Below are 144,179 nucleotides of genomic sequence, written 5' to 3' on the forward strand. Positions count from 1 at the left end.
CAAGGAATCTGCATTACCCCATATCTTTTTTCCGAAATACACGGGACGAATTCATTAAAATTTTAGTATAGGGTGGTCGATTCAACAGGGATACCTTATCTCGAAATCTATGAGAAAAACTTTGCACACAAAAGTTGTGTGCAGTAAAATTATGGGACTCCTTTTTTACTTTTTGTACCCTTGTATATAATTAAAATGCCTAATTTTTGACATAAAAAAATATTTCAAAATGTCACGACTGCAGCAGGGCGCCGTTTTAAGTTTTTTTTAATAAGAGGCGTCGTGTGATACCTCTTTTTAAAGGTCTTCTTTTCATGTATTCGCATACCAATTTTAAAACTATTTGTTTGGTCCAATGTTTATTAATTATAATCTTATTGGTGAACGTTACGAAATGTAGCAAACAATCGAAATGAATTTCAAGAGACGTAGTTTAATAGCAGGACTGTGCGCCACCGCATTATTCAAGTCGAGTTAGATAATGGTTAAATGCTACTTTTTCTCACTGATAGATTGGAAAACGAGGCCCCATTATATGGTCAGCTTGGTTTCCAGACCTAACACCCCTGGAGCCTTTTCTTTGGGGATATCTAAAAAGTCAAATTTATGTTACGAAACCAAATTCGGTTGACAATCTGAACGAGAGTTCGAAATGTATGCAGTGTAATTCCCCCAGAAACTTTGCATAATGTTAGAAAGTGAAAGTGAAAAATCCGCCCTGCTGCCATTTTGACTTTTTGAGATATTGTTTTTGTCAAAAATTAGACATTTATGCCAAATTTAATCGTGCTATATAAAAGTCTCTAATGCTCCGTTATTAGCGAATATCATCGGGATTAAGGTTATATTCGAACATTTTTCTGCTTAACATATTTTGAAAAATAATATTTTTACCAAATACGCGGTGATGCAATGTTTCGCAAAATATTACTTTTCTCAATTTCTTTAAATCAAATACCCCGTATATGTTTGCATTTTCGAATAGCCATTTAAAAGACGAATCCAACGACAATCAAGTATATATCCTTGAATTCGTCTTTTAAAGGGCTATCCGAAAATGCAAAAAATATACAGGGTGTTTGCTTAAAAAAAGGGAGAAATAATATTTTGTGAAACATCGCATCACAGCGAATTTGATAAAAAATATTTCCAATTTGTATATCGCCTGGAAAAAATATTGTTTTCTAAAATATGTTACGCCGAAAAACGTTTTAAAAGTTAATGTGCAACCTAATAAAAACCTCTCCAACATAACCTCAATCCCGAAGATATTCGCTAATAACAGTACATTAGAGGCCGACATATAGATATTTATATACATCATTATATTCGTCTTTTAAAGGAGTATTTAAAAAATATAGCGCGTTCAATTAAAAAAAAAGTAACTTTATTTGACTACCCGGCATGTAATTGAAATAATACAAAAAAAAATAAAGATCATTTTACCGGAAACAACCTTTGCATTCAAACTTTTTTATAACCCTCATCATATTTCATTATAGTGCTAGTTACTTTTCGATGACTAATTTCTGAGGGATTGGCTGTCATTTAAAAAAAAAATCTTATTGCGCAAAACAACATGAAGTACAGTAAATATGAAGTTGCTTACCGTTCCCGGCGAGAGCGTTTCATTGTTTCATTTTGCATACGAAGAGAGGTCAAAAATGTAAAAATTTTTCGTTTCTACTTTCTAATTTTAATTTTCTCTATAATTTTATATTTATTACTTGCATTAAAAAAAGATTTTTTAAGTTAAGTCATAAAATAAAATATATAAAATTACTCCCAATGTCAAACGTATGTTCTACTGGCATAAGCTTTAATAATTTGTTATGTCCGCATTTTAAATCATGTTTAAATAAATAATGGATGTCGAAAACTGTCCGTTTTATCAGATATTCATAAAAATATTATAATAGAAAATAATCGTCACAGTTAGAATAAACCACCTTTTGATATGTGCGACAATAATTTTATTATTGTCGTCTATACGGGCATAGAAAATAATCCGAATTTTAGTATTATAAGGCTTAACTTGGTTTGTTTTTGAGAAAACCAAACCATTTTTTTGTTTATTTTTTTTGTGGTTTAAATAAAATTATTGGCGACCGTTAACGTTAGAGCGTTAAGGTAATATATTTTTTTAACAATAACTAGATCTTGTCCACTTTTATAAAAAAAAAAACAAAGAAAAGTGTTTTAGAGATGACAGAAAGATTCAGAACTTTAAAAATTTGCTCCTTAAAGAATAGAAACGAACACATTCTACCTACAAAATTTGGAATGGACTTTATTCTTCCAATGCAAAGCTTAATCAGCAATTTTTTTTTCTCTATCGCATTTTTCCGAATTTTGACAGCCAATATACCAACACACAACACAGCGAGCAGCTCCGGACCACTACAAAATGCTCAAAGTGCCATATGGACGCGTGCACGCTAAACATTTAAACCGACAAAAAAAAATGAATTTTGCATGTGCCTTGGACAGCTGTGTTCGTTGGCGGGTTAACTCGCCCCGCGTCCGCCATTTTTTTAACGCCGGACCTCTACAAACATCTTACGCGATTATTTATAAATAACTTCTTTTGTACAACCTAGTAGAGTTCTTACATATATTTATTTATATATATATATATATATAACATATTTTTATGCACAACCTTTGTAGAGCATCTCTTTTGTTTTATTCTTATGTTGTATATGTGCGCGACATTTTTCGCCACCTATACGTCTATTTACAACGCGATAGAAAAAAACAAATGAAATTGACGTGTGTCTAGATTGACAAATCGTATTGCTCTGTTTCATGTTGTTACGCGCGGGAGGGTGGAGGTGGGGGGGTTACGGTCGACGTGGCTACGCGGCAATGTCGTGCATACTGGAAAGGGTGGCCCGTTTACCACACAACCGGTAAACGATATCAAAAACAGTTAGAGACTGGTTTGGAGTCGCTTATAATTTTAAAATATTTTTTTTTGCATTATCGCGGATAAGTATAAAATTTGTCAGTTTAAATAGAACACCCCGTATATTAAGACAATTTATAAATCCTTACAAATATTCATCCGTATACAAAAAATTTAGGTCACTCGAGAAATTTCAAATAATTTTGAATTATTGGCTGGTATATTTAACTGGTCATAATGCTTTTAGATCCTATCGTTGTGACTAGAATTGTAGCATTAATGGTTCGAAATCAACTTCAAGAAGTTAAAATTGGTAATGGTCACTGGAATGATTATGAACGGAGCAAGGTTGTTTTTCGATGAATCCCGTTTTGCCTCAGTGGGTCAGATTGGCGTCGGAAAGTATGGGGGACACCCGGAAAAAGGTATACCTCAGGTTATATTGATGAAAGACTTCCACATGATGGTGGTTTGATTAACCAGCAATCAGTCCAGACATGAATCCCAATGAATATCTGTGCTCCAAGAATTTGAATTTGATTCAAGACATGCCTCGTAGATTAGAAGCAGTCATAAACGCAAACATTAACGCTATTAATTTTCAGTTTTTATCAATATTGTTACTCATTTCTTTAGTTAGAAATTAATTGGCCTTTGTTTATAATAGATACTTAACGGTCTCCGACAAAATCATGAAAACCAATGTAAGATTTTACGATTAAATGTTAAATTCAGTTAACCAAATAGAGTAGGTCACCTACTAGATGGACGATTCGGTAATAAACTTTTCTTCCCAAAAAATTTGTAATTTCTTACTTCCTATTTTTGAATTTTATGTCTAAACTGACGTCTGCACTTCCAAATATATGTATCAATTTCCTCGACAGAGATAGTTTGCGTTGTATGGTTTAGTGATGTTTGTGCCGATATTTTAAAAATAAATAAATACAGGGTAATCACAAACTAATATAAGGTATTTTCATTTTTTGGTACTAAAGTAACCATAATAAAACCATAATAAAAAATTTCCAAACTGCAGTGTTCGATTGTTCTTTTTTCAAAATGTTTAGCCCTCGTAACACTTTTACAATGGAAAAACGTTGCAAATATTTTATTAAAAAAATAACCTTTTTTCATCAAGCCGCTTATGACGGTAAATTCACAATATGACATGTTTAAGATGCAAACAATTTTTGACTTTGCATTTATTTTATTTTCTACAGGTTCTGAGATAAGGTACGGGTCATCCTGTACATTTCATGTAACAGCAGAGGTGATTATGGCAGGTACATCTGCGGTAAATGCAATTAAATGGAACTAACTTTCATTCTTATTTTTTGGGGAAAAAAAACTACCGTCGAATACGAAATGGATGGGACAGTATATGAAGTCACAAAAATATAAATTTTAACGTGTACTTTTACCAATTCATTTCTGCATCTTTCCATTTAAAAAATAAATTTAATTTGCCAAAGTTCGCGAAATTGATTTATCCCGAGAACAACTTTTTCCACATTTACAAAAAAATGAAGATACATCCATATTTTTCGACAAACTTCGTATATCACATCCGACAGTTTTTTTTCACTTTAATTTTCAATGTTGATTATTAATCACCATGTATTTATTTATTAAATATATAACAAATATGTTTAGAGTTCCGAGGAATTCAAAAATGCCTTAATATATGGAGTGTTCTATTAAAATAAGTTTTTGCTTGTCCACGATAATACCAACACCCTGTATAGATACCAATACAATTTAAAAGTATTAGAAAAAATCAACCAACTTGATATTTACAGATCACCCTGTACACTTGACGCAAAAATGATCGTTAAAATGTCAGTAGTTTGCATCGACAATTTTTTACAATATCACTCACTTGAATAGGACAATAAACATGTCCGATATAATCCCTTCAAATTTCTCGCCAAAATTCGGCAACGCCGCCACGCCGAACGAAAACCCTTCTCCCACACCTACGCGCGCCGGCACTGTCGCCGCAACGGAACAAACGTAAACGCATGTATACATATTATATAATATAACGCTCTCATAGCCTCCAATAAATCTTTTGATCGGCTTAACAACGTTTCGTAACAAACTATATACACAGTTTCGTGTTTTCGCCTCCATCTCGTATATATATAAATTCAAACAGGTACAGACTGTGATCCGTTGCTTCGAAAACGGGGATGTGACGCTAAGGGGTCGACGCGCGAAAACACTCGAAATACAACAACGAAAAAAAAAGTCAACGAAGATCTGGCAACAACGCGTATATTCTCTTTTTCGCGAAAAAAAAACTACCACCTATCGCGCGCTCCGTTGCCGACCGTTTGCATCCTCTCTACCATCTCGTCTACCGTGTACAATAAATTATTAAATATCCTACGGACCTAACCTACACGTATCATCATCGTAAACCTAACCTAACTCTACGGTAAATCTTTGGAAACGAAAAACATTTTAGGCTCTTCCGAAACGCGCTTCTTCATAAATTGGTTAAACGATTTTTTTGTTTTGATTTGGGTGGAAGGGGGTTTCCGCCCCCCGCCGCGCCGCTCTGCGGCGGGGGCGGCCCCAGCCCGGGACTCGCCGTACACGCACACATATATAAAAAATCTACAAAAATTCAACAACATCAATTAACCGTTATTTAATGTCACAGCCTAAAATCCAAACAAATAAATCCGTTTGTAGGGGCGTGGGGGGGAGAGGAAAGGAAAGAAAATGTCCGATAGTGGTGATGACGATGGCAAAACGCTTTGAGCAAAGAAAATCTCACTAAAAATTATGTTTTCTCGTGCCTCCCCTTGTTGCGACCCCGAAACGACCGTTCGTAAATAGAGGTCACGTCGAGGTCACGCGCGATGACTGGAAGATCCGGGCGATACGTAGAGGTCATTTCAAGGTCGCGAACGATGCCCGTCTCTCGGAACCTGCGTCGACTCTGCTAGGCGCGAGTAAGAGGTAAAAATATTAAATTATTACCCTCCCCTACTGGAGAGAAGATATTCAAATACCGAGTAGATCATTGTGAGACTGCAAACGTGGACTTTTCTCTAGACAATTGGAGAGTGCTGTTTCATTTTCGTTTTTAAAGTCAAATTTTTAAAAATTTACGTCCTTACAAATTTTGGTAACTCAATTTGATGACGTTAAAGAGTATAGGATCAAAAATTATTACATAGATGGTTTCCTTTTTGACTTGGACTTATTGTTTCTTTCCTGCGTTTGATTTTCTTATCACAATTTTTCATGGAATCTACGTCGTTTTAACAAATTTCAATAACTCAATTTGGTAAAGTTAAAGAATGGGGACATACTTAAAAACAACGATTATGGGATGGTTTTCTTTTGACTTGGACTCATTGTTTTACTGTTGGGTTTGATTTTCTCCTCTCTAATTTGCTTTTACCAGAAAAAATTGTTGGTTGTTATTAATGTCAAGATTTTAAGTATTTGATAACTTTAAAGTATGCGGCCAAACCTCAAAAAAAATTACATGATTGATTTTATTAATGACTTTAGCTCATTGTTTCACTCCTGGGTTTGATTTTCTCATCCCAAATTCTTTTCTTATTCGACACGACAAATTGAGTGCTATCTTTCACAGCCGTTATAAAAAATTTAAGTAACTTAATTTGATGACGTTAAAGTATCGTGCTACAAATTACAATATATATAACATGGATGATTTTCTTTTTGACTCAAGACTTATTGTTTTTCTCTTGCCATTGATCTAGTTATCTATAATTTGTTCTTATTAGACAAATTGGAGAATGCTGTATTTCATGGTAGTTATAACTGTTCAGTTTTAAGATCTTTAACGCCACATAATGCTAAGTTTTAACAAATTTTAGTGTATAGATCGTTAAAGGAACTCAAAAAGGAATTATTAGATTATATTGTTTTAATTTTGGGGTTGATTTTCTCATTCCTATTTTTTCGAATTTTATTTTATTTTTCCTATTACGGTTAGGCTTCCAATGACACATTTTCCAGTCGTTTATACATTTTAGCAAATTTATTCACATTTTTAACGCCGCTCGATTTAATAAGGTTAAGGTTAACCTTAAAACAAAACTTACTCCCGTAATCATTTTGTAAGATAACTTTCACGAATTGTGTAACCCACACTAACCAATGTTTATGCAATTCTTTATTATACGAGATTTTTTTTTTTAAATACTCCGCTAACGTTAGTTTGGTTAATGAACTTGTATGCAAAGATGCTCTTCCATCCCAAGTGAAAAGGAGGCCATAAAAAATCGTTTTTTTTTACCTAAACCTTTCATTCAAAAAGTTTAAATATTCCTCACACACTAATCCCTGAGGTGGTTCGTTCTCACATATGAAAATCTTTAAAATAATTTATTAATTTTACGAAATATTATTTTTGTTTGAGGGCAATTTTGTAAGCGGCAAATTTCAAGCCCCAATCAAACGTTTTGCGGTCTAAATTTCATTTACTTAAATTTTTCGAGAAATAAAGTTAAAACAAACGTATTTTGCTGATAGAAAAGAGCTACGAGGAAAGTCAGAGGGTTGAATGGCGACCGAACGTTGGTTCCGAGAGGGGAAGGGTGGCGGCGGCGGCGGCGGCGGAACCGTCGCGACGGTCGTCGCACTCCTGAACCTTATACATTAAATAACAAGTACCTAAAGCCTAAATATATATCATTAAATGTATATATATATACTGTATATATAATTTTTGTTCTTAATCCGTTAAACCTACTATCTATATGTATATGTGTGTGTCGTTCGCCTCGTACACGTATAAAATATACGAGGGCGGTTGTAAGTATATCTACAAAAAAAACCTAAACCTAAGAGAGGGAACACTCGTGACTTAGCCCGATTTGCCTCGACGATTATCTCACTTTTGTTATTATTACTCGTTTTTTTGTTTGTTAATGTGTCCCCGGGACAGCGTAGTATCAGAAAAGGAGAGAAATAGGGGGTGCTCCCGTACGATACATTTCAACTACTACCGCGCGAGAGAGGCGGAGAAACAGTCCCCCGAGACGGACCAAACACAAATGGGGCGGCGGCGTTCTTAAGTATATTTAAAAAAAAAAAACATTTTCATATATGTGTAAATATAAATATGGCGTCGCGTATGGGCGACCTCACCGTCCCGTCAAATTTTAAGGGCGTCCACTTGGGCGACGACGTCGTCACACGACACTGGCGGGGGCAGTGGCGCGTCGCCTGCACCGATCTCCGAATACTGCGCGGCGGCAGCGGGACAGCGTCGCGACGTCGTTTTCCTCTGGGGGCGTCGCGCCGGATTGAACGAGACGCTCGACGGCGGCTGCGGGGGCGGCACCATCTGCGATGAATGATTGTGATAGGTGTAGGAGGGGCGGGCGCTGCTGCCGCGCCGTCCCGACGGGCTGTAGGGGGCGGGCGGCCTCGGCGGAGGCGGCGTTCCCTTCCGCTGGTGATGGTGTTGCTCGTCCGGGGAACTGGGCGAATTGTTCGATGCGGAACGCTCGACCGAGGTGACGAGGGGTCTGCGCCGGCTGCTGGTGGGCGGCGCGCCGCCTCCCCTCGAGACGGTGCCATTTTGCGGCCGCCCGCCGCCGTTGTAGACGAGAAAGCTTTGAGGCTGCTGCTGCTGCTGCTGGAGGTGTTGGTGATGATGGTGATGGTGGTAGCCGTTGGGTTGGGGCGGTTTGCGAGGCGAGGGCCGGCGCCCGCCCTGCATGGCGGCGTAGTCCTTCTCCTGGTGCTTGTCGATGCTAAGCAGCGAGACGACGGGCGTCGCGGCGTTGCGTTCGGGCGAAGACGGCGGTGCCGTTTGCGCGGCGTCGAAGCCGTTCATTATTACCTCCTGGACGGAAAGAAAACCGAAGCTCAGGCGCGAGACAAAAAAAAGCCGAGGAAAAAATTGACGGAGTGTGAGGAAGGGCGAAGTCACTAGGCGGCAGACAAAAGAGATATGGTAAACAATAATATATATAAGCAACTCATTTGAACCAATATCAATAAAAACGTTTCTTATTGGGAAAAGTTGCTTATCCGGAAAAAGGGAATATAAAAATACTTACCGTTGGGAAAATATTTTTACTTATTTCTTTTACTAACTAAACTTTGTAGAATAAATAAATTTAGTTTTATTTTGCAAAAGAAAACATTTTATTATTATTATCATATAAGCGTAGTTATTAATTACATTAAAAAAAAAAACAATTTTAATAAATCTGTTACGGTTGCATTTCACGTTTAAAAATCTATTTGCTTATTTTTCACGATTTCGATACCTGGTTGTCAACTACACGTTGTAGTTGCTGTTGGCCTTCATTTCCAAGTTTTTTTTTAGCGGGGACAAGGGTTCATTACCTGGGAGTTTGGACCAAAGAGTGAGATAGTGAAATTTTCTTTTGTGATCTCCCGATTTGACTAAATTATCAAATTGGTACTATTGGTTTATTAAAACCCCTGTAAGACAACTTGTAAGTTGGAATCGATACATATTTTGAATTACTTGAAAAAGGAAGTAAAGTCTGTTCATAGATATAAGAAAGTGACTAACTGATACGAATTAAGGAAAGACCCGGGCAAGCTGTAAGAATGAAATATAGCCAGCCTAACTTCTTTGTCTAGGTACTTTGCTAGTTTGTTTTTAAACCAACTTTCAAATAAATCAGCGGTGGTGTCTTCATGGTAATCCAGAGAAGAATCTTTAATATTTTTCGCAGACAGAGAAAGTCCATTTGGAATCCAACCATCTTTAGAGCCAGCATGCAAAATAGTTATTCTTTTACGTTGACTCAACCCAACCCTTTTCCGGGGTATCATAAGTGTCGAACCGGGTTTCATCCAAGTAAATAATTGGTGTTTGCTGTTCTCTATAAATCCTATTTTTTTCTAGATATTCCAGTCGCCATTTCCGAATCCCAAAAGATTCCATTAAAACTTGCCTTTTGTCAATCTTTTAAAATCTAAAACCCATGTGTTGAATACACTTCCATAAGGTAGTTCTGCCACATTTAAGACCGGTTTCATCTTTTTCAAGCCTCCTAATTAAGATATCTAATGTAGGCACGCTTTGTTCCTCTTATAACTGGTAAATTTTACGACGTATTATATCTTGATCACTTTCATCTACACTCGAGAAAATGTCAGCATCGCTTCTTTTTTTCCTCGTTGAAATTTTCCAATTTTCCATACAGTTGATGTTGCAATTTTAAGGTTAAGGTTAAACTAAAACCTAGCATGCTTACAACCAAAATAAGAATTGGACCAGGCAGTTTTCTTCTCTATTATTTTGGCACTGTCCAACTTACTGTTTTAATTAAATTCTGCCATTGAGTTAAATTAATTATATATTATAATTAATTAAATAAGCCATTAAATTCTGTTCAAAAATGCTTTGAAAATGTTTTCATAGACCCACAAAATTTTACATAACAAAAAAGTTACGCCAGTTTTTTAAAAATACACATTTTCCAAACACACCCTATAACTCTCGAATGGAATCAGTGATTTTTATCACTATGGAAATTGAGTTCCAGATACTTAAAAATTGTTTTAGTCTTTCTTGTTTGGCATGGGGAGTTTTCTTTCAAAAGTGGCCAGCTTGAAGTACTAGAATGGTTAGACGCAACTATAACACCTCCACAATCTGGTGAATAATCATCTTATTAGTTGAACGCTATCACTCTATTTCTAAAGAATATTAATTCGTTAATTCAGCTATATTGGAAAGTATTCAAATAATAATAAAGTATACCAAAACGAACTAGGATTCGATCGTGCGTAGTTTAACACTGAGTGAATGAGTCGTCAAGAAAAAAGTAATGCAACAATTTAATAACAGCAATTTGTAAGGGCCAAAAATTCCCACTACACAATATCATCTATTTTAAAATCTTTGCTCAATTTTGGCCTCAGAATTTTTATCTTTGATCTCCCGAAATTTATGGTTTCGACTAGCTACACGGTGGGCGCTACTATCGCGGCTTCTCCGTCGCTAACCACTTGTCAGAATTGGATGTTTATAGTTGTAGCGGCTATTTTTTTCGATAATTATGGGTGGTCGTTTCGAGAAGCTAAATATAATAATTTAATTAGGAGTGTGCTTGATGGTACCACGTTCAATGAGAGTCAAATAAACATTGTTTATAACTACCTTAGTCTCAATAGAATAGTGTTTTCTACATTTGGGCGGGAGTATCTCCTGAGATACATTAGACTCGTATTTATGTTGCATAATTCGCACACGATTCAACACATGCTGTATAACACACGAAATAAGAATAGTTACTAATAAACGTAAACTAAATAGTATACCAAACTAAAGAATATTAAACACAGGTAGGTATAAAATTATTTTCTATTACGGACCACAATTTTACCTGAATTTAAATTACGAAACTATTGGTAATATTCTTGTTGCATTGTATGTTATGACCACCCTTAGATAATCCCATTTAAAAGCAATTGGTCACTTTCTTATATCTATGAACAGACCATATCAGATGTATCTTAAGTATCTGGGATAATTACAATAATAAATAATACCATCTAGTCGAGACTGACTTCTAGAGTGTTTTTATTATCGACTTGGTTGAAGGTATTGAATCTCACGAATTAAGGGTCTCATGTTCGAACAACCCTGAGCTAGCAGAACTAATTTCCAAAACAAACAAAAAAAATTACATATGCCTTTTTCTCTTATTCTTTGTAAATCATTTTCTTTTGCCCATTCTATCACCAAATTAAAAGAATTTATAACACCATTGATGTTTTTATTGCAGTCATCCGACGTTTTTTCATTTTCTTCACTTTCTACTTCAAGATTTTCTTCAAGGTTAAATGGATGACTTGCGGCCCTTGTTCCACTTTCCCGCTCCATAATTTCAGTATTTGCTACTTTAACTTAACTCAAATATTTAGTTTTAAAAAGATAAGTTGATTATACAGGACAGCTGCACTAAAAAAAGTTATTGTATGAAGGTTGCTTATATAGAGCGGTCACTGTACTGAAATAAAACATTAAACCAGAACCATCTCATTTACTAGGCATTTATATGGGTTATAAATCATTTTTTATTTATAACACTTATTTAGAAATGTATTTACGCATCTTTTATGATAAAAAATATAAATAAAATAATGTAGCACAACAAACTCTTATCTCATAACTAGCAGGAACAGAAACATAAGAAACTTAAACTTTCAGTTAAAAAAAACATACAAGCATTTCTGAAATAAAAAATGAGTAAACCAGATTGAAAACATTTTCTAATAGATACCTAATTTAACTAATTTCCAAAATTTTGTTGGAGCTAGTTTAGGGTTTTTCATTTAAATCTTGCTGCAAAATGAATGGGCTTCATCTCCTCTGGTCCGGGATATCCATCGATTTTTTTTTCTCCATTCACCAGAAAAGGTGAATTTAGTAGTTAGTTTTCGAAACAGTCTTTTATTTCTTTGAATGATTCGATTACGATACTTATTGGAGCATCATGGGGCTGTAGTTTAACTATCCAATTCTTGATAGGCTCAATAACAATTAAGAATTTTTTAATTTTAATCCAAAATATATCATACAGAATGTTATGTCGACCTTGTCTCTTCAAATCACGTACTTAATCCCTTATTGTCATGTCTGCCGCACACATTTATTTTTTTAGGCTTTCAAGACATATGAGTGGGTGCAGGTAATTTCAGGAACTTTCTCATTTCGAGTTTTTCTTGCTGAAGCACTATTTGATTTTTATTGTTGTTACTATCAACTTAGCAGAGTTTATCATTATATTAACAGAGTTGAGTTTCATAGGATCCCCCGTAAGCAAATAAGAGCTCGGAAGCTCTCATTATCCCGAAGTTAACATTAACACCAGTGATATAAACGACTAAAATACTATTATGTGAAGACCTGTGATGAAAATGGTCAAGATCAACGACAGAAAAAAGTTAAAATAATAAGAGAACTTGTCACAACTGGAAGTGGAACACTCCAGTCTTCCACGTTTTACAAAACTTAACAAAGTGACCCAAAAAAGGTTTATGAGGCAAAAAACACAAAAAAAATATAACTCATTTTTCGATAAAAATAAAGAATAAACTACACTTTTATTAGTATGTATAATGTTTTTTCCATTGCTATTAAATATGGTTTAATAATTCCAGTTTCCTAGTGAAATTTAGAAATATTCCATATACTTTGCATTAATTTGTTCGCTATATCGAGAGTTTGGGATACAATTCAGGCTGACAAATAAATTTATAGGTAATCTGAATTTGAATATCTTGGTTCAGAAGCAAGCTTTATCAATAACCATTCCTTTTTGCAAAGTTTTTTCCTTGGTAGTTTTTACTAACACTTTATCCCAACTTCCTGCGAGTTAAGTTATCAAAATTTGACTCGATAATCGTTTGCGGGACCGTAGGTTCCTATCCTACTGCGCCATGTTATAATGTGTTTCATATTAAAATATAGTGCTGACTGACAGTTTTCACGCTTAGACTAGCTCCATAGTATCGACGCTGGAAAGTTAGCCTTAAACCACATTCAATCACTGCCAAGAGGCCAATTGGGCAACACTCACATGGATACAAGGACGTAGCGGATGAAAGGTAATGAAAAAAACAACCTCCTAGCAACTAGGGGGACGGAGACACCAACAATAGGTCCACAGGAGATGTGGACTACATCACATAAATCGGCAAGAAATTCAAGACAATCAATGATAGCGTCTCACGAAAAAAGGCACAACCTACTTTAACAATGAGCAGATCAAATCTGATAATTCTCCCAGGCACTGTTATTTCAGGGAAGCATCTTATTCGTCCTATTTTGTTTGTAATTTACATAAACAACGTAACAAACTTTTTAAGATAGGTTCAATAAGAAAAATATTAGAAATACATTATTCATAATAATAAAATAAATAAATAAACATCAACAACTAAATTAAAACAAAAATAAATTTTTGGAAATGTTTCCCGACAATAAATTGGGGATTCTCAGTTAGGTATGTTGTGGGTAAATTAAATTCTACATTGCTCCATTTGAGAAAGTATTAAAAAAAACTGTTTATCTAACAAGCACACTGAGTTTTTGTGTTTCTCATGGAACCTTTTACACGATGGAAGTTATATACCAAGATAAGCAATTGGGAAATATTGCTATTTTTGACACTTATTTATATACCGTAAATAAAAATATATTATTATTATGAAGCTACGATGTTCATCGTTAGCAATTTTCTCTCGTATGTGAATTTAAAAATACTATTATCGAGCAGTTCCTCAAATTAAAAAAAGCAATTCTGCTAAATTTCCATAACACCCGAAGTTGTCCATGAAGTGCATTCGTCCGTTACTGAGAAGAACTGCCATTATACGTTATACTGCTATTGTTTTTTTTTGTAATATATTTAAAAATACATTAAACACTTCGAACCGGATTTTTAAACCAGCATTTTAAAATTTGTTAAGCTTGCTTTATTATTTGCTTACGTATTTGTCTGTTTTCCCAATGTAATTTTGTGATGCATACTTTTTATTTTTTACCTAAGTCTTTAATGTATTTCACATTTTTGCGAATACGCTTAAAAAAATGCACCTCTCTCTTTCTCCCCCACACCCAACATGTGACACCTTTGACAAGATATTTATTTACTATCTGATGGCGTTACCTACCACTGTTCCTCCTCCACCGTCAAAGAAACGCAAGAGTTAGTTGAAAGTAGGCAATGGTATTTTTTTCGCAAACGCAAGCAAGCAGCAATAAGCACAGTTGCATTAAGCAGCTATTCCCTTAACTATTATGCAGCTCAATCGTATATTTTCGGCTTGTATCTCAAAATCTACACTTTATAAAACAATCTGAGTACGCCATTGACTACGGAATTTTGCGAAAAATGTCTCGCAGGTGATTCAAATGTAACACAAAACAAAAGCATATTTTCCAAAATGTAAAAATCACAACAAATAAAAATATTCTGGGTGTTCCAGCAAGGCAACGAACGGGTTTCGAAATTTTGAAAAAAATTAAGTAAATCGGCCAAGAAAAAATGCAGGAAATTATTTTCGAGTTTCTGAAATTCGATTTCAAAAATGACATTTTAATAAACTTGGAATGGTTAAAAAGAACTTTTCCTAAGTTATAAATGATGCTATAAGTGACGCATGTGATTGCTTACCTTACGAATAAGTGTAAAAATGTCTAATGTTTTCATATTTAAAATTAAAATAAGATATGTAATTAATCTTCGACTTTATTAATCCCTTTGGTTCGCACAAAATTATCTAGTAGCTGACTTTACTAGGTTTTTATATTCTGTTGCTTTAATTTATTATTACTTATTATTTAATTAACAATAATGTTCAGTCAACTAATCAAAACTAATGAATTGTTAAAGACTAATTATAATACTGTAATATATTATAATAATTATAAACTATTTTGAATAATTATATATCGAGGGTTGAATTGAGTTCGGCTTTGAGGAAGGAGTTGAGGCTTTTACTTAATGAAAACCCATTTAACAAAACAAATAAGAACTAAAGGTTCAGATTTTCACGAAATTATATACAATTGTTTCGACAAGACCGTGTCTTTATCAAATGTACATTTGATAAAGACACAAGATATAATTTCGTGAAAATCTGACCTTTGAGCTCTAATTTATTTTCATATATAGAGGGATCAGTTTAAATCAATATTTTTTTGAAAGTCTTTTTAATTTTCACCTTATAGTTCATATTTTCATTGGGCGTTTTAGTTTTAGCGAGTTTTACTTCGCAATGTGTGAAAATGAGAACCAAAATCGATAGAAAATGACCAGAATGACCTCTACTCCAGAAAACGAGGAGAATTCAACTGATTCTGCCGAGGGTTCTGGGCTTAAAAATAAATGTGAAGTGTTCACGTGATTGCTTTTTAATGCTTTTTTTAAACAATTGTTGGTGGTTAACTTATGAAAAAAAAAATGGACCTGGTAAACTTTCTTTCAATAATATTTCCATTACGAAGGTTTATTTGACATTTCAACAAAACCGTTAGAAGAGTACATTTGTAATAGAAAAACCTATACCGACGCGGATAAAATCATTTGGTTGCCATTAAAATGGTATCGAAAAAATGAACCTAATGCGATCTTTTACAATGAAACGGTGCAAAACGATTCTCCGTTTCAGAAGGCTCCTATAAAAGGAAGGATTCTCAATTTGGTATATATTGTTCCAAATCGTAGGCCAGTCAAGTCCATTAAAGAGAAGCACATGTCTGATTTGCTGCCTTACATTTCCCCGCACTACCACCATTTTTATAAGTTTAATAAGCTTGCCAGCAGTAAATGAGGGAAAATTAATATTGAGGCAGAAAATAATGTTCGTGATAGTGATGATTCAGACTACATAGACTAAATAAAAAAAAGTTTCAGAGGACCTATATATTTTTTGCCAAATTTCGGTATAATTTTTTAAATTTTCATTTTTTACAGATAATGCATTTTTCTATGTCCACTTGAAATAAAACATCACTTATTTTTTTGTGACTTGTGACATAGTAGTTAGAGTAAAATGAGTATTGAAATAATCAATACTTTTCTTCGTTAACATATCGATTTCTTCGAGGCACTGGATTAAGATGGGTTTTTAGATAAGACGTTTTAAATGCCATTTGAATAATATTTACAGAAAAAATATTGATAATTAGAAATGAATTAGTTGTTTAGTTAGATGTTTTACTAATTTCTAACTTCCACATTTTATTACTTAAATACGTCAATGGTTAATAAAATTAGTTAGTCTCCGACAGTTGTCGAATCATTGATTAGACCTAATTTTTATTGAAAAAAAATTGATTTGATAAGTTACAAACTTATATTTGGAAAATTATGAACAATTAGACATAAATTTTGAGCTGTTATTGATAAATGTTATTCACATTTTAGGGTAGGACATTACGATGCTGTTTTTATTGGGCCCTTATTTGACTATCTAATGACCTAAAAAATTATATCGTTGCATATATTATTTTTTTCAGATTTTTTTTTGTGATTATATCTGAAAATGCTCCCTGGTGATAGAGAGTAGACACTTATTCACCAATATCAATATAACAAAGGAATGTTTAGTCAGACAAAAATCGCAATTTTTAAGTGAAAAAGACCAACAAAGAGCCAAATTGTGTCATGGAATATAAACTTTTTTTCCCTATTATTCATATGATTTTCATATTCAAATAGATTATAAAAAAAAATTGTTGTCAGTAAAGATTTTCAATATTTTTTAAATTTATTTTGCTACACGTCTCTATTTCCAGCAGGTGATTTTTTGTAGGAATAGTTTTTTTTAACTGAAAGTAATTTTTATTTCTTGTCGAATAATAATACCTGTCAAAGTTTTTTTAGTTTTAAAAATATTTCTACACGATTCTACTGGTTTAAAGTTGTACATTAGTAGAATTATACTTTATTATTCGACAAAGGTTCGGTCCGAGTCTGCTGCTCTTCTTATGATATTGGAAGATATTACTAAGAGGTATCTAAGGAAGATTTCCACGTTAAGACGGCAAAATATGAGCTATTAGGTTTTTTGGATACGTAGTTGAACCACCTTGATTGACAAGTTCTGTACCTAGAAATTTTGTATGCGAATTTTTAGTCATATCATTTTAATCTATTTTGGACACTCAACTCGGCTAAAGGACTTATGTATTGACTTTTGAATTGAACTACAGTTTTTCAGGGTTTAATATAAGTTGGTTATTATAGAGTAGGTCTGAAATTTCTGTATAGCTTTTTCAGGTCAAAGAAAATTTTAGCAACCACCTCGTTTTTATCAATTTTCTGTTGCTGTTTCAGTTGAACGATTTTTTTGGAAACCATGCTTTTTTCATTGTCGAACATTTTTTGCAGTCTTTATATATATATATATATATATATATATATATATATATATATATATATATATATATATATATATATATATATATATATATATATATATATATATATATATATATATATATATATATATATATATATATATATATATATATATATATATATATATATATATATATATATATATATATATATATATATATATATATATATATATATATATATATATATATATATATATATTATATATATTTATTCACCATGTTCTTTTTATAGAGGGAGCGGGAGGGAAAAAAAATTGATACTGTATGTAATAACTGATCCTATTATTTGTTCAATAGAAAGCCTTTTTACCAATTTTATTTTTGAACAAGATTTGACTTCATTATCACTCACATATATTAGTGACCCCCCACCCCCTGCTCTAAATCGCTCCCGCACAGAGGCCAGAGAATATCCGTCTAAGTGTGTATTGTTGTGTGTGTGTATCTTTGAGCCAGTGCTCCGTCAAACAGAGAAAAGTGGGTTTGCATTCCGTAGTAAATAAGTCGATTAGATTTACTTGGTTTTTTAAACTTTGGACATTTAAATAAATTAGTGGGAATGCTGAAAAAAATTCGTTAGTTTTGGTTGGTTTTATTGGATGGTCTGCGTCTGTTGATAAGACAGACATGTGATCTTGCTAGTTTTTGCTGCATTAGAATTAGATCGTATTTTGATCAATACTCGCTGCAGCCTCTCTACATTTCGAGCGAAGATTTCTTGAATTTGCAAACTGCTATTCTTTGCTGGTATGTTTCATTGTTTCCATTGTTAAAAGATGGCGCTGGTTGCGCTAATTTTTGGAATATATTTAGAAAGTGATATGTGACTGTGAAGTGTTTGAAGCTACGTTTCGAGTGAAGTCGCTTGGCCTCTAAACATGCAGTTATTTTTTGTTCCCAATCTGTTGAGGTTATGTTTCCAAAGGTGTCGTGGAATTTTTCTGCGTTTTTGTTAGTTTCACCGAGCTTTCCGTTAAGATATTTTACCTTTTACGACTGGATTGCAGTTGAGTTAGCAGTTTATTTAGCTCTGTGATTTGAGTGAATAAAGAGGTAAGGTAAGCAATCACAATCGCGACAGGTCAGCACAGTTTTTTATTAAAATGCATTTTTGGAGATATGAACATTTATTTGTCCTTGCAGAGGTAGCGCGCACGTGGTTAAAGAAAGATTTAAGCTTTAAGACCATGGTTAAGGAATTTTCGTAGAAAAAAAGAAGATTTTTTTTGTGCAAGATAATAATTACGACCCCTGGTGGCTACTTTAGAAAATCGAAAATAATTCCCGGCTCTTTACTTATCTTATTATCTTAATTTTCCCGGCTCTTTACTTATCTTATTATCTTAATTTCTATTTCTAATATCGCAGCGTGATTTTATTATGTCTAAATAAAGATGGTTTAATATTTAAACTTTGTAAATGTTCACAAAACGCGGTAAAAGGGGGTCCTTGGTGCTTTGATCGGGTGTACGTCAAAGTACAAAGTATACATCCGAAATATAAGAGTGTAAATTCACCCGCAAGACATTATTAAACCGTACATAAAGTAAAATATACAGGCCGCTTTCTAATTTAATGAGAAAGATGAAAAGAAAACTTCACATGAACATATGTCCTAAAACTCTTAATTTTTGAGATACAGGGTGGTAAAATAAATAAAATATATATTTTTATTATCTGTAATACTTTAGATATTTCAATGAATTTTAGCACACATGAACTGTGTATGAAGTGACATTATTTAGTATGCAACATTTTTTTTTTAAATCACCGGTGGTAATTACACGGAATTTCACATGTCTATTTTGGCAGACATTGATGGTGCGCCACTCATTTCTTTTAAAATAAACATTGTTCTTACAATCTCCAATCATTGATATAGAAATTTATTTTTTTTGCATAATAAAATAAAAACGTCATCTCTGCGTGGTCATAACAATAGCGTTAACATGAGAACAGCATGTATTATTTCTTACTTACGTAATACTTAAGTCAATACTTAAAAAAATCAAAGTACGTAAAATCTGAGGTGTATTTTTCAAATCTTTATAATAACTTCTTATCATTGTAGTAGGCTGTGTCTGTAAAAATTATTAATTCTGTTGTCAAGGCGATTGTTTGAAACCAGTATTTAAATTCAGTTCTTCGCGTCTCATTAAGTTGGTGTTTAAAATATCCGAGGAATGTTATTTTAAAAAAGAATGGTCGACTCCACTAAAGACAGATTTGCATTTTATGTATGGTTATATAAAAATGGTGCGCCGGAAGCTAAACGATTATTAAAGCGTTTTCCTAATAGTCATCCCAGATAGTCGAACATGTTCAAATGGGTTTACTGAAACAGGTACTTTGAGGGCAAATAATCATTAACAAACTTTACCACTCTGTATTTCAAAAATTAAGACGTTTAGGACATATGTTTATATGAAGTTTTCTTCTTAAAATGTATTAAAGTATAACGTATAAAGTATAACGGGAGTTACATACCTCGTACTGAGCAATCGGAGGGCCCATGTCAAAAGCTTCGGCGGCGTAAACGGCCGCGTGGGCGGGATCCAATGGGGCGCCGGGATGAAAAACGGGCATCGGACTGTAGAACAGGGCTTCGGGGGGGCCGCCGGACGCCGGTCCGTAGGGGTTCGTATAACAGGGTCGCGACGGCGAGCCGCCGCCCCCGGGCTGACACTGGCCGAAGGCGGCCGGCGGGGGCCCAGGCGGCACGCCGCCCCCGCCGCCACCGCCTCCGTACACCGTATAGTCAAACTGAAAGAAGTCGAATTAACGGCGGCCCAAATTAGATCGCGAAGTTTCGGCATGCGCGGGCAGCTTTATCAAATGTTTTATGACGTCATTAAAAAGACGGATGTCAAAATTTATACAGTGTCACCACTAAAGTCCCAATTGTATGAGTCTGGGCAAATTTTAATGCTGAGAGATAGTTTGTTGAAAGTTACTAGTTGAACATTTTCTTAGAAAAATATATTTAAAAATCAGGTTGTTCTTGAAAATATCGGAAAAATTTATTGAAAAGGGTTGACAACTTTTCCAGCTTTCTCCAAATGGGCAAATTAAAAGAAAAACAAACAAATTTAACGTTTTTTTCAACCTGACACCCTAATTTACAGGAATTTGAATCCAACTAATTATATGAACCAGACTGAATAGTTTAATAGTTTTTCCCTAAATTTATCGTCAAAGTTGACGCAAAGTTTATATGCTTTTAATGTTTTAACACCAAATATAAATATTTATTTTATAATTAAAACATGTTTAAATGTGAAGCGGACTTTATCAGTGACACTGTATACAGTTAACGGCCAAAATATGGAACAAATTCATTTTCATTTTTTGGAATAATTGTGATTAGCAGGCGACTTTGCCCAGAGCAGGATTTGTTGTTGGTTTTCTTTTTTTATTGTTTTCTTATTCGATTTTTTTTCCTGTTATTGTTATTGTTTGTTAAGGCTGAAATATAATATGCAACTATCTATTTAAATATTACTTAGGGGTTGAACTTGCATTACGGTCAACGCTCTATAAGCAACCTCTTTAGAGCATTTTTTTTGTTCAACTGTTCTGTATAAGAAACTTTTTTTTAAACTAAATTTTTGAGTTAAGTTTAGGCCAATTCAGGAATAAAATGAGCTATTCGCAACAAGATTAATTAATTAATATTTTTGTGCATTAAATTCAACCGTAAAATATGAATCGGAAGAAAAAAAGACGTTCAATTTCGTTAAAAGACAAACTGTCCATTCTAAAGGATATTGAAAATGATAAAAAAAACTAAGGACTTCTGTAACGAATATAAAATTACCCAATCTACAATAAGTAGAGTAAAAGAAAATAAAGAAAATTTAGAAAAATATGTATCCAAAACGCATGTGAATCAGAGTAAGATTCATCCTATGAAGACAATAAAATATAGTGAAATCAACAATATAGTGTTTTCTTGGTTCTCGCAGCGGCGACAATTAAACGATGTAGTTTCTGATGAAATGATAAAAACACTCGAAGCAAATAGATGAACTAACGGACCTGAAACATTTGTTGCAAGTGATGGATGGTTAACGAAATTAAAAATTTTAAAGTAAAAGGATTTTCTTTATTTGTGGAGAGAGTATGACTTGCAATATGGAGCTAGCCAATGAATTTAAAAATTATATTGCTGAAAATGGCTTTTTGCCTGAACAAATATATAATTGCGACGAAACTGGTCTCGTCTATAAAAAAAAAACACAAAAATCCGCTGTTGGAAGAAAAGCAATGAAGGAAAGGGTAACAACTATGCCATGCGTCAACGCTACAGGTACGCATAAAGTGCATTTGATGATGATAGGAAAATCGAAATCTCCTCGTTGCTTCAAAATTATGAATTTGAAAGATGTTTTATTTAGTGGTGTAGGCATGGAATAAAATTCCCGTGTCAGTTATACAAAATTAATAAAAACATGTTTTTTTCTTCAAGTGAAACTACTCCTATTGAAGAGAATGAAAAAACGTTGGATGACTCAAATAAAAAAAATCAGTCTTTTAATTTGGTGATAGAATGGGCAAAAGAAGATGACTTACCTTACTATGAGGTTTTTTTGTAAAAAAAAACTAGAAAAAAAGCTGTCATAAACAAATATATGTAATTGTTTTTGTTTGTTTTGACAATTAGTGCTGTACTAAACACAAGATTTATTAAAATTTGATTATTTTTTAAAAATATAATTAAGAACTACTTTTATATGACAATAACAATAAAATGTTCTTTTGCAAAATAAAACTGAATTTATCTATTCTACAGAGTTTAGTTAGTAGAAATAAGTAAAACTATTTTCCAAACGCTAAGTATTTTCATACTCATCTTCAACTTCTGAAGCAGTTTCTTATAATTGTGTTAGCCAACGGTAAGTGTATTAAAAGAAGAAAAGCATCATACAAGATCGTACAAGATTACATTTCTACTAGAGTTGAACGAAGATTATTCTGACCCCAGACTATAGTTTTGTGAAACTATGATGGAAATGTGCAACATGAATGTATTTTTTAATCGTCTGATATTATTGTATTTATTTTACTACAAATAATCATCGATGGATAATACACAACATTCACAAAAAAGTAAATATTCGGGCATGGATTTTGAATAACAAAATTATTGGTCCTCATTTCTTCAATCAAAATCTTACTCTCACAGGATGGTGCGGCTAGTGGATTGGTAGAATGGAATCAATAGAATGACCTGCAAGATCTACAGATAGATAAAATTTAGAATTAGATACGAAATAAGGCAAATTAATGAATATATCTTGAGCAATATGTTTGAAGCGTTTTTAAATTTTACTCATTATGGATGTGGCATTTCTGAATATTTTGCGATAAGTAAATTACAACCTTCCTTTTTAGTTCTCGTTTTGTAGCCATATCAAATTAAAATTAAAAATTCAATTTTAATATTCACTTTCTTTACTGACAGAAATGGAATTGTGACAACTTAAGAACTTTACTGGCAGTAGCTACTTGCCTGTTAAATTTCTGTTTTGTATTCATTTGCAAATAAAAAGTACTTTCTATTCTATATGGATGAATCCAAAATCTCATTTTTAAATGATTTTCTTTTTCATATTTTAACCGTTCACCGTATAATGATGTTGATAATAATATTCTTGATTGCTGAAAACATAAAAATGCAACAAAACAAGCAGATAACGCAAGCCACTCTCAAAAAAATATTTAATTAAATTAATATAAAACGCGGTTCAACGCTCATCATCGCAATCAATATCCGAAACTATACCGATACATTGTTTGGTCGGACGGCTAATCAAAACTAATCCCAGTCATTTGCAAGACTTCCCCCGCAACTCGAAGGGAATCAAGGTAATGAAGTGATTTTCCAGCACAGACAGATTGGTAAAACCTTCGTCTAATTTGAACTTTCCTTTTAAATCAGAATAACGTATTAGTTTTGATAGCACTAATCAAAACTAATAAAAAAATCAAAATAAATAAATCATTTCAACACTTATCGGCTCCCAGTCCGACATAATTAAAGATATTATATCCAAGAGACGCGACAAATCTTTAACATTTCCGGTCGACACACAATCACATTATAAACCGCTACGAACCGTTTAAATGTTGACCCAAACCCATGGGACGCTTTAAGATTTTTAACATCCTGAATTGCTGTTGGTGATTTTGCGTTTTGAGAAATATTTTGATTCTCAAACCACCAATTAAAAACATGCCAACTTCAGTTTTCGTAGGTATAAGCTACATTCACGGTGACTTGGCACTGCATGAACTAAAAAATTGACATTTTCAAGCCTAGCATACGTTACTCGCTAAACCAAATTAAACAAAATCCGTTCTACCGCCACAAGGATGGAAAACCAAACCATTCGTTAATGTTTATGTAGACGAATTCGAATTTGTCGTCACAAGAGACTTAACCTTCATCCAAGGCAACAAAATTGTTAATTTTTTTTTAGGTTAGTTTAATTACAGTGGTTTGTTTTTGGCGACCAAGTGGTGAGTTTTTATTTAGTTAAGGCTGCTTGTTAGGTTTTGTGTTTGTGGTATTGAATTAAAATCAAATGTTAAGAAGATTATTAATTACAGCAACGTCCATTTATAAGGAACCCGCTTTTTGCGAACTTTCGTTTATAACGAACCAAATCATACGTACGAACTTCGGTATTACTAAATACGTGTTATTTTTTTCGCAAATAACGAATTTTCGGATAAAATGAACCAAAAACGGCATTTCACCGAATTCTGTACAATGAGTACAATTTGAAAAAATAGAGAAAAAATACTGAACATGTTTGACAATAGTATCAAGTACCAAAAAATAAAAACCCTACGACTATTGATTTTAATCAGAAGAATAAGAAGCTTAAAAAGGTTAAAAAAAAATCTTCTGCTGTCGATATGAACGTTGTCGACGATCGTCTGCAGAACAAGGGTTCGCGTTATTCTACCCGATAGAACAATGAGGTTTCCAAAGAATCACTGTGGTGGTTTTGGCACATTTAACATGAGCAGAAAAAATATGGTTATTGGTGATTAAGAAATACAAAAACCCTAGATGTTTTAAAAAGGTCGTACAGTTGTCAGTAAATTACAAATCGAATAAAAAAAAACCGTATATAAATACCGAAGAATCATATTGCACAACTGCCCAACTCAACCACATATTAGAAATTTGGAATGCATCAAGTTAGTTTCATTCCACCAAATACCATTTCCAAACAACAGTGTGCACAAAGAGATTATAGATTTTGATGATAGTGTAGGTGAAATTTTTCAATCAACCTTCTGGATGGAATAAGCTTCATTCGTATCGCATGGCAGAGGATATCAAAACAACTTTTAACTGGTTTTAACACGGGGGTTTCCTGGAAGTCGAAAATGATTTTGACTTGACATTAGCCGAATGATGAGGGCATTGTCGCTTGTGTCTTCACTTTATATTGATAACGATGAGGAGGCGGAAGAAGAAGAACCTGTAAGTACAGAATTGAGACGAGTTCCAACCACCACATCAGAGACACTTCCAACATACTGATAACGTTCGTCATTTCCTTCAGTCACGAAATATTCCGCAAAGTGTTCTTATTAATCAATTAGCCGAAGTAGAATTACAGATTAATGATATTCCGCTTATAAAGAATTATTTTCGCCGGCCCCATGTGGTTAAATTAATGGTTTTTCGTTATAAACGAAGATTACTGTATTTAAAATATTATGCAGTATTACGAATTGCTTAAGTTTTGTTCCTCAATTTGCATTACTCAGTGGATAAGAATTTGTCTGGTTGAGAGATACCCCTATTAACAACCGCGATCAGGGGGGTTTCAGTAGCCATATTTAATAATATAACAATTAATTTTATTATGCATATAAATCACCTACTATTACGACGTTGTCTTACTTTATCCGTTACAATGGTTTCCCTGGTTGCCAATAATAATATTATGAGTTTCGAAAATAGGGGTTTATAAATAAAAAAAAATAACGATTTGCTTTTATTGAATTGAACTTGAACTGTCTCATTTTAAATATCCTTTATCCTTTTTGCTCTTGTCGCGTCTCTTTTGAATACAACATCGTCGGATTGAATGACTTATTTCGTACGCCCTCCGCTCTTCAGCTTCAACGCAAGAAACGAAAAAAAAGGCTACATAAAACGACTTCAATCAACCTGGGAGCGGCGAAGCGGGGCGGCTGAGCCCCTCAGTACTGGAGACCCGCGTCGAGCAGCACATAGGCGGCGGCCGGCTGCGGGGGGTGGGGGTACAGGCCGGCGGCCGCGGCCGCCACCTCCGCCACGTGATGGTAGTTGCTGGACTGCGTCACACGAGGGAGAGAGGCAAGCACAAGAGAGAGAAAAAAAAACAACACGCACGGTATCACACACTGGCGCGTTTCAACGCAATTATGGCGGTTATAAAGGCGAAGGGGTGGGGATCGGTACTTACCGGCATCGCCATCGGGTACTGCTGCGGCATGTAGATCGTCTGCGGGAACATCATCGAAGGGTACGCGGCGGCTTGCGGGTGTCCGGTCTGTCCCGGGTAAACGGGGGGTCCTGCAAAACAACCAAACGAATGGTACAATAGACTGCTGAAAAAAGGACCTTTATAACAATGTTCCTTATGGCGTCTCGAATTTCCTTGTATCTCTTACAACTACTTAACAGCATTAGAACAATTGTTTTCTCTATTTATACCTTTAACCTGATCAGAGTTAATAGGAAACAGGAAATAAGGTTCCTATCTACCTACCTTAACTCAAAAACTACGAACTAAGTATAGTCGGTACGATTTGTGGATGGAATAGTCGGCAATAAAATGCCAGATAGAATAAAATTGATTGTTCATCCGGCTTCCACTTATACTTTAACAGTTGTTGCCCAAATGTCTATTTGATCAATGCAAGACAGTAGTCACTAACGATCACGATTATATTATATACTTGGGAGTAAGAGAGACAGAATCAGTTGTACTTTTACTGCATTTATTCATTTAATTACTCACAGATGGATTCATGTATTTTCTATGTAATAATAGAACAGGATTTTCCTTATGCGAATATTTAAGTAGGTGAATCTACATGAAAAAATTATGATAATTTGGTAAATAAACCATTGTCGGAAAACTCTGTCCATGCAATAAAAATTAAAACAATATAAAAAAAAATCGAAAATATACAAGTAAACCATATTTACTTTGTATCTGCGATGAATCAGAGCCAAAATTGGAACTGCTACTACCAGAAAATGATCCTTCGACCCCATTAATAACTAGTGGTACCGTTATATGAAGTGTCTTCTCTTTTCTCAGTATTCTTTTATCATATTTTCTGCATGTGTTATACAACTGACAGATTTTTATTAAAATAGTATATTACGCAACAAGTGAGTGTTTAATAAACGAGCGACTTAAAAAGTTTACCGAACGTGTTGCACACTATACTTTTTTTATGGTCGTTAGTTTTTGGGTACATTTTCGCAAAACACGAATACATTTACTGTCATCAATGTCAAAATTGACAAATGAACATCCGATTGCTCCCAAACCCGTGCGGTAAATTACCGGAAATGTCCGAAGTGCCTCGGATTCGTGGGAAACGAAACTGACGTGGTAAAGTAACTCTTTCCGCACGCTGGATCGGTGTGTAATTAGGGAATTAAACATTTTAGAGACGGGAGTAGAAAAACTATTATGCACTGCCATCGCAAATAGTACCGACCATACTTTCATGTAGATGATTTTATTTTTTCATATGTACACTTTTGGATTCCTCGAGAACACGGACTTTCTAAATACGAGCCAAAACTGAACTGGGGTTAGAAATAAGGTGCTGAACGGTTCAGAAAAGAAGGCTTCAGGCAAATGACCTGCATGGTCAAGCAACAACAAAAGTTCCTCCATTATCTTTAAAGTTTTTTCTAGATCATTTAAATTGGAATGATCACACGGGAATTAAGAAATGGCATAATATACTATGGAACAACCAGGAACTATTACCAAAACACACCATCCAAACTGTTAAACATTGATGCAGTAATCTGAAGATGTGGAGAGCTTTTTTTTGGTATGGTATATGACATTTAATGGATGTCTTCAGGACATCACGTTACCGTTGGCAGAGGATGACATGCCCCTAACATGACAGTATCAACAGGATCATAAGCCAAAGGAAAGCGAAACAGCTTTTTTTACACTGGTGTGGATTTACTTTCGTGGCCTTCACAATCTACAAATCGCAATCCAATTAAGAATCTTTGGACTAAAAATGCAGTTCGCATAAAAAAAGAGAAAATTGGAAAATAATTAAAGCAAAATGCCGGTAGAATTTTGACAAAGACTTATAAACAGTAGGTCTAGAAGTTATTAAACAGAAAGGTCATAAAACTAAGTATTATGTATTTCAATTTAATTAGTTTATTCGTTGATATTGTACAGTATTTTTATAGTTTTTAATTAATCATTTGTTCAATATTTTTAATAGAAAATATGGTACAATTTTTTCCCGTTACTAATTAGAAGTTTATAATAAAATTTGTTTTATAACATAAATGTCGTGCTAAAATTTTATTCGCCACAAAATATTGTATTACATGTAACGACGTTTGAAGGTCCAAATAAAATTAAATTATAAAACACCTAAGAAGTCAATTTTCAAAAATTATAAAAAAAAACAGTGTCCTATTTAAAATAAGAAAGGTGGTATTTACTCCAGATGAGCGGAACGGTTGAAGAAATTATGAAATTTCTTCACGAGCATAACTAACGATAGATAATACAGCGATAGAAAATAGATTGTTGTGATATTATCTAGGTTTAAGTGATCCTCCTAACCAAGTGAGAAGCGAACAATCATTCCCGTGGGTTTGATTTAGCTGAGCCAAAATTAAGAGGCCGATTTTTTAATACTTCTGGACCAGCCTTTCTACAGTGTAGAAAATATTGAAGAAATGATTTTAAATTATACATTTTTTCCTTTACGTTTAATATTCTTTGTTAAATTAATTGTGGGCTTTAATGTCTTACATAATTCTTGTTTTGCTTGAGGACCTGTTACACTACCACCGGAATTTGGTATGGTACAAGCGCAGACAAATAAAAATCTTCTTCATAAGAGACGTAAAATAAACTACTCGTTAGTTTCGGTTGACTCAGCCATACATGTACTAGGTAGTTAAAGTGAAAACCGTCCATTGAAGGATTTTTTAATGGCGAATACTACAGCCTAATAATAGCGTAATATAAGAGTTAGTACAATTAGTACTAAGCACTTATATGGATTAGATACGAAGAAAATATTAACTTTTTTTAAAAGGTAACAACAAAAATAAAGGCACATGGCAGATTTCATAATCTAGCAACTCCATAATACTTTTTATTTCAACGAAATTTTCCGGGTAATCAAGGGGTTAGATTAGATACGACGCTCAATTTCTTTTTTGAACCTCGTTACACCAAAACCAAAGGTGCGGCGCAGATTAGGTATTATCACTAGTAAACAAATTTACACAAGAGAAACTACTGCTTCCGACTCGAATTTTACAGACTTATAGACCACAGTTTCGATAAACCAAAGAACTTCCTGACTTGTTCACTTTTTTCATGCATAGCATAGCAATTCTAAATATTTTTTTGAATTTCCAAAATTTTAGATAAGAACGAGCCACCGAGTAACGTTACTCCTATATGCCGAATTTTACTTTATTTTTACAGTTTAAACGGACCCATATCGATATAAATTCTTATTTTTAACTGAGTAAAACTCTGTATATTTCATCGTCCAGCAATTCCATAAAAAAAATATTAACTTCAACTTCAACAAATTTTCAATTTTTTACATATTTCCTCCAATTTGCCGATTTTTACTTTATTTTTATGATTTTTTTTATTTTAATTCTGGATATATCAAAATTAGAAATGACCATTCTAAAATAATGAATTTTTCCACCTCTTTCGTTTGGCAATTCTGTAACACAGCTCAGAAAAAAAAACTAAACAAATTTTTTTGAAAAAAATTCCACAATTTTTTATTATAAACCCATTTTCGTTCTTCGATATGCCGAAATTTACTTTATTTTTACTCGACTTTTTATATTTTTTAAGCTGTTATTTAGATTCTTTAAACTTTCAATTTCAAATTATTAAAAAAATTTTCACTTTCCACATTTTTTTTTAAAGTCGTCTGTCTGGGGTGTAAATATATAATAAATAAATAAATATATCAAAATTATAAATGATCAGTCGCAAAATTATTAATTTTGTCGAGTTTCACTTTAATTTTACATATAAAACAATTTTTTCCTCCTATAAGCCGAATTTTACATCCTTTTTACCTTTTTAATTCAGGATATATGAATTTTTCTTTAAACTTGAATATAAAATTTTCTCTTTATTTAAGATTATTTAGAATCTTTAAACTTGAAATTTGAAGTTATTAAAAAAATTTTAAGCTTTCCACATTTTTTTCGCGTTCAAATTTATCACCCTATACATATTTTATACACCAGCAATTCCGGAAAATTATAGAAAAAATCAAGAAAAAAATATTAATACAACACTTTTTGAAAACATTTCTAACATTGAAATAAGAATTTTATTTTAATTTTATATAGATTTCCTCCTATTTGCAGAATTTTACATTATTTTTAATATGACTTTCGGAATATATCAAAATTAGAAATGACTATTCGAAAATAATGAATTTTTTCACCTCTATCGTCTGGCAATTGTAATATTTAAAAAGTCTAAACTAAATAAAAATTTTACTTTAATTTTACTATAAACCCGTTTTATTTCTCCTATATGCCGAATTTTAATGGATTTTTACTCGACTTTTTACATTTTTTAAATTTTAATTCAGAATTTATGATTTTTTTCAAACTTGAGTATTAAATATCAAAAAAATGATGGATTTCCGCGATTTTTTTTTTAATCCTTCAGGGTGTACTGGGTTGGTTACCAGTCCGGGGGGCTAACGTTACATCTGTAGATGGCGCGCAGAACAGAGTCCAGGTCCTCAAGAGTTTTCGTATATAGTACGGGGTGTGACCAAAAGAAAAATGCCTCGTTGTACAGCAAAAAAAATCGAGACACGACGATAATCGTTTCGGATACCTTGGTAAACGGACTGTGCCTGTTGGGCTTGTTGGGCGGCGTGCTGCTCCTGGGCCGTCGGCCCTTGGGCTCCCTGATGGGGCGGTGGGGGCGGCGGCGGCGTATAATAGGCCTGAAAGTAGGGCGCGGCCGCAGGCGGGAAGAAAAACGGCGGCGGGTGGGCGGGGGCGGGCGAAGCGCCTGGCGCTGGCGGTCCGGATACGCCGTCGAAGGGGGGCGGCGGCGCCCTCACCCCGAACGGCTGCTTCTTGATGGCGGGCGCGATGTTCAGCTTGCGCTCGCGCAACACGATGTTGTCCGAGTCGCAGAGGGGTCGTCGAGCGTCATCCTCCGTCTCGAAGGTGATGAAACCGTAGCCCTTGGAGACGCCCGCACGGTCCTGAATGATCTTGGCCGCTTTGACGGTGCCGTAGGCGGAGAACAGCTGCATCAGCTCGCCCTCGGTCGTACTCGCGGATATGCCGCCGACGAAGATCCGATTCGGCACCAGGGTGCCTGAAAATAAATAAATAACCGGTCAATTTTTTTTATGTCAACTGACCGAAATAATTTTAAAAATGCAATTAAATTTAAAGTATCGGATAAAATTAGAGCGACCGCTTAAAATTTCTTAATTTTTTTTGTACTGACCCTATAAAATAAATAGAATGCTGGATTTATCAACAACTTCGAAACATGTTTTTTGTTTGCTTTTTTAGAATGTGGGTTCTTTTTGTTTCTGCGATAAAATTAAAACGACTGGTTCGCTAGTTAAGTAAAGATGAAGTTTTTTTTGGTACAGCCTAATAGTGCAAGATGCCTGTTGAAAGAAAAAATTATGGAGTCCTATAAGGCTGGAATACCACAAAAAACAATAAAAGAACAATTCAGGGTGACAAAACAAGTTGCTTCAAAAATTATACAAAACTTTCGGTACCTACGAAGCAAGAATAAAGGAGAATTAAAAAAAAAGCAGTCAACGTTGTCCACGGTTATCTGCAAGTCAGGTTCTAGCAGAATTGGGTACAGAAAATGTATCTTCGAGAACCACCCAACGTCGTTTGGTGGAAGCCGGACTGTTATTTGCAAGTCGCCTTTTAATTTGGACGGCCAAGGATTAGACAAATGTATTCTTTCGTGATGAGTCAAAATGTAATATTTTCGGTTTGGAGCCGCTTTTCTGCTTATGGAATGGGCCCTATCCATAAAATGATACTAAAATGCAGCACGATAATGATCCCAAACACACTGCAAAAATAATTAAAGAATAGTATAACACCAACAATGTTAACGTTTTAAAAAATGGCCAGCGCAGTCACCCGATTTAAATCCGATAGAGAACCAATTGCACTAAAAAAATCTCAAATAAGGACTAGTTTCAGAAGTCTATAGACGATTGATTTCGAATCTGATCTACTCGATGCCAAACAGAAGGCAGAAAATTATTGTGAATAAAGGCTACTGGACCAAATACTAACTTTCGATTACTAATTTGTCACTCTACCCTTAATTTTGGGTTAGTCACTTTAATTTTGTCGCGATAAACAGGAAGTTGCTTTTTAATTATTTTTTATTAGTAGTACATTATTTTTTTAAAGTATATTTCTCGACGAGATAGCACCAATTACCGGATAATTACAGTAGTTTCCACTACAAAACAGGGTTGCATTTTTGGAAAACTGCTGCCACTACAAAACAGGGTCCCATTTTTGAAAAAACTGCTGCCGAAACTCGAAAAGTTCTCATTAATTATTATGAATAATGCACGATACCATTCTACATTTAGTTTAAAATGTGACTTGTTAAAAATTATCCAAAATTACAAAACAAAGTTTTAATATAGCCTCCTTACCATTTTATAATTAGAGTAAGTAAGTTTGGGAGGCAGTTCTCCAGACAGTTGCCAAAGAAAATTGGATTACTTAAATAATAACACATACAGAAAATATAAAAAAAGGATACTGCGAAAATGAGAATACACATGATCTAACCACTTATTTATGTAGACGAAGGATTATTTTCTGGTAGTAGCAGATCTTCCATCGTAAATATAAAGTAAATATGTTTTTCTCACTTTTGGCATATTATATTTTATGCGGTACGACATACATTTTTTCACGTTGTTTTTTTTTTCGGTACTGTTATAATTTTTATTGCATGGACAGTTTTCGAACAATAGTTTGTTTAACAAATTATGAAAAAAAATTAATATAGCACCTACTTAAATATTCGCATATAATTAAGGAAAATCCAGATCTATTATTACATAGAAAATACATGAATCCATCTCTGAGTGTGGACGTACTAGTTAAATTAATAAATTCCAAGTACAACTGATTCTGTCTCTCTTACTCCCAGGTAATATAATCGTGATCGTTAGTAACGGCTATGTTGCATTGATCAGATAGACATTTAGGGCGAAACAACGTAGATTGAAGTATAAGTTAAGTTACTAAATAAATTTAACGCCAAGTGGTTAGGCCACTTGTTCCACATATATTTCTGTGTTTCACCTGCGCTGCCGATTGATCTTAGTTGTGTGGGGCAGACGAGACGAGAGGCATGCGTCGAAATCGAAGAACATATTATTTTTGTGATCTGCTTCTTTTGTAATTGTAGAAGTAAAATGAATAAGTGTGAACAATATACAGTCCATTTAGTTAATGAGAAGGTCATAAGCTCAACAGAGCCGCAAAATAAACCCAACAAGTATCTCTTCTCTTGCTCTATCTCTTGCATTGATCAGATAGACATTTAGGGTGGAACATCTACTAAAGTATAAGTAAAAGCAAGATAAACAATCTATTTTATTCTGTCTGGCATTTTATTGTAGACTATACCATTACAAATCGTACAGATTATGTATTACAAAAGGATCTTTTTTCCTAAATTAACTTTAAACGCTTTGCTTCCCCTTGAAACAGGTTCCACACACTAAATCTTATCTCAATCAATTTGAAACTGTTTATTACCTTCTATGCACTTGCCAGATAATTAATAATAATAATTAATGATTAATAATAAAAAATAATTTGAAAAATACAATGAAACTTATTTTTATTTATTTATATTGTGCGTTACGTCGCCTTCGTGTTGCCATTGTAGAGCGATAAGATGTTATTTAAAACATTTTGATCGAATTTGACTAGTCAATTTAGAAGTGGTTGACACTAGGAACGAGTAACGTGAGAGATTTTGCCAATGTTGCCTGCGTCAAAGCTCAGAAGTATGGATAATATGTTTAATAATGTGTTGCTCCCCCCAACTATTTTGACTATGATAAAACTAAATTATCAAAATGTGTCTTTAAAGCAGTGCAATAATAACACAGGTCTAAAAAATTAAAAAAGTGGAATCCTAGTTTAAAAAAAGGGAAAACAAACTTTACTCAGACTTTTTTGAGTGAAATCTTCGTGTTTTTGCCAGAAACCTGCGCTATCCGCACATTCCGGGGTGTGTTTTTAAGAGCATATCCTGTTCAAGTGTGAAAACAGGAAATACACTTTCAAACTCATATTATAACCTAGACGATAACAGTGTTGTAACAAATTTTGAAAATACTTGGTAGTTTTCGTCCTCAGAGTTCCCAAGAAACTTATCAATTACTTCTCGACATTTACACAACAAAAATACCTTTTATCTTGGCATCAGATATGGCTGGAAATTTCTAGAACAAATATTTGAAACACTGTCCATTCCATTTGAGTCCAATGTCTATCTCTTGTCCGACTATCCCACTCCCAAATAAAGCATGGAAATTTTGTATAATGCCCCTGTTGTACTAGGAGCATGCACAGAACTTTAAGCTCACCACACAGCATCTCCAATGATGTTCTTGGTAGTTTATTTTCTTCAAAAGAAATCCTAAATTTTCCTACATTTTCTTTTAAATGTACGAAATGTGCATCGGGAACCGATGCCAGTCCCTTTAAACGCCTTTTAAACTACGCTTACTAGAGTTACTAAACAGGCGCCATTATTCTTTTATATAGGGCACATTTCGTAATTTTGAAACTAAGTAAGGAATATTGTTTCAATACAATAGCGGTCCTTCCTGAATAAAATATTGACAACTTTTTTCCGCGATAACTTTTTCTGAAATAACAATTATAATCTAATAACCCTATAATACCATTATGGAAAGTAAACGTTCAACAATAAAACGACAAAATTGATTGAAACGAAAGTCAAAGGTCTGATCAAAAAATATACCGGGTGACAAGAAAGTGGGAACATTCTATAACTTTTAGACTGCTTGAGATAGCAATTTGAAATTTGGCTGAATGTCCAATTTTTTAACAATATGTAGTCAATGGTTGCACTTCCGGTTTGAGTGAAAGCGGCAGTAACTTTCGAATTTTAAATAGCAAAACATATATTTTTTGCATTTTTGGATTCAGGAGATCATTCTACATAGGATTGGATGTTTTTTTTTTAATTTAATTTTTGAAAATTGTGTCTAGGAGGCTGTGGCCATCATAAATACTATTTACCAAGTCGCCTGATCATGAGAAAAATTGTAAATGAAAATTTCTTTACTTGTCTAATGGCAAATCGCATTTAATGTAATGCACTGTTAATTTTTTAGGATAACCTAGTTTTTTCAAATAGCACCCTAGTGGAAACAAAAAGTTTTTACTTTTTTTGACACATTTTGACACCAAAATTTTAAAAATCCGTTAAAAAATAAGCTCACAGGAAGGAAAAAACCAGATGAGTAAATACATTTTTATAAAAACAAAATATTCATTAGGTGGATTTGCTTCTATTCATCATCAAGTCGGCACGATTGAAAATTCTAACAGTTTGTACATTTTTATCTGATTATCGATTTTGTCGTGTTATCGATTTGGATTATCATCTAAAACAATAATCAATTTACGATTGGAGAAAAAGTTGATATGTTTCTGACATTCGGAGGAAAACTCGACAGGCCCGTGCATTGTATGCAGCCCGCTATCCAGGACGTCGCCTTCCTGCACATTCTATCTTTAGAAAGCTGGAATTGAAAATGAGAAATCGATAAAATAATCGACATGATAATTTCATTATAAATGAAGAAATAGAAATCAATGTTGTGGGATACGTCAACGTAAATCCAGCAAGAGAATCTATGAGGAGAATTTTAAAAAACCCGGCTTTTATTTATTGAAGTATAACGTTCATCAACATGTTAATGGTAATCAAAGAATTATTCGTCCCGGACAGTTTCAAAAACGGTTCGGAATATTAATTCGGACAAGCATCAAAGATTTTTTTGTATTTACAAATCTTTTGGGCTCCTGCGTCGGTTCGTGAAGAATTGAACTTGTTGACGCTTGCCAATCAGAGTTTAATTGAAACCGGCTCTCATTCTACTATGTACCTGCTTATATATTGTTTGAGGGGGGCGGAGCTAAAGGGGGAACATGAACATTGTCTCGGATGACTGATTCCCATATTAGTGAAAGGTAAAGATCTGAGCTGGGGTTATGCTGTTTGGTGGCTTACATTTTTATAGATTCTCGGATTTTTTGTTGGTAGAAGAATTGATTACATGCAAAAATTTTAGGTTTATCGAATAAAATTTGATGTCCAGTTTCGTGAATGTTTTCGGCAACTGCTGATGAGCTCTTTCATGTTTTTTGAGCCTAGTTGACATTTTTCGTTCGGTCTCTGGACAAGTAGTACATCTGGTTTTGAACTTTTGATATGTGGTAGGTGATGTTTTGAGTGTAAGGAAGGGTAACAGTGGCAAGTGTGAGGTTGATTTCCAACTCATTGTCTTTGGAAGGTTGTTAAGTGTATTTTGTGATGGAACGCATAAAATCTCTAATGTGTAAATTATTAGAGAGAAGAGCAGATGTAATTCTGAGATATACCAACCTCAAACAATATTTAATCTGGTACAGAGTAGAATGCGATTCAATTTAAGTTAAGCTCTGAAGAAGCCAACAGGATGATCGACGAAACGTCGGCAAGTTCGATTCGCTATTGGCTCTTCATATCGTTGCATGTATTTTTTCAGAAAATTATTGTTTGACCATTGTCACAAAAAGCCATCTGGTGGCCGGATAGTCTAATAAAAGCCCTTTTTAACGACTCCAAGTTTAGCAAAATCCATTAAGCCATTTTGAAATATCAACATTTATTTCCGAAAATATTGGAGCACCATTTGTTTTTCTTTCTGATCGAGATATTCTTAACGACCTGTTAAACACGTCCATTTCCACTGCACTTACTGTTCTTTTATTATCTTCCGTCAATTCCCAACCTAACCCACATAAGAGGCCGCTCTTCACCGATATTACACACCACCATTACTTCAAAATACTCCGTTCAAACGTAAAATAATTTTCTTTGCCTGGCTGATTTCCAAATAATTATATCTTGACAAGAGCTTATGAAACTGTTATTTTCTAGTTCTATGTCAGATGGTTCCGCGCCTATCGGCACTAGTCCCTATTTTTGGTACTCATACTCGGTATATCGTCCTTATCGTTGGCTATTAACACCTGATCATCTGCGCACTGAAGTGTGTATAAAGTGATGTTGGTTAGTTCTATTCCCATAGTCTTAGACTTCCTTTTCCGAGACTATACTTTCCTTACTGACAGAAATGTAATGGTAACTATTTAAAAAACTTTACTAGTGCTGACTACTTACCAGTTGATATCAAAATTAAATTTCTGCTTTTTATCCTTTTACTCGTAAAAAGTAAGAAATACGCTATGCTCCATGAATTAAGCGTGAAAAACATGTGTAAGTAAACTATGTTTAAAAATCAAAAAAGTATGATAAGACAGTGAAAGTTCCTATCGGGATCCTTCATTCAACTTAAGGACTGAAAAACTAATAAGGAGTGAAGCTATGAGAATAGAGATCGACCACTACTGTCTTTCAATTTTGTTTTTCGCAGACGACCAAATTATTGTTATTTGTAGTTCCCAAGTCGCCCTTACTGATTTCAGACAAAAAAATTGTAGATTTATATAAAATGGAAAAAAAGTCGGTAATAGCAAAGATCCTCAGAGTGATGAAAGCAACTTTTTCTTGCTTGAATCTGATGCTAGACAATATGTAAGAAGACTGAATCAACATGGAGGGAAAACATAATAGTCTGAGGATGTTTCTTCGATCTGAGATAGGGCCAAGCAGTCAAGTACAGAGAAAAGTGGGGCGATTACAATACAAAAAGATTTTGGAAAATACAATGCTACCATTCACAGAGGAGATGCCATTGCAAACACGCATCCAAGTTAGTGAAAGAATGTTTAAGAGAGAAAAACGTAACTGTAACCCAATCGCCATATCCAAACTCCATTGAACACCTTTGGGATGTCTTGGATCGGCGTATTTGAGTACATTCCAATATCAAATCAACAGGAACACTTTAGTATAATTTAATCAGGAAGGTCGCAAACTACCACGGAAAATTTACAAAAATTGGTTGATTCCATGTCTAGAAGTTGCAAGACCATGTTAGCTGTCTATGCCATAAAATACTAAAAATAATAAATTATATTTCAGTAAAATATTTTCAATAGAATTACATACATTTTGCCACCAACGTATGTTATATAAACTAAGCGATCCAACATATCAGCAAGGTATTGTTAAAACTTCCAGCGTTCTTTTACGTCAGAGAGTAAGATAATTCTTGGCCAAAACTAAAGTTTATTTATAACTATGACATTCATTTCCCTATCCTATTTATCCCATAATTACCCCTTATTACTACAGTTGGCGAATTTTTCTTAAATTTTTGAAAAGTTGGCTGTGCTGTAGTTCCTTAATTTTGAATTTTGCGATTGTGCCTCGGAAGACTTTTAAAAGTACACCTTCAAATTGTTGCTGCTGATAATTTTTAAAAATGACCAGATTCGTAAACAGTACTAAGGTAAATAATAGGCAACATAAAATAAAACCTCACTGTTCTCATAAATTAACCAAAGGCAATTGGTTAGTTCTAGGAAGTGGTAGCCAAAAACCTGTTAATTTATATACTTTTGGTTAAAAAAATAAAACTGAAAAACGGACATCTTAACTTCGCCAGTTGGTTGAAAACTGCTGCTTATTTATAAATTTTCTATAATAAAGGTTACTCAACTTCTTACTCAATGTAAACAAAGACAATTTAAAAATAAACAGTGTCATGATGTTTATGTTGGTCGGTTATTACATTATTTTAAGCAATGCAAGCAATAAGTATCTAAAATTAAGTGGCTGTCCTATAAAATGGCAATAGGTAATACGCAAGGTAATGCCTAATATATTTTAAAGTGGCTATTGCACTGAAGTTTGAAAAATGAAAATTTTACTCTGATATTCCGCCAAACTCACCATACTTAGGAGCATTGTTCGGAGGCGGTGAGCTCTGCGCCGAGGTGTGGACTGCACTGCCATTGCCAACGGGTGTACTGGCGGGAGTGTTAACCCCGGAACTATTGGAGCTCTTTTTGCCGTTGCTGGGACCGTTGCTGGACATTGTCGGAATGGTTCTCAGAGTTCGCGTTCGGTATAGCCACAAAAACTATAAGAATATAGGCAATGCACTAACAATTTAGGGTTATGGGGCTCATTATTTGCAGCTTTTCCTATCAACTAAGTGTCGTGTGGCCATCTACTGCGAGGGGGCCTCGCTCGGCGTGTTTCCTGGAACAAGGCAGCGGTGTAAGTGCTCTGGCCCACTGCACCAGTTAAATTTCAAGGTTTGGGGGAGAGAAATGAAAAATATCCCTAGACGTGACCTACATTTGGATTTTCACGGCCCGTTTTGTCTGCTCTCTACGAAATTTCGGATACATTGTATGATGTGCCAGATACGCCGACAGCAAACAATCCTTTCACTTCGCGAAAGAAAAATAATCGATAGGTAAACAATTTAACGATCACAAAGAAATTGGCCGAGAGCAGCTCCCGCTCGTATACGGAACGTAGATTTCCGTCGCGGGGCACTCGGAAATCCATCGTTTCGATTTAAAAATACAACCGAGGCGGCATCTCACCGAACAGGCCACGAATAACAATGCACCAGCAAAACACTGCAATGCACTTTGGAAACGAACGAGCCATTTTCCGCAAGGGAATGTATGAAATCGGTTAGGATTACGCACGAGAAATGCAAACAAACTTACTCGTTATAAATAAAGATGTCGGTTACGGACAAACATGGATTCGGTTCAACTTAAAAACTGAAAATATCAAAAACTAGTCGTTTAGCTACTCAACTGTCGATAAAATGGCGTCGGCCAATGGGAAACCGAGATGATGTGACGTAACAAACAAAAGGTGCTTTATTTTGAAATGGCAGGCCAGTGTAGCCAACCCTTCGAGGAAGAAATACACTAATTTAAACAGGTACAAAAACTATTTGCCCTTTTTTTTAACAGTAAAAATTATGTCACATTGGTTTCGCCCTTGCCGGACTGATCGGTTTGATTTAACGGCAAGACATACGAATGGAGTTTAAATTATAATACGAATTAAACTTTACCTGAAATATTTCCGGACTTTCGGTAATACGTGCCTTCGATAAAACTACAATATATAATAGTTCCTTAAGTATAAAATAAATCCATCGTTGTCGGTCTAAAAGCAGTAACGTAAGTCAAAACGTTAAAGTTTAAAAGCTAACGAGAAAAATAAACAAATACGATTGTCATTTGACACCTAGGCGAAGAACACAGCCTGCTAGGGAAATAAAAATATGTATAATTCATCATAGAGAGACATTAAATGTTTAAGAATATAACAATAATGCAATTAGATGAATAGTTATTTTTTTACTCGTTATTGCACCCCTCATTCGTACTCGAAATCAATTAACTATCAGTAGATTTGCTTGTATCTGTCACGGAACAAATATTTTTTCTGCCTTTTGAATACATTTCTGTGTTCTGTGTAATCATAACAATGGAGTCTGCGTCAAATTAGACAATCTGTCAATCTTACGAAAAACAAATTTTTGTTTATTTTAATGCCTCCGTTCGGTTTTTGTGGTGTGTTTCGCGTTTTTTGATACGGATAATAGGTAACTGTACAATTCGTAACATAATTCCTGCTGATAATTTACATGAACAGCAGCGATGTTTTTGGCGGCAACTGGCATATGCGTCAATGGTGTGCCTTAAATCAGAATTTTATTATAACATTTTCTAGATATGTATATTTAGTCTAGTTGTTGTATTTGTGCAATTTAAAAATAACAAAGTAAGTATTTGGTTCCAGTTTTCTTAAGTCGGTTGGTAATTTATATGCGCGTTTCAGATGGACTGCAGTCCAAACGCTCAAGATTCTCAGCACGATTCGGGATTGGAATCGTCCGCGTGGTTACTCGAAAGCACTCCTAGGACAGACAATGAGTCCACACCAAACCTTTCGGGTGTCAACCTTAGAAAACGCAAAGGTTTCTATTTGGAGGGAAAGCGAAGAAAATTGACAGATTTAATAGAGTCTTGTCCCTCCACCCCGCAATTTTCAAGCACCCTCAACGAATCCCTCACTCGGAAGTTTGAAAACATTAACATAGAACAAAATTACTTCACATTCGGCGATTCTATCGAGCACATTCCTAAATATTTTAAAGATGAGTTTGCGAGCAAGGTTAAACCCGTTTCTTCCACTCCGGAAGCTAAAGTTCGACATCAAAATGCGACTCCAAAAAAAGTTGTTGCCTTTCCTACTGCCATTGCTGCATCACCTCTAAAAGAGCAACATAAAATCCTATACCCTAGCTTAATGCTGCTTGAACCTTGCAAGAAGCTGACACCACAGAAACAGAAGGAGAAATGGGTAGAAAATGTATCTGTGATTAAAAGGAGCCCAGATCGTCAAGCATTCAATGAAGTGGTGGGCAACGATCTTATAATGGGCAAAATTTTTAGCTACCTATCAAACGGGGACTTGTTCAGGGTGTCTATGGTGTCCCGTAAGCTGAGGGATGCACTTCACAGAAATTTTAAGGCTTACATAAGATACGAGGTATACAAATCAGGCCACAAAATCAACAAAGAGAACTACCGCATCACTCCTCCCAACAGTCCGGAAACGAGCGATTGGCCGGGGCCCGCGAGCCCCGGCAGCAAAAATTTTAGGAAATTCGTTGACCTGGGGAGCAAGCTGAGCCACAACCAATCGCTGACGAAGTGTCCCCAGTGCGGCAAACCTTCCGTAGTCGAGCACAATATTTGCCAGTGCCAGGAGTACTTGTGTGGTTACATCTATTGTCAAAAGTGCAGCAGCTTCTCCTACTCCCCAGAGGAATTTGTCGACAGGTTAGTATATTAATATACAATAGGATTCTCCACAAATTGAAGCAGCAATAGCAGATTAGGAAAAAATATCATCAATGGGCCTAGACCTCGGTAAAATTACTTTTTGCTATGTTTAATTTTCCCTTTACTTCCTGTTTCCTGTTTTTTATTAATTTCAATAATTTATAGTTTATCTATTCCTTGGCAGCCACTACAGCACCGAGAAGATTTTTTTGAAAAAGAACTACCTTTTTATTTTTCACTTTTTATTATTTTTGGATAAATCCATTCATTCGTAAATTAGCGATTACATGCTGGGCCACCTGAAAATCTCTGAATTTTTAACAGAGGCGAGAGGAAAAAAATCAGTTTATTTTTTCTTTTATACGCGTTTTAGTTCAGTGGAATCGGATTGCGTTCAAAATAGTATGTTGCATTCCTCATTTATTACTTTTTTTGTCCCGTGAATCACAATATGGAATAACACATATGAGGTTAGATTTTCGTTACCATCTTGTGACCTTAGGATGTAATTTTGAGAAATACTTGGAAGGAATTATCTGAAAGTAACTGTTTTTATTGGAAGCTCCATAAATACTTAAGACCATTGCTGGATACCTGTTGTAAATGTAAAAAATTTGAATAATCTGCGTCTGAGGAAGGAATTAACAGGTTTTGTTCTAAACTCCATAAATATCACTAAGACGAATTCTAGAAAATCTTTAAATAAGTTGTGGTTGATGACGTTATATTTAGGTGTAATGGTTCAGATTTGTTGGCAAGTTAGTGTATTATTCTCTCCTACTTTTATTAATTAATGCGATATGCAATTCGATTTTCCATATTTTGTCAGGTAAATTACAGTATTAGGTAATCCAAACCGTGTGATCAAATGTGGCCGTCTAGGGCAAGCAACTGGTAGAAAATCATTTGTGTGGTGAGTTTTGAAGTGTTTCAAGTCAATTTTTGCAACGTCCTATTTTGTATGTTAGTTATTTTAAGGTGGAGACATTATTGAAAAAAAATATTGCAATTATTACAAGAAAATCCCGAAAATTTAAGCGTAAATTATTGCGCTTAAATTTTCGCGTATGCAGGATGGTCAATTTGTACCCCATTGCTGTCATGGTTTTTTTTTTAATGGACAACAAAATCCGAACTGACTGGCCGACGGTTTTTTTCACCGTTTCCTTAAATTTGATTCATTTCTGTGAACTTATACTATTATTCCACCCTCGGCTTCACAAAAGTCCAGGATGAGTTTCTCATGCATTACATAAAACATTTTGGTCTTTACAGCTCACACCTTTGTTAATTAATATTTCAAAATAGGTTTTTTAAAAGTATAAATTTTAAAATTATATGCCAAATCTTTAAAGTGTGGATTCAGTCTCTAAACTTTATAAGGGTCAACTGATTACAGCAACATAATGCTGTGGTATTACTTTATGCTTTCAAATATTAACAAATGAACTATGCCATATTCATAGCCAGTATAATATTTTCATTTTTTTATATTTGATGTAATATGCAATAAAGCATATGGTGAGTTTTCTTCCTTTCTTCCAAATCTTCAATTCTTTTGGCTGCAAAAGTCATTGTTAAGTCTGTGTAAGTAGATTTTCCAGTAGGTTGATTCTTATCTTTTCCAAACCATGTACTGCTAACTTCATTGATTTCAGTTTTTCTTAGCTGTTTGTCGTTTTGAATAGCTGGCAATGCAAAAAAACTTACTCGATCGCGATTTGAATATATTTCCAGAACTAACCACGACACAAGGAATTTCCAACCTTTTTCTTATTTTATGTCCTTAAAAGTATTACTACACTAACGAAAATGAATGTTTTTGTAGAATTAAAAAGCTTTTATAGTTTAGAAAGCACCTGAACACCTTTAACAGACACAAAATAAGATCGTTTGCTATAAAGCAAACAGTTACTTTGTTTCACCGGGACCCCATATTGAATTTCATTTGACAGGTCCTTGGATTGCCTAATAGAATAATGCAACATTTGAGGTTAGATGTTTAGTAACTATACAGGGTGTTCGGAAACTTGGAGGAAAGATTCAACGTGGTAAAATAATGGTAGTTAGTCATGTAACAAAAATTCGAAATCGTAATATTTTTCGGGTTATAGCTTGCCAAAATTAATTTTATAATTCAATTTATAATTTATGAACGGTGGGTATTTTGATCCCGATTATTATTAATTTTTATTTTCTAAAATGTTAAATGTACTTATGTTACTTCAATTAAACATGTTATTACATTGACTTATGCCATTTTTTCACTTTTTTAATTTATAGCATACTGTTTTGAAAAATTTAGTGCACGTCGCCTACAGGTGCTGGCCTGCATTTCCACTTGCTTTTCCGTAACAGAAATGCAAATCGCGATATCCAGTTTCACCTTTCTGTAAATTAGAAGCGCGGGGTATTCGGGCCGAGAATAAAAAAGTTGATTTGTGACTAAGCGATAACACTTATCGATTTAAAACAAGAGTAACAATTTTTGAGGATTTGTGATTCTGCTTAAGGCAATCTGTTCTATTTTGCATTATCCGTCTAAATAAATAAAATACAGGGAAAATAAAAAACATGTTTTAGGTAAAGTGCCCTCTAGTGACAGATTTCTGAAACACTTATTTTGTAACGATGACTCGTACTGAATCAGGGCTGTGTGTAAAATACCAGCTTACTCCGTTGATAATTAAGCCCGGTGTGTTAAAAATAAAAAAAAAATGAATTTTGACAAGCTATCATTCGGAAAATATTGGGATTTCGAATTTTTGTTACACAGCTTACTACTAATATTATATAGCACGTTAAATCTTTCCTCCAAGTTTCCGAACTCAATTTCCGGTCACCCTGTATAAAAGTAACCGGTTGTTTTTTACTTGTGTTTAATAAGGTTATATTTAGGTGTCACGGGTCAGATTTGTTGACGTCGAATAACTTACGGCAGCGAGTCAAATTCTTAGACCTGAGTAATTCTCCTCTAGAGTTTACCGACAGTTTGTTCTATGACAAAATTCATCAGTCATCCGGTAAGACTCATGGACTGCGGTGTCTGCAGGCAACTAACCGTTTTTGTAGGTTATTTTTCTAGTAGCGAGACAACGCATCCTTCCCTCAACGTGAAGAGAGACCTGAGCAAAAGTTTCAGTCCCAAAGAAGACCAGGCGAAACCGAAAAAGGTGTTGCTTCAAAACAACGCGTCTATGAGGTCCAACAGTCGTACAGAAATAAAAAGAAAGGCGTCGTGGGTGCCCGTGGTACCTGCGGATACCAAACACGTTGTAGAGGTCGCGGAGCCTTCTTCACCGCCCAGGTTGAACTTGTACGCCGCATGCTCGAAACAGAGTAAGAAAAACTTAAAAAGACTGACCAAGTGATTTCGTCCGTCGCTTTACACTTCCTAAATCGGTGATACGTTATTTTTTTCTTATTTTTCGTGATTGTTGTCAAACAACAAGGTAACTTGTCGGGTCATGTTCTAGTGACCGGTGATTGTGATCAATCATTCCACTTATATTTTCGTGCCTAATGTACTTTGTTCCGTTAGATCTGAATCTTCCTGGTTAGTAGCCAGGAAGATTTTTTATAAAAGCGATTTTTTTTGTGGTTTTAAAGTGTTATTTAAGGTTACTTGTGTATGTAAAGCTGTACCTATTTGTACTCTTGTTTTGTATTGTTACACATTCCTAATTATGATAATGTAATAAAATTTATTTTAATTCTTTTTGGTGTTTTTATTTTTTTTTTATGACCTTTGGGGGTTCTTCACATAAATGCTTTTTTTTTATTTGAAATAAATAGGATTTATGAATCTTCTGGATTTCTCCTAGGTACTGTGTTGATTAATCGTACTTTGTCGACGTGAAAAACCTTAACAAAGAAACTCATCAGCAGTGGCAAACACAATCGTGAAAAGGGACATCAAAATTTGTTGAACTAAACTAAAATTCTTACACACGTAATCTGCTAAAGAAAAGCCGAGAATTCTGATAGTCGTGCTGAATAGAAGTAAAGAAGCAGGAGAAGAAGCTTGGTTCTCGGTGCTTTAGTCTATTTTGATGTTTTAAAGAGACTTCGCCTATTAATTTCTGAGAAAAGGAAATTTATTTCAAAAAATGTATTTAATAAAATAAACATCAAATTAAGAGCACCGGTTTAACCCAAGAAGCGTAAACCTAATAGGGTTTTTCAATCCCATAAGACATACACAATCATACGTTCGTCAAAATTATCGATCGCACGTGGTCGCTTGTGACGTAAGCGTAGTCCTCTAACGGTTTTTGTGTACGCTATCAATGCATTTGAAGGTTTATTAAACCGTTGTATTTTGTGTTCTTTGAACAATTAAAATAATTTAAACTAGTGAGTAGTGCGCTTATGTTTGTGTTAATTGTATTTCTGTAAAGAAAAACTTGGACAAAACATTGTTTTTAAGCTTTAACAAATACTTTAAAGTTGTATGTGCTTGAGTGGCGAGAACTGAGAAAAACAGTATTTTTAACCTTAAACAAAGACTTAAAAGTTTTGTGTTCGTGCTGCTTATTAGCGGTGTTATTAGTTAGGAGGTAAGCTTAAAATATTACACATAATAATATTGGTAAATAGGATATGGTAAAATTGTAAAATAAAGATTTAAGTGTATGTAGTAATATGTATTTTTTATATTATGTACATACGAGGGTACATATAAATACGTATTATTATTTACCTACCACCTATAAATAGTTGTTATGTATGCCTAATATATTTTTTGTTTTTTAATATATTCTTTAATATATTCAAAAATAGGGATTTCTAGTTTATAAGTATTTGTTGATTTTTGTATATTTAAAATGATAGAATGCCGTAAAATACAAAGGTTTACAAGTAAATCGTTTTGTTCGCTAGTTTTATGTATTTATGTGTGACAATAATTAATATATGTATTTCAAGATAATACCTATAAGCCAAACTTGATTGCAATAGTATTATTTTTTTTCTACCTGTTACCCTACCCTGCGCTACTTCCCAATAATTATTAAATCAGTACTAAAACGATTTATGTTGACATTAAATGAAAATAACGAGTGATTATCCAAACAAAATGATATATTAGCTACTCAAAATACTCAAAGTCCATCAAAACTGTGGTCAGTTTGGGATTATTTCCATGCATTTACATAGTAAACGCGCCAATAAAGAACTTCACTATGTCACAGCTAGCGATAGTTTTCGCATTGCACTTGGCGGATTAGGCAATCCTATTAGGTTTATGATTCTTCGGTTAACCGTTTGCGGGGATCGGTGTGTACCAGTCAAACCCAGTAACCTTGGATCTGTGTGTCGCAAGTGAGGTTAGGATTACGCAGATATGGAAATTAAAGAGCATTTTAAAGGCTTGCTGAAAATGCTACCGTGGGACCGTTTCTCCACGGATATTGTGAAAAGCCTGTCTGAAAATTGTTGTGACCGGTTAACCGGGAAAATAGAAAATTACGGTTAGTCGATTGTCATGTTAACGGGGTTCATTCTAGCAGGTAGTTGTAGACTTTCGAGACACTGAAAACTTGAAGGGGTACGAAATAGAGCTGCTTTACGCGGCGCTTTCGTACGTGTTTGCCGAATTCGCCCGTCATGAGCGATCGTCGCAGGATTTCATTCAGTTTCTCACTCAAGAATGCGAAATTGACGAAGGAAAATCAAAAGTAGCCACCGAATGTTACGAAAGGTACTTTTCCCAGATTAGGCTAGCGCTTTTGAACATCGGCAACCATTTGCCCCATGTCACGGATGTAAAGTGGAAGATCGATTACATAATAAAAGTAAGAACCAGTATTGATGCAGAGGGGAAATGTTATTCTGATATATTGTAGTCAAATACTTATGAACACAGCAGCGGGCCAGTCTTCAGGATTGGACTAAAAACGGAACAATATAATGAGGAGACTGAACATTCCGGCAGGAAAGTGCTGCATTTTACTTGCACCAGCCAAGAATTGCAAGACTTGGTGTATAAATTAAAAGATGTAGTACGACATTGCCAAAAACTGTCTACAGAACACTGAAAAAATATCAGTGCAATTAGTCTCAGAAATGAAGACATGTGAAAGCAGCTGCGGATGTTAAATCTATTTTGCCGACAGGTTTTTACAATTTTTGTAAAAAGAAATACAAAAATTTGCACAAGCAATAATTTATGATATAAAATACGAGGTTAGAAATTTGAAATCGTTTTTAAAAAAATTGGGTTACATCATTGTCTGAGGGAAAAAATTATAAAAATCTACAGCAGTTTTGAAAAATTGTGACCAATGAAAAAAAAATCAAGTAGGGGAGAAAAATATAGCCCAAACCTTATTTTAAATCTCTTTACTCACAAACTATCGACAATAAGTACCAAAGTATTTCCTTGAAAATTCCTATGTACCACAGCTTTTACTGATCTTACAAAAGGATGTGTTATTATTATTATTAAAAAATAAAAAATCTCTATTATTTTATTTTTTTTTATTATCTTTCAGTTAAAAATAATAATCTTGATTCATTTCTTGTTACATCTAGGGTGCCCCGGGGATCAAGGTTGGGCCCACCATTTTTTCTTTTATTTATAAATGACATAGAACAAAGTATTAAACATTCAAATCTCTTGCTGTATGTTACATCAGTTTCCACAATAGATAACCTTGGGGCTACGTTGCATACGAAAATAGTAAGACTGGAATATAGGAATCTTGGATTCTTAATTACAAATGCAACTAAAATTTTCAAATCTCAAATAATTCTGAAAATTCTTTATTATAATCTAGCACAGTCGAAACTTGATTATGGTATGATAATTTAGTCGGCTTTTATGGTAAAAATTTACACAATATTGAAAAAAATTATTAAATTCGCCATATTTTATTCTATATCCTAAAAATACACATGGGTCATGACTCGGTTACTGTAAGCTCAGTTGAGGCAAGTGCCAATGAAAATTTTAATAGTTGAAGTATAGAAATTACTTCTTGCAAATTTATGAGTTTTCGTGTGTTTGTCATATTATTGTGATCATCCACCTACATATTACTAATATTTATTTATTCAAATTACAGTAGTACATGTTACACACTTGCCCCACTGGTCCAGGACAAGAGCATAAATATGTCATTATTTTTGCTATCAACGCGTTGTGTTCTACGCGGGGCTAGTCTATCTACATATAAGTATTTTTTATTTGTCATCTTCTACTTTAATTAATTATAAAAAATAATAAAACGACAGACGGTATTTTAGGGGTAAGTCGAAAGATGCTAAAATATTTTTACTACAAAAATATTTATTTGAAGGTTAGAACATAAAACTATACAAACTAAAATAAAAAACATTAATTAAAGTTGATGGAAATAAATAATTATAAAAAAATATGTATATCTTATGTTTCAAACGCTTTAGGAGCTGTCTCAAAAATATACTTTTCATTTTTGATATTTTTTTGCTCTTGTTACTACCTCTGCTCCTAAGAACATGCGTTTTCTTTTCTTCAATAACAACTTATTGAATGACACAATCATAATCGTCTCGTGTTCTTGGGATATTATGGAAATATTTTCTTGTGAGCTTGAACTTGGCCCTGCCGGCTGGTTTATGTCAGATTCAGGTTTATGAACTTTAGCAACATTATGTTTTTTTGCCAACATTGAAAAACTACTGGATCAAATGAATTGTTGAGAAAGTTTTACGGAACTATCCCCGCTTTAGTAAAACCACTTAATATTTCGAGTCTGGTTTCTGCCCATATCGCCCTTATCGTCTTGGAAAACAAACTCTTCGTTACAACAACCTCAACATTTTTTCTTTGCCATTCAATAAGTTTGACCTTTAGTGATTTAAGGTGCAAACTTAAATATCGTAATAGCTGTGTTTATAACATCTCCTCCAAGATTATTAGCATGTCCGTCAAAAATGACTATCACAGGTAGTTTTTAAATACAGTTATCTCTATCCACCTTTAGCATTCTACTGTTCACAAACGTTTAAACTTTTAAAGATATTCAGCGGTCCAGGTCCACTAATTTTCGGCGCAAAAGCTACTTTCATTCAGGTTCCAATTTGTAATGGATGTTCTTGCAAACCAAGTTCAATTACAGTTTTTTCAAGTAAATCACAATCTCTCTCCGGGGTATTTTAATAGACAAATTATGCCTATGCTTAAAATTATGAAACCGGTCTTCTTCTGGTTTACCATCTTTAAACTGAGTATTTATGTGGTTTTCTGACATAGTTTTATTTTGTATTAGTTCTTTCCGAAACAGGCCAAAACCCCATTTTTGCATGGTACTGATGGTAGTTTTTCATCATATAGAGGAACGTTTTGAGGTCTTTCATAGCTAGACATTTTTTGCTCCCTTTTGCCTTTAAGAGATGATAGTCACGGGTAGCCTGATTTTACTGTCGACATTGCAATCTCAAGACTCTGCGGTATATCCTTTCCCTTTATTACTTTTGCAAACGTAATTTCTCACCATGCTGGTATTGAAATTTAAAAAAGTTGTCGCTGAAAATGTAGGGCAAGGGGATACTATGTATCGCTCACATTTTTATGCGCACTAGCCCCTCACTCAAAAATATGACGCGCAAGAGCGTAAAAATATTAAAAAGGTAACATATTTTTAAAAATATAAATAAAATATTTGGGGATTCAATAAATATAAATTGATTTATTTTTGCTGATGAGCTCTCTATAAGTGATTCTTGGACATTTGCAACAACTATTCAACCAAATATAATAACTGCAATGTTTTAGAGAGGTAGTACGAGATAAAATAATAGATGGCAGCACTTTTTCTTAAAGTAACAAGATTTTAACAGTCATGTTCTGCAATTGCCCGGGAAAAGCATCTGCTCCACCTTACCTTATCTGGTAATAAGTTCGGTATACTTAAGTGTACCAAATAAAAGAAGTCACGACAGTGGTTAAATCTTCCAATCAATTGCAAATATTTAGTTATCAAAAATGCAAAATCATTACAAAATTTACTCCAGAACGTTGCCAATGTAATTGGTAAATTGTAATTTTACTTGAACGATTTCCAGCATCTCTTTCTAATGGAGTAATGTTTTAGACGTATTGTAAGCAGTAGTAGTTACTAATAATTAAATAAATAGAGCTAGGAACAAACGTCAGTGAGAAACGCCATTAAAAAATCAAATATTTTTATTTAATATTTTGTAATAAACACGTAATATACATACTATATAACAATGTAAACATAAAATAAATTTTAAACTTTCGTGTAGAGGGAATTTAGTACGGTTTCAGCCAGATCTTTGGATAGTAGAGGATAATCCGGAAAACGATGTCCAATGCGGAGGGTTTGGTGACCTACAAGTGACGTACGCCCCCTACTGACAATATAGATAATAATATAAATAATACAAATACTGTAACATAAACAATAATCAAATAAAATATAAAGGGTTTAAGGCCGATTGTTCTCTAAGTGCAAGTCTCTTACGTAATTAACGACTACGCTAAACTATTCCCGACGGACGACATGTTCGGCATAGTTTCACGCGTTCAATATCCGAAAAATTAACTCTAAAACTATCACATTATCTCCGAACCCGTTGGCAGTCAGCCTGTGGAGCACTGGAACCAACTCGTTATCCAGACTTTTCATGTAAATAGGTGGAAGTTTGACGCCGTTACTTCCCGCCGAATAAGACACCTAAAATTTACTTTTGAAAGAGCGTTGTCGTCCAACGAAAGCGCCGAAAGGTCCTCAAAAATAAAATATTAGGCAAATTTTTGAGGAATAGGTCGAAATTTCTAGAATATCAGTCAGAACTTTTAAAAAAGCAGTCAAGAAGAGGTGTGAATCACATCAGACATGGAATGGAATTCCACATTAGATTTGAATTTTTTTTTAACCAATATTGTCACTGTTTAATATTGTTTTTTATCACCGTACCTTTGGCTCTTTTAAGTATTTATAATATAATTTTAAAATCAGAAAATATACGTTGAACTGAATGCACATAAGTCAAAATCCGATCTCAATTAAGAAAGAAAATTCAGAATACAATTTAAACTTTCAAAGCTCTAAATTTTATTTTGCACACCTTACTTGCTTTTCCATAAATTTTGATTAGACAAGAAATTCTGACTTTAAAAAATAAAAAATACAGACTTATTTTCCAGAATTCTTACTTGTTTTTAAAAACTTTGACTTATTTTTCAGAATTTCTACTTCTTTTCAAAAACTGTGATTTATTTTCCACAACTTCTGACTTGCTTTTCCATAAATTTTGATTTAACTTAGACATTCAGACTATTTTTTCTGAAATTTTAACTTGTTTTTCAAAAATTCTGATTTACTTTCCAGAAATTCTGATTCGTTTTTCAGAAATTCATGCGTATTCCTCAAAAACTTGCCTTATTAAACAAAATCCAATGTTTTATTTTTAATGGCCTTTCATATCATTGTAAACGTCGAGGTCGTACGTTTTCGGTGTCCAAATTGACTCTGATCGCGATTTTTTGGCAATTGTTCGACACCAGCAAGTCTAAATACTTGACCAACGCGGTACAGCTCGCCTTGGCTATGCTCTCGGACAGCTTCGATATGTCGACCGTGTCGTGGTTAAGCGAAGTCTCTTCGCTATTCTGCGAAACGGGAACACTATACCACATCCATTCCCAAATAAACTTTGGTGATATCTAACCTGTATTATGAACACCTCCGTCCATCTCATAACCCGGTTCCCGCTTGTACCCGGGTAATCTTTACCGTTGTGTACCCTTATGGACGGTATGCCGCCCATCGCCATCTCATCGACAGGCGATTTTACGCTGGAAGAGCACAAACATCAATAAAAACAAAATGTGTGGTAATTTAGGGTGGCGTCTGGACACTTCCTACCCCGAAAAAATCGTTTTTATACGGAACGTTTTTTTTTTGTTGCTATATATCTGTTTCTATATTATTATACAGGGTCTTTTTTTTTCGATGTATAGAATTTTAAGTTGGCATTACTGTTCAAGAAGGCGATCGATTTAACAGCTGTCAAGTGATTTATTTTCAGTTTAGTTTGGCAATTCATCATGAATAGAATCACGCCTGAACAACGCTTGCAAATAGTGCAATTTTGAATACGTATCGCGCACTACGTCGACAAAATCGTCCATCAGAGCAGTTAATTCGATTAACCATGGAACGTTTTCGCACCACGTTTACTCTTATTGATAACTCGCATCCCCAGAGACGCCGTACGGTGCGTACAGAAGAAGCTATTGCTGCTGTAGAGCGTAGCACTGAGGAAGGCCCGAATGAGTCCATCCGCCATCGAGCACAGGAATTGGATTGGATCTGTGTCCATCCACTTTATGGAAGATTTTGCGGAAGGATCTTGGTTTACGTGCTTACAAAATCCAAGTCGTGCAAGAATTGAAGCCAAACGATCATCAAGTAAGGCGTAGATTCGTTGAATGGGCCAAAACGAGATTGCCGTTTTCCCGATTTTCATAAGCGAATTTTGTTTAGCGATGAAGCGCACCTCTTGTTGAATGGCTACGTCAACAAACAAAACTGCCGCATTTGGAGCGAAACTAATCCTCAAGTGTATGTCGAAACACCGTTACATCCAGAAAAACTGACTGTTTGGTGCGCTTTATGGCCTGGTGGAATCATTGGTCCGTACTTCTTCAAAAACGATGATGGTCAGAACGTTACAGTCAATGGTGATCGGTGTAGAGCTATTCCTGAATTGAATAACCATGATGTCCAGGAGATGTGGTTTCAACAAGACGACGGCGTAACATGTCACACAGCTCGTGCCACAATTGATTTATTGAAAGACACATTTGGTGACTGCCTAATTTCACGTTTTGGACCTGTGAATTGGCCTCTAAGATTTTAACACCGCTAGACTACTTTCTGTGGGGCTATGTAAAGCCATTGGTCTATGTGGATAAGTCACAAACGCTTGACCATTTGGAAGACAACATTCGCCGTGTTATTGCCGATCTACGGCCACAAATGTTGGAAAAAATTATCGAAAATTCGGCGTCCAGATTGGACTACATCCGCGCCAGCCTTGGCGGTCATATGCCAGAAATCATATTTAAAATGTAATGCCACAAGATTATCTTTCGAATAAATAAAATTCATGTCAATCGAATAATCCATCGTTGTTTTATTGCAACTTAAAGTTTTATACATCGAAAAAAAACACCCCTTACTATTTGCCTTAAAAGCGCTCGAAAAAGCATTATTTGCGGTGTAGCAAGTTAAATGATATTCTATCTCTTGAAACAACTGTTTAAGTGTCTGGGACAAGAGCATGGCGTTTTATCTTCAGAATTAGCTTTGTTTGGACAGATTAATTAAGACACTGGTAAAAATGGTAGTATTAAATTGTGTGGCCTTTGGGTGAAAGAAAGTCTTTTCTAAGGACCTAAATATTCAGTTTCATACAAAAGTGATTCAAGTTTTTTGCTCAAATGCGTCTTTGTGTTCTTTGATTTCCTTTTAAACGACCAGAAATTCTTGAAGCGAGGATCAAGAACATAAGGCATGAGAATTGGAAGCCAGTGGAATTTCTAAAGCCTACTGCAGTCCTTATCGTTTTTAATTTTCCCAAACATTTGCGGAAAAAGGCCTTGGAACCTGGGAGTATCCTAAGTTACAACAAAGATGTTCCGATGAAAGAGCGTTCAACATGCACTGCTAAGGTTTGCAAGATTCTTATCTTTTCTCGGGTTTAAAAAATTAGAGTTACAGAATAGTTGAAGTGCATTCACCGTTCTAGAACGTTTTACAGTCGAACAAAGCTGTCCCTAGCCATGTTTTTTTTTTGTTTTTTTTTTTAAATAAGATCAACCTATGGAGACAAAAGAGTTTAAAACAAAGGGTTAATGGAAAAAAACAAGCAATTAGCAGTACTAAACTTTTTGATAGAGGAATTAAAAAATAATCAGCAACATCTAAGTATACTACTTATAAAAATATTTTATAAGTTAAGTTATAATAATTTTTTCTACTCCCGTCTGTGAAATACCTAATTACCCACCGATCGATCTAGCATGCGGGAAGTGTCACTTTACCACGTCAGTTTCGGACATCTCCGGGATTTTACCGCACGGATTTGGGAGCAATTGGATGTTTTTGGAGATATTTCCCAAAAACTAACGCTCGTAGATAAAGTATAGCATGCAACACGTTCGATAAACTTTTTAACTCACTCGTTTATTAAAAACTGGCGAGTCAAATGCCGTTTACTGCACTTGTTGCATAATATTGCATACTTTTAATAAGTATTTTGGAAAAACATATTTTTTGTATAAAATAATTTTGTTATCATTGAACTAAACAAACACACTGCAACAGGCGCTTTGTTTTATATATGCATCCCGTTATATAGTGAAATTTCAGTCTCACTCGTACCCATTAATGTCAAAGAAAAGCGGAGCTAAATGATTTTTAATAATAGGTAATAACCAAATTGGTTGAAACATGGATAATAAAATCAAAGATTTCAAAAAATAATTGGCCGACAATTTATTTTATGAGTTTTTAAATTGTCATTCATATAAATGTTAAATTTATTAAACAAGCGCCTCCGCACATCAAACTAGAAATATTGGTTTAGACCGGCAAACCTACCAAGGGTACATTTGAACTACTGCTCGGGACAGAAATATGTCGAAAGGGAACAAGCATCGAATTTATAATAGTATGAAACATAAGGAAGTGAGGTCAAAAACAATTAAAATGGATTTTTGAAAAGAAACTAAAGGATCCAGGAAATCATGGGAGTAAAACATAAACATTTTAATATGATTACACCTTCAAGAAACGATAAACAGACTCGGACCAGTTCCCAGACAGAGTTTTTGATAGAGGAATTAAAGTAGAATCAGATTACAAAGTAACATATCTAAGTATACTACTTATTAAAATATGCAATGAAAATTCTGCATATAAATTGTACAATGTTTATTTCCTACCTTTATAAGTTTGGTTCATTTTTCAATGTTTTAATTTTTGATTGTCTAATTATGTATATTAAAGAAATTTTAACATTTACATGAATGACAAAATTTAAAAGCTGATGAAATATATTGTCGGTCTATTATTTTTTGAAATCTTTGATTTAATTATCCATGTTTTAGCCAATTTTTGGGAAAGAAATTCCACTGGATAATAACGGGTTGCATATATAAAACAAAGCGCCCGTTCCAGTGTGTTTGTTTAGTTCAAAATTCTTTTGTACAAAAAATAATTTTTTCCAAAATACAGAAATGTTTTCGAAAATTGTTAAAAAAAAGGAAATGTCTGCTGGGGACAGAAATATGTCGAAAGCGAACAAACATCGAATCTATAATAGTATTAATTACGTATTGCGTAGGGCAGAAAGCTGGCTAACAATCATGATCAAGACTCTAGAGAATACAAAAGGAAAGGATCCAGGGAATCAGTGGAAGTAAAGAAGACGATAGTGGAGGATATCCAGATCGGATGGATGAAAACAGATTACCCAAACCAGTTATAAACCGGATGCCGCCGCATAAAAAAAGAGAGGATAAAATACGGGAGAGAAACCGAGAAGAAAATCTGTGGATGGATAGAGATCAATGGCGACTGGAAGATAATCGGACATATATATAACAATCCAACCCAACCGTCCAAAATACCAATTAAGATATTAGGCACAATACTTTCGTGTTATAGACATATTTGAGTGCACAATAGCATATTAATCCAATAACTGGAACAATTCAAGATGTTATTCATGTCCAAAACCATTATTTTTGTTTCCAAAATATGGACATGTTTTCGAAAATTATTAAAAAAAAACCGGAAACATCTCAAAAAGAAACTCTTGAAAACTTATTAACAAACGCTTTCGCATAGCAAGCTAGAGATATTAATTTAGAACGGCAAACCTATCGACGGGACATTTGAACTACTGCTCGGTTCTGCTCACCCCACGTTAAAATCGACGTCGTTTTCGCCCCAGACGATGCTAACGGTCTCGTCGGAGGCGGCGTCCACGCACCCGCAAGCGATTCTGTGGTCCTTCATAGCGCGCAAGCTGTCCCGTATTTGGGCCATGTGCTCGGGCAACACTTGAATCATAAGACCGTCCTCGACGATGTTTGATTTGGCCGTTAGGCCGCTGGATGGTTTTAAGGCGCCGTTGAAGATGATGAAACTCGCCCCGGTAACTGAAAAATGGCAAACGACGCGATAAAAACCTGGGCCCCGCTCATCCCGTAACCGCCGACACCTTTTCTGGGTTTGTTGTGGATGTTGATGGCGTGGGTGGCGTAACTGTTCTCGTTGTTCTGGGTGTCTTGGATGCACACCAGGTGGGAGTCGGCGTCGGGGCTGAAATTGCCGGCGAACGCCAAGATGTGGTCCTCGGCGGTGCTCAACGATTTCATAACCTCAAAAAAAAAACGTGGTTATCGTTTTTGACCGAATTTGAAAACTGCAATCAAGTAGGACATTGACCGTCCATCTGGGACGATAAGTTGGAAACTACTTCTATTGTTAATTGATTTCGTTGAAATTTAAATGGCCAAACCCGAGGTACTAAGTATAATAAAATTTCAAACTGACTGTGGCGTGCCATATAAATGATGTCAAAATTATTATTTATATATTTTCGATTCCTGCTACGACGGTTGGGTTGGGTGACTGATTCCCATATTCGTAAAATTTTTCTTTGGTTAAAAATTGATTACGTGCAAGAATTCTAGTTTTATCGAATAAGCTGATGAGTTTATTTGTCGTAGTCCTAAGGCTCTTTCATGTTCTTTTCTTTGACACCCATATGCATGGACTGCTGGAAACTAATCAAACAAAACTTTGGCTTTGACGAATCACAGAGGTTGAGAGATTTTCTCGACAAGTGGTAAATCTGGTTTTGACATTACATTATGATATGTGGTCAGCGATGTTTTGAATGTAAGAAAATGACAAGTGTGGGGTTGCTTTCGGGGGTGTTTTAATTGGCAGATAATGTTAAAATAAGTTAGATATATTTTATGTAATGAAAACCCTTGGGTGTCGTTATAAAGAATTGTATTTTCAAAAAAAGAAAGAACATGGAAATTTACTAAAAGAAGGTAAGAAAAGTATAAGTAAATCGTCTAGAATATTCAGATAATAAAAGTAAAAGTGCTTGGACAATTGTTAACGAAATTAAAGACAAATATAATTGGAAAGAAATAAAAACAGATAATCATGTTTTAGCAAAAAAATTTAACGATTTTTTAATAAACGTAGGACCTGATCAATAGCAAAACAAAATTTTTTGTCTCGGATATAGAGTTTAATTAGGTGAAAATTTGTCTGGATACTGTTGACAATGAGAAACAATTTGAAAAAATAAATAAATAAACATAGTAGCGGGTTTAATGAAGTGTCTAGATGTGATTTATATAAATAATGATTCCTTAGAAGATTTGTAAATAGTAGTATACTAACCAAAACTAACGGCAAAACTATTACAGATTATCTAGCACAACTTTTTGCAGACGATTGAAAAAAGAAAATGTATAATGTAGGTTGCTAATCGGTGTCGAGTTATGTACAATGATTTCTACGTAATAAGGATAGGACACCGTGAGATCTACGATGTCAGCATTTGGCCACGATGGTACTATGAAGAGACCGTGAGATTCACATTGTCAGCTTTTCGGATACGAACCTATAAAGTCTTAGTTTTAAGTAATATGATTATTCTTGTTGTAACTGCTGCTGCAGAAACTCTTAATTTTCGATTGTATTTTGAAAATAAAGTTTTTAAAAAGTCACCTCGTCTTCGCTTGAACATAATTGGTGCAGTCAGTAGGATTGTGCCCTCGGAATTCGGAAAACTAAAAAGCAGAGACAATTCGTGTGTGTACGTCGCATCGTGCGGAAAAGTGACACTTACCGAATTAGGCTACTCTGAGGAGTGGTTTCAACCGCTACAGCGCAATCCAAAGAACTTGTTGGCGTATGCAGTGTGCAACAAAGAATCAGGGAAGGGAATACCGTAAGTGCGATTTTTTTCCTTTCGCCCCTTTAAGATCCTCCGGTAAGGCTTTTAATAGGGATAATTTTAGGCAAGACGTATCGGACGTCAAGTAGTTACGGAAATAATTTTTTTTTAATCGATCAATTTTTGATGTTAAATTGTGAATCAAAAACAAGCTGCGAATATTTCAAAGCATTAAGTAGTGACGTAGAATCTGAAATTAGTGAAATTTTCAAAAATCTAACGTTTAGTGAAAAAAAAATATCAGAAAAAATGACAGAACAAGTAAATTGGAGTTTATTTAAATCAAAATTGCAAAACATTCAACCTTACGAAGGTGATAGCAATACCTTAAATAAGTTTATCAACAGATGCGAAAGCTTAATTAATGGTTACGCTTCCCTTGCAAATTCGGAATTAAATAAACATATTTTTGAATGTATCCAGGAAAAACTGGTAGGCAGAGCCGCAGTTCTAGTAGGTAATCGCACAGAAATTAGTAATTGGAAAGCATTGAAAGATGCATTGACTCAGTGTTTTTCCGATCGCCGAGATCTGAATTGTTTATTCCAAGAATTAGTTAGGACTAGGCCCAATAAAAACGAACACTTGATAAATTTTGGAAGTAGACTTCAATTATTAAGGAGCGACATTGCACAGCGTATAAGTAAGGAGTCTAAATATACACCGGAAGAAAAGCTTTCATATATTAAACATTATGATCAAACCGCCCTAAATACATTTATCGCATGGTGCACAGGCGTCTTAAAAAACAATATGCATTTAAAACCACCGCAAAGTCTCGAAGACGCCATGGCATATGTAAATGAATTCGAAAATTTTGAAAGATTGTATGGGACTCTGAACGAGCCTTATAAATCTCAAAAACCGAACTTCCAAAATTTAAACAGTGCACCGACAAATCAACACCTTCAAAATTTTTATCAAAGACCGTTTAGCAATAATGCGTTTGTACCACCCAATCTCGCTCAATTTCCAAATCAGCAATTTAGTAACCCCGCACAATTTGGTAACTTAATGCGATTCGGTCACCAACCTTTTAATCAAAATTGCTTTAAGCCCCCACAAAAAATGTTTCCAACTGGCCCAGTTGACGTAAGGCCCAGACAACTACCGCCTCATAAATACTTTACCAACAGTTAAGTTTTCGGTAAACCAAAAAATGTATTTAAGCCCGGAGAAACAAACCCACGAGATTTGCCCAAACCTGAACCTATGTCGACAACGTCTAGGACACCTTCCATAAGACGAGACCAATATCGAAACCAAAACGATTATTTCCGATCGAACCCAAACACGCGAAATAACTTTGTCTTTAAAGAATTACATTCAAATGACGTGACGAACTTCGACAACCAAGACTCTGAGGATAACTTAGATTATTTTGCCCCGTGTTTTGAAAATTATTTTCCTCAAGAATATTTTGAGACAATCGATGAATCAATACAATGTCAATTAGCAAATCAAAGCAATCAACACTTAGACGTATCCCAAAAATTTTTGCGAAACCAGCCAAGAAGAAACCCCAACTTAATTGAAATAAACGTATCTTCGTATAACCCCCTTCCTTACTTGCAAATTAACTCTTTAAATATTAAATCATTAATAGATACTGGTAGTAATAGATCAGTATTAAAACCTATTATTGCTGAACAATATTTTTCGAATTGTATTTATAATGCACAAAATACTATAAAAACAGCCGTAGGCAGCCGAAACACTCAATTTGAAGCTACTATAGCTTTACTTACAGAGTTTGGTATCGATTACGAAATCGATTTTATCCTTTTCGATTTTCACGACTTTTTCGATGGTGTTATTGGATTAACTGATTTGATGAAAATGAATTTAAATATTGACTTAAATAACAAAATACTTTCGAATAAAACAATTCAAATTCCTTTTAAGTCCCGCGAACCCGCAGATTCAAAATTTTCATTTTCGGATAAACTCTCATGAGAAAATTATGAAGAATTTGCCAGTTAGCGTTTTTGAAGGCGATATTTTAGTACCACCTACTGAAATAAATAACTTGTTTATTCCTAGAACACTATCCCACGCGAGAAACGGATTCGCACCCGTTGAAATACAAAACTACACAGATAAAACCATTAACACGACCTTGTTGCAACCAATTCCCGTAGAATCTTTTATACAGGAATCATTCGAAATATATTCTTTCGAAACCATAAAAAAATTCGATAAAAATAAATATTTTCAAAATTCTTTTCTTTTCTTTTTCACCAGATCGAGATGGCACAAAATTCGATAGAAAAAACAGTGTTTTCCGTGGAAAACGGACATTTGCGAATGCCATTTGGATTGAAAAATGCGCCGAGTACTTTTCAACGCGTTATGGACGAGGTCCTTAAAGATTTTCAGAATAAAATTTGTATGGTCTATATCGACGACATAATTATTTTTAGTACAGGCTTGCAGGAACACATTCAAAATTTGCGCCTTGTATTTTCGAAATTACGCGATGCAAAATTAAAAATTCAACAGGACAAATGCGAGTTGCTAAGAAAAGAAATCGAATTTTTAGGGCACGTAGTAACACCAGGAGGCATCCAATCAAACCCGAAAAAGATCGAGGCCATTCAAAAATTCGCGATACCCCGTACACAAAAAGAAATTAAACAATTTATACAAAATTTTGCGAATATCACCAAACCATCAACTCAATGCCTAAAGAAAAACCAGAAAGCAATACACTCTAAAGAATTTGTGGATTATTTCCAATATTGTATATATATATATATATATATATATATATATATATATATATATATATATATATATATATATATATATATATATATATATATATATATATATATATATATATATATATATATATATATATATATATATGTATATATATATATATATATATATATATATATATATATATATATATATATATATATATATATATATATATATATATATATATATATATATATATATATATATTCGAAGTGTTTTCGGAGCGCGAGCATTGAAGATGCCAAGTGAGATTTTGGCGAAACGTCTGCAGGATTCCAGTCGGATGCAGGATTCCAGTCGGAGTTCAACGAGCGAACGGATGATATCCCGGAATATAGTGTCATCACATTTTTCCATCCGTGAATCAATACGTGAGAATATATATATATATATATATATATATATATATATATATATATATATATATATATATATATATATATATATATATATATATATATATATATATATATATATATATATATATATATATATATATATATATATATATATATAATATACTAACATCAGAACCAGTACTTGCGTACCCCGATTTTACCAAACCTTTCGAATTAACAACTGATGCATCAAATTATGCTATTGGAGCAATATTATCGCAAAATGGTCACCCAATTAGTTATGCATCGAGAACGTTAAACCCCGCGGAAATAAACTATTCGACCATCGAGAAGGAACTGCTAGCAATTGTATTTGGTTGTAAATACTTTAGACCATATTTGTTTGGACAAAAGTTCTCTGTCCTCACGGACCATAAACCCTTAATCTGGCTTTCAACTTTAAAAGAACCAAATAGTCGCTTAATTCACTGGCGCCTCAAACTCGAAGAGTTTGATTGTATTTTAAAATATCAAAAAGGAAAGAAAAACCAAGCCGCAGACGCACTTTCGCGAAACCCCGTAGATACTAGCGAAAACATTGACCTTAACAACTTGGAAACTTTATCTTCGACTAATGAACCCGGTGACGCGAACGAAACTATAGAGAAATTCTTGGAAAATGCCGAAGAATGACCTGAATTAAATCCGGACGAATTTGAATCAATTCTAGGCAACAATTCCCAAAAGAAAATAAATATTTTTTCAGACATTGTTCTGCGACACGCTCAATATTCACAAAATCAATCCGAACCCAATAAATCCAATCAGCCGGAGCAAACTCATTCCATTATGTTTGCTTCTTGAGGAGGGAGGAGTTATGTACAATGATTCTACGTAATAAGGATAGGATACCGTGAGATCTACGATGTCAGCATTTGGCCACGATGGTACTATGAAGAGACCGCATTCACCGAGATTCACATTGTCAGCTTTTCGGATACGAACCTATAAAGTCTTAGTTTTAAGTAATATGATTATTCTTGTTGTAACTGCTGCTGCAGAAACTCTTAATTTTCGATTGTATTTTGAAAATAAAGTTTTTAAAAAGTCACCTCGTCTTCGCTTGAACATAATTGTCGGGTTAATCATAACACTAAATATTTTTTCGCAAAAAAAAGGGACGCCACCGTTTTTGAAAAATAAATTACATATCTGTGACTTTGTGTAGTCCGACGAAACGTTTGCAGAGAATAATTAAAAGGCAATAAAAACCTTGTTGAAAAAATATGGTTGTTTCGAAGTTTATATGGCCCATTTGAAATATGGTACGCTATTAGAATCGCACTTATTGGGCCCTTTTTAACGATATGTACATAATTGCCGTATATATTTTTATACAGGGTTATTATTTTCGATGTATAGAACTTTAAGTTGGCATTACTGTTCAAGATGGTGACCGATTTAACAGCTGTCAAGTGATTTATTCTGTTTGGTTTGGGGATGTTCCGATACCTTTAAAGTATCGATACCTACTCATTTCGATAGTACTCAAATCTTTTTTCGATACTACTCAAATAAATACTCATAAAGTATCGATACTTTTAGCACTTTATTATTTTTTTATTTATTTTAATGAACGTTGAAGGACAATAAAACAAAATTAAGAAGGAAAAGAAAACTTTTATTATAAACGTTTGATTCACGTTAAGCACGTACTTTAAACAAAAAACTCCATGATAACATTGGAATAATAAGCCGATGATTACAATAAATAAACTTATTTGTAAGGAATCTCTTGTAGGTTTGACAATTTATGTTGGTTGACAATGAAAAAAAAAAAAAAAAGAAGGGCGGACGTCTTTCTCGCTTTTGTCTCGGGCTCGGTCGAGTGAAGTCGAACAGTTCGGCTTGGCTGGCGCGAGACAATGCGTCACCATAGATCAGATAGAGATTATGTTTGTCTGATGCGTTCGGTTTTTTTTTAATGGTGAGGCTGAATCGATTTGATACCAAGTACTTTTGTTTCGATACCGAGTAAGTATCGCAAGATTGATTCGATGCTATAAATACTTGGTATCGAATTAAAAGTATCGAGTACCTACTCGTATTAGTATCGGAATATTCCTAGTTTGGTTTGGCAATTCTTCACGAATAGACTCACGCCTGAACAACGCTTTCAAATTGTGCAATTTTATTACGAAAATAATGGTTCTGTGCGGAATACGTATCGCGCACTACGTCCATTTTATCGTCGACAGAATCGTCCATCAGAGCAGTTAATTCGATTCACCATGGAACGTTTTCGCGTCACGTTTACTCTTATTGATAACTCGCATCCCCACAGACGTCGTACAGTGCGTACAGAAGAAGCTATTGCTGCTGTAGAGCGTAGCATTGAGGAAGAGCCGAATGAGTTCATCCGCCATCGAGTACAGGAATTGGATCTGTGTCCATCCACTTGATGGAAGATTTTGTGGAAGGATCTTGGTTTACGTGCTTACAAAATCCAACTCGTGCAAGAATTGATGCCAAACGATCATCAAGTAAGGCGTAGATTTGTCGAATGGGCCCAAAACGAGATTGCCGTTGTTCCCGATTTTCATAAGCGAATTTTGTTTAGCGATGAAGCGCACTTCTGGTTGAATGGCTACGTCAACAAACAAAACTGCCGCATTTGGAGCGAAGCTAATCCTCAAGTGTATGTCGAAACACCGTTACATCCAGAAAAACTGACTGTTTGGTGCGCTTTATGGTCTGGTGGAATCATTGGTCGGTACTTCTTCAAAAACGATGATGGCCAGAACGTTACAGTCAATGGTGATCGGTATAGAGCTATGATTACTAACTCTTTCATTCCTGAATTGAATAACCATGATGTCCAGGAGATGTGGTTTCAACAAGACGGCGCAACATGTCACACAGCTCGTGCCACAATCGATTTATTGAAAGACACGTTTGGTGGCCGCCTAATTTCACGTTCTGGACCTGTGAATTGGCCTCCAAGATCTTGTGATTTAATACCGATAGACTACTTTCTGTGGGGCTATGTAAAGCCATTGGTCTATGTGGATAAGTCACAAACACTTGACCATTTGGAAGACAACATTCCCCGTGTTATTGCCGATATACGGCCACAAATGTTGGAAAAAGTCATCGAAAATTGGACGTCCAGATTGGACTACATCCGCGCCAGCCTTGGCGGTCATATGCCAGAAATCATATTTAAAATGTAATGCCACAAGATTATCTTTCGGATAAATAAAATTCATGTTAATCGAATAATCCATCGTTGTTTTATTGCAACTTAAAGTTCTATACATCGAAAAAAAATACCCCTTATTTTCAACACAAAATAAAGCGAGAGGTATAAACTTTTCTTCTTAAAATCGTCTATAGATCGGCATCTCTGGAATTTTTTTCCAAAATCCAACTTGGTTTTGAGAACTAAGTTCTTTTATTCATATTTTAGATTAAGACTAAAACTATCGTTGCCGTTTTTTTTTTCAGAAAAATATTTCTTTTTCGATTTCAAGTTTATTAAAATGTGCTACGCCTTTTTGAAGATTTATTTTCGATAATGGTCAAATAAAAAGCAGCATTAAAAAACAGATTTTTTCTTAGCTTTACGATTGTGTTCACTGTAACCATGATTAACGTTAGAAATTTTCGACGATCGCGCCCCTGGGGACATTTCGGAAACTCCAAAATAATTGCCATCATTTTGTCTTGACCGTTGTACTAGATACGTACAGGGTGGGCCGTTTATCTTGCGACGCTACCTTATCTCAGAAACTATAGGGAATGGAACCAAAAGTTGTATACAAAAGTTAATTGAGGTATTATCAGTTTTCAATTTATTTAAATGTTGTATATACAGGGTATTTCATTTTTCGTGGCCAAGTATAAACTTTCTTATTTTAAATGGAACACCTGGTATATTACTTCATTTTTGAATTCTATATATTTATTTTGTGTATAATGTCCTATACCTTAGTCTAACCGTTTTTGACATTTTTAACTTTTTATGCGAAAAGTGACGTTTGCACGACTTAAAATATCTGCCAATTCCTTTATTCGGAAGCATTTATTGTTTCACACGTAGAAAAAAGAAATTTCGATACATATTAATACAGGGTACACGAAAAATAAGATTAAGATTAAAAAACTTTTTTTTAATGGAAACTACCTATATTTATAATCTTGTCATATATAGCATTAAAAATTAAGGCAATTTTATATAAGTTGTATATGCCTAATCCTTTACTTTTTGAAATATTTCCTTTCAAACATATATCAATCACATATATGTATACTGTTGCCATATAAATTCAGTTAGTGTAAGTTGGCTATGACAGCGTTTGCACAAAACAAGTGCTGCGCTTATGATAAAAGATTATGTAAATGTATGTATACATTATGTATACACAATAAGACCAAGGATATATAACGTTGGTGAATATTTTATTAACGAACGATCAATAAAAAATTAATAGCTTACAAAGGATAATAATTATTGTGACAGTTGTTTTAATATGCCCTCTACTTTGACTAATACAAGTAGTATAAAGGGTTTCTAAATAGATAATGGCATTTCTAACAGATTCAGTCCCATTTAAATATCCGATACCTTCTCTTATCCGTCGTTTAAATTCGTCGGCAGTTGACAGTTTCGGAAGTTGAGTCGGCGCTCCTTGGAGGCCAGGCGTAACTACCATTCTCCCTAATCCATTATCTATGTGCATTTAAATAGGTGAAAATTTCTTGACTTCTGTGATAACGAGCGCCATACTGCTGCCTAATTAAATTTCCCTTTCAGGCACTTCAACAAAGGGATGGGTAATATTTAAAAGCTCCAAGTAGCGCATATTTGAATTATGACAGTAATCAACAACAAAACACACGTCTAAGGAGGCAGTGTCCTAGCACTTGTTTTGTTTAAACGCCGTCATAGCCACCAGCATATTATTTGTAATAGATAAATATTTCAAAAAGTAAAAATATTCAGGCATATACAACCTTACATAAAATTGTTTTAATTTTTAAAGCTAAATGTGACAAGATTATAAAAATAGGTAGTTCCTATTAAAAAAAGTTTTTTGGCAGTTTTTTTAATTTCAATTTTAATGTTATTTTTCGCGTACCCCGTATTAACATGTAACGAAATTTCTTATGAAATCCGTTATTCGAATCTTTTAACTACAACAAAAATTACTCAGGTGAAACAATAAACGTTTCAGAATGAAGAGAATGGCAGATATTTTAAGTCTTGCAAACGTCATTTTTCGCATAAAAAATTAAAAATGTCAAAAACGGATAGACTATACATAATGAATTAAAGAAGTTGTATATCAATAGTAAAACAGAACTAAACAAATGGATAAAAACATCGCAAAGAATAGGTCGAAGGCCTAATATAAATAAAATAACAGGAGAAGAAGACACCATGATTATCCCAAACTGAAAAAAGATTTGGACGCTCTCTATGCGGTTGTGTATCAGATAGTAATAGACTTTTCAAGCTTTAAAATATAATTCGTTCAATTAGCAATCTAGTAGCATTTTTCCCACTGATTACAATGGTGAAAACAGAAAAAAATTGAATTATCAGCACATTTCTCTTTTAGACTAGATGGATACAAGTGGTTGCAAAATAAAACTCTTTTATTATCCATTTTGAGCCTAGACAATAATAATACCAATTTTCAAATCTTCATTTATTGCAAAAAAATTAATCTAGTTTAAACAGTTTCATTATTTCTAAAATTGTTCAATAGAATACTACTTGTCAAAAAAATTAGTTTTAATTTGTTATAGCAGTTGATATGAATTAGTAAAATTAATTTTACTGTATCACTTATTCAAAAATCGTTTTTATACATGAAGAAAAGTGCGATATGTTAAAATGCAGTTTGGCAAACAGTAAATCGTCTGTAGGGGCAAGAAAACGATACCACATGACCAATTTTTGTCTGCGCCTTTATCAAATCTTTAGAAATAATGAAAATGTTTATGGAAAAAAGACGAAAAAAATGTATTTTATGTGAAAACGTGAAAATTGGTGTTCTTGGATATTTTGAAGCATATCTAATTCTATTCCAGACATAGTCAAAGACGCTAACCTATCCTTTAATACTATCCAAAGGATTTTAAAAAAATACAAATTTTGCCCTTATAAACTTCAACCAGCTCAAGTGCTTTTATATATTTTTACGTTAATTGGTGAGCGGTTCATTGCAAATATTACTGAAATTCTGGATTTTTTTCCCGATAAGTTTAACCGCATACGTAGACAGAATCTCCGTGTCCAATCAACTTATAACTTCCCAGGCAAAGAGTATAAGATAGACGGGAAGGCTGCCATTAGTGGCAATGTTAAAAAGCGTACACGAGTTTCAACGCCTCTAGTAATTGTGTCCAGTCATGAAAACGGAAAACGCGCGGGACGTAAGTTTGAAAGGTAAAATGTGAAAAAAAAAGTCGAAATAGTTTTAATTTTTTTTTATTAAAATATAAATAAACTGTAGTATTTTCAGTGTGACGCATTACTTTAAACCGCCATGACAGTACTTTAGTACTTGGACACAAATACGAGATGGCATGCGTAACCGTATACGCGACCTCCCCGTCTACCTTATACTCTTTGTTCCCACACACATATCAATTTTTGACAGTCGTTTTCAAAAATAGGTTTGCTACAAATGGACCTATTCCGTGGCCTCCTAGGTCACCCGATATAACCCAACTTGATTTCTACTTGTAGAGTTATTTAAAGAAATTTATAAGGAACACGTTGACGTTTTAAGAGCTGGAATAAGAGAAAAAATAAACCAGATAGATGGTAGAACAATGCTGAAGGCAATTCGCACAATAGAAAACCGTGCTCAAAAATGTATTAAAGTAGGAGGAGCTGTTTTTTTGAACACACCGTAAAACAACTTTGATAGTTAATCATAAATCAATTAGGTTTTTTAGTTTTTTTGGAGTTTTATTTCGCAACCAGTCATAGCCATCTACTCTAAAAGAGAAACTTTCTGATAATGTTAGAGTAAAAGATATACAGGGTCTTAAATTTTAAAAGGGTACATTTTCCTCATTTTTTCCTAAACCCTACATTCACTTGTTTTTCTGTTTTCACAGTCGTAAACAGTGGAAAAAATGCTACTAGTTTGCTAATTTAACCGACTTTGTATTTATACTCATAACAAAGTTACCAATGATGAACCCTGAAATTACATCAGTCTGTATATTTATTATGTTTTGGTTAGTTGGAGTCTGTTGGGAAAAAAAGTAAAGGAAATTTATGTATGGCTAGCAAACCGCTGAATAAAGGGATGATTATTAGTATTACCTGGTCGTATCGATTCTTGGGAATGATGACCCTGGTGTTCTTGTCTTCCATGTGAATGATCAGGCCCCGGATCTGAGGTAGGGTGTAGCTGAAATTCCGAAAATCCTGCGAACATAAAATTTACCATGAAAAAGGAGCAGTACAACTTTTCGCTCACCCTTACCGCGAGCAAATTGATAATCGTGTGGCCGATTTCGACGAAAACGCTGTCGCGATGTCGAGTGGATATGATCGGACTCGGGTAGTACCTATACTCGGCGCCTAACCTCAAAATTAGCCTCAAAGGAAACAGCTTCGCCCACGGCGTCTCCCACCTTAAACCAAAACCACCCGGCACATAATAATAATTATATTTCGAATTGCCGTTCTCGAATTACAATAACCACTTGTAGTCACAATTTTTTCCCAGCTCGGTCTGCACGAATTTTGAAGCCAAATTTCCGTAGTACGGTCCTTAGCTCCTATCTCGCTCACATATTTACCTCCCGCCACTAGCCTTCACTGCAATTTTTTCGTATGCTCGGTATTGACGCTTAAATATTTTGGGACGTGACTGTTTTTAAAATGGGAAAGGTCTCAAACAAAGTGCCCCATAAGCAGAAGAAAAAATTGAAAAAATTATTTTAGTTATTAGAATACTCAGGTATGTATGGATATCGTTATTTTATTTTCCTTTTTTCAGTCTGGCTAGACAAATGTCTTATTTTTAAAAGAAGAGGGTTTACATATGTAATACCCTTAACAGAATTCACATGAATTCTATTGTTTGGCACCGTCAAACGCAGTGCAATTACATTATTTTTTTCAATAAAGTATTCACATGCATACTAAATTGAATATAATACCCTTAACTTAGTTTTTCGTACAGAATTAATATGAATTTGTTTGAGTTCTACCATTTAAAAGAAGGATAAAATTACCCAATCATTTTCTTCAAAAAGAACTTTGGTTACCCAGAGGAAAAGTCAACCTAAAGCGGGCCATTCGGAAATACCTCAACGTTCTCAAACTCCAGGCGCTCTCACCCACGGGATCGTATGAAAAAGGAGGAGGGGAGATATTGTTCCAGGGTCACATATACTCGCCTCTAACAGTGCTTCCAGAAGCCACAAAACAGTTATTAATACATAAGGTAAATACCGGTTACGCAGGCCGACTTTCTAATTATTTAGATAAATGGGCCCTAATTACTCATGAACATATTGTCCTCTCTTGGGTTTCTGCTCATAATTTTTTTTAACAAAAAACCAGTACAAACGCATTTACCTAAACAATGTTTTCCTTTAAATGAGTTGTCTAAATTAGAGGATGCTGTTTCGAAATTATTACAAGTGGGGCAGTGTCAAAAACGCACTAAAAATTTGGGCAGTTTTTATCAGCAATCTTCTTGGTCCCCAAGCCTGATGATTCGTCCAGGGTTATTTTGTATGTTAAGGCTTTGAACCGCTTCCTATATTCTCCTCATTTTAAATTAGAGGATCACAGGTCTTGAAATTAATACCCCAAACTGTTTCTTTACATCACTGGATATTAAAGATGCATATTTTTTGATTCCAGTTAATAATAAATTTAGAAAACATTTTCTTTTAAAGGTTCTTATTATACCTTTTGGTCTTTGTACAGCGCCTTTCGTCTTTACAAAGACCATGAAGCCTGTAGTAAAATTTTTAAGGTCTAACGGCATTGTCTGTAGTATTTATTTAGATGGTATTCTAATCATCAGTAAAACTATAGAAGCTGGTAGGATAGACAGTCAAACTACAAAATGTTTTTTGGAGTCCTGGTACCTTTTTGGGTTTTGTATATAACTCCATATCGCTTAAAGCTTTTTCGCCAACAGAAAAAAAGGATTCTTCTTTTCGTTCGTAGCTGCTTGCCCCGCTGTTAAATACGGTTGGGTTCATCTAAAAATCTTAGAGAGAAAAAAGTACTGAGCGTTCTGCTCTAGTAACTAGGATTATCATGCAACTCTATTGCTCTCAGACTGTATTAAATCGGGGTTACATTGGTGGTACCAGACTGTAAGTCAGAACAAGGGTACTTCTATAGTGACAAATTCAATATTAGCTCTGGAAATATGTTCTGACCCTTATCTAATGGGCTGGGGTGCCAAATGTATGAATAAAGTTACGCATGGTTTTTGGCATTGTTAGCCGCGTTTAACGCACTTAGATCATTTGCATTAGGATGTTCGAATTGTTTCATTTTGCTTAGAATAGATAATGTACGAGCCATAGCATGCATCAATTGTATAGGAAGTGTAAGATTTAAAAATATTAATGAAATCACAAGAAAAATTTGGCTGTGGTGTGAATATATAAATATTTTCTTAACTGCCTCATGTATTGATACTAAGAACAATATCTATGCAGATAGGGAATCCCGTTCTACACCATTGACCTATTTGCAACACAATTAAATGCAAACTGTATTAGATATATCTCGTGAAAACCTTTAGTTTTCACACCAAACCAAATTCTCCTTTTTTCACCTTTCAGAAACTGCCACCCATGGTAAAACCTTTCCCTGGAGGCTGGAGTGTTATCCGAGAGGCTTTTCACAGAAGAGGTGTCCCGGAAATAGAACTTCAATCTATTAAATTATCAAGTTCATCTACCTTAAAACAATAAAATATATACTTAAGAAAATGGTGGGAGTTTTGAATACTCCCTAAATTTGATACTAACACTTTTAAGCACCCAATTTCATAAGGGTGCATCATATTCAACCATTAACTCGCAACATGCAGCCATGGTTTTGCGTTTTTCGGTAGAAAATTCATATAAGCTTATTTTAAAACGTTTTTGGTAAGGCATCTATAACCAAAAACCATCCAGTACCTGGGACCCCCATCCTGTACTGTTATGCCTGGCCAGTTTATTTCCTCTGTCTAATATTTCTAGGCTACATTTCACAATGAAGCTAACTACTTTATTAGCGGTATGCCATAGACTACAATCTCTGACAAGAATCCGTTTACAAAATATCGTTCAATTCCCAGAAATTAGAATTTCAGATAAAATTAAAACTTCATCTAATAAACATTTACAACCATTATTAGTAATACCATATCACTAAAAATCTTCGTCCTCCTGACACTGACTTTTTCATACTCACTGTTTACAAGCCTTTTCGCCCAGTGTCAACGCAAAGATTAAGCAAATGGATTAAGCTTACTCTTGCAGCTAGTGGTATCGATACCACCCATTTTTCGGGTTATAGCACTCGCTATGCTGCTACTTCGGTAGCCTTTAGGGCAGGAATATCCATTGAAGTTATATGGAATACGGCAGGCTGGACTCAAAAGTCCAACATGTATTTATAATGTTGCTTATTCAGTTAATATTAATATGTTGCAATGCAATTGAGTGGGTTATTGTTATATTTACAACAATGTTATTTTTTATTTTTTTTATTGATCCGTTTGAAGAATTACAAATCCATCCCATCATCCCACCCCAGGTTGATCTAGAATTTTTAGCAAAATTGCAGTGAAGGCTCGTCGTAGGCGATAGGTAAACATGTGAGCGAGATAAAATTCGTGCAAACCAAGCTGGAAAAAAATTGTGACTACAAGTAGTTACTGCAATTCTACAAATTCTGCAAATATACAGAATTTTATTACGAACCCAACGATATATGATTGACTTTCCAAATAGTGGAACAGCTAATGATTGACACGATCTAAAGTGTCAATAATTTCATGTAAAAATAAAGTGTGATTGCGAGCGCTATATCTTTTTTCATGTACGGCAGAGAAGGATGTACAATAGCAGCTGCGCATAAGACTCTTGCCAGAAAGAGAAAGGCGTGTGTTCAGTTCTCTGTGTATAAAACAAAGATAAATATATTCCTTCATTTAAAATTATTTTGGAGTCTTACCGCGTTTACAATGTATATAGTACTCCGTCTATTATTTATTAGTGTATTATTGTTTTAATAATTTTCAATAAACAAAAATGAAGAAGTGTTTTGTATGTGGTGAAACATCACAAATTATTGATTTTGACAATAATGTTTTTAGAACTTGTTATTTAAAAATACTATTTCGAAAAGAACGTGGATTTAAGTACGGTGATGTTGTTTTAACCGAAGAATCTATGGGTAATTTAGGTAAGTAAATAAGTAAATAATTTAAGTAAGCACAAAAAATTAAAAATAAAATAATGATTTGAGGTTAAACACGGCTATTAGAGAAAAAGTTTAGTCTACCAATTTCTAACGCAGATTTTTTGTATTATAGCAATTAATCATAATTTAAGGATAAAAAATACTTCTATAACGTTTTATAATAATAAAAAATATTTTTTCAACAATTAACTACTTAAATTATTTACGCTTTTTTTTCTTTAATATTGAATCTAATTACTTATTTTATTATTTAATTATTTAATTGGTTTAATAAGTATGATATAAGAAAGTTTAAAAAGTAATGTAATATAAAATAAAACTTGTTAATACGCGCTAAAAAAATTGTATTCCTTAATTGCAATAAATTTTAAATCATTTTACAAACTTTTAAAGCTAATAATCCTATAACCTGTAAGGCTCCAAAATAATTTTAAGTGGGGGAATATATTTATCTTTGTCTTATACACAGAGAACTGAACACACGCCTTTCTCTTTCTGGCAAGAGTCTTATGCGCACCTGTTATTGTACATCCTTCTCTGCCGTACATGAAAAAAGATATAGCGCTCGCGGTCACACTATATTTTTAAATGAAATTATTGAAACTTTAGATCGTGTCAATCATTAGCTTTGCCACGATTTGGAAAGTCAATCATATATCGTTGGGTTCGTAATAAAATAATGTATATTTACATAGTTAATTTTTAAAGAAAAAGAATGAGGGTAAATCACTACATCCGATTACCTGTTTACACCTGGTTGACACGTATTGTTGCCTAAAAAAAGGTAGTCAAACATTGTATGGCATTTTCTATATACTTTTTTTCTTTAATTGAGACTAAATTTATAAAGAAAAATACTGACGGTAACCAAGAAAAAAAATGAAATTAATTAATTTTTAATTAAAAATAGTCTTGCTAAGATATAGACTATCAATCATTTCTCATTTGATTACTCAATAAGTTTTATTATTAAAAAAATATATTTTATCACGGAAAAGAATGAGGGGTGTTGTTCTTAAACCGGATCCTCTACTACTATAGTCGGTTCGATTTGCGATTGTAATGTCGGAGAAAACAGAAGGTGCCTTAGTATTTTACCTGCTTCCACTCGTATACTAATGGCAAAACCCACAGATGGGTCGAATTACGGGATAATTACAGTAGCAAATTATTTTTGTTAAAAAATGTAATTGAGGCAAAGCACGACGATACGGCATTACTCCCAAGTAATATAATCGTGATCGTTAGTAACGGCTATCTTGCATTGATCAGATAGACATTTAGGGCGGAACAACATTCATTGAAGTATAAGTTAAGTTACTAAATAGATTTAATGCCAAGTGGTTAGGCCACCCGTTCCACATATATTTCTGTGTTTCACCGAGCGCTGCCGATTGATCTCAGTTGTGTGAACATATTATTTTTGTGCTCTGTTTCTTTTGTAATTGTAAAAGTAAAATGAATAAGTGTGAACATTTGTCCATTTAGTCAATGAGGAGGCCATAAGCTCGACATAGCCGCAAAATAAACGCAACAAGTAGAAAAATTCGAATATTTTTTTTGTTTAATGCCTTTTGCTCTATCTCTGCGATGAAGTGGTGTCTTGTTCAACCGTATACAACTGTTGCCAATAATCAAACAGAATGGTTTTGTTATGTCTCAACAGATGCAAATTGGCTGAACGGCAAGTTGAACAGCGACATATTATTCTATGGCATCTAATCATCCAAATGCAAGTTTAAAAAGAAAGTTTGGTGTCTTTATGGAAGTAGAGTTTTGAAAATGAATAAAATATTATTAGAGGAATTATTGGATCTCCCCCTTGTAGTAAGTATTTAAAGTCTCGTCGATCTATTTACTTACATAAATATAAAAGGAGGTCTGTTAATCTACCATTTATATAGGAGACTTTGTGTTTCTACAGGTAGCTGCTACAACTTGGTTGCAGTGGTAGATACTATTCCACTGGAAAGGTCAATACCAATTCGAAATTAAAAATTTTATGAAATCAGCATCCCTCAGGATACCTTGGATGACTCTTACATAGTCGTTTTATAATGACCAGACATACATTGGAGGAATTTTATATGACTATAAAAATGTGTTTCACTTTTTGGCTTGCCTTTAAGACTTTATCTAACGAATTAAACCTTATCAAAGGTAACAAAAGATACCATTTGACACAAAGGGCTTTGTTCACATTATGGATGCTGGAGCAACAAGAAAGTTTAAGAGCTTCAGCAGACGGTTTCAAGTACTGCAAATGTCATTTGTAGCACTTGACATGAAATGATAGTGTCTTAGTAAAAAAAATCTGGTAAATAACAATTGTGTGCATGAGCTTTTTCTCAGTTGATGAAACTTTTAATCTTCTAACTAGTTTCAAAGTAACAAATCCTAATAACAACCAGTACATATGTGGCTATTTTTCGGTATACCTGGGATACCAGGTTGTTAGATGGAACACACATATCGTCATTAAAGCCCCACATCATAACGCAAATTACTATTACAATAGAAATAATTTCACTCCATTATTCTACAGTCAGTTTTGGATGAGAAAAGAAAATTTACTAACATCTTTGCTGACGCTGCTGACTAATGAACATTCTATAATAAATCAAAATCAGCATTTAATATATTTTTATAACCATACTTTTTTTATAACCATATAGAGATAATGGACATCTGACACCTCAGCAAGTACGATTAAGTACATTCCTTAGTTCTGTGAGTGTTTTAATTGAACAAAGCTTTGGATTATGGAGAGGAAAATTTAAAAAGTTCAGGTTAGAAATGGGTCAGTGATGACAAAATTCCATCAGTTATATGTAACTGAAGCATGTGTGCTGCATAATCTGTTTACAACTTATGAAAACTCTAACCCTGAAGAAGTAGAACGTATATCCCATATAGAAAATTTTCATGGAAACGAAAACAACTTACATCAAATTGAAGTACAGATGACAAGAGACTACATAGCAAATGTATTATGAGTTAGTAATTATTGTTATAGTTAAAATATTTGATATTTTTTATTTACAAAGTCTTTATCGCATTGTTTCAAGATATTTTGTCCGAACAAGCTTTTCTTTTTGTCTTCATTAATCACTTGGCCTTTTGCAGTGTAAATTCTTCAATAAGTAATTGGAGATATACAGTTTGTTGGATTTATTGATCTATCTTCTTTAAAAATATAATTAAATATATTAAAATGTTCCCAATCAATTCTTCCTTTTCCAGTAGTTTTTTTTATTGTTATTATCAGTAATCTTTTTGTATGTGTGTTTTATATTTCTTATTTTCTATCAAATAGTTCACCTTCCATGCTATAAGCTCTAAGTTTCCTTTCTTTTGAAATTTTATCCCAAACAATTTTGGCTTTCGAAATTGTTTCATGCATTTCTTATATTCCTCCAAAAGTAATAAAGTAGTAAATAAGTAATGTAAAGAAAGAAAATAAGGTATCTGAAAAATTTTGCGAAATAACATTCACTATCATTCATGGATCGCTTCTTCTAATCTTTTAATACCAAATTCAACAAATGTTCGTGGAGTAGTATCTACATGTTTTCATCTAAACATGTGGAATATTCTATTCATTCGCACAGAGAAATATCAAAATTTATTTACCTGTGATATTCTGCAATAAGTGTATAATTTTCAATAATTGATCAGTTACTAGATACTAATTTTCTGAGGATATTTCCATTTTTCTTCCACTTTTGATAATTTATGAACAAAATGAACAAGAATTTTGTATCTAATATAGCTGTTATATTTCAACTTAACCACAAGAAAAAAGCGGTCGACCAACAGATCAATTAAAAAGGGCTTTTCCTTGCAGCATTAAACAAAACAGATTTTAATTTATCTCAGCTTTTAAAATAGTTACCACCTTAATTATGGTTAACATTAGAAAAAATTGTAGAAACCGAGGTTTAAATTTCACGACAACAATTACACTCCCCGGTAACCATTTCAGAAACTTAAAAATAATTTCCTTAGCCGATTTACTTAATATATTTTTTTAGATACGGTATTACTGGGATACATACCTGTGAATCAGTATGCCGATCAAAAACGGTTCCCTCGGCCTGATGACGTTCTCCAAGCACTGAAACGTCGGTTTGATGTAAACGAAGCCCGCGTGGTTCTTCGAGCCGAGGAAATTGCCCGAGTCGTGCAACGAGATTCCTAGCTCCTTCACCGAAGTGCCCCTTACGGCGTCCACGTACACGTTGTGGATGTGAAAGAACAGATCCTTCGGCACGCTAATCTCCTCTTTGGTAAACTCGAGTAGAATTACGATCTCGTCGTTGCCGACGTTCACGAGACCATCGGTGGTGAAACACCACGCCTCCTTGTTGATGCAACAGCTCACTGAAACCGCGGAATCTTTGAGTCGCTCTATTCTAACGTCTAAATCGACTCACTGTTTATGATCCTGACGTGCACGAAGAGGTTAGGGTTGATTGCGAACGTCAGCGTCTCGTTTTTGAGCATCTCCACTACGCCCGGTGAATTCAGACAGTCGGTATATGAAACGGCTGCATAAGAAGACACTTTTTTTAAAGAGGATAGCGCTGTTCAACCGGGGCAGTCCACGAATTAAGTCATTTGCCGTATGGCAAGAGTGGGAGGGCGAGTTATAATTATAATTAACTAGTAAATTGTTTAATATTGATTTATTTGTAAAGTTCAGGGAAATTGTGTAGTTACGTCATAGCATGATATATTTACCCATGCAATTTCGTTTGTCAGTTTTGAAATCCGTGTCAAAAGCAGCGTCAAATCAAAATTTTTAAATTTCGAGGATAATTATATCGTTTCAAAATGCCCCAACGGTTTAGTAAAAAAAAATTAGCCCTTATTTTAAAACTTGTCGATTATTTGAAAATGTTTTTGCCCTTAAACGCTGTACACAATGTACGAGGTTAGAGCCAAAATTTCCCGGCCTGACATAGATGCAGTTCCAGTATCACGATAAAACATTGTCTTCTTTTAAATATATTTCTTAGTAGGCTGCGAAAAAAAAATTGAAGTCTTGCGTCAAATAGTTTTTTATTAACAGCATTTTAAACAAGACATGTCCGAAAAAATGTCGCAATTAACGCAAACTGAGTATAGAGAAGTCATAAAATTATTGATAAAAGAAGGGTTAGCACCTAAAATTATTAAAGAAAGGCTGGACGGCCAAAGTTCTCCTTCGTATTGTGTAGTGAAAGAATGGGCAAAACGTTTTCGAATGGGACAGGAGTCCCTTGAAGATGATTCAAGAACTGCTCGACCAGTGGAGGTCATAACGGAAGATATTGTTGCTATTGTGGAAGAGGTAGTATTGAGTGATCGACGTTTAAAGGTCAAGGAAATCTCAGAAATTACTAAGCTTTCTGATACAAGTGTTCGTCAAATCCTGCATGATCATCATGCAGGTATGCATAAGGTTAGTGCAAGATTGGTTCCTAAAAACCTTTCGGCTATTCAAAAACAACGCCGTGTCCAGTGTGCGCGGTCTTTTTAGGAACTCCGTGGGTTGAGATGAAACTATGGTTCTCTATTATGACCCTCTATCGAAAAAAGAATCAATGGAGTGGCGTCGTAAGGGTGAAGCACCTCCAAGAAAATTCAGTTAACAAAAAAGGTGATGGCCATGATTTTTTGAGATTGTGAAGGAATTCTCTTAATAGATTTGCACGATAATGCACCTGTCCATACTGCTGGTGTTGCACAAGCTGCGATTATAGAGTGTGAGTTCCAACAGATAGATCATCCTCCCTATAGTCCAAATATGGCCCCCAGCGACTATTATTTGTTTGGATATGTGAAAATGGACTTACGTGGGCGGCGGCTTAACGACGAAGTTGAGTTAAAAGAGGCTTTTTTAGCTCTTTTTGCAGACAAACCAAAAGAACATATTTTTAAAGGGGTTGAGTTGTTAATAAAGAGATGTAATAAGTGTATTGAAGGGAGATTATATTGAAAAATAATAAAAAATTGTTACTCTACTTTGTTTCTTTCATATTCATGCCGGGAAATTTTGGCGCTTGTAAGTACTTACTGTCCCCATACTTGAAACACTCTCATTTCTATGAACGAGCAATTTAAGTTCCTGAAAACTATTAAATATTATGTCTTATTGTATCGTGTTCTTCTTCATGATTATTCTTCCAATCTCCAATCGTTTGTAAAGAAATTTAATTTTTCGATTTTCGCTTAGAAAAATAAAAACCCCTTCTCTGCATATTCATAACAATATCGTGAATATGACACCATGTAGAGAATGATTATCATTATTATTTCTCACTTAAGTAATTGTCTATCTATTTTATTAAAACATTTCAAAAAATAAAAGTACAAATACAAAGTACGTAAACTCTGAGTTGTATTTTGAAATCTTTATCATTATTTCTTACTATTGCTTTATCTCATTATCACTTGTTTGACCAAGAAATACTTTTTACATGCAGTCATAAGTTTCTACAATAACCATATTTGGGCTGATGAAAACCCCCATGCAGTTGTACAATTTACACATCAAGAACAGATTTGGGTAAATTTTTGGGTTAGAATTATTGGAAATTATTTAATTGGACCCTTTTTCCTACCAGAAAGGCTAAATGAAACAGAATATTTAAATCACACATTTAATAACCGCGGCGGACCTCCGCCATGGATTGCTAGGTCCCCAGATTTAAATAGTGTGAATTTTTTCTTACTTTCTTTCTTTCTTAAAATTCTGATTTATCGCACCCCAGTTAACACTACAGAAGATCTGAAGAACCGTATAAGAGCTTCGTGCAATTTAATAAGAAACACTGGAGGTATGGTCTGTTCATAGATATAAGGAAGTGGCCAATTGCTTTTGAATGCAATTATCCAAGGGTGGTCATTAACGTACAATGCAACAAGATTATTCCTAAAGTTTCGGAATTTAAATTCAGGTAAAATTGTGGTCCGTAATAGAAAATAATTTTATATTTACCTGTGTTTAATATTCTTTGGTTTGGTATACTACTTAGTTAAAGTTTATTAGTAATCATTCTTATTTCGTGTGTAATACAGCGTGTGTTGAATCGTGTGCGAATTATGCAAAATATGTGCGAGTCTAGTGTATCTCAGGAGATGCTCCCGCCCAAATGTAGAAAATACTATTCTATTGAGACTAAAGAAGTTATAAACAATGTTTATTTGACTCTCATTGAACGTGGTGCCAGCGAGCAAGCATTTTTAGAAGAAACGGCCACACTGATGAAAATTCCAACATCAACTGTGTGGAAAATTGTGAATAATCCCATTTCAGCGAGGAAAAAATGAAGCGATGCTGACATTTTCCCGTGTTAACTCCAATGTCCTCAAACTTATAGAAACCGAAGTTTTTAACATCCCTCCACAAAGTTGGGCAAATTCATATAGAAAAAGCAGAACAATCGTCTATCCATATTGCAAATAATATAGAACAAATAATAATTAGAACTGGCAATGATAGCGATAGTGATACTGATATATTATGTGAATAATTTTAAGTAATTTAAGTAGGTAATAAAAAGAATTTGTAATTTTATTTTAGATTGAAACATAAATACATTCATAAATAAATAAATATTGTTTAGTATCTTTCCTAACTAAACCCCAAATAATTAAATTCTAAGCAAAGTACGGACCTGTTCGGCCATATTTCATTCTTGCAGCTTGCCCGGGTCTTTCCCTTAATTCGTATCAGTTAGTCACTTTCTTATATCTATGAACAGACTTTATACTTCAATAAGTGCGCGACAATATGAGGAAAAGAGCTGAAGCGTGTATCCTTCAAGGTGGAGGACACTGTCAACAACAAAAGGTTGTTATTAATTTAAAACAGCCAATTTTGTTAAAAATTATTAATGCTAGGCAATGTTATTTCATTAAAACAGTAAAAAGAACAGTCTTCCAATTTTTTTTTTCCGAAAGGCAGCAGTTGATAACTAAAAACTAGATATTTTGTTTTAGATAGATATTTTATTTCTCACAAAAAAAAGTTATTAATTGAACCAGTGCGGTGGTGATCTAATTAATCAAAATATTATTCATTCATAGACAATCAATCAGTGACACGCAACTGATTTCCTTAAAAAAAAGACATTTACATTCAATTATGAATGAACGAATGAATTTTTTTTTAGTATGTCGCACGGTTTTCACTTTTAAAACATTTTATTAACAACCGGTGCAGGAAAATTTGTAAATAGTAATCCAGTAGCCTGGAAGTTTCTTTGAAAAATTCTAGTTGGTTGTTCTCGTAAATTTTATCGTTGAAAAATTTTTTAACTTAACTGAAATAAACAACTCAAAAATAATTAGGTTTAGATAAATGCAAGAATTGTAACAAATTTAGAAGATGGTTGATCCTTATCAGCAGAGACCTAACATAAACAGGACAAGAAGAAGAAACACCTCGAAGGAATTTAATATTTTGAGCAATTCCATCCGAATTAATCACAGTCTTCAGCTCATGGTCATGAAAGGCATTATGAAGTTTTGTTCAAGAGAAAATTCTTTCATACTTCCTGCATAGCGTGCCATAGCTCCTGGCTGCTTGGAAGCATAAAATTTCTTCAAAACATCCGTTTCATCATTATCCCCAGTATGTTTTCGATTGGGTTGATGTCAGAACTGTTACTTGGCCATAGCAAGGTTTCAATGTTGACATTTTGGAGGAATTACGTAATGATATTTGACCAACAAATCTTGTCTTAATCCGAAGTACCATTGCCATTTCTTTGGATGGAATCCATCGGTATACATTTATACTAAAATGACCTGCAGCTCTTCAGGATTTTTTCTTTTCTGCACTTGATAGTTAAGAGAGAAAATAAGCGAGAGCGGTCTATCTCGGTCTCGACTATCCGAAGGAGAGCCTGATCTTCTTGAACCGAATTAACTGTTTGCCTGCCTTTCCTTTCAAACGTTCTTCTTGTCCCCACCTTTAATTAATAGATAAAACGGTTGCCCCGTTTACATTAAATGAGCTGCATTTTAGGCTTCATTTTATTTTCTAACGTATTTTTGACAACGCTGACAATTTTCTTTTTTCATTTCACAGTGGCAGTATTAGAAATATGAAAACAATGAAATTTGCACGACAAAGACGTGGTTTCACTATAATACACACAAAAAGTGCTTTGACAGTCGTATCCGTTTTTTATGAAGCCAGAGGTACATTACATACAAGCTATTAACAAAAAGGCATTTTTATGAGTAAGGACTAAATTTTTGCGTCTACAAACCAATGCTGTGAGAATTCCCGCCAATTTCATAATTTAAAATTTAATTCATGCTCCATTGGCGGCACATCAGTGACGTAGAGCATTCCCAGGCATTATTACATAAACATAATTAATAGCAATTTTGAAATTTTGTTTTCAACGATGGTTTCCTAATTTAATTCATTTTAATTACATATTTTTCGAGAGTAGCTCCTGCTACGTCTGTTTGGAAGACGTCGCTTGTCTTTGTCGGTAATAAAGATTATTATTATCAATACTAAGTGTTAAAATTTAAAACTGACCTGTTTTACTTTTGCTGACGGTAGGTGGGAGTGCTTTCTCATCCTCGGGAATGAACGACCGCATTTGAACGTCCACCTTGAGGGTTTCGCAGTTTGATTTTTCGGGGCTTGGCGCCTTCACTTCATTTCCCTCATTTTTGGCGCCACCTTTACGGCCTTGATTGTAATTAAAATCGTTGTCCAAGTTCGTCAGGTCGCTCCCGGGGGCGATACCGTCACAGAACATCACCGACTTGTTCGTTTTCGACTTGTTGGAACCTAAAACGGGTTCGTTCACCGATGCGGGGGGCGAAAAACATTTAGCCGACCACCTTTTCGTTTTAGAACGCCCACCGGCACCATGACAGCCGGGGGGTTCGAACTCATCTGCTCAGCTTGCTGCAAGGGTGACACGGTCGAGCAGTATTCCAGTGGGTTGTTCGGGTTCGGTCTGAACGCCAAAGGATTTTCCATTTCCACCACTGGGTCTTGGTCCTGATTAATGCCGGATTGGTCCCTAAAAATTTTGGCCAATACCAAAAAGGAATCAGTACAAATGATGGTATAGCGGACGTCACAAAGAGCCCTTCACTATTCTTATGCAAATGTGTGTTGTAAGGTATGAAACAAATTTGAAACTAGTTATATGTCCCAAACTGCAGACGAAACCCAAAACTAAGCGAAGATAACGCCTCGCTGACACCGCATTGAAAGCCCTATTTATTCGATTGTCACATTGTAAAATTGCTCTGAATTATTGCAGCCTTTGTATGGACTAGTCCGAATAAAACTTTATTTTGCTTTCTGTATAAATAACTGTTTTTAGAAACGCTCTCCCGAATTTTGAACATTTAAGTGGCGCAGATTTTTCTAAGTGCAGTAGTAGTACAATTAACCAGAACCTTCTGGGAGTGAAATCGCCAATCGTGGAAAGTTCGAAACTTTTGGATATTCGCTACGTGGATTCTCAAATCCTTCAGTACGCAGAACCAGCAGCAAGGGAAGCAGAACGACGGTCTACAAAGGTACAACCCGTTGGAGGAGTTGGAAAATTGAGCCGGAAAGGAGACGGAGAAATACGAAACCGTAAGTGCCATTTCCTTTTATCCCTCCGATACCTCTATATAAGGTCACTTGAAAGGATAGCTCAGGGCTCGCATTGCAAGCAATTAAGTTAAGAAAAAGTAAAAGAAAATCAAATCAAATATTAAATGAGCGATTCTGAAATCGAAAATCTCGAAAAGGAATTCAATTCAATTTTAAAGTTAGGGAACAAAACACAAACAAGACTGAAAACAATGACCCAACAAAGAAGCTCAGCTAGTGCAAATAGTGCGGAACCTAGATTTAATTGGAAATTTTTTAAATCCAATAAAACCTTACGGCGCTAAACAAATTTATTACTAAGTGCGAAATATTAATAAATTCCTACGTTAAATATGATCTTCGATTGTATCATAGACAAACTAGTTGGGAAAGCAGAGTAGGCAACCGATCAGAATTGACAGATTGGTTAAGCATAAAAGATGCGCTCATTCAATGCTTTGCAGATAGGAGAAATTTAGATCGTCTAATTCAGGAATTAACTAGAACAAGACCGTTCAAAAACGAACAGTTAGTTGATTTCGGTGGTAGACAACAACTTTTAAAGAGTAGTATAATACAGCGGATTAGTAATTCAGAAGATTTAGATCATAATGAAAAACTTTCACTTTCATAGCTGGATGCACCGGGACGCTCAAAAACAACATGCATTTAAAACAACCAGAATCTTTAGAGGAAGCCATTGCTTATGTTTCTGAATTTGAAAATTTCGAAAACCTCTGCGGAATCTAACAAATACAACAAAACAATTCCAAATGCCCAATTTTCAACAAAGTAATTCAAAACAATTCCAAATACCCAACTTCCAACAAAACAATGCAAAACAATTCCAAATACCAAATTTTCAACAATTCAACACGAAACAACATTTCAACAATTCCAAAATCAGCCGAATCTAAATAGATTTCAGCCTAGAATAAATCCCAACACAATTTTCATGCCAAACAATTTTAATTATTTTTCAAATCACAAACCACAATTTCCATCTCAACCAATAAATATTCAACCGAGGCAAACACCTCAAAGACGATTTCCAACAAATCGGGAAGTTTTCGGACCCCCACGAAAGATCTTCCAACCCAATCAAATATTGCGCAACCAACTTCCTAAACCGACAACAATGTCAGGTATCTCAAGACAAACAAACAACTCATTTACAAGACGACCGATAAGACAAAATTACTTTACAAACAACCCCCGAATTTTATCGCGGAAGAATTATTTAACAAAAAATGTGATGAAAACTTTGATTATCCTGTTAATCAAAACTGGTATAATGATCACAATGAATTTGAGGAAAATTATGAACAAAATGAGTATGAAGATACACAACAAACAACCAACCCTAATAGAAATTAATATTTCTTCTAACAACGCTTTACCGTATATTCAAATACGTAAACCAAATATTAAACTACTAATAGATACGGGTAGTACACGCTCGATACTACGTCCAACTATCGCTGAAAAATATCTTCCAAATTGCATTTATCATGAAAATAATGAAATAAAGACAACGGTAGGAAGTCAAAATACCAGATTTCAAGCTAGCATACAAGGATTTTCTGAATTTAACATTGTAACGAACTACCACTGCACCGATGCCATTATCTTAACCGCAACGCCTTGAAACGGCCGACGCAAAAAACCCTTTGATCCCGCTCGGACCCCGGCACATCACGACGAGTCCGAATTCCGACACGGGAGTTGCGGTTCGACGGCCTTACGCGACGGACGCGAAGTTTTATTTTCGTTTATTCACGCATTTTGATCAGTGCTTTTGAAACTAACTGTTAAAGAAGACACGCAAACTTAGTAAAATAGTAAGAAGTCTGTTCCGTGTTTTCGTGCTACCCACTTTACCCCTAGACGACCCCGTTCTCTTACAACATCGATTATCGAATAGAGTTTATCTTATTTGATTTTCATGACTTTTTTGACGGAGTAATAGGCTTAACTGATTTAATTAATATGAATCTGAACATCGATGTAATAAACAAAAAGTTAATAGGATTTAACAACGAAATTCCGTTCTAATATAGAAAACAATACCAGTAAATACCAGTAAGTGAAAGCAAAGTCGAACACACAAAAGAATTCATTGATTCTTTTAACACGTGCAAAAATGTGCTTACTTTGGAGCCAGTATTATCTTATCCGGACTTTACAAAGAGGTTTGAATTAACAACCGAAGCATCAAAATATACCATCTCAGGAATTTTATCCCAAGACGGACACTCAATATGCTACGCGTTAAGAACGCTGAACCCAGCAGAGATAAACTACTCGACAATTGAAAAGGAACTTTAAGCAATTGTTTGGAGCTGTAAATATTATAGACCTTATTTATTCAGACAAAAATGCATTATTTATACGAATCATAAACCCCTACAGTGGCTAATGTCATTAAAAGAGACGTTAGATGGAGACTTAAACTCGAGGAGTACGAGTATGAAATAAAATACAAAAAGGGTAAAAATAATCAAGCAGCGGAAGCTTTATCACGATATCCAATAGATATGAACGCTATTGAAACTGACTCGATATTTAACAACTTGGATGAAATTATAGGTCATTTAAATCCTCAAAACCCATTTGATCCGAAAGAAAAATCCAGTAAATTGTATGAAAAGATAAAGGATTTAAATGAAAAAATGAAAAAAAGCATTATTTCAAAAAGAAACGAAAATAGCGAAGAACTACCAGATTTTAGTGATCAAAAATGTGCTTTCATTAAAACAAAATTTAGAAGCAAAGAACTTCCTAAATTCAAGAAGATACCGTTAATAAACCAAACGGAAAACAAATTAATAACACCAAAGACAAGCTATCATAAAAGTAGTGCAAGGAAGCCAAAGGCTAATAAAAATCTATTCTTTCAGGGGACCAATGAAGATCAAAATGTTGACTCTTCTACTGGTAGCAGTTTTAACCGAACGAATAGTAACGACAGACGTACAAGTTACCAAACTCGTAAATTCTATACTTCCTGTCCAGATAGGTAACGCGAAGTTAATTTATAACAAACATACATTAATCCACTACGTAGATTTAAGTCAAATAATTAATCACATAAAAACCATAGAGAGTGCATTTAAAATAATTGAAGATAAGTTTAATGTTAAAAATATAGCCAATACTTGCCGAAAATTTACTTTTAAGAACTGAATATTTAATACAAATTACGATGAACGAGGCCTAATTATCGCGGTTGGTAAAAGAAATAAATGGCTATTTGGAACTCCTGACGCTGAGAACGAAAATTATTATAAAGCAGCAATAAATATACTCTAGAAAAACCAAAATAATTTAGCTAAAGAATTAGAACTACAAGTATCTTTATCAAAGGGTATAATTAATAATTATAACAAAACTATTGTGAAATTAAATGAAAACCAACGTAAACTACAAATTGGTTTAAAAACATTCCAAAATGCAGTATTAATGACGATAAATTCTTTACAAGACTATCTTAATTTTCACGAGATCATTACGCAATTATATTAAGATTGCCAAAATATTATAATGTTTCTAGATAACCTAGAAGACGCTATTATGTTTGCAAAAGTTAATGCGCTTCATAATAGTACTTTACCGATTTCGGAGTTGAATAAAATGCTTAAATATCTAGCATCAATTTATAAAGAACATCAAATTCCACAATTTAGAAGTATTTTATCTTCTTATCAAATTTTGGGAACTCAGGTAAATTTTGTTGACTCGAAAGTGATCTTTGCAGTCCATGTACCAATTTTAAGATCCGAAATATTTTCCTATTACCATATTTTCCCAATAATCCAAAATCAATCAATTTTTATACCCCAATACCCCTATATGGCACAAGCGGCGAAGAAGAGACAATGTCCCTTCACCGAAGTTTTCATCATTAAGAAGCTCTTCTCGGAAAGGGTACGAGAATTGAAGAAAATCGCATCCAAAGAGGAAGGCTGCCAAGAAGAAAATTATTAAGCTTTTTCGAAAAAACGCTCCGTTATTTTCGAAAGTTAAAGAGGAAGGAGTTATATGTCCCAAACTGCAGACGAAGCCCAAAGCTAAGCGAAGATAACGCACGGCTGACACCGCATCAAAAGCCCTATTTATTCGATACGACTGACATTTTTGAAGAATACATGAAAAACCAGAATGATGACTTTTCATTAAATCTAGTACTTTTGGCCAAGGTGAAATTCGCTATATAATTTTACATGATGGCTTTAAAAACAGCTTTATGGAGTATGCTAATTTTATTTTTAAATCAAGCTGCAAATTGGGAGACTACCATAATTTAATGAACACTGAAAATTTCGAAAGGTGATTTATATTTTTTTTTATGGGAAAAGCAGATTTTATAACCTAAAAGTTTTAGTTTTGTACCCATGGAAACTTTCATTACTTTCAATACTCGTATGCGTTGGGAAAAAACTAACTTATGTATTTTTTTTTTACTTTAAAAGGTGGTTCAGTCACAATATTAGGAACATTGCGGAATTGCTGAGCCATTACCTATGGGTGCTAGTGAAACAGCACTTGACAGAAAAACTGCATTATTTCAAAATACAATCTTTTATTAAGAATGGACAAGTTAGCAATGGAAAACCCCATCGCGTTTTGCTGCTTCCTCATTATTATTGCTAATTTAATGCGATAGAGATGGTTTGATCAGATTGTAAAACTATTGTAGGCACACAGACTGCCTTATAAGTAATGCTTGGGAAAGGTTAAAGTTGATTGATGCATCTAATATGCTCCCAGTTGTTATCGATATGCATAAATTATTTTCTTTGCTCTGCGTTATGGGTTTTTCTTGTTGAAGCATTGGTTTTTTTTTTTTTAAATAAACCTATCTAATTGATATTTGTTGTCTCCCATATCTTTGATGCGTTTTATTTCGTCCGTTCAGATAAATACGCCACTGAACCAAGTTCGATGGCGATAATCTCAGAACAAAATAATAATATGCACGTTTTGCGAATGACTGTTTTATCACCGTGTTCCTAGTAAACTCTACCACTTATAAAACGATGACTAAAGTCGACGTTGCAAATACCCTTACAAAGTTTAATTTAGTTTTAAGTATTGCATATCTGAGGGGGTCTACTTTAAACTGATTTATTAATTCAAATCGGAACGCAATGTAGCTAAGACATACCGATCATTTTTGATTACGTCACTATATGTGACGTAACTGCACAACTGCTCTGCACTGGACTATATTTACAAATATTTTGGGTTCCTAGTGCGTCGGTTGTTGATAAATCGAATTTGCTGATATTTCACCAATCATTCTGTTAAGTTTGACTTAAGGTAACGATATGATTCGAGAAACGACAGCAAGTTCGATTCTTCAACATCCACCGCAGGAACAATCCAGAAGATTTAAATAATTTTTCTAAAATATTTTTTTGAAAACTGTGAGTTTTATGAAACAATTGCATGAGACATTATCTTTAAATTTAGAAACGATGAATGATAGGGATGGCCTAATTCAATCCTTTTTTTTCTAATAGTAATATTTCCGTAATAAAAAATTAAAATATTATATATTTGTAGCGCGATATATCTACAACGATTTAGATTTTGACTTTTTAAACCTTAAATTTAAACAATTTAAACCCCTAAGTTTTTCGCATTTGTTTTAAAACAGATGTAGAGCTTATGTGTGATAAAAAAGATGAGCATAGAAAGACTAAAAGAATATGCGAACTGTATGACACTCTTATTACGTTAAACTAGTTTATAAGAGGGCAGAAAATGCATTTTTTTGTACAAAATATGCATTTTTTCCAATAATAGAGATTTGTTGGCCCGATACAGGCTATGTTTATTAGTTTATTACGTTACAACGGGGCCGACTAAGATACTTTACTGCTTTCTTAGATATGAATAGATTCATAGAATTACTCAGGATAAACCCACCCTATAGGGTATTGCCAGTAGAATCAAAAGATTCTTTGTTAAATTAATGAAATAATATTGCAAACACAAAGCACATTATTCGTAGTTAATGTTAACAATTTTAAAGTATTTATAAAATTTTTCTACTCAATTATTTAATAGGAAAAAAATAAAGAAAGATATATTATGTTTTTTGCTACTTTTATAAATTACATATTCAAGAAAATTTTTGGTAGGTAATGTCGACAATTTTAATGTATTTAGAACACTTTTCTACTCAAATATTTTATTTGGTAGACGTAGGAAAGATTTTTTGTAAAATTCGGGTTTTTAACGAACTTACACCAAAAATTGCTTGTTTTGGATATGACAGATTCATGCAGATAAAAAAATATTATTTTGTACCTATAGCTCTCACGAAATTGGATACCTGCTTCTTTGATAGATTCAGTGTCTTTAATAAATCAGTTTGATGTAGATTGCAACAAAAATTTAAGGTACTGTTGGGGGTGCATTTATAAAAAACTTATGTCAGTCATTGAAAATAACACAGGCTTTAAAATCCTAATAAAATATATCAAAAGGTTGCTAGACTTGCATAAATTAGAAACACAATTCCAAAACTAAAATACTGTCCAATACCATATGTAGATGTTGAGAGAAGTTTTTCCATTTTCAAAGATATGTTTACAGATAAAAGACACAATTTTCTTTTGAAAATTTTTGAAAAACATTTATTATCAATTGTTTTTATAACTGCAAAGAATAGTTTGTTAACTGTATGTTATTGTATGTATATCTGCATGTATCAATGGTATTGTTAAATTATTAATTGTATTATAATTTTTTTTATAATCACAAATAATATTTTGTTTTGTAAATTTGCTATGGTATAGGAAAAAATTATAGGAACGGGTTTAATTATAAAGAAATAGCTCTAGCTTTATTTAAAGTAACATTATTATTCATAATTTTTCATATAATAAAAATTAATATTTGCATTGTTTGTTCATTGCGATGCATATATTCTGAAAATTGTATCGTATTTTTTCCCACTCCTTATTTAAAAGTATTCTTCCGTATATTTTTTCTAATTATTATTACATTATTATTAAGTTTTTATTGCAGATTGGGGTACAGATGGTTTCCATATAGAACTCTATATTTATTTTTCGAAAAAAAATCCACAGGCTACTGTTATGTTAATCATCTTATTGGCTTCTTCAGAGCTTGACTGAACAGTTTCAATGAAGCTCTGAAGGAGGCAACAGCATGAGTGACGAAACGTTTGCTACTTCGACTCAACAAAACCAACGCAAGAGGATTCCAGAAGCTTTATAAAAAAAAAACTCTTTATTGTTTGGAACTGATTTTGTAATAGATAAATAAAAGGGCACATACTTATTCAATATGGCGTAACACTTTTGGCACACCCTAGCCTCGGCGTCCAAATATTGAAGTCTGAACTTGAGGTTGCAACATTTGGAGCACAACACGAGGCCGCACGCTCGGCAGTGATGGCGGCGTTTGATCATGGTGAATTTCGTGTCGCAATGCAGGCAAGCACTGGCGTCCGAGTCCGGAATCCACAAGGGGGCCTCTCTTCCCAACCACGACTTATCTAAATCGAAAAATTATAAGTCAAAGTTCACCGGAAGAAGTTGTGACACCAAATCTTACCCAAAAAACTGGTGGTGCTGCCGCTGGCTTGGACGGTACTTGTTTTGACATCGCCCTGCCCACTTTCCGATGGTTCACCGCTAGTAGATGGTTCTAATAACATACGTTTTAATGGCACTTACATAGATAAAATCCAAGATAAAAATGGTGTGTCAATTAAATGTTTTAGTTTGTTATAGGTTAAAAAATATTACTGAACTCTAATATTTCCTATCTAATACTTCACTGAAAAGTAAAGATCTAAAACACCTACCTGTTTTCTTTGATAGTAACTTAAGTTTCAACTTTCATTTTATATATACCGAGTGTTCTCGTAAGGACAACGAGAAGTTAAAAAAAATATATTAAGTAAATCGACCAAGAGAAGAGAGTAAGTAGTAGAGTAAAGAGGTTAGAGTTATTGTGCCCAAACAAATATTTAAAAAAATATCGGCTTTCTCTGTGATGAATTACATGTTTTAAACACTATAACACCCAAACAAATAGGAGGACCACAGTTTTCTTAAACTTCTTGGTGAAATTTTTGAGAAACGCACAAGTGAGGCACAAAGTCGCAGAACAGCTACAAATGCGAAAACTCATGTGATTTCCGCAAAAAAATAATTTGTAGTGAGTGCACTGGTAAATTTAGGATTATTCCAAGTCCTCCAGGATCACTCTATATCTCTGACTTATATGCACCAAAAACCTACCGGAAATGCCAAAACCTTGGAAAAAAACCATAGGTGACTTAGATTCGCTAAAAGGCTCAATGGAGGGAAGAAGGAAAGAGAACTTGGCAATCAAGGCTCAGTTAACAGATCTGAAGAATGAGGTAATGCTTGTTGACCAAAAACCACTTGAAGTGAGTTACAACTCCTTGAAAAAAAAGGAGACACGGCGGTAGTTAAGGTTTCAGAAGGCAAAATTGCAGCAGAAAATGAAATTGAACTTACCCTATTTGAAATTAAGAAGAGGGAACGTAGAGCAAACAATGTGTTAATTCTTGGTGTGGAAGAATCAGCAGACTGAGGAAAAAAGGAATGATGACAAATAAACAGTCATCAAGTTTTTCAGGAAAATGGAATTGAGCTTACATGACAATGCTAAAGTATTTGGACTTAGAAAAGAGGTGCTTAATAAAATAAGACCTATAGAAGTAGTATTATCGAGAAGACAAAAAACCCCATCAGCACTAAGAAACAAAAAACTATTGAACAACATTTCTGAAATGAATATATTAAAGCAGATCAGCCTGAAAATCAGTGAAAATATTTAAAACAAAAAATAGCAGAACTAGAAACACAAAAAAAAATTATGGGAAATAAAATTTAATTTTTCAAAAAACTTCAACAGGCTACTGTAATACTTTTTATAAAACTTCTGGATTCCTGATTCCTCTGAGGACGCCAACAGGATGATTGGCGAAACGTTAGCTAGTTTGAGTCAACAAAAACCGACGCAGGAGGAATCCAGAAGTTTTATAAAAAGCAAGAAAATTTAATTTTAAAATATATCAATGGGATTCCCAAAATTATTGAAAAACGTAAAAAAACTAAATGAAACAGAGGTAGTTGAAATCTCGTTTTGGTATAATAATTTGTCCTTAGTAGTAAATAAGGTTAATGAGGATAGAAATTAAGAGTACTATCTACATGTTCTACAGTAGTAATGATAACAGAGATCTGGCTGCAGGATGGCATTAACGACAGTTTATTCTCAATTGCAAAAAGGTGGAGGAGTAGGCGTTTTGGTAAATAATCAAATAAGGGGACATAGTATAAGTTACAGCATATCCTGAAAATACCATGTTGAACCACCTGTTGGCTCATTATGGCTTGATCAGCAAATAGGAAGACTTAAGATCATAGTGCTCTATCACAACTGAGCAGAACCCATCTTTTGTGTTTCGAGATTTCATTCACCCAAACATAAATAAATTGGGACAACCTATTGGTGTGCTTGGTGATTTTATGAATGTGTCAAGAAATTAATATCCACCAACTGATCATCTTTCCTACCTGATATAGAAACACTCAAAGCTCTCTCTTGGACTTATTTTTGTGTAATGATGACAAAACTATTTTTTATTGGAGATCAAAACCACCTGTTGGCTACAGTGATCATATTGTTATCAAAGCTGAAATGCAATTAAAGCTCCCGGCTAAGCCAACACAAAAAGTATTAAGACGAAATTTTCATTGTGTAAATTTTGAGGACGTGAATACATAACTCTTAACTTGAATTCAAAGGTGTCAAAAATAACTTTAAAAGATCCAACAACCCAAGAAGTTTTTGATCCCAAAAGCATTGCAGAAGAATTTGCAAAAGACAAAACCGAAGAAGCAGTTAAAGAAACACTTAGAAACTCTAGAAAAGATTCAGAGCTACACTGAAAGATTAGCCAAATTCCACTCACAACTCTAATGGAAAGAAGACATAGGGGAGATCTAATAGAGACATTTAAAATAACAAGTGGACACTATGTGTAATGATAGTACAAAGAAAAGTCAGCCAAATTACAAAGAAAAAATTTTTTGTCCTATCGGCTGGAATACTACAAAAACAGACCAATAGCTCCAAATTTCTGTGGTGAATTGTGGTTGCTTACTTTGCCACGGAAGAGATTTTTCTGACATAATAGCAAAAAAAAATAACTTTATGGAAAAAAAAAGAGATCATGAGTCAATATCTGTAAACAGCTGGTCGTTGATAAATAAATAAATGAAGTACTCACTTTTGTGCTCAGTATCATCAGCCAACTGGTGCTCCAACTTTGCCACTCCTTTCTCAACCAGCGTTTCTGCATTAATATCTTTTTGTTTTGACTCTATATCCCCTACCGAGATTGTGGAAGCGGTACTAGTACTATCTGTCGATAAGTCAGAGAAAGTAGGAGAAGCTGATGAGTATTCCCCCTCACTGTCGTTAGCTTCCGTCTCTTTCTTGTTCATGTTTTTGTTAACATAGACATTATTATATGGGGTAGATCCAGGATCCCCTAAAAAACACTTTTTTGGTATCACAAAAAGTAATGCAATTTACAATTTCAATGATTCATACCGATTAAATCAATTTTCCGGACTTGATCTCTCTTTTTCTCATTGTTCAAAGGCAAATCTTGAGGTCTCTGCACAATTTCTTTCTTGCATTCCTCATTCGTGTTATTTAATTCTTCAGTTTTAACCATTTCCTCAATACGTTCTACCTTGCATGTTCCTTCTGTATTCCCATGTTGATTTGTCACTATAGCATCAGATTCGTTTGCCATTATTTCTTGTTCCATTGTACTGGAGCTATCTGTCAAAAGTAAACCATTTATAATATAAAAAATTTATTTACCCATTCAAAAATAAAAAGATTGCATACTCTCATTCAACTCATTTTCTTCCTTCTCTAATTCTTCTAACATTTCTGCGAGTTCATTTTCATCTACATCCACGTCCTTAGCAAATCCAATGACCAAGTCATCTGCACTATTCCTTTCAATATCTGCATCAGGCACATTTTTGATTTCTTCTTTTGCTATGTTACATACATCTCTTTCATCCAATTCGTTATTATCCTGTTTTGCATCTTCAAAGCACTCAACATGTTCCACTTCTTCTTCGACTTGAAGGTTTGATTGAGTTTGTTCTTCCTTTAGAACACATTGGCCTTCCCTGTTGTCCAATTTTTCTCCTTCCTTTTTCAGAAATTCCTCACAGTCTTCAACATCTTTATCAACAATAATATTTTTCTCTTTTTTTTCCAATAACTGTTCTTCTAATAGATCTAATTGGTGCTCTTGCAAATCACCACATTCTTCCTTTTCTTCATTCACATCACATTTTGTGTTACTGTCTACAACAACCTGTTTTGTAATATTTACATCTGCCTGAAGATATTCAAGTTTTACAAGATCTTTCTTCTCCTCAAGTAAATCCAAAGTTAAATTTTCAACATTTTCTTCAAGGCTTTCTGCTGCACCATTTTTGGTTTCAGTTGAACATTCTAATTCACAATCAATATCTATAAGTTTTTCTTCCTTAGGGCTAAAATCTTGATATTGTTCATCAGGTAATAGTGCACTATATTCAGTTACCATTTCTTTGGATGTTATATAATCTTGTTTAAGAATGGAGTTATTTCCATAATTGTTGTCTCCATTACACTTTGGGTCAGCAGATGCATCCCAAATATCAACATCTTTAACATCCACAGCTCTATCAGTCTTAATTTTATCATCACTTTCCAATACTGCTTCAGCAGTTACTTTTTGGTCTTTGCTCGCAGAAAGATTGTTCTCACTATTGTTATTGTCAGAATTGCTGGAAACACTTTCGCCTTTGCTGACATTGGTACTCAGATATTCATTCAAGCTATGGAAAACTGTGTTGATGCTGTGTTTGGTGATTGAATTTTGAGATGCATTCTTGGAGTTGTGCGCAGATTTTTCACGATGAGAATGCTGATCGGTCAGCTCGCTGTATTCGAAATCGTCCAGAAGCTGGTCCAAATCAATGGTGTATTTATCCATCTAGTAATAAAAAGCGTAGATTGAAAAGCTGGCAAAAAATTACGCTTACTATAAGCCGAAATTTGTAAAAACTACCATCTGAAGAGTACCTTTCCAACAAAATTGTCTGTTTATCATCTCCTTGTTTCCAACTTTTTATATGTACCTCTTGAATTACCAATCCCGAGCTTTTGACGTTTAATTTTTTTTTCTGACGTTTCAGAATTGATCGAATTTGGTTAGTTAACCAAGTCTATTTAAGTTCTCGCAAAAAAGATACGGAACTTGAAAGAGTAATGTTTGTAAAATACAGACCCGTTAGTTTTCGGCCAAAAATATAAACCAAGCAATCCACAAAACGGTAAATAACGAAACATGAAACCTATGCTAAGATGACATGTTATATTCCGTGGCCGAATAGTCAAACCACAATGCAGTGAAAATCATTGGTCTGCGACTGTGATTGTGTTGTGATTATGATTATGTTATGAATGTAGTTTATAGTTGAAAATGTCGGAGGAGGTTGATAAATATCCGTTGCATAAAGCCGTATTCGATAACGATCTGCCGACAGTTTCCAAATTGCTGCGAAAGCATAATGTCACTTGCAAAGACAAGCACGGTAATATTACGAGGCTTTCTCTTATAGGGCAAGGGCTTGAGTTTTTAAAAAATATGAAAGGGAGAGGTTAGGTGGCCATTAAAGCGGACTGTTTTTTATGTTTATGTGATGTTTTTTTATTACCAGCTGCTTTTTCTTTTAGGGAATACAGCTCTACATCTCGCAGTTATGTTAGGTCGGAAAGGTATGTAGTTAACCCATTTGGTGAACCACATCTAATGCCGTGTGTTCCAGAATGCGTCCAACTTCTCCTTAAACACGACGCTCCCGTTAAAGTGAAGAACGGACTCGGATGGACAGTATTAGCGGAAGCGGTTAGTTATGGAAACCGTCCTACGAGTAAGTTAGGTTTCCTTTTATGCGTTTTTACTTGACAGTGTTTCCTATTGTGTCCGCAGTCTCTTCGTTGGTTAGAAAATTCCGACAACAGTCGCGAGAGCAGATGGAACATAGACGACCGAATTTAGTTGCGGCCCTAAATAAAATTAACGACTTTTATATGGAGCTAAAATGGGATTTTCAAAGTTGGGGTATGGTACCTTCCCATCTATTAATTCGGAGTTTAAGATTTTTATTTTAGTGCCCTTGGTATCTAGAATATTACCTTCGGATGTGTGTAAGATATACAAAGCTGGTGCCAATATCCGGCTAGACACCACTTTGGTGGATTTTAGTGATATGAGGTGGGAAAGGGGCGACATTTCTTTTATATTTAACGGCGACGCCAAGCCCGATGAGAGCCTCACAGTGTTGGATAATATGAGCAAAGTGTACCAGAAAGTTAGATACGAGGTAAGGTGGGGCCTAAGAAATGTGTTACTTTCGCAAAGTCGATGATATTGCCGTGGGTGGAAGTATTTACCTTCCTTACAGAAAGCTAATTCTCGGTAACAACAGGTCCTAGGGTACAGATCGATTCAGCTTTGAAAGTAAAAAATTTTTCTTTTTGTCTGTTCTCTGTTCTGCATAATAGACTCGCGCGAGTTTTATTATAATGATAATTTTTGAACGGGTGGAGCTATGCGCTATGCGTGTGAGATTTGGGATAATAACCCAAACATGTTGTTTAGTCAAAAAAGTACACGGTGTCCCCCTTATGGGCAAAATCTGAAAATTGAAAAAATGAGTTGTGTTCCGTTTTGAAGAACCAACTAAGAAAACCTTTTGAAATTTGTTTTTCGGCTACAATGTATATGTAGCGTTATCATATCTACAGGAAACCAATAGCAATTTGGATATTTAATGTTTTATTTTAAATTTGTGAACTATGAAACATTTTCGATAACTTTACTTAATTCCTACTATTTCCTGTGGTTTTCGTTTAAAAATTATTATTTGTGCAAAACGTCGACAAATTGAATTGAATTAATTTTTTTTTGGGTTATACGATACATGTGTGCAAAAGATTCGCACGGTGTAGTATAGTATGAAGATATATTATACAGGGTGTCTCTAGAATGTGCATTATTATCAACATATTTTACACGATACTACGAAAATCAATTTGCGACTTTTATTTTTGTGTTTTAGGAAAGCGAGATGGAAATCGAGGACGAAGTCGACCTGCTGATGTCAACTGACATATTAGCCGCCCAAATATCCACGAAAAGGATATCGTTCTCGCGAGCTCAGAGTGGCTGGATTTTTCGAGAAGACCGGAAGGTAGTCCGAGCATTGGGGGGGGTGGGGTCGCAGCCACGCCTATCGTTTTAATTCGTAGGAACTAGTGGCTGGACAGTATGATGCAGAGTTGTACACGGTGCACGGTTTAACATTGGAAAGTCGAAAGAGGCGGGAACACTTATCCTCAGATGACTTGCAAAAAAACAAAGCCATATTGGAGAGCTTCACCAAGGGAGGGAATTTACAGAACCTTGACCAAAATGGAGTGGTAACGGTCTTCTTTTTAATAAAATTTATCATTAACGATAATTTAATAATTAATTAAGGTATAATCCACTTTAAGGGCATTAAAATTACCCATTAATTATTAATGAGGTCAAATTATCTATTAATGTAATAAAATTAGTACTAAAAGGATAAAATCACTCTTGACGTAAAATAACCCATTATTGGAATAATATTCCCCATTAGTAGGATAGAAAAGGTAAAATTACCCCGTAATGCTGGGTTAACAAGTACAAATATATTCCAAATCCAAGGAGTTTTACATACACTTCATTTTTGGTTGCCCCTAGGTTTCTAAGAACCCGTATGCACTTTCTAAAAAATAAGATAATAATTATGTTAACACTCTATACTACCCTTTTACCCTATTATGCAAACTAACATAACGTAATGCAGTTCAGTCCCCGCCCAACTAATCCAACAAAACAATAAAAACAAAATAAACCACAGTTCAAAATTTTTATTCATCAGTCTTATTTTTAACGAGGCTATTGTATAATGTAGGCCTCGAATATTGCACATTATTTTTATAGAATTCACTTCTAGGCATCAGTACTTGTACTTGTGTATTCATTATTGTTTTAGTGGTATACAGATGAATGTTTGGGTGTAAAGAGTCTTTATTCTGATAAATATAACAACAAACCATATATGTATAACGATCGAACATCACATACCTTTTCCCTATAGAGAAGATTTCTTGGAATATAAGTGATGTTTTTTGTAAATAATTTTAAGGAACCACATTCAATGATCTCAACGCAGTACTGTATACACCCCCCCCCCCCCAACTCACAAACTATTATCCCATACCACTAAATCGACTCTACGAGACCATAGTATAGTATCAACAGAAGTTGCTCAGTTAGGCATTGCCTTGTGAATAAAATTAGAATATTAAATACCTTAGCTTTTTTGTTAAGAAGGTAATGTGACTCTCCCATTTCAAATTTTGTATCAATATAAATACCCAAGTATTTTACAGTTTTTGCTTCCAAAATTTGTTCATTTAAATTTTCAACAAGTATACTTTTAAAAGTAGGACGATCAATAATAGTTTTTGAAAAAGCCATATAGTTGGTTTTTTCTACATTCAGAGTCTGTTGCTGGCTACCATTCTTTTACCCTGTGAAGTTCGCCAGTTGCCTGGGCTCTCGCCCCATCCCAGCTATCACTGCGAAGGGCAAAACAATATCATCGGGGTGTGAAACAACTCTTTCCTTTATATTTAACAATGTTAGTCCCTTAATATACAGATTGAAAAGTGTCGGTCCCAGTACTGTGCCCTACAGTATGCCTATATGTATAATTTCAGGTTCGCTTATTGCATCTCAAATTCTTGTTTTTTGCACCCTATTTGCCAGGTAGCCTTTACAAACCCTCAACACAGTGCCTCTCATTTGATTACATTCAAGAACATCCAATAGTTTCATGTGTCCATAAACACAGCGATCCATTTATTGGTCTCGTTGATCTCATCAGTCACATAAGACACTAGCTCCCGCATTTCATCGCTCGAGCTATGTCCCTTAGTGAACCCAAATTGGTTTTCTGAAAGGAGGTTATTGATTTTTAAAAACTTAGTCATTTAAACATTTTTCGAAAATTTTCGCAATGTTGCTTATCAAACTGATGGGCCTGTAATTTTTAAACACGCCTTAAATATTGGTGTAATAATCGACAGTTTAAATTGGGTTGGCATATCTCTAGTAGTGAATATTAAATTAATCACGTGTTTAATTGGTGCAAATATAAGATTATGAAACATTTTAATACCTTTTTACATTATGCCGTCATACCCGGGGGCACCAGCGGATTTTAAACTGTGAATGTTTCACAAGGTCATTGTGACTCACTGGCTCCAGATACGTTGTCCCGCTAATCCCTGGAAAGTCAAACTCCAAACTGTCATTAAATGCAATATTTTTGTTCATTTCTACGCCTATACTTGCAAAGTACTGGTTACAGAAGCTGGGCATGCTAATATCCTTATCAAAACTCTCATTATTGTCATCGAATTTACCAGTTAATATAATAAAATTACTGTTACTGGGGTAGAATAAGTATTAATGAGATAAAATTCCCCATTAATAGGATAAAATTAATTAATATAATAAATTAACTATTAATGGGGTAAAATTCCTGTTAATGAGGTGAAATTGCTCATTAATGGGATAAAATTACGATTAATTGAGTTAAATATTTTAGCCGGTTAGACGTACGAGTTTGGTGCCGCCGCCTGAGAAAAACGTCACTTGGGAAGAATATATCAACTCCGAAATCAACAACTATCCGAGATTGGGTCGGGAGCTCGTTTACAAAGAGTCCTCGAAATCCTTTAAGGCCACCATTGCGATGGTACGTGTGCTTGGAACTCGGGTATCGTTTGAATTTTTTTTTTTTAATGTCATTTCAGAGCAGCGATTTTCCTTTGTCGGTTGAGATGCTTCTGAATGTTTTGGAAGTTATAGCGCCGTTTAAGCACTTTGCCAAGTTGCGAGACTTCATAACCTTCAAATTGCCAAACGGGTTCCCGGTGAAGATCGAGCTGCCCATTCTGCCCACAGTGACGGCAAAAATCACATTCCAGGAGTTCGAGTTTAGGGACGACGTTCCCGTCAAGTACTTTGAGGTGCCCGATGACTACATAGAAGACCCGACGAGGTGAGAGTTTTCTTAAAAATAGTGCGCAAACGACTTTAAACTGAGAAAAATGCAGTACATTTTTATTTATTATCAAATAATTTTCTTTAACACTTAAAATGTCTGAGTTTTTATTTGACTTTTTTAAATACAATCTTTGATTATTAATCACCTACACTTGTAACAGGGTGTTCCGCTGTATACCAACTTGCTAATTTTAAGTGAAACATCTCATATATTATTGCATTTTTCAATTCCAAAATTTTATTTTGGAATATAATTTCTATAAAATAAGTTGCTAGTTGACTATTTAACACACTGCTTTTCACTTTACTAGTAATTTATAAAACATCTTCATTTATAGATAAATAGATCCTTTATTGAGCACTTCAAATATAATACAATTGTGGCAAGTCAGTGTTGTACAAGGTGAGTCAACAATAGAGTAAAGTTCATTCTCTCATTGGTTTCAAAAGTTATGAGAAAATGGTAAATACAAAAGTTGTAAAGATTGACATTGTAATGTATACAGGGTGGCTCATAAAAGAGTGACGAATAAAACAAGCATTTTATTTGGTTCAGATTTTTTATTAATATTATCTACTTAAACCTAATAGTTTTTCGAATATTTTGATATTTCTAGAAAAATACTCGTTTTCATACTTGCGAAAAATATATTTAAAAGATTTATTCAACTGAATTTGAATTAGATGCCACAGGGTGTTCAAAATAAACGAATATATTTGGATAATTTTAACTTAAAAACATTATTTAATCCGAAAGATTTTACAAAACATACATAGCGGGTGTTTTGTTCGCGCGGAAACGGACTTTACGGGCAGCTGGCACAACAAGAAGTCGCGACAGAGACAGGATAAAAATTACTCGATTGCGGAACTTAACTGGCCCGACCTCGATTTGTGGTGTTCCTTTCCAACGGGGGCGGCCCGTGCTGCGTTCGATGTGCATCGGGTGGTGAGGACTTTAATACACCGCGAAGAAAAGTAGAAGAATAACTTCTTGGTGCTGTACTCGCGGCCAATAAATAAGTTACAGCGTTATTTAGGAAAATTCATGAAAACCTGAAGAAATAATAAAATTAAAACTAAACACCGGTTGAGATGCATTGCAGAATGGAACATAGAAAATCCCATGTAAATTTTCAGGTGCCCAAATATTAGCTCCCCTGTACATTTTATAGCAAAATTGTAACTTTTTGAAGGGGCCGGTATGATTAACTTATATGCCGAGTTTGAATAAATTTTAATAAGCCAATCGTCACTTATTGAATTGAATATTTAGATGGCAAAATTGCAAAAGGTCAATACAACAAACACCAGCCAATATTTTCGATGACGCTATTTCCAAAACTTGACGACATCAAGCTGGACAATGATATATCCAATAAAGGTTGGTTTACAATAAAGATATGCACATTTGTACATAGTACATAGGTATATTTTTTGTATATGTTTTTCTTAGGATCAAACTCATACTTGGTTCTGAGGACCTCCTTGACTATAAATTTGCTACAACATTGCTAAAAAAACCTTATTTTAAACAAAATGTTCAAAAACCCTCCAATATCAGTTAAACGATATCCTAAGCAATAATAAAGTTCATTTCTAACATCTTTTTGTTGATATTGTCACATTCTAAGGAAATAGCGGTTCGTAACTGGTTAAATTGATTGGTTTTAAATTGAACATTTTTATAAACAATACAGAAAGAAGTCGTTCGGCGAAAGGTCAGGTGACCTGGGTGGGTAAAGGACTCGGCACCTCGGGCCAGTAATATTCTCGTTAAAAGTATTTCCCAAATAGTCCCTAACCATAGGGAATTATTGACGGGACAGCCATCCATCTGGTGCAAGATCTCCCGGTCTCGCAAATAACTTCTTCTAGTGCGGGTTCAATTTGATCTTGTGATAAGTCCAAATAGGTTTCTGTCGTGAGGTTATAAAAAATAAATAAATGTTCAAAAATATCGCCTTTTACCTGGATACATGTTTAGTCTTTTTCGTAAATTTTCTTGGACGTTGACGTTGACGGTGTTATTCTCCTGCACGTGTCCCGAGTTATATTTTCCATATCTTCTGGTGTTGGGGTGTGAAGTCATATGATCGAGGAGGCCATGCAATGAATTGATCCATTACTGTGGTTAATAATTATTTCAAAATTCTATACATTCTCGATGATAATGCGAAGCCCTATCATGCTGAAACCACATTTGTTGAAGCTCAATGTTCATCGGCTGACATTATTTTAGACAAAAAAATTGGAACGGACTCTATTGCTTGATTTATAATGTGCAGAAGTTTACCCTTTGTTCAAAATCACGGTCTAGAAGTTCTTGGTGTAGTTCTATATGGAAGGGATGATAATTGTAGATTGGGATGTCTCACATCAGCTAGCTACTTGACGGCTACTGGGATTATCTTGAAATTGAAATAAAATTACCAATTCTTTTTATTCATTGGTAGCGTCCCGTTTTACCACTTTCCATTTTTCATATTTAATATTACGACTGGCATCAAACCATTGCATTAAACACTAAAGAGATTGTCTAGTTGGTATTGGTTACTTCACCTTGTAAAGTTGTACTGCCAACAAAATATTTTTTCCACCTCATCCAGTATATAGATCATATCAATCAAACTTTTTTAAAATTTACTGACACTATAAATTTGATGAATCTATTTACTCAGTTGTCAGGTGAAAATTTGACAATGTCATTTTGTTATAGCAAACTAATGTCTTATGTAGAAAGAAAGGTTAACATTGGAAAAGTTAAAATAAATCTCAAAGTATTAAAAATAGGAATACGACATAGTTAATAAAAGTTGTATGTTTTTGCAAGATTTTTCAGAAAAAATAATATATATAGATAGCGTGACATTTAAGAAAATCGAGATTCTTCGATTCAAAATGATTTCAACACATTCGTTTATTTGTAACACCCTGTAGCATCTAATTCAGATTCGGTTGCATATACTTCAAATTGAAAACAACATTTTAAAATATGTATTTTTCATTCGTCTCACCTTTTTTTGAGTCACCCTGTATACTTTAAAATAATGTAAAATTGTGCATCCTATTAATCTTTACAACTTTTGAATTTACCATTTTTTTCTTTTTTTTGAAACCAATGAAATAATGACCTTTGAAATGTATTATTACACATTAAGGGAGAATTACAAAGGTACAAGGGTACATACCACCACCATGATGGTGCTGTCCGTTGTCCATGTATTGCCGCACAGAGTAGAAACGGTGCTTTTGAAGGTACTTTTTTTACACATCTTTTAGATTTTTTATTACTCGATGCCATACTTAAATTTTTTGTTGCGAAAGAACTCACTTTTTCTGGTAGGATAATTATGATTAAAGAAGTTCAGCCTGAGCGTGTCTTTGGCTCTATTTACTTCCAGTTCTTCCAGTTGATTTTCAACCTTTGCACACGTTACTACTTTTACTTCTTTCTTTTGAAGGTTAGTTTTGGTTAGTTCAAGATCGCACCTATTTTGATTATATTGGAAGTCACCATTAAAAGCGCTATTTTAAACGGAACACCCTGCAAATTATTTTATTTTTGAACTTTTGAGGAAATCTTAATGTTTGAACCAAAATGCTAGTTACTTCGAACAATTGTTGAAAATATTGTGTTTTCTTTTATTATGATAGAGATACATTAATGCTAAGGCCGATAATTAACGCCTCATTAACATAATTATTTAAGTAAATACAAAGGAAATTGCCGTTTCCTCCAAAAATCACATTTTAATCGAAAATCCGTATTAAAAAAAACTGGTTGAAAATATGTATAGGGAAAGTTACAGCAGTTATATACAGGATACCCCATTTGAAAAAATGAACTTTTTGGCTTCTAAAATTATCCAATCCCCTGTATATAATAAATCAATTGTCAATACAGATTTTAAAAGTAACCTTAGTTTAGGGTGCGCAAGTTAGTAAATTTTGAGAAATCAGTGGTATCTGTAACGCCCAAGAGGGTCGAAAATTTCAGTTGGACTTTTCGATCCCGCAAAAAAAAAATTAAATTCCAGTTGGTTGTATAAGATTTCTTTCGGGTAAATTAATTTTTTTATTGGAAATATCTGAATGTTCTTTGTTAATTAATTTGTTGAAAAGAAATTTGTTTTTTTTGAAGTAGTTTCTTTCAAAAATGATTTTTTTTATGAAATTTAAAAGGGAAACTAAAAATATTTTTTCTATGAAAAAGTTGTACCGGGTTAGTAAAAAGTACTGGACGTTTAAATATCTCCAAAACAGGTAAAACTAGAACGACAAAATTCAATACCTGTTTTTTTTTAATATGCAGAATTTAAAAATCCTAAGAACAATGTCGTCAGATTTACTACTTTAACGTTACACTTCATAGTTTTGTTATTTTAAATTTAATGAGCTATTTATTTTTATTCTAATGATTTGCGCCCGTCGAATTTAGTAAAATCTCATAATTTCAAAATTTTATTAGTTGTGTTGTGCTTGTTAGTAATTAATACTGAGCTACGGCAACACCGCTTTTTCAGTAAAAAGCCAAAACTTCCAAAACTGGAATTAAGAAGTGCTAACAGCATTTGTGTCATAAAAAAAGCAGAGTTTTGGAGCTTTTTGAACATAGGAAATTTTAGAAAGATTACCAGAATCATAAATATCATCGCGAAATTTGACAACATTTGTTGCTGCTTCGATTTTTGAATTCTGCATATTTTAAGGTATTGAATCGTCGGAGGCACCTGTAGGCACGCCCCTTAGTCGTCCATATATTAGTGTTTCGTGGGTGGGCAGGTTTCCCGATTTATGACGCCCCGAACTGACGAGCTGCTTCGAGATCCGGCATTGCCCAAAGCCGCAGTTTCTGTTGCCGCACGAGCGCCGTCAGATGGCGCTGCGACGTTTCCGGAGGCGGGGCGCCAAAGGTTCGGAGGGCGCGGGGCCCAAAGTGGGACCGCCGGTCGTCGTCGTCGAGGTTCCTATGCTGTTCACCTTGGGCAGCGTCTACAGCAGCAGTTGCTTGGTGTACGTCGAGTGAGAGATCCGACAGGTATAACCGCCGGCTAGAGAAGTGCCGAGGGCTTTCGAGGCTGCCGCGATGCTTTGTTCCTTTTTTTTTAGTTTTTATTATATTATATTTGCTGTTTGTTTGATATACTTCGCCTGCGAGATCTCTATACGCGGCAGAGATATAGATGGCGGTGTCGAGGTAAAAGAATTTCCGATGCTGATCTCCAGCAGTTTCTGGTCGTTTGTTTAAGTGATCAATTGACTTGCCTGAAAGAAAATTGATATCATATTATATGAGTATTGCGGTTCGTAGAATTACAATCACCACTTGTACTCGCAATTTTTTCTTACCTGGGTCTCCATTCCCATCTCGCTCCCATATTTACCTACCGTCATTAGCAAAAATTCTTCAAAAATAAAATAATATATCAAATTCTGATTTTGGCAATCTCTCCCGCATCCCATGTTTGAAGCGACGCATTCTGTGTGGGAGACAGGCCTCAACATAACATGGCTAGTTTTCGGCAACTTTTCCTACAGGGTATACGTTTATGAAGGATGTGCACCTGTCATGAAGCCGCCTGCTATTGGTATTCTCGTAGCGCTCCAAACATCCTATTTTTTTTTTCATCAAAAGTTTCATCGTCTGTAACGTTTGTAAAAAACGTCGTTTTGCGGAATTTTTTTTTAGCATGGTCATCAACCTCCTTTTTTTTTTCTTCGGTGATGTTTTCCTAATTGTTTTTCTGACATTTTATTTTTATGATTTTCTATTATTTCCCTCTTTACCTTTTTTCTTTCTTATCTGCAATAATTGATGAATGAGTCAAGTTATACGGAAACTGTTTTCTTAATTTAGTTTGCTTGTTAGTTTTAGGACTGGAACTGGAGAAATTACATTCAGCATTCTAGTAGTTGTCCAACCATCCACACCAAACAAAGAAGCGCTTGTTGAAGGTTCAGGTTCAAAACGAGTCGCCGAGTCGAATTATTGTTCCTCTGATTCTCGGAAAATTTATCTTTTTCTGTCACTTTTTCCAGATTTTGATTAAGGTTATTTAATGTTAGAAAGGCATGCCCAGGAACTGCTGAGGGTTTCAAAGGAAAAAATCCAGTTGCGGGAAAACCTGAAGCAGAGCACCAAATTGTCTACTCTCAATCTTTTTTTGGGAATGATTTGAATAGTAATGAATTCATCGCATGCATTTTTAAAATATGTTTGAGAAAAAACGCACGGTCTAACGGTTAAGGAAAGTGCGTCGTGTGAATTGGGAAACAGCAATATCGCAAATATAAGGTGACTCCCGTCACATTTTGATGACCGTTCCCATTGGCATGTTCTTTTGCCAAATTTGTTGCTAGTTGACACGCTTGAAGATGCAGTACGGCAGCATAAAATTTCTCCCTGCATTGCAACATAGCACTACGCTTATGGTCTCATGGACATCTTTACTGTCCTTCAAAGCTACAACTTTACCAGGTATATTGTTTAATTGAAGTCCTGATTCGTCACAAAATATGTTTCCACCTCTTTGTTCATACCTTCGTTTCGGGACATGGACACGCCTTTCGCCTTTCGAATGGTTAAAGTGGGATTTCTTTTTTAAAATAACTTGCGCCACTCAACCAGCTTTTTATCTTTCTTGAATCGATTTTGAAGACCCATAGATTGTGTTATCACTCTCAAATTTTTGGCCACAGGCGCAAATCACATGGCTTATAGTTTTTGAATATGGTTACACAGCTTTCTTTCCGTATCTTCGCCCAAAAAGGATGCCCTTCTCTTTCTTGAATTTGCGTTTTTATAAACGTGCACGTTGTGTCCTATCAGGGATGTTGTTATTGCCAGCGGTTTGTTTGATGGGGGACCTGATCTTGAAGCACAGCATTCATTGCTCTCATTAAATACTCCTGTGTCCATTTCCCCTTTGTCCCCTTTTGTAAAAAGTCGGCATTTTGGGTCTGAAAATAAAAGGCTATTTTGCGTCATCTATCCCAAACCCATGCACCTGTTTAGGTTACAACAAATTTCTAGAGATGGTGTTAGCTTTTACGATAAATCAACTTCAAAATACATTTGTTATAACTTCGACTTTTAGCCGATTTCTAATAAACAGTATGGACAACTGCAACGAAATCGCAAATTATCGGATTGCGTCGTCTCGCCTTCCGCATCACGTCTGCCTGTTTTAACCTAATATGGATCAGTTTTCTTTGAGGTAAGTCAATTGATCATTTAATTTAATTTAATAATATTTCGTATTGCCGTTCTCGAAGTACTATAGCTACTTGTAGATGTTTAAAGAGAAATATATAGAATTTGCTCAACGTATATATTTGTAAAAGAAAGCAAAGAGGAAAAACGGAACAAAACAAAAATGACATTGTATAATGTAACGATAACTCACGTTCATAATGCAACATATTAATATTAAAAGAAAAAACAACATTATAAATAGGTATGCAGATACCTAACACTGAAATAGTCATTTTGTCAAGGGTCTATAAAATCTCTTAAACATTTTGGATTTTTGAGGCCAACATGCAGTATTTTTAATAACTTCGATGGATATTCCTGCCCTAAAGGCTGTAACTAGCGCTAATAGAGTACTCAGCTTCATCGTCTACAGACCAGATATAACAGAACAGGATGTGGGTCCTGGTTAGTTTCAAAAAACGTTCTAAAATAAACTTATCAGAATTTGTACTGAAAATAGCAAAACTACGCGTACATGCATGCACCGTCATGAACTTGGTTACGTAAAAATATCAGTATCAAATTTCGGAAGTATTCAAAAGGATTGTGTTTATTTGTACTGCAAAACTCCCATCATTTTCTTTGAACTGTACTGTTTTACTGTACTGGGACACCACTTCTGTGAAAAGCCTCCCGGATAAAATTCCAGCCTCCAGGGAAAGACTTTGCCATAGTGGACGGCAGTACCTGAAAGGTGAAAAAGGAGAGTTTGGTTTGATGTGAAAAGTTTACGAAAGACAGAGAACCATGACTGGGTATTCCAGCGTAGAATCATTACTATTCCTTGGGCTCTCTCGGCAATGATTTTTTGTAAACATTTTAATATAAGACCAAATGGCAGAAAGGCATAGAAAAATTCATCCTTCCAAGAAATTGTAAAGGCATCTACAGTTACAGAAGTAGGATCTCGTTTCCACAAGATATATCTAATTAACTTGCTGTCCAGAAGAATACAATGACGACAATGCAGAATAGGGTGAGAAAAACGTCCAAGAATATTCGCACCTCTTTTCCAACTCCTGAAGTAATGTCTAAGTTTTTCTTCTGCTTATGGGAGCACACAAAAAAATTGCAGCGAATGCTAGTGGCGGTAGGTAAATATGTGAGCGAGATGGGAGTTGAGGACCATACTAAGAAAATTTGATTTTAAAATTCGCGCAGACCGAGCTAGGAAAAAAGGAGAACGGCAATATGAAATTTAATTAACCTGAAGCGTGTAGATGTAGACTGAATGTGCGTGTGTGTTGTCTATATCGTTTTCAATTGCTTTTTTTAAGCTGTGACAATTTTAGTATTATTTTGTTTAGACTGGTTTAGGTTTACCATAGTGTAGGTATCATTACTGTTATACCTCAGAATAGGGATGTCGAATGTTTTTATTTCGTGTATATATGGGAAACAAAGCGTCAAGAATGCAAAACGCTTAATTTGATGTAAACGTTAAATTCGGATGTTTTAAATTTCCTGCCGCAACGTTATAGGGACATTTTGCACCTCTCCTATTTTAGCGTTGTTTTACTTTGTCCCTTATTTGAAGCACTTAATGACAAATAACGTTTTGTCTCGTTAATCGATAACGTTCAACGCTACTTACGGCGTTACTAAAGTTTGAAGCGGTGTTGTTAGCAGTAATACGATAATTTTCGAAAGTACCAAATAGTGTGGATTATGAATTATAAAACTAAAGGTTTGTTTTTATTTCATTGTATTTATACCGAACCTTTTAAATATTTTTATCTTTCTCCTTTATTCTAAAAAACACGACGAAACATGACAATCCAGCGCTGCTGCAGGCATAAATCCTTTGTTTAATCCAAACATTTGGGATACAATTCAGGTGCCTAAATTGAAGGATTTGCAATCTTATTGGGGGGTTGATCATCAAAAATATCGCCCACAATAATGATAAGGTTCCCGCCAAGTGCTTTTCTGCATATTGAAAATTCACGACACACATTTTCCATTGCTATAAACACAATTATTATGTTTAAATAACGAAAAAACCCAGATTTAGATTAAACCTTTTAAGGTAACCAGAAATGTTGAAATCAAAATAACGTCAGTCTAATACCCGTGAATACCCAATAATGTCTCATAAGGGTGAAGTGTCATAAGAGGTATAAAAAGTATGAGCGGTTAAATCACAAGTTTATATATAATACTTTATTGGTGTTGTCATTCGTCTGACCGTGATTGAGAGTATGTTTCAAAAACTATCAAAACTTTATAAAGTTGTAAAATGCTTACAGAAAAGTAATGTTTATTAAATGTAAAAAAAAGTACAATCTCATAACTATTCAAAAAAATATGAAAATTGTACTGTATGACAAGACAAAAATGTGAATGTGCTCCTGAAATATGTTAGGGGTAAGTCCGTTGATAGACTTGTAAAAAATATTACGTATTGGATGTACAGGGTTGCTTAATCAAGTATTTTTGTTATTAACCAGATCCGTAGTCAGTATTCTATCTGCCAATGAGGAAACTGTTGTGTTTTAAAAACGAACATCCTATTGGCGTTATCTCCAAGTACAACTTTTTTTTTTATTAATGGAAATATTCAATCTTCAACCACATTAGGGGGACGTCGCCTAGGATAGCATACTTAATTTGAATTCAAAATAACTTACCTGATTGAAACAGATGAGACATTAAATTAATTTTCAACGTAGAAGCAGCATTATACTTCGTTAGAAACATCAATATTTGAACTGATTTTAATTTACGGATTTTGATAATTTTGGTACTTCTATTTAGATAATACAAAATAGATGTATCAACCAATGATATGATTTTATGAATAACGCTCGCAGATAAAGTGCTTTCCATCCATGGGTTACATTTTTGGCATGGGATCCACATTTCTTTACTATGACACCGTGAGTATAGTTCGTTGCACTATAAACCTCCTATGTCATATTCTTCGTCGTCTTCCATACTAGCAGTATTGTAGAATTATTATTGGTCTTGGTCATCTTCTTTGTCTACGATGTTTTCTTCATTTCTCTTGCCAAAATTTTTCGTCTTTTGCAGATTTTTCATCTTCTTGTTTTAACTCGAAAATATCAGGTGTTGTATTTAATAGGCTAGTTTTGCCTTTTGCGTGCCTTATCTTATTTTCTCTAGGTTTTGCCAGATTAATCGGTGATAAGTTATTAATGCTGCTTTTTTTGTTTTCCAATGAAGAAAGTTCTGGCATGTTGATATCTACGACTTTAGTATTCGTTTCGCTTTCAGTTTTTTGGTCGTTTGTTTCAGTCAAAGAAGTTTCAGCTAACTTTTTTTCAGGCTGTTGGTCCAAAAGCTTGTCTCTGGTTAGTGATGGTGCAAACATCCAATCCTCAAAAATGTTGGAATTCAATGGACATATTCCAGTTTTGGAAAATGTTTGTACGGCGTTTGCTCTGAAGTAGGATATTTTAGAGAGACCGGATATCTGAAAATCTGTTACCACCCTACCAGGATTTTGTCTAAGCCATCTTTGAATTTCTTGGTCATAGTATGTTTGTTATGGTTCAAAAAATCTAACGTCCAAGGACTGAACGCGATGCTGGCAATGAGCAGGAAAGCAAAATATAATAATTTCAATTTATTTCGCAAATTCGAGTGCTGGTAAGCTTTTGTGATGAAAAGTTCTCCTGTCACCAACCCTTTTGGCAAAATACTTTACTACCTATAGGAGCATTGTCCATAAATTTGTTTTGAATCTCTTTCGTGCAAGAAGACTGGCGGCACATTGCACATGTCAGATGTTTTCCACTTTCAGCACTGCTAAGAGTTCAAACCTGCCCCAACATTACATGTTTTCTGGTTTAAAAGGTGGTCTCTAATGAAGTAAAATACGATCCGATGTTCTTTTTATTAAATCCTGTCCTCGAGCAAGTATTTTCAGAAATTCTTAATAATATTCTCGGATTTATTGTCAAAAAACCTGTTACCCATTTCTGCTTTTATAAGTTAAAGTAATGACGTACGTTGTTCACCGTTGCCAATGTGGTCTTCTCTACTTGTTGGTAGTAAAACCAAAAAACTTTGTTTCCATTCCTAAAATACGATTCGCCAACATCTCTGCCATTTCACGTGGTAATATTGTTTTACAAACTCCCAAATCACCCTTGAAATGCTATTTTTTCTAAATCTTCCCCGGAACATTAAACATTTTGGCCGCTAATTGCCAACCAACCCATTCTTGCTTTTTGTATTCCCGTCCATTTCGGCTCATAGCTGAAAATTAAAAACCAATCTGAAATGTAAAGGGCATCTATAATTTCGTTTTCTATGATGGCATACCGTGCCATCATTGGATCACATCATATGAGTATGCAATGGTTGAAAATGGAATCAAATAAATCACATAGCATAATTATAACCTCAAATTAAAGCCATATGCATAAACAGGATTCGTTTGTACGTAATACATGACTACCAAAAATTTGACATCTAAGACTACAATATTGTATATTGAGAGTGAAAAATGGTTTGAATGATTAATCGAAGATAAACTATTTTGGCGGTTGTCTCGTTTAACACACGTGGTGAGCTGACAAGGAGGCGTATGTCAATGCCTAACATTCCCCCATTGAATAAGTACGTGCGAAAATAGTTCGCCCACACTAACTTGTGATTTGGCCACAGTATTGCACTTTATTTACGCTGACAATTTTTGAAAATATTTAAATACAAGTCGATAATGGTTGTTTTTAAAAAAATGTTTCCCTATAATTTGCGTGGAATATTGGTATCGACATCCCTATTAGCGTTTTATTTCTACCGTGGATTTTATCCTTCGTAGCTACATATCATTGCCAGCGCCTCAAGGCGTTTAAAATTATTAAGCATGGAAACTGTGTCCGGCTTTGTCGGTGACGGGTAGTTGTCTCAACACTTTTGTACGTTGTTGCCTGCCCGGAAGACGGTCGGTTTTCGTAGACTACCCTCCTTGAACGTATACAGTATCTAAGTATCGTGTAAATAATGAATGTAAAATAAATGTTGAATTATTGTAAATATTTAGACCTACGTTGAAACATGCTTTCACCACGATCATATGCACACCAATACACACTGTTTATTATTTTCCAGTTTTTTATTTCACCAATTATATGGGAGACGCTGCACAGTGGTCCCGTCTTATGGGACAGCGGTCATGAAATTCTCGCGCTAATGGGATATTTGAAATATGGGATTTTTGTACATATTTCAACTTTTCCAAGACATACATATCTTTAAACTTTAATATAAATTAAAAAAAAAACTATTTTTTTAAGTAAAATTTTATTATCACCAGGAAACATACCTTCAAAAAAAATTCACATTATATTAATAAAACACATAAAAGCGAAAACTAAATGAATATGGTACAATTAAGTCTAAATAATAATTATAAATTGTTCCTGATCCCTCGTTATGGTTATGCCTATGGCTAATTACTCCCGAATTGAGATTAAATAACATTTATAATTTTATAATGAGACTTGTAATACAACTGTAAAGTAAAATTCACTAGAAACAGATCTTTTATATCATTAAAAAGAGAGGTACGGGGTTACCATTTTATAATGAGTTGTCGTGTTGATTGATTTAACTGTTATCCTAATTCCAATAAATCAAAAACTTCAGGCAATAAAGTAGACTTACTGCTTTTAGGTAATTTTTTAAAAGTAGAAATAAAAGGGTCGGAATTTAAAAGCATTCGATGAAGAAGATCTGTGTTTGTAAGAACACGAGACATTTTTCTTGTAGTTTCACGTCTACTTAACTTAATATTTGAAGATTCTGCTTCTTCCAAAAGTTCTCCTATTGATAGAAGTGCATTTTCAATAACTTTAGATCCATGCATGAGAACTTTGTGCACGGAGGCAGGTTGGTAATAATACGGATAATTTTTTACAAGGTCTTTTGCTGTTTTTAAACCGTAATTCTGATATTTTATAGAATTAATTTTATAGACAGAGCCCAAAGCCTGCAAAAGAATACAACATCGTTTGATAAGATCCGTATCCAAAACAGTTATTTCAGTTGAAACTTCATAACTTGTAAAAAATCTTTTCTCAAAGTATTGCCATCGTTTGATGTCCCATTTCCTCCACTTCTCGGTTTATCTATAATTAAGCCCAAATTTCCCTAAAATCTTTTTGAATACGCGTTTTTCTCTCTGCAAGAAGTATTTTTTCATTTTGCAATCTAGCTTGTCACTTTTTAAAGTCTAGCTTGTATGAAAGGTGTATAAAATATTCAAAAAACCTAATCCATGAGTGAAGAGGAGATGATAAACCAAAATGAAAATTGTGGGTATCGACAGTTTTGGCTTAAACATATCTCAATATCGTTCATTTCTTTAGGTGTGGCATTGCAAATTAACACCTACTTGACGATGTTTCCGCTAAGTATGTCCATCAACCATTGCCAATTGTAAAGAATGTTGAATCTTTTCTTTACTTTTCCTTTATTTAAAGATTGTTGGTTTCAAATTTTTAATTTTGTCTTCAAAATACGCTTCTTCTTGCAAAGAGAGTTCTTTAGTTTCCTTGGCAAACTGAAATCGCATAATTCTACAAAATTGAGTGGAGGAGGGGCGCGGATTCTTCCACACAATTACATTATCTGAATTTGCAGATCGACAAACTAGTTGGAGAGGAACATAGGATGTCACAAACAGGTTTTCATCGCTGGTATTTGCATCAGTAAATTTCTGCTTGTATTCACTATGCCCTGAACTACTACCAAACCCCCATTTTCCTATTAAGTCTCCTTGGAGTGGAAGAGTTGACAAAACGTCTTTTTGTGTCTCAAGAATTCCAGTTGCCATGTGATCCAGAAGTCACTGCAGTTCAACTTCTGCAGATGTCTCTGACGCTTTTTCATCCGAAGGATAGCACTTTTTCTTTCCAGAACTTTGTGATAGGAAGAAAAGACATTTGATGCCATTTCTGAACTAACAAAATCTTTAATTAATGTATATTGATCCCTGGTCAACTTAACTTCAACTCAAAGTGCGAGTATTTCGTCTGCATTGATCTGCGAACTGGAGGTTTTGGACTGATCTTCTTTTAAATATTTAATTGTAGAATTATCTACTTTGGATAACTCCCACAATCTTCGGAGTTTAGGTCGTTCACTACATTCTTCAAACTATTTGAAAAATCTTTTTGGCTTGCTTGTTGACGGCTCTTGTTCGTCGGGGACCTGCTGGATTTTTGCCACTTCATCCAGCAGAATAGGTTGGCGCTTAGCTACTAGTTTTGATCTAGAACTAGAAGTTTGCCTCCAATACTCACCTCACTGAACTTCCTACAAAGATAGGAGACACGGTTTTCCAAGTTGGTAGTCTCGATCTCTCTATTGTGCAAAGTAGCTGTCATCTCGGCTAAGATTTCACGGATTTTTTCCGAATTTTTGTCTGTTTTCTTGGCTAACCAAGTATTAAAAAGGTACATCCTCGTGAAGGCATTTGACTATTTGATCTGCAACAAAAGAAAAAAAAATAACCCTACGTTTTTTTGTGTACATTTTCTTTTATGTATTTTTTTAGTGTAAAATTGATAAAAAGAAAAGATTTGTAAACAACTTAACAACTTAATAAATCGGGGCTCAAAAGTGCAAAAAATAGCATATGTACCAGGTGTCTTAAAGTTTGTTTTGTCTCTAGGAAAATGATATAAATATTTTTTTTTATCAAAACGTTAAGTTGATAGCGCTATTGGAAAATACGTGCATTTAAAGCTAACCATGAAGGGATAAAAATATAACTGTTTTTGACACATCCGGCGACATCGCATCTTACTCGATTTTAAAGTAGATCATTTCATCAACTTGCGACTTATCGAGAGGTAAAGCATTTGAAAGTTTACATGTATTAACGTTTAAAGAAAAGGGGGGGCAATGATGGGCCATTAAAAAAAAAGAAATGTATATTACATTAATAATTCAAAATATTAAAAATACATACCTTAAACAGCAATATCCATTATGGCACCACTTGTTTTCACAGTTTTTAGTGCGAAACTATAAAAATCTAGGTAGCAACACACTCCAAAAAGTTCACTGACCTCCGTAATACAAAAGGTACACAATTACGTTTGACGAAGTTCGCACTTCGACGAACGAAATCTTAGTGAGGGACTAGTTAATAGAGTTAATTTCTCAAGAGATTGGGATCGTTGTTTCTGATAATCAAAGGTCAAAAAATAAAAACAGAAAGCCTATTTCTTTAAGGTTTTAATATAACGAATTTTTTTGGACTGCTTAGTGGAAATAAACAATTATAAAAATAAGTTGACTGGATTTAAATCGCCACGGCCGTCAGTTTCTATGACGCAAGGGTCCTTTCACGGACACAACGGCGCCACCGACAGTATTAGAACCTGGAAAGGAAGGAGCAGCATATATTTTTTCAGTGAGTATTTAGCAAATAGTACATTTAGACAAGTGCATAAAGCACTGATGTCTAAACTTATTTATTTGAAGATATACGAAGTTCTGAAAGAGTTACAACCAGCATTTTTTAATCAACACCTCGTTTGATCAAAAGTGGTTTTTATTCAGCGCAAACATTACAATATCTCCTGCAGATGCAATACCTTTTGTATTAAATGTCCATGGCACGAACAGGATATCTAAGCTTTAACGCTAAAGAATTATATTTAAAAAAAATAATTATAAAATTTCTATTTAAAAGGTTTGGTAATACTTCTCTTCAAGTGCACTGAAAATTTTATTTTATAATACTTAAATAAAAAAGTTGAAAGCGGATGGACATTATAAATGATCACCCGGTACAAAATATGATTCATTAAAAAAACTGAAACTGTTACCTGTTCATATTTCATATATATTTACGAAGCAATTAAATTGTGTTTTAATCCTCTTTCATCTATATTCGATATTATGGACACCATGCAACCAAATATATCGCTTCCTTAATGTGATGACTCAGACTTTAGAGTTTCACGGTCTTGTGATGTAGAAGGTGTTGGTTTAAGTTATAACCAACTAACCACTTTAGGGGGTTTATTTGATTTGATTAAAAAAAAAACAAAGCACATAATTGGGATACGCAATATCCTTCTTCCCGGAAAACTTCCCTTGCGCGTTTCAAAAAATACTTTAAAAACGTTACCTGCACCGCCTACCGCGTTTCCAAACGACACGTCCAAGGTCTGCCCGTTGGGCAAAATATATTTTTGAGTGCCCGAAAAACTAGCAGAACCCACGACTCCGCCAGGACCGAAACTCAAAGACTGAGTTTGCGAGCCGCTAGCTAAAAAACACGCTTTCAAAAACTAACAAACCAATCGATTGTTGAAATGAACTGAGGAGGTAGAGCACAGACTATAAAAATATAGTGAGGTAGAGTAACACGCGGGCGGCAAGAGACCAAAGTATAGAAGAAGCTGTGACGTAAAGATGCGGAAAGTACACGAAGATGCGGGGAGGAAAGAAAGCGGCATCTAGCGGAGAACGAATGTAACGACAGGACAGCGTAAATTTTACCGGATGCGCCGAATGCCCCGAAAGGGCTCTCTGCCCGGTGCGATTGCGCTTGAGCGGCCGCTTGGGCCGAGCTGCCTTCTTCGAAATTCGGAAACGGAAACGAATTTCTCGATCTAGATAGCAACCCAAGTTATCCGCGCAACGCAAGTAACATTGTCTTACTCACCCGTGTTGCCTTTTGGCTCTCTTGATTTCGCTGCCTTGCTTTCGCGACTGTCTGGTGTCAGATTTCCTTTTGACGTTCAGAGTGGACTCGACAACCACTTCGTCGAAGGGCTGTCCAAGAACTACATTGTTGTTAGGTTAGAACAATCATGTACGGGCCTATATTACCATAGTTTTAGGAACATAGTATAGGCGTCACTTAATAAAAGCGATAAAACGCGTCTTACTTTGTCGACCGAAAACCGAAATAAAACAAACGAAAGTAAACAAACAAATTAACTAGGATAGGTTAGCTTGACAAATTTGAGTTATTAAACACAGCTACCGTTTGATTTAGTGTTGTGTCAATCGTTCATTTTACGAGGACCGTATCAATCAATGACCGATTTCGAAAAGGACCGAATCATTTCAATCAATCGTTCATTTCAATACTTTCTGATGCCAACATAAGCGGCAATGTCCGAACGCCCGATTCAGATTCATTTGAATATGAATTATTACTGTGTCTATATGTTGTTTTCTGTTCTAGTTTGTATAATATTTAGCTGTGTTCTGCTTTTTATTGAATCATGATTTTATCAAAATACGTGCTACATATTGGGTTGTACCAGTAATACATTAATTTGTTCAAATTAAATACCTGCGTGGAAATAGATATTTCATTCAATATTCAATTCAACATATAAGCAAATCTACCAATCGATGTCGCAACTCAATACTATAGAATAATTATAACAATACTCTCATTTCCTTTCCGTGGCTTGTCTCAGTCATGCATTTAAATCTTAAACCATTAAAATGAATTAATTGTATTCCGACGAATTCGATTTGTTTTGGTACGGTCGGTCGATCGGTCGTCCTGTTGACGCAACTCTAGTTTGATTTTTTTTTAAATGGCTCGTTGGTCAAGACAACTACGCACTGGCACAGCAAAATTCACTCGTAAAAAACTAGTAACAGTAATATTTTGTGTTTGTGTTTTGTGCCAAAAATCTTTGTCTTACCGCGCAGTGCTTAAGTTAACTTTATTTGTGACGAGCAGCTAAATCGCAAGTTACGTGCCATGCTTTGATTGGTCGTTTTAGTGACTGAAGTGACGCGAAGAGTGATACCATAGTGGTGGTCTTATGTAGAGAATTATTTTTATTGTGTTTATCGATAACTTGTTTTGAATTATATATTTTACTAGAATTACATGAACTGATACCTAAGAAAAAAGGCGGTACTGTACTATTCATACAATTTATTTCATCACATAAAATTACTAAAATAATACTTAATAAGAGTTAACGAATCTGACATCCCTTTTTAAAACAAAATTGAATTAAATACTACAAAATTTAAACGTTTAGACACGTTATAGACGTGACCAATCAAATCACCTGCGATTTAGCGACTCGTGAGGTATGGCGGTCGAGTTTTTGTGAGCAAAAAAATATATATATATATATATATATATATATTTAGAAATGTAGAATAAGAAATGCATGTACTTACATTTGGATTCGGTTCCTCCCAAACTCTTGTTTTCGGCTGGCGCGCCGTGAATCACGATGGCAGTCACCGCGAGGATCACAAAAGTAGCCGTTAGTAACTTCATTTTTGATCAAAACCAGTACGTCGACAGAGAGAGTTATTCGAACCGGTCGACAATCGAAAGTGTCTCGGTTGACCTTTCCCTCGGCGCGACTTGTTGGATATAATACGGAGTTTAAATTCGAATAGATTTACAAAATTTTGGCAACGCGGAAAGTGAAATCTATCAGCGACGTCGCATTGATGACTTTTGAGGCATTACGCGCGTATTCGACGGCACTACCACACGAAATTGACCGTCCGAAACGAAAAATTTGGATGCTCGCATCGGCCCCCGTATAAGTTATTACATCTTATGAATATTCAAAAGCGACGGGTGATGTTTGCCGATAGCGATTTTAATGTTTTACCGCGAAGCCGTTAAGAGCTTTACCCGTTCCTCGTTCTCGGTATCGATGTTGCAAAAGCGAATTATTTTGTTGTTTAATTCCTCTAAAAATAGCGGAAAATCATGGTAAAATTTGGAATTTAAGTCAATTGTCATCTCTAAATGCTATATGATAGTTCAAGCAACTATGGTATTTGGAGGTTATGTTTTACCGTCTTTGTTGCGTTTATTCGTAACAGTCGTTATTTGGTTGAAATGTGTGATCCCAGTCTGTTTATAACAAAAACTATACAAGAGTTATAAAAAGAGAAATGCCGCTACTAATAGTATTTTGCCACGTAATATCGAAAGGTGACAGGTCAACCTAGGAAAATGAAAATAAGGAGGTTAAATATTGGTGGGTTTTAACGTAGGTCCACGTTATTTGCTGCGCTGATTCTTGTTCGATTGACTGGACTGTATTTTTCGATAACTTTATTTTTTAACTTTTACAACTTAATAAACTTTTACAACTAACAAAAAAAGGAAAAAACATATGAAAATGAATAACGAAGCTTAACGTTTGCTAGCACGGGTTGTAAATGTCGAGACCCAGCGTCCCGCGGTCTCTCTTAAGTGTCGGCAGCGCCGATCCCTTTTTTGCAGGCAACCTTTTTTTTTACGGTGCTCGCGATGTTGCCGTTGCTGGGCAGTTTTGAAGATTGACCATCCCGCCGGCCTTGAAATGTCCAGCGGACTTCAAAGCGCAGAAGTATTGATCTCGTCCACGGGTAACGGGCATATCTTGTTGATTGACCGCTTGACTATCCCATTCCTTGTGCGTATGGCAAAGTATGGAGGTAGGAATGACTCCAAAGCTTCCAAAAATTTTGAACCAATTGCTGCAACTGATGGAAATTTTTCAAACGATTGCTGGGAATTTCGGTTACGTCATGTTGAGGTGTGGCTAATAAATTTCCACCTATTAATAGGTGCCCTGGCGTCAGAGATTGTAGGTCCGTGGGATCACTTGATAAGGGAAGGAGAGGTCTCGAATTTAAGATAGCTTCAATTTGTACAACGACTGTATATAGTTGTTCGTAATTTAACTTTGTTTCACCAATTACCTTTTGTAAATGATTCTTAAATGACTTTATAGCGGATTCCCAAATTCCACCGTGATGCGGAGATCTCGCCGGTATAAAATGCCACCAAGTAATGCGATTTTCCAAGAAATAATTACTTTGAGTTTCATTGTTAGCAGTTTGAGCAACGCTTTCGTAGAATTTGTGAAAAATGTTATTCGTACCCACAAAGTTTTTAGCGTTATCGCTGAAAAGATGCTTTGGAAGTCCTCGACGGGATACGAAACGCTTAAACGCGTCCATAAAGGCTTCAGAAGTAAGATCTGTAATTATCTCTATGTGAACCGCTTTTGATGACAAACAAACAAACACCGTCAAGTAAGTTTTGATCAAAATTTTTGTTCGAGTTTTGGATGCCTTAGTAAAATAAGGTCCAGCTAGATCAATTCCGGTGAATGTAAATGGTCTAGAGGGAGTAACGCGAGGTTGAGGCAATGAACCCATTTGTTGACTTATATTAAAGGGTTTTACACGAAAGCATACCATGCATTTTCTCAAAACGCTGCGGATCTGGTTTTTTGCGTTCAGCGGCCAAAAATTCTCTCTTATTTGCGCGAGAATAAATTGGGTACCAGCGTGTAAATATTTTCTGTGATATTGTTCAATTACAGGCCTAGTAAAATGATGTTTGCTGGGCAAAACAATTGGATGCTTATGATTAAAAGCAAGATGAGAATTTTTCAAACGTCCTCCTACGCGCAGTAAACCAATTTCGTCGATAAATGGACTTAAAGCAAGCAACTTGTGCTGCCTTTTGGAATGCTTTGATTTGAATTTAAACATTTAATTTCCGTCTGAAAAACTTGATGCTGAATATTGATACATAATTTGGTAATTGCATTGTCAAGCTCACATTGAAGCAGTGTATTAAATCGCCTTGCATTTTTGTGCCTTAAATTGTAGCCAAATCGCAATACATATGCGGTGATACGAATCAATTTTCGATAAGTTGAAAAACGTTCTATTAAGTCAAGATTATTTAATAAAGTAAAAGATAAAATGATGTTTTCTTTTCGCGCCTCAGGTAAGTCGGTTTAAACCACGTGAAATAATATCAGCTGGGTTATTTTCCGATTCAATGTGTTTCCACGATGAATTTTCACTTAATATTTGTATTTCCGAAACCCGATTCGAAACAAATGTTTTCCACTTGTTCGGTTCCGAATTAATCCATGAAAGTGTTATCATAGAATCTGTCCAACAGGTAACTGAGGAAATTGGGACTCGTAAAATTCGTACTACTTTCGACATTAACTGGGATAAAAGTAATGCGCTTGATAATTCTAGTCTAGGTAGTGTTTGTGTTTTTAAAGGTGCAAGTTTCGATTTTGCACAAATTAAATTTGATTTTCTTTCCCCATAGGAATTTTCGGACAATGCATAGATGCATGCGCCGTACGCGTGCATGGATGAATCGCAGAAACCGTGTAAAGTAATTTTAGTGTAGTCCGGGCTAAAAATTTTGCGATCAATCCTTATGTTATTCAACGAGTGCAAATTTTCCAAAAAATTTGACCAATTTTCTTTTATGCCTTGCGGTACTTCGGAATCCCAATCTGCTTGGATTTGCCAAAGTTGTTGTAGAATTAATTTTGCCTTCACCACACACGGGTTAATGAGGCCTAAAGGATCGAATAATTGTGCAACACCGGAAAGTATACTTCGCTTTGTAATTAGATCGGCTTTAATAGATAAATTAAAAGCATAACAAAGCGTATCACTAATCGGATCCCAAATAACCCCTAGAGTTTTGGTCTCCTCGCTGCTCCTTATGCAAAATTCTGAATTTGTGTTAAAATTATCATTTTCTAGAACACTTAGATCATTCGATCTCCACTTACGTAAATTAAAACCTGATTTTAACAAGGTAACCGAAACATTTTTCTTAAGTTTTATCGCGTCAGAAACATTTTCTGCGCCCGAAATAAGATCGTCAATATAAAAATCTTAAATTATGATTTTTCGGATTTTTGGATGTGTTGAATTTCTCCCGATCTCATTAAGCGTACGCGTTGCTAAAAAACTTGAACTTTTTAGTCCATATGTAATCGTATTTAAATTAAAATGAGCTATTTCGTGCTAGGGATTCTCGCGCCAAATAATTCTTTGCAAAGGTCTATGAATTTTGTTTACTAAAACCATCCGATACATTTTTTCGATCTCCGCCGTAAGAGCTATCTTCTGAGTACGCATTCGGACAATAATATCAAATAAATCACTCTGCACCTTCGGCCCTAATTTCATTACTTCGTTTAAACTTAAGCCTGTTGAGGTAACGCACGAGGCATCGAAAACTACGCGAGCGCGGGTGGTGCAACTTTGATCCTTAAAAACTACATGATGTGGAATATAATATGATAAGGCGGGTTCATTTATTTCCCTTTCAGTTAAGCGAGTCATGTGACCCATTTTTTCATACTCCCGTAAAAAGGAAATATACCGAGCCTTTGTGTCGGGTGCCCTGGCTAGCCGCTTTTCAAGAAAAGGTAAACGTTTAATCGCCGTCGGCAGTGATTGACCTAATTCGACATAAGAATCTTTCAGTGGTAATTTTAGCTCGTATTGTCTATTCGAATTGACTCGCGTATTTTCACGGAAATGGATTTCACAATCGAGTTCCTCGTTAGACAGTTTTGAATATGGATTATCGACGTTTTCGAGTTGCCAAAACTTTTCAATTTGTCGACTTAACTTGTCAACATTAAGAAAACATTTACTATCCGATTTATTGTCAAAGCCGTTACATTGCATTGGACCAGCTAACACCCATCCAAGTTTTGTATTTTGCAATATGGGATTTTTCTTTCCCAGTTTCATTTGACCATAATTTAAAATGTCAAAAAATATAGTTGCGCCGAGTAAAACATCAATGCCTTGCGAAATGTTAAAGCAATCATCAGCTAAATGTAAATGGCTTGGAATACTTAGTCTAGTAACATCGAAAGAATATTGTGGCAATTCAGATGTTATCTGGTCGACAACTAGAAGTGGCAACGATGCCTGCTATTTATTGTCAGTAGAAATTAACTGCGTATCCACTTGAAAACAGATGTTGGAGGGTGATCCGTTTATACCTGAAATTGACAAGTCCAAACGTTTCCCTGGTAACTTAAGTCACTCAAAAAATTCTTTAGTACAAAAGTTAGATTGACTCCCTGAATCTAATAGCGCCCGACAGGAAATAAATTTATTGTCGCTGTCAAGAACTTTAATAACTGCGGTGGCTAATAATACCTGATTTTTATTTGACAAATAAAAATTGGATGTTAAGGCGACCGTTTTGTCTTCGCTTATATTATCGATTTGTATTTCGTTGTTTTTGACATTTTCATTTATTTTGATTTCGAGTTTAAAGTCAGGATCATGCAACATGGTGTTATGGCGTTTATTGCAAATTTGACATGTTTTTCCCCTGCAATCATCCGCTTTGTGGCCGATTTGGAAGCAGTTTGTGCATAGTTGAGCCCTTTTTAATTCGCTTAATCTCTTTTTAATTGACATGGCAAGCAATTTGCGACACCTATATGTGACATGCGTGTCCTGTTTACAAAAAGAGCATCTGAATTTAAATTTGGATTGGTTTGAATGATTTTCGTTATTAGTTACAACGTGAGAATGCGTTTTGTCCTTCCTAGCAGATTTATTGTCTATTGTTTCTAATAATTGACATTTATTTTTAAGAAAATTCAATAAATCTTCTAGTTTCGGACTTGTTATCTTGGTAGTGGAAGCTTCCCACTCTTTGCGAGTTTGATTATCTAATTTGCTTATTGTAACGAATATTATTGGAGTGTCCCAATGATTTACCGGTTCATTTAAATTTTGTAGCGCGCGAGTATTTCGCTGAATCGTATCGATTAGCTTACGTGTTGCTAAGTGCGACTCCCTAGGCACCGGAGCTAAATCAAAAAGATTTTTCATATGATTGTGAATTAACATTTTTTTGTTTTCAAAACGCTCTTTTAAAAGTTCAATCGCGACGTCATAATTAGTTTCGCTTAGCTCTAATGAGTGTAAGAGTTGCGCTGCCTCACCTTTCAAATATGACTGCAAATAGTAAAATTTTTGAACATTTGACAGGTCGATACTGTTATGTATGACTGACTCATATATTTTGAAAAATGGTATCCAACCCTCGTAAGAACCCGAAAAAAATGGAACATTCATTGTTGGTAAATTTGGAAGTACATTATTAGAATTGCTTACTTGTTGAATTGGACTTTCGGTTTGTCTGCTTGCCATCGCAAGCTTTTCTAGTGACTCTGTCATTGTAGAAGCTTTAGAAACTACCCTGAAATAGTTGTCTTCAAATACATCGCGTTCGTTGACTTGCGAAGCATCTAGTATTTCTAATTCTGATTGAATTTTATCGAACTCTTCCCATGTTTCTTCTATCTTTTTTAGGCGTAATTTTAATTCGGATAAAGATATTTCTTGTTGCTCAAATTGGGAAATTCGCGACTCGAATTTTGTTAGCCTAGTTTTGAGAATACCCCTTTTATTTATGAGAGATTTCGCGTTTAATGATTCGTTAGCTTCCGTCATTTTTCTCGAAGTTTAATACTGCGCACGTACAAATCCGAATGACAAACTAGGAAAAAACTAACTAATAAATTGAAAATATTCGAGAATGAAATGGAATTTTTGGAAAATGGAATGGACCTACTTGCTCTTTGTCGACACCTGCCGTCTGCTGGTTGCCAACCGCTGTACTCGCTTCAATTCTATTCGACGTAATTTCGCAGGAACCTCTAATGGTTGTCTTCTCCACTCGCTGGGACTAGAAGACTCTAAACGATATTTCAATCCGGTTCGTAGGACCAAAATGGTGGGTTTTAACGTAGGTCCACGTTATTTGCTGCGCTGATTCTTGTTCGATTGAGTGGACTGTATTTTTCGATAACTTTATTTTTTAACTTTTACAACTTAATAAACTTTTACAACTAACAAAAAAAGGAAAAAACATATGAAAATGAATAACGAAGCTTAACGTTTGCTAGCACGGGTTGTAAATGTCGAGACCCAGCGTCCCGCGGTCACTCTTAAGTGTCGGCAGCGCCGATCCCTTTTTTGCAGGCAACCTTTTTTTTTACGGTGCTCGCGATGTTGCCGTTGCTGGGCAGTTTTGAAGATTGATCAAATATAAAAAAACCAAAAAGATAATTTAAATTTTTGGTCTAGTTTAAATTTGGTTAGGTGTACCTGTATCATTTATAATAACTGAATTGGATTTTTCAAAGAAAATTCTACAGGCTACTGTAATACTATTTACAAATCTTCTGCAATCCTCCTGCGTCGCTTTTTGATAAATCATATATATATATATATATATATATATATATATATATATATATATATATATATATATATATATATATATATATATATAATAGATTTCTATAGATTCTGTAGATTTGATTACATGCAAGAATTTTAGTTTTATAGAATAAGATTTGATGTCCGGTTTCGTGATTTTGTTCGGCAACTGCTTTTTATTTGTCGTAGTCTTGAGGCTCTTGAAGAAAATCGGCCATAACTTCTAAACTATCACAATTAAATTAGAACAAGAAATGTGCAGATTATCACAGTTCACAGTGCCTTTATCAAATACAAAATATGACGAGATTCCGAAATCTTTATATATAAACAGAAAGTAATGGATTCTTGATTACATTTGTCGGGTTCTAAATTGAAATTTAACAACGGAGACGCATTTAAATCGAATTGGTCATTAAGTAATAGATTGGAATATCTCATTTTGTTAATCCAATAGCTTCCAAGAAATATAGTTTTTTGCTTTCCTATTCATTAAAATTTTCGTCAAACGTGAATTTAAATGAATAGTTAGAATCCGAACTTTTGCTGACGCAGGAGAAGCTGACGCTGTAACAATAAGCCGCTTTTAATATTGTTGTCTATTTATTGCAGTTCAATTAGTAAGATATTTGTCGGCCATAGAGTACAAACTATTTTCATTATTTACTGAAAATTATTTTTTTTAAAACGGCGTTGTCGTATCGAATAAGTTAACTTGCGCAGTCTGTAGGTTTATCAAAATAGTCGATCAATCGTTGATAGACTCTTTTGACGATCGGAAAGTCCAGTGAATATGAGTTTCTCGTGCTGGAATTTGAAAAACTGAGTATCCGTGGGTGTTTATTCCGAATAACTGAATATCCGTGGTCCTTTGGGGAATTGTCACTACATCGGGAAATTTCGTGAGGACTAGCTGCTTTGGAAAGGACAAAATCACTATCCGAGAAGCAAAATCTTATAGAAAGATATGGGCAACATTCTTCTGGTAGTAATGTAAGTTAAACATTTTTTTATCTTTTTCTTCTTTCTTTTTATTAGGCGTAAGCCTGTTTCATTCATCATTCCCCTGCCTCGTTCTAATAATAATAATAATGATAATAATGGTATAAAAATAATAATAATAATAATACAGGTTGCGGCAAAAAGGTAGGCAGGATTTCAAATAGTGGTTGTTCGGTTTGTAAAACCGGCAACACTGTATACGCACTCGCATTAGGCAGACAAAAGTATGCAATTTTCAGTTATCGACATGGCTTGGAGTGGAGCGTATCGTGCTTTCGTTATCGAGGAGTTTATTGGAAATGGGGAATCTGTAATAGCGACCCAGCGCGCCTTTCGTAATCAGTTTGATGTTGGTCGGCATGGCACGGTTCCGGATGGAAGAACGATTCGCCGGTGGATTTTACACTTCAGGGAAACAGTTTCTGCGCTTAACCGAAAATCTACTGGCCGACCAAGGACAGTAAGAATACCGGAAAATGTGAATGCAGTAAGAGTTTCCGTACGACAGTCTCCAAGGTGTTCAGCTGGTAAGCATGCAGCTGCTTTGGGAATTCCCGATAGAAGTGTTCGAAGAATTTTACACAACTCACTCCAAATGCATCGGTACAAAATGATGGTAGTGCAGGAATGAAGCGCAAGAGATTTTCAAACCCATACAAATTTATACCGGGATATTGTTCAAAACATTCCCAGAGGCGCTGGATTCATGTCTAGCGATGAAGCTCACTTTCACCTCTCGGGTTCCGTAAGTAAGCAAAATTTCCGTTATTGGTCAGCAAATACTCCACAGGAACTTCATGAGCGATCTCTTCACAGTCCAAAAGTCACCGTCCGGTGTGCACTCGCGGAGTTCGGTGTGTGGGGTCCTTACTTTTTCGAAGAAGATGGAATAACGGTAACAGTCAACGGAGATCGATATTTTGATATGCTTAACAATTTCTTGCGTCCAAAAGTAAACGAGTTGAAAAACGATCAAAGAGAACATCTTTGGTTCCAGCAGGATGGTGCTACATCGCACATAACGCGTCGTTCACTAAATCTTCTTCAAGAAATGTTCCTAAAGAAAGTGGTGTCTTTAAGGGGTGATCTTGACTGGCCGCCACGTTCGCCTGATTTGTCGCTTTGCGACTTTTTCTTTGGGGTCATCTGAAGGCGAGAGTTTTCACACATCGTCCGCGGACTTTGGAAGAATTAAAGACAGCCATAAGACAAGAAATTGCCTCAATTCTCCAAGAAATGGTCCATCGGGTAATGATGCCCTTCCGCGAGAACCTACAAGAGTGCATCGACAATGGCCGTCATTTTTAAAAAATAACGTTCCTAAATGGCATAAAATGTACATTTCAAAAATAATTTAAAAAAAATGTTTGCTTTATGTAGTTTGGTTTTTATTGACATCCCAAATAGTACCTATCATTTTGCCGCACCCTGTATATCTTAATTTCTGTATATCCATAGTTCCTACAAATAACCGTTTTCTTTTACAAAATGAATGTATACATACATACACAGAAATGGGCGAAATCCAGATATGGATAACACCAGTATGTTAGCCACCCTGATCTATTTAACCCAACGGATTGAGAAACAATAACTCTTTTTTTATAGCGACAGCGATAGCACAATAAGAGAAAAAAAGATTTACTTCTTCTCACACTTATTAATATATCCTATTTTGCTCACATTTGTTAAAGATAGAATGTGCCTTTTTTAACTTTACTTTTCGAAAAAATATCTGAAAGCATAAAATTTAAATCTACTTGGAGTCAGGGCTTTTAAGTTATTAGAAAGACTATTATACAATTCAGCTATATTAAAGGAAAAACCATGTTCAAATAGTGTTGTTTTATATAGAGGAGGAGTTATGGCACCTCTAAATCTAATATTTAAATTATGAACATGAGATCTGAACACAATCCTTCTGTACAGATATTGAGGACTTTTGTAGTATAGAACTTTGTGATAAAAACAGGCTTCATGTAATTTTCTTCTGCTCTCCATGTTCAACCATTTAGTCTCTACTAGTTTATGTGATATCCCTCTCGACGTCTAATACCGTATATTAGTCGCAAACATGAATTCTGCACTTTCTGTATTCTTTGTTTTTGCAAAACTTTTAAACAGTTTCCATATAAAATATCACCGTGATTGAACACAAAAAGCACAAGAGACTCGCACAATGTAATTTTTATTTTTCTTGAGAGATAGTGACGACTCCCATAGAGCAGTTTAAGCCTTGCATATGCCCTCCTGACGCAGTCAGAGACATGACTCTCAAATCTCAAGTCAGAATCGAAGAAGACTTCCAGGTTTTTTACGTTATTTTTTATAGGTAGAGTAGTGTCGCCAATGTTGATTGTAACTTGAGCCTCCAAACCATCCAGATCATTTTTCCTGCCAAAAAGCATAATACAACATTTCTTAGGATTCAAGAATAGTGAGTGTTTCAGTGAACAAGATTGTAATTTATTTAGATCTCGGCACATTACTTGACAGCCCAGACGAACGCTTGACCTATAAAGTATCGTAGTATTGTGTGTTGTGATTACTTGTCATTTATCTTACTTGTCACTGTAAAAGGAGAAGAGGAAACGATGTTGAACAGAACCTAACCTAACAAGGGAGAGAGTGTTAATTTAAAATCAGTGTATTCATTATTAATAAAGTTATTTTAGTTTAATACATCCGTGTGTTCGTAAATTAACAATAGGTTATGGGCCCAGAACCACGCAAGACGTTGGCTGGCGGAAGGTAGATAGAGAAAATTCGAAAAAGTTTTTTTTTTGAACACGTGTATTAAACTTGTAACGGCAAAATGAATACGTCGTCGGTGGTATTTCCACAATTAAATGCACAGAATTATAACATTTTCTGTTTCATATTTAAGTAAATTTCTGGACAAGCCAACAAATGATACTTGGAACGCAGGAAAAAGAATATTACGTTATTTAAATACTACTAAATTTAAAGGATTAACTTTTGTGAAAAATGAATCAAGTAATGGCATCAGACAAACATGATCGGAAGAGTGTAAGTGGTGCTTAATTTTACTCGGTAACAACCCTGTATGCTGGTTTTCAAACAGGGATGCGTTGCTCTTTTTACCGCCGAAGCGGAATATGTTGCAGCGGTTGCTTGCGCTCAGGAGCTAATAAATCTTAAAGGGGTGTTAAATGATTTTAAGCTTAATATTCCCACACTGTTTTTTTGTGATAACAGAAGTTCAATATTAATGTCAAAAAGTAATGAGGATTCAAAAAGGGATAAACACATAGATATAAAGAATCATTATTTAAAAGATTTACTATTACACAAGAAAATATCTGTTGAATATGTACCAACTGAGGAAAATTTAGCAGACACGTTAACAAAACCTTTAAGCAAAGATTTATTTGTAAAACTTAGAGATAAGTGTAATATTGTATAACACTGCAAATGTTTATTCTTGTAATCACAATTTTCATCTATCCAAACACTTTTCTAAAACTTCAAATCGAGGAGGAGTGTTGTGATTACTTGTCATTTATCCACTGTAAAAGGAAAAGAGGAAACGTTGTTGAACAGAACCTAATCTAACAAGAGAGAGAGTGTTAATTTAAAATCAGTGTATTCATTATTAATAAAGTTATTTTAGTTTAATACATCCGTGTGTTCGTAAATTAACAATATTGTGCTCGGCAGTTTTCAAGACTCAAAGCCAGATTTTTCCGTCATCTACGGCTCTTAAAATGTCATCGCTTACATTGGCTAGCGCAGCAGAACATCCGTCGTTTTTCCTAAAACCCGACTGGGTTTCGGGCAAGATTTTATATGACCTCAAATCTTTTAACTCAAGCGGGTTTTTAACCTTCGGCAGTGGGGTCACAAGGGCTTTCTTCCAAGTCTCCGGGTATACAGATTTTGTAATGCAAAAGTTAACATGTGTAATGGCAAAATAAACAAGACAACATACTTGTATTATATAATTACTTAGCCCGTCAACACCCTTAGCACTGGATTCAATAGAAGAAATGATTTTTGTCGTGTTGGAGGCTTTTTATAATAAAAGAGAACTACTACAAGTCCTTTATTTAATCTGCGTCATGAGGTTCGGACATAAGCGCGCGAGATACCAGGCCGAGAGTTCCACATTCTAACCTCTCAAGACCATAGAATTAGAACACCACACTTTCACCTCTCGGGTTCCGTAAGTAAGCAAAATTTCCGTTATTGGTCAGCAAATACTCCACAGGAACTTCATGAGCGATCTCTTCACAGTCCAAAAGTCACCGTCCGGTGTGCACTCGCGGAGTTCGGTGTGTGGGGTCCTTACTTTTTCGAAGAAGATGAAATAACGGTAACAGTCAACGGAGATCGATATTTTGATATGCTTAACAATTTCTTGCGTCCAAAAGTGAACGAGTTGAAAAACGATCAAAGAGAACATCTTTGGTTCCAGCAGGATGGTGCTACATCGCACATAACGCGTCGTTCACTAAATCTTCTTCAAGAAATGTTCCTAAAGAAAGTGGTGTCTTTAAGGGGTGATCTTGACTGGCCGCCACGTTCGCCTGATTTGTCGCTTTGCGACTTTTTTCTTTGGGATCTTCTGAAAGCGAGAGTTTTCACACATCGTCCGCGGACTTTGGAAGAATTAAAGACAGCCATAAGACAAGAAGTTGCCTCAATTCTCCAAGAAATGGTCCATCGGGTAATGATGCCTTTCCGCGAGAACCTACAAGAGTGCATCGACAATGGCCGTCATTTAAAAGACATCATTTTTAAAAAATAACGTTCCTAAATGGCATAAAATGTACATTTCAAAAATAATTAAAAAAAAATGTTTGCTTTATGTAGTTTGGTTTTTATTAACATCCCAAATAGTACCTATCATTTTGCCGCACCCTGTATATCTTTATTTCTGTATATCCATAGTTCCTACAAATAACCGTTTTCTTTTACAAAATGAATGTATACATACAGAAATGGGCGAAATCCAGATATGGATAACACCAGTATGTTAGCCACCCTGATCTATTTAACCCAACGGATTGAGAAACAATAACTCTTTTTTTATAGCGACAGCGATAGCACAATAAGAGAAAAAAAGATTTACTTCTTCTCACACTTATTAATATATCCTATTTTGCTCACGTTTGTTAAAGATAGAATGTGCTTTTTTTTAACTTTACTTTTCGAAAAAATAACTGAAAGCATAAAATTTAAATCTACTTGGAGTCAGGGCTTTTAAGTTATTAGAAAGACTATTAAACAATTCAGCTATATTAAAAGAAAAACCATGTTCAAATAGTGTTGTTTTATATAGAGGAGGAGTTATGGCACCTCTAAATCTAATATTTAAATTATGAACATGAGATCTGAACACAATCCTTCTGCACAGATATTGAGGACTTTTGTAGTATAGAACTTTGTGATAAAAACAGGCTTCATGTAATTTTCTTCTGCTCTCCATGTTCAACCATTTAGTCTCTACTAGTTTATGTGATATTCCCTCCCGACATCTAATACCGTATATTAGTCGCAAACATGAATTCTGCACTTTCTGTATTCTTTGTTTTTGCAAAACTTTTAAACAGTTTCCATATAAAATATCACCGTGATTGAACACAAAAAGCACAAGAGACTCGCACAATGTAATTTTTATTTTTCTTGAGACTCCCATAGAGCAGTTTAACCCTTGCATACGCCCTCCGCAGTCAGAGACATGACTCTCAAATCTCAAGTCAGAATCGAAGAAGACTCCCAGGTTTTTTACGTTATTTTTTATAGGTAGAGTAGTGTCGCCAATGTTGATTGTAACTTGAGCCTCCAAACCATCCAGATCATTTTTCCTGCCAAAAAGCATAATACAACATTTCTTAGGATTCAAGAATAGTGAGTGTTTCAGTGAACAAGATTGTAATTTATTTAGATCTCGGCACATGACTTGACAGCCCAGACGAACGCTTGACCTATAAAGTATCGTAGTATTGTGTGTTCAATTCAATTCAATGATGCGTTTCACAGATAGCTGTTGGCACGACTACCAGGATCATTCGCCCATTGCCGACTTCCGTCGAGGATTCTCGGATCTTCTCCAGGAAGGAGACAGAATTTTGAAGTTCTAAATGTCGAGGATTTTCGTATCTTCTCTGGCGAAGAAGACTGATTTTTGAAGTTCCAAATGTCGAGGATTGTCAGATCTTCTCCAGCGAAGGAGACTAAACTTTAAAGTTCCAAATGTCGAGGATTTTCGGATCTTCTCCAGCGAAGGAGACTAATCTCAGAAGTTCTAAATGTCGAGAGTTTTCGGATCTTCTCCAGCGAAGGAGAGTATTGTGTGTTGTGATTACTTGTCATTTATCTTACTTGTCACTGTAAAAGGAGAAGAGGCAACGTTGTTGAACAGAACCTAACCTAACAAGGGAGAGAGTGTTAATTTAAAATCAGTGTATTCATTATTAATAAAGTTATTTTAGTTTAATACATCCGTGTGTTCGTAAATTAACAATAGGTTATGGGCCCAGAACCACGCAAGACGTTGGCTGGCGGAAGGTAGATAGAGAAAATTCGAAAAAGTTTTTTTTTGAACACGTGTATTAAACTTGTAACGGCAAAATGAATACGTCGTCGGTGGTATTTCCACAATTAAATGCACAGAATTATAACATTTTCTGTTTCATATTTAAGTAAATTTCTGGACAAGCCAACAAATGATACTTGGAACGCAGGAAAAAGAATATTACGTTATTTAAATACTACTAAATTTAAAGGATTAACTTTTGTGAAAAATGAATCAAGTAATGGCATCAGACAAACATGATCGGAAGAGTGTAAGTGGTGCTTAATTTTACTCGGTAACAACCCTGTATGCTGGTTTTCAAACAGGGATGCGTTGCTCTTTTTACCGCCGAAGCGGAATATGTTGCAGCGGTTGCTTGCGCTCAGGAGCTAATAAATCTTAAAGGGGTGTTAAATGATTTTAAGCTTAATATTCCCACACTGTTTTTTTGTGATAACAGAAGTTCAATATTAATGTCAAAAAGTAATGAGGATTCAAAAAGGGATAAACACATAGATATAAAGAATCATTATTTAAAAGATTTACTATTACACAAGAAAATATCTGTTGAATATGTACCAACTGAGGAAAATTTAGCAGACACGTTAACAAAACCTTTAAGCAAAGATTTATTTGTAAAACTTAGAGATAAGTGTAATATTGTATAACACTGCAAATGTTTATTCTTGTAATCACAATTTTCATCTATCCAAACACTTTTCTAAAACTTCAAATCGAGGAGGAGTGTTGTGATTACTTGTCATTTATCCACTGTAAAAGGAAAAGAGGAAACGTTGTTGAACAGAACCTAATCTAACAAGAGAGAGAGTGTTAATTTAAAATCAGTGTATTCATTATTAATAAAGTTATTTTAGTTTAATACATCCGTGTGTTCGTAAATTAACAATATTGTGCTCGGCAGTTTTCAAGACTCAAAGCCAGATTTTTCCGTCATCTACGGCTCTTAAAATGTCATCGCTTACATTGGCTAGCGCAGCAGAACATCCGTCGTTTTTCCTAAAACCCGACTGGGTTTCGGGCAAGATTTTATATGACCTCAAATCTTTTAACTCAAGCGGGTTTTTAACCTTCGGCAGTGGGGTCACAAGGGCTTTCTTCCAAGTCTCCGGGTATACAGATTTTGTAATGCAAAAGTTAACATGTGTAATGGCAAAATAAACAAGACAACATACTTGTATTATATAATTACTTAGCCCGTCAACACCCTTAGCACTGGATTCAATAGAAGAAATGATTTTTGTCGTGTTGGAGGCTTTTTATAATAAAAGAGAACTACTACAAGTCCTTTATTTAATCTGCGTCATGAGGTTCGGACATAAGCGCGCGAGATACCAGGCCGAGAGTTCCACATTCTAACCTCTCAAGACCATAGAATTAGAACACCACAGACCACCGAACAACCCTGATGCAACATCTTTCCCCTTTTAAATGAAATAACATTACATTACAAAGTCTTTTAGCCATGCGGGCTTTTTATGTTGGCGCAATGAACGTCTATTTGCTAGGGACTGTTCTATGGGAGCACTTTGTTCTGTTTTACTTTCCGACACCACACTAGCTTCATTTTCGGGCTGCGATGAAACACAAACTTTCGCATCACTTTTAGATGTTTCTGGCATTAGTACCTGGACCGGTTTTTTATTAAAGTTTTGAAACTGTACATATGGCGCCAAAACAAGGTGGCATCGATTTCGCCTAAATTCGCCTTGATCTGTTTGGATCAAATAAGATCTCGGTTCATCCAATTTTTTAATTATTTTCCCATATTTTTTTAGATCCGTAATCCAGACACCATCACCAGGAATGAGTTCAGATAATTCCTTAACTCTATGTCTCTTATCATCATTTTCCTTTTCTTTTCTCTTTCTTTCCTCCCCCAATGCAATGGATGATTGGGTGTCAATTAATTTTTCATATTTGCTTAGCAACATCGGTAAAGTTGAGCGCAACTTTCTTGACAAAGTTCTCCCGGTGTAAAACCATTTCCAAGAGGAGTACATCTGTATGAAAGCAAAGCTTCTAAAAAAGAAATTTTATTTTTCTTAATGAGATTTTTTGCAATTTTGACAGTAGACTCAACTTTTCTATTGGATTGTGGGTACCGAGGGCTCGAAGTGATATGTTTAAAATTATATTTATTAGCAAACTCTTTAAATTCGTCCGAAAATTGAGGACCATTGTCACTTCGCACCTCTTCAGCAATTCCATAGCGAGCAAAAACCTCTTTCATTTTGCCAATTATTATTCGTGAAGTCATATTTTGTCCAAGAGTACTAATTTTAAAAAAGTAAGAATAATAATCTGTTATTATTAAATACTAAACTTCGTGACATTTATACAGATCAACACAAATTTTTTGCCAGGGTCTAGTCGCGACATTTGCATCTTTTTGAAACGGTTCTTTAATATTAATTCTCTCTTCAATCTAATTTGGACAATTTTTTACTAAAATTTCGATTTGTGGAGAAACGCCTACCCACCAAATGCTCACTTTTGCTCTCTCTCTGCATTTCGTTATGCCTTGATGGCCTAAATGAATAAAATCCAAAACTTGTTTTTGCAGTGTGGGTGGAATGAATATACGCATACCTTTGAGTAAGAAATTTTCATTCATGGAAATGTCATTTCTATATTGATAATAACCTCTCAAGACCATAGAATAAGAACACCACAGACCACCGAACAACCCTGATGCAACAATTTTTAGCACATCAATTTCTAAGATCTTTTTAAAACGTAGACTCTCCGTGTAATGTAATTTTTTGTTGCTTTTATAAAAATCTAGTAATTCTTGCGAACCAACCGCATTAGGTATTGAAGCTCTAAAAAGTTGTTTGTCGAGTCTGGATTCCTTAAATTTTGAGGTATTTCTATTTGTGTTTTCTGAGCACATACATTGTGTTTATTTAAATCTTGCCAAATGTTAGAGGAGATCTGTAATCTATTCTCCAAAAAGGAACTTTCTTTTCATGACGAATTGTATTAGTTGTAAAATTTCATATAGATTTGTAGTATTCCCAGTGAATTTTATCCCGACTTTTTCATTATTTTTTAACTTTATTAAACGTTTAACATTTTCGGTAATCCAAGGATAATTTGACCTGGTAAATCTTTTTAGGTGCAGGTATTTATAATAAACTGTTTAGATTTTCATTAATAAATTCCACCTTTTGATTGATGCAGTCTCAGCCATAAATATTTCTCCAGAAAATTTGCTGAAAAATCAGTTAAATTAATATTTTTAATATCTCCATACATTTGAAAAGTTACTTTTTTTTTGTACACTGGGAAGTATAAGTTCACAACATATAAATTCATGTTCCGAAAGATTAGGGCTTGGTAGAATATCACAGTTTTTTATTATATCTTGATTAGACTTAGTTAAGAATAAATCTATAAAGGATTCAGATACGGCTGAGACACGCGTTGGATTGTTAATTAATTGAGTGAATTTGCTACGTCATTACAAAAAGTATCTAGTAGATTCAAATTGAAGTCACAATACACAATAACTCGTCACAGAGCGGGACAATAGAGGACAAAGTGTTTTCAAAGTTTATGAGAAAATCGGAGGACTTATATAAGGGTGGCTGATATATACACCCGAACGAAAAGGCTAACTTATTAATAACAAACTTTATCCAGATCTGTTCACAACCCTCATATTTCGTAAATTCATTGTGCAATAAAGAATATCGTAAGCATTTTGTAATATACAGGCCAACGCCCCCTCCTCTGGAGCCACGGTCCTGTAATATCAACATTTTCTGACCTTATTCTATGTTAGCCAAGTTTCCGTAACGCCGACTATGTCAAAGCCCTGACTTGGTATAGTCTTTAAAAGTATCTTATTTTAATATGACCTATCCTGGAGGTTGAGTTACTCATACAATTTAAAAAAGAAATAAGAATGGAAAGAAATTAATACTAGGTACTGTTTATAATTTAAGAAAAATATAATTTTAGGACAGCACTATAATACTATTACAGATAGATGACGCAAAATAAATTGTACGCAAAAAACAAAAAAAACACTACAGAGGTGTAAGAATATTATATGCATATGTGCTAAACATATTAAAGTTTCTTGGCGCGATAACTTAGAATGCCGGAGGCGCCGATAACAAAATAAAAGGTCAGATTTTATAAAGACACACCAAAAATTGTTCTCCCACGCATCCCTATATCTTTATGACAAAGTAATTACAGTTTATCTAGGTCTTCAGTTTTTTGTAACCAAATTTTCTTATTGTTTTGTAAAATATAAATTTTACCTTTGCTTGTCCATCTGTTGTTTTTAAGGCTGTTACGCACTTTAAGAAACAGCTCATAATTTTCACGAGTTAGCACTTCACACACCATTATACCACTGCCTTTTAAAACTTTTTTAGAGTAAAAAAAAGATTTCATGGCGTTTCGACTGGTTTACGAATTTACCGGAGTTTTCGTCGTGGAAAACGAATTTGATTTTTTAAAAAACTTTATTCAAGCGAGATGACAAAAAAGCTGGCGATGTGGTTCGCACCGTGGATTTATATAGACAAATTGCTGACACTTTGAGAAACAAGTAATATAATATGTATGGGAACCTTTACTCAGCAGTTTACAGTATCAAAGCGTTTATAACTCCTCCGCCCTAAGATAAAAGCACGGGTACAACAAGTGCTTTTAAATAACAATATTTTCTTTTTGTTTATTAATTTTAGATTTAAATGGAAAATATTTATATAATAAATAAATCAAGATTAATATAATTATTACGTATAACAAAATTGTCCAAACACTGATTCTTGTAGAATATATACGTGATGACATCTTTCCAAGGTTTGCTTTTGCTTCGTCCATTTGGATTTGCAGCTCCTTTATTTCCTTTAGGTTGATCATGTCCAATGTGAGTTCTGGTGGATCGAAGATTGTTTTCTGTTTATGTAGTAGTGAGAGATTCACTTCCGGTAGACGAGTGTCATCAAATCTCAATCGATTAGGGGTATAGGTTCTTAGTTCAGTTTTTCCAATTTGTACTTTGCAAATTGGGGAGGATTCGATAAGGTGGGATCCAAATAATGGAACAGTATTAATGTCGTCATTACATTGTACTGTTGCTATTATCTTCTTAGGTGTCACAATAATCCATTTTCCATTTTGGATTTTAAAAATTTTTATTTCTTCAAGTTGGATTTTAATTGGTTTACAGTTTGTTATATTAGTCTTGTGAGTTATTATTTCCACTGAACAAGGCGGGTGTTCCTTCATATAGGTAATACGTATATTTTTACACATGAACTCATTTTTTAGTAGCTTTACACATATTTCCACTCAATGCAAGATATGGTTTGAACGGTATATTAACGTAATATTGCAGTTCTTGTTCACTGTTAACTGATAGCGGATACAAGTGGTAATATTGATAAATTTCTGATTCTAGTAGCGGTAGTTCCAAAATAAATGTTATTATTAGTCCTCTAGAGTAGCTTTTTATTTCTATAATTTTTTCAAAATTTAATATATTTTCGATAGATAACTCGAACGGCAGTTGATTTTCCTTTAATTCTTTTTTAATGTTTTTAGTTTCTTCGAATAGATCAGACGGATCAATTATCGAGTTATGTAAAGTGTTTAATTTGGCAAAACTAATTGGGGTTTCAATTTTCTCAAAAATGTTATATATTAAATTATACATAAAGGTAATTTGATTCATTACTACATGTATTTGGAAATACTCATAGTCATTCGTTTGTTCAATGGTTATCTTTTTAATTACTTGATCAATTTGTAATATTTTAGATTTAAGGATAAGTTGGTTATGAGAAATATTTGATATCGAATTTTTAAATGAGTTGATTGTTTTTTCTAACAGTTTTATTTGATTAATTGAATTGGTTCTTAAATTATTTTGGTTTTCTTGCAGTTGTTTGATTTCTACATCGTATTTTTCCGCGTCAGATTGTTGTTGAAGTTTCCAGTAATACATTTAATAATAGAACCGATTGGGTTTAATAGGCCTCTTTTACTTCTTATAGATAATGGATTGAGTTGACTAATTTGATTTTCAATGCGTTTTTCTAATGTTACAAGAGGGATGACTGAATTAGAATATTCGTGAAGATAATTAGTATTATTTTTAATCTGTCATTTATTTTGTTTTCTCCATTGAGATTTTCATGTTGAATTGTTTTGCTGTTTTATAGAATTGGTAAAGAAGTCTCTGCAAGTCATCTTCATTTTCTGCTACTAGAACCGCATCGTCGGCGAATACATTATTTTTATCTCTCTATTCCCCTTTATGTTTTAAAACATGTTTAATTATTTCATCCATTGTAATATTAAATAAAAGTGGACTTAAAGAATCTGTTTGTCCGGTGTTTACGGGTATTTGTTCGGTAAGTTCGACATTTATTTTAGCCTGAACTTTGTTTTGGTTTATGTCCGACTTAAATGAAATTGTAAACACTAAATAATTTACGATTAAATAGTTTATTAGGAAAATAAACAGAAAATGCAAAAAATGCCATAAATATATAAGTACATTTGATGAATTAAAAGCAACATTAACTAGGAACTTTGCGGATCAAAGGTCTGAAACTCGTCCGAATCGCGATCTTTATTGTGTTGTCGTACCACAGAATTTAAAATTATATCTTTTACAATTTCACAATGTCTTTGTCGGCCTAATTGGTCTGGATAATCTAAAATTACTTCAGGCAAATCTAGATTTTAAAACGGGGTATTTAATCGGACCTTTTGCAAAAATCAAACTTTATATTTATGAAACACAAATTGAATAAAATTGCGTAACACTGGCGCCTAGTACTGAGCAAGTAATTAAAATTAAAACATCTATAAATAATGGTGAAATAATTATTCCTCATCAAATTGTGAAATACCTGAATGTCTCACAATCACAAAATAATTCTTGTAACCCAATAACCTTGGATTTTCCTCAACCGATCTCTGTCAAAAATTTTTGTAGACAGGATATCGAAAACACCACCTTAAATAATTTTGAACTAGCTAAAAATGAACTGGACCTATCCAAAATTCTTCTAGATCACCTACATTCAAAATAAAAAACTACAATACTCAATCTCTAGAATAGTATCCTGATGTGCTTTATCACCCCGTACGGTTTTAAGCAAGTTGAATCATTCTACATCCAATCATATATATACCTATTTATCCACAAGCAGGAAGTGGAAAGTCAAATTAAGAAAATGTTGGACCAAAAAATAAAAAAGCAAAGAAAAAAAAAAGAAATGCGTGAAGAGGACATACCCAAAAACAGCCTTTAATACAGAAAATGGACACTATGAGTGCCTGAGAATACCGTTTGGATTAAAAAACGCCCTGGCGACTTTTCAACGGGTTATGGATTCAATTCTCAGATGAATACAAAACGGGGGATGTCTAGTATACTTTGATTGCATAATTGTGTTTTCAACGTCACTGCAAGCGCACGTCGATGGTCTAAAAAAACGGTATTTCAGAAATTAACGGACTCAAATTTCAAAATATAATTGGATAAGAGTGAGTTTTGAACGTGAAGTTGGACATACAGATAGGGTTAAGTCAAATACCGACAAGATATCTGCAATCAACATTACCCCAAGCCATATTAGGATATTATAGGAAATTTATTGATAATTTTGCTAAGATATCTAAACCCCTCACAAAATGTCTTAAAAAGGGAACAAAAACTGTGCATGACCGAGAAAGTTTAAGATACATAACCAATGATTCTAACCATGCTTTTCAACATAAAATGGCAAATTTTAATTTTTTAGTCCATAGGCTTGTCACATTTCCTTTAAATCAAGAAAGGTTTGAGGTGGAAAGCAGCCTTATAAAAAAGGTGGCTAGAATCAATGGCTATGAAGATAGTTTTATCGATAAGTTAATTAGGAAAGTTAGATTTAAAAACAAAATTCAAAAATCAACGACTTTTCAAGCTGATAAGGAAAATTTATATATATATATATATATATATATATATATATATATATATATATTTATTTATTTATTTATTTCTTTTATTTTTATATGACAGTTGTAAATAAACAGCACTTTTAAGCCAATACTATTTCCCCATTTAAATATAAATAACGATTTAATACCTACATTAAATCTAACTATTCACTTAGAAAATCTTCAACTAGACGATAATATTCAAGAATTAAGGGATCGTATAATAATTATAAACAAGCCATTTATTCTACTTGAAGAAGTCTTGAGGAAACCCTCCATTTGGACATTTATGATCTATTTTTTGCTGATGATTTCCGGTGGCTACCTGTTCTACAAAAAATGCCGCCCAATGATAAGAAAAAAGAAGACTAACGACAACAGCCATCAGCGCAAGCATGCGCCTATACAACTACCCTAACGGTATAGTCGTCTGGAAGGGTGGAGGAGTTACGTCATCACCTAAATTTAGGAGTGCTGCCGCCGGAGAAGCTGGCGCTGCAAAGATGCGCCGCTTTTAATACTGTCGTCTATTCATTGTGGTTTAGTTAGTAAAATATTTGTCGGTCAACGGAGCACAAACTATGTTCATCAATTTATAAAAGTATTTTTTTTAAAAAACGGTCTTGTCGTATCGTCCGATATAAATTTTTGAGTTTTTTGTTTTTTTGTTATTGTGTTTTCAGTTTTAAAAGCAATCTTAAGATCAGATTTAGATAGATATTTCGATACTTTCTTGTCCGTGTGTGAGGGCTTATGGTAAATGGAGAAATTTAATTTGTTCTGTAATTTAATTAAGACCAGAAAGTTTAACGAATCATCTTTGATAAATTTTATAAAGTTATGTATGTTATGAAGTTAATATGTTTCACAAAGGACTGTAGTTGTCTTCGCTTTCCAGCGACATACGCAAAAACATCATCTACGTATCTATTCCACCAAAGAAAGAAGAATTTTCCATGAAAATTTCTGGAAGTAGTGGACTAAGTGGGTTTCCTATAATCAATCCTTCTTTGACAATATAAAGTTGATCATTAAATTGAAAATAATTTTGGTCTAAACAAACTATTGAATTATGTAACAAGTTTTGTGTTTTGATAGGGTTGACTTGTCTCTAAGGGAGAATATTGTCTATCATGTTGTCAATCGGTAGAATGGTAGGAAATAGATTTTGGACGTCAAAGGAAACTAGAATTGCCTTAGGAGGAATCTTAATGTGTTTAACCTTAATTTTTCAAAGAAACTTCCACAGGCTACTGTAATACTTTTTACAAAACTTCTGGATTCTTCCTGCGTCGGTTTTTGCTGAGTCGAAATTGCTGACGTTTCGACTCAGCAAAAACCGTCGCAGGAGGAATCCAGAAGGTTTGTAAAAAGTTTTTAACCTTGTTTATTAGCTCGAACGAAAGGTTTAAAGGCAATATAATGTTCTAAATTTTTTATGAATCTTGTTGAAAGTTTAACTGATGGCGCTGTTACAAAAGAAACTACAATTTGATTAAAGAATATAATTTTGGGAAGTTTAGGATACATAATTATTAGTTGGTATTTTTCCCTGTCATTAAGATATGATGAAACTGTAATTACAGTTTCGATTTGTTTTTTTATATAACTCGGTGGAATCGTATTGTATACTTTGGTATGTGGTATGGTATGGTATGGTATGATTTAAGAAACTGTTTGGTTTTTGTAATCT

At 34.5% G+C, this 144,179-nt stretch overlaps 6 protein-coding genes across 12 annotated transcripts; 3 read left to right on the forward strand and 3 right to left on the reverse strand.

The window, feature by feature from the left end:
• Positions 1-1,694: 1,694 nt before the first annotated feature.
• LOC132705784 (trithorax group protein osa-like) lies at positions 1,695-40,581 on the reverse strand. Of its 5 annotated transcripts, none has more exons than XM_060676644.1 (6): positions 40,425-40,581; positions 39,272-39,461; positions 30,971-31,465; positions 26,306-26,415; positions 20,319-20,594; positions 1,695-8,753 (listed from the first exon to the last, which is right to left on the reverse strand). In XM_060676644.1, the coding sequence occupies exons 2-6, from the start codon at positions 39,414-39,416 to the stop codon at positions 8,058-8,060; spliced, it is 1,722 nt and encodes a 573-aa protein (XP_060532627.1). In that variant the 5' UTR covers positions 39,417-39,461; positions 40,425-40,581; the 3' UTR covers positions 1,695-8,057. The 5 variants fall into 5 exon arrangements, with proteins under 5 accessions (XP_060532627.1, XP_060532628.1, XP_060532630.1 ...); XM_060676645.1 differs by having other exon boundaries at positions 39,272-39,583; XM_060676647.1 differs by lacking the exon at positions 40,425-40,581 and adding an exon at positions 40,066-40,267.
• Positions 40,582-40,854: 273 nt separating this feature from the next.
• Positions 40,855-45,882, forward strand: LOC132706644 (uncharacterized). Its single transcript, XM_060678105.1, has 4 exons — positions 40,855-41,140; positions 41,198-42,204; positions 45,106-45,230; positions 45,280-45,882. Exons 2-4 carry the CDS (start codon positions 41,198-41,200, stop codon positions 45,576-45,578), a joined length of 1,431 nt encoding a protein of 476 aa, XP_060534088.1. The 5' UTR covers positions 40,855-41,140; the 3' UTR covers positions 45,579-45,882.
• A 1,504-nt stretch (positions 45,883-47,386) lies between these two features.
• On the forward strand, positions 47,387-48,250 carry LOC132706343 (COMM domain-containing protein 3). The gene is made up of 3 exons (XM_060677627.1): positions 47,387-47,678; positions 47,728-48,002; positions 48,054-48,250. Exons 1-3 carry the CDS (start codon positions 47,552-47,554, stop codon positions 48,243-48,245), a joined length of 594 nt encoding a protein of 197 aa, XP_060533610.1. The 5' UTR covers positions 47,387-47,551; the 3' UTR covers positions 48,246-48,250.
• Positions 48,251-51,731: 3,481 nt separating this feature from the next.
• Positions 51,732-96,710, reverse strand: LOC132706341 (zinc finger FYVE domain-containing protein 9). Of its 2 annotated transcripts, none has more exons than XM_060677624.1 (17): positions 96,593-96,710; positions 95,354-96,503; positions 95,048-95,284; positions 94,722-94,985; positions 92,006-92,098; positions 91,727-91,946; positions 83,659-83,843; positions 83,348-83,605; positions 78,237-78,350; positions 77,859-78,183; positions 69,833-69,983; positions 69,670-69,774; positions 57,454-57,613; positions 57,151-57,391; positions 52,888-53,014; positions 52,667-52,828; positions 51,732-51,890 (listed from the first exon to the last, which is right to left on the reverse strand). In XM_060677624.1, exons 2-17 carry the CDS (start codon positions 96,501-96,503, stop codon positions 51,732-51,734), a joined length of 3,951 nt encoding a protein of 1,316 aa, XP_060533607.1. In that variant the 5' UTR covers positions 96,593-96,710. The 2 variants fall into 2 exon arrangements, with proteins under 2 accessions (XP_060533607.1, XP_060533608.1); XM_060677625.1 differs by having other exon boundaries at positions 96,553-96,667.
• A 237-nt stretch (positions 96,711-96,947) lies between these two features.
• On the forward strand, positions 96,948-108,184 carry LOC132706342 (ankyrin repeat domain-containing protein 13C). The gene is made up of 10 exons (XM_060677626.1): positions 96,948-97,104; positions 97,247-97,288; positions 97,339-97,443; positions 97,503-97,634; positions 97,685-97,896; positions 98,635-98,766; positions 98,825-98,995; positions 101,221-101,370; positions 101,429-101,676; positions 106,467-108,184. Exons 1-10 carry the CDS (start codon positions 96,993-96,995, stop codon positions 106,480-106,482), a joined length of 1,320 nt encoding a protein of 439 aa, XP_060533609.1. The 5' UTR covers positions 96,948-96,992; the 3' UTR covers positions 106,483-108,184.
• An 8,964-nt stretch (positions 108,185-117,148) lies between these two features.
• On the reverse strand, positions 117,149-120,676 carry LOC132706200 (uncharacterized). 2 transcript variants are annotated; one of them, XM_060677387.1, is made up of 5 exons: positions 120,094-120,465; positions 118,598-118,718; positions 118,432-118,544; positions 118,058-118,198; positions 117,149-117,302 (listed from the first exon to the last, which is right to left on the reverse strand). In XM_060677387.1, exons 1-5 carry the CDS (start codon positions 120,194-120,196, stop codon positions 117,241-117,243), a joined length of 540 nt encoding a protein of 179 aa, XP_060533370.1. In that variant the 5' UTR covers positions 120,197-120,465; the 3' UTR covers positions 117,149-117,240. The 2 variants fall into 2 exon arrangements, with proteins under 2 accessions (XP_060533370.1, XP_060533369.1); XM_060677386.1 differs by lacking the exons at positions 117,149-117,302; positions 118,058-118,198 and having other exon boundaries at positions 118,213-118,544; positions 120,094-120,676.
• Positions 120,677-144,179: the final 23,503 nt, after the last annotated feature.

This window comes from Cylas formicarius, unplaced genomic scaffold (assembly GCF_029955315.1).
Source record: "Cylas formicarius isolate icCylForm1 unplaced genomic scaffold, icCylForm1.1 PGA_scaffold_8__14_contigs__length_24414737, whole genome shotgun sequence".
In the NCBI taxonomy this organism is placed as follows: domain Eukaryota; kingdom Metazoa; phylum Arthropoda; class Insecta; order Coleoptera; family Brentidae; genus Cylas; species Cylas formicarius.

Excerpts from the sequence above, each read along its gene's own strand:
- LOC132705784 (XM_060676644.1), bottom strand. The coding sequence starts at position 39,416 with ATGTCCAGCAACGGTCCCAGCAACGGCAAAAAGAGCTCCAATAGTTCC. Across the intron at positions 26,416-30,970 it reads GGCACAGTCCGTTTACCAAG|GACCCCCCGTTTACCCGGGA; the intron begins GTATCCGAAACG and ends GTTGTTTTGCAG. Across the intron at positions 8,754-20,318 it reads CTCCGATTGCTCAGTACGAG|GAGGTAATAATGAACGGCTT; the intron begins GTATGTAACTCC and ends CTTTCCGTCCAG.
- LOC132706342 (XM_060677626.1), top strand. The coding sequence starts at position 96,993 with ATGTCGGAGGAGGTTGATAAATATCCGTTGCATAAAGCCGTATTCGAT. Across the intron at positions 97,635-97,684 it reads ATGGGATTTTCAAAGTTGGG|TGCCCTTGGTATCTAGAATA; the intron begins GTATGGTACCTT and ends TTTTTATTTTAG. Across the intron at positions 97,897-98,634 it reads ACCAGAAAGTTAGATACGAG|GAAAGCGAGATGGAAATCGA; the intron begins GTAAGGTGGGGC and ends TTTGTGTTTTAG.
- LOC132706644 (XM_060678105.1), top strand. The coding sequence starts at position 41,198 with ATGGACTGCAGTCCAAACGCTCAAGATTCTCAGCACGATTCGGGATTG. Across the intron at positions 42,205-45,105 it reads CCAGAGGAATTTGTCGACAG|GTGTCACGGGTCAGATTTGT; the intron begins GTTAGTATATTA and ends GGTTATATTTAG. Across the intron at positions 45,231-45,279 it reads CAAAATTCATCAGTCATCCG|GTTATTTTTCTAGTAGCGAG; the intron begins GTAAGACTCATG and ends CCGTTTTTGTAG.
- LOC132706341 (XM_060677624.1), bottom strand. The coding sequence starts at position 96,503 with ATGGATAAATACACCATTGATTTGGACCAGCTTCTGGACGATTTCGAA. Across the intron at positions 57,614-69,669 it reads CCAAGAATCGATACGACCAG|GTTATGAAATCGTTGAGCAC; the intron begins GTAATACTAATA and ends TTTTTTTTTGAG. Across the intron at positions 57,392-57,453 it reads CCACAACAAACCCAGAAAAG|TTACCGGGGCGAGTTTCATC; the intron begins GTGTCGGCGGTT and ends GCCATTTTTCAG.
- LOC132706200 (XM_060677386.1), bottom strand. The coding sequence starts at position 120,196 with ATGAAGTTACTAACGGCTACTTTTGTGATCCTCGCGGTGACTGCCATC. Across the intron at positions 118,719-120,093 it reads GGGAGGAACCGAATCCAAAT|TTCTTGGACAGCCCTTCGAC; the intron begins GTAAGTACATGC and ends ACAACAATGTAG. Across the intron at positions 118,545-118,597 it reads AGAGCCAAAAGGCAACACGG|ATCGAGAAATTCGTTTCCGT; the intron begins GTGAGTAAGACA and ends GTTGCTATCTAG.
- LOC132706343 (XM_060677627.1), top strand. The coding sequence starts at position 47,552 with ATGGAAATTAAAGAGCATTTTAAAGGCTTGCTGAAAATGCTACCGTGG. Across the intron at positions 47,679-47,727 it reads CGGGAAAATAGAAAATTACG|ACTTTCGAGACACTGAAAAC; the intron begins GTTAGTCGATTG and ends AGGTAGTTGTAG. Across the intron at positions 48,003-48,053 it reads AGATCGATTACATAATAAAA|TCAAATACTTATGAACACAG; the intron begins GTAAGAACCAGT and ends GATATATTGTAG.